This window comes from Esox lucius, chromosome 11, assembly GCF_011004845.1.
Source record: "Esox lucius isolate fEsoLuc1 chromosome 11, fEsoLuc1.pri, whole genome shotgun sequence".
Classification (NCBI taxonomy): domain Eukaryota; kingdom Metazoa; phylum Chordata; class Actinopteri; order Esociformes; family Esocidae; genus Esox; species Esox lucius.
Genome location: NC_047579.1, coordinates 6,077,666 through 6,221,844, shown reverse-complemented (window position 1 = coordinate 6,221,844; position 144,179 = coordinate 6,077,666). Strand labels below are relative to the sequence as shown.

The following is a 144,179-nucleotide window of genomic DNA, read 5'->3' as shown; positions in this document are numbered from 1 at the left end:
GTCGTGTTTCATTGGGGCCAAGTGCTGAGGCCCATGGTCAATTGGTTGATCAGTTGTTGCTTCCTTCACAGAAGGAAGATCAGTTATCTTTACCACTGTTTTCCTGGTTGGCGGGAATTGTTTGGGCTTATAAATGGAGTCCTTACATTTTCTTCTGGTAGAATTTTCATTTCAGCCATTCAATGTGTCTTTACCCATGCCGATTTAAATTTTACTCCCGTTGGATTTTAATTTAGCTACTATTTTCTAGTTACAAGTTTTGACTTCCCGCTCCATTTTGACCTGATATAGCCCAACCTCTATCCCATGTCAAAGTCTAAATTGAATTGTGAAGTTACTCCCCAGTCCTCTCCCTTTACCTGGCACATAGTCCTGTTGTTCTCCTCGTCCACTGATATTGACCCAAAAGGCCTCTTTCCCTCAGTCTTGATGCTGTACACACAGTATCATATTCTGTCTCATCTTCTGTAGTAAGCGACTCTGTACCTCAGATCTGTTGCTGTTGGGCGCAAGGCTCAAGGTTCAATTTCAAGTAGTGTTGTTCTGTCTCACCTTCGGATTGGAGATGTGTTCCAGACATAACAAGGTGGTAAGGCCTTGCGCCTTTCCTCAAACAAATGTCTGTTATGCCAGAAATCGGTTTCTGGAACTCAAAAAGTGCCAAAGGGAAAGGTTGCAGGAGGTTTCACTTCACATGATTTTCTCCATGCATTAAGCTAGAGGTCTGCCACTCCGTCCTTATAGGAGAAAGGACAAGACAAAATACTGCATCAGTTAAATTATTTTCCTGGACCCCAGCAAACAGGCTACAACAACACTAAAATACACTGCCCTATTAAACAGATGGTGGGACCATTACTTAAATGTCAGAAACAAAAATGTTTCAGTCTTGTGAAAAGATCACAAGTCACACCAACTTAAAAACAACTATGAATTATGATTTGAAATAAGAATATGGAAAAAATTGAAAGTGTAGTGAATGTCCTTGAAGTACAGGTGCTGGTCATAAAATTAGAATATCATCAAAACGTTAATTTATTTCAGTAATTCCATTCAAAAAGTGAAACTTATTATATTAATTCATTACACACAGACTGATATACAAACCTGATTCCAAAAACGTTTGGACTGTACAAATTGTGAGTAAAAAAGGAATGGAATAATTTACAAATCTCATAAACTTATATTTAATTCACAATATAATATAAATAACATATCGAATGTTGAAAGTGAGACATTTTGTAATGTCATGCCAAATATTGGCGCATTTTGAATTTCATGAGAGCTACACATTCCAAAAAAGTTGGGACAGGTAGCAATAAGAGGCCGGAAAAGTTAAATACGGATAAGAAACAGCTGGAGGACCAATTTGCAACTTATTATGTCAATTGGCAACATGATTGGGTATAAAAAGAGCCTTTCAGAGTGGCAGTGTCTGTCAGAAGTCAAGATGGGCAGAGGATCACCAATTCCCCCAATACTGCGGCGAAAAATAGTGGAGCAATATCAGAAAGGAGTTTCTCAGAGAAAAATTGCAAAGAGTTTGAAGTTATCATCATCTACAGTGCATAATATCATCCAAAGACTCAGAGAATCTGGAACAATCTCTGTGCGTAAGGGTCAAGGCCGGAAAACCATACTGGATGCCTGTGATCTTCAGGCCCTCAGACGGCACTGCATCACATACAGGAATGATACTGTAATGGAAATCACAACATGGGCTCAGGAATACTTCCAGAAAACATTGTCGGTGAACACAATCCACCGTGCCATTCGCCGTTGCCAGCTAAATCTCTATAGGTCAAAAAAGAAGCCGTATCTAAACAGGATCCAGAAGCGCAGGCGTTTTCTCTGTGGCAAAGTGGAAAAGTGTTCTGTGGTCAGACGAATCAAAATTTGAAGTTCATTTTGGAAAACTGGGACGCCATGTCATCCGGACTAAAGAGGACAAGGACTCAGCGCTCAGTTCAGAAGCCTGCATCTCTGATGGTATGAGTGCATGTGGCAGCCTACACATCTGGAAAGGCACCATCAATGCTGACAGTTATATCCAAGTTCTAGAACAACATATGCTCCCATCCAGACGTCGTCTCTTTCAGGGAAGACCTTGCATTTTCCAACATGACAATGCCAGACCACATACTGCATCAATTACAATGTCATGGCTGCATAGAAGAAGGATCCGAGTGCTGAAATGGCCAGCCTGCAGTCCAGATCTTTCACCCATAGAAAACATTTGGCGCATCATAAAGAGGAAGGTGCGACAAAGAAGACCTAAGACAGTTGAGCAACTAGAAGCCTGTATTAGACAAGAATGGGACAACATTCCTATTCATAAACTTGAGCAACTTGTCTCCTCAGTCCCCAGACGTTTGCAGTCTGTTATAAAAAGAAGAGAGGATGCCACACAGTGGTAAACATGGCCTTGTCCCAACTTTTTTGAGATGTGTTGATGCCATGAAATTTAAAATCAACTTATTTTTCCCTTAAAGTGATACATTTTCTCAGTTTAAACATTTGATATGTCATCTATGTTGTATTCTGAATAAAATATTGAAATTTGAAACTTCCACATCATTGCATTCTGTTTATATTCACAATTGTACAGTGTCCCAACTTTTTTGGAATCGGGTTTGTACCTCAGCCACTATTACAGGATCAAAGGTGCCTTGTGGTGGGAAATGATTGACGTTGTATTTTGTCATTTCACACCATTCTGTAATGTGTGTAACTGCCTCCTTACCATGGAGTTCCAGCATGTATTCAACAGGGCTCTCTGCTCTCCTCATCTGGGTTTTAATTTTTGTCTTTATTTTGGGTATTTTGTGATGCCTCTTGTTTCTTGCAAAATTCAAATAAAAAATCTATGTCTGTTTGTATTATGTTCAAATGATCAAAGTTCACCCTTTGTATTTCATAGATATAAGACTGAATTTTGTTGTCTGGGACACAATTTAGTGCCGTTTTTAAAGTAGAATGGGACCAGAATGCTAGTGGCAATGACGTACAGGCTTGAAATAGTTGTGATAAATAGTAAAAATAACCTTTTCCTATAACACCCCAAAAATAAACGTTATCCTTCGTTTCTCATAAAACTATGAATATGTTTAAATAGAGAAAATAAAAGTGATCTGTGTCTGAGTGAGAGTTTACCAGCATATGTGGCGTAAGTATGGCAATTGCCACTCCGGTGTTTATTAAGAGATTATAGAGAACTTGCAAAATATAAAGCATACCTAATACAGCACACTATTATAAATGTGTATGTTGTTTATGCTGAACCTTCTTCAAATAGCCACCAGGTGGCGCCAAAGAAGAATAGAGAGCCTTGACGTAATTTAAATGTCTGGCTGTACCATTACGAATGGTTTATACGGAGAAATAATTAATAACATGTACCTTTGCTATAATTTTCATCACAACACAGATCATGACATACCAAAAATAAAGAACACAGTGTGGTGCGATAATAAGGAACGCAACCCAATCATCCTTTTTATTGAGCACATTCTCATTCACACACACATCCAGTCTCCAACCGCGCACACACACACAACTTTGACTCACTCACTCACATTCATTCACACTCATTCAAGGTCGACCATTCATACTTCTGTAAACAGGGCAGATTTTTATTTTTTAGCCCTTCACTTTTAGTGGATCTTGGGTATCCTCAACATGGGGATATTACAGCTCTTTAGCCCCTCACCTTAGCACTATTGTGGTTCTTGGGTAATCAAATTAGAATTGTTTAATTTCCCCTCCTTTTCGGACCAGCCTTGTTTTGGCACATAGGGGTTGGTCAACCAGTCCTAGCGCGACCGGATCAAGGGGAATGTGCAACCCAAAAGGGTTTGCGTCACACATCTATCTTATCACCTGCTACGGCCTCAGTGATAACCAGTCAGCTAGCCCCCTCACTTTTGTTCTAACAAATTAGTTCTCTTAATGATAATTTTTTTGTTATTAAATGTTTAGACTCTTTTTTGTTTCCTCTCATTCAAGGATCTCCGGTATATAGTCCAATCAACTCTCTTTGAAGGATCCTCTATATAGCGTCCAATCAAGGATTTTCTATATTGTTTTACACTTACTACAATCACAACATTATGACAATGACAACCACAACATTATGACAATGACAACCACAACATTATGACAATGACAATCACAACATTATGACAATGAAAATCACAGCATTATGACAATGACAATCACAACATTATGACAATGACAATCACAGCATTATGACAATGACAATCACAACATTATGACAATGACAATCACAACATTATGACAATGACAATCACATTATTATGACAATGACAATCACAGCATTATGACAATGACAATCACAGTATTATGACAATCACAACATTATGACAATCACAATCACAGCATTATGACAATGAAAATCACAGCATTATGACAATGACAATCACAACATTATGACAATGACAATCACAGCATTATGACAATGACAATCACAGTATTATGACAATCACAACATTATGACAATCACAATCACAGCATTATGACAATGAAAATCACAGCATTATGACAATGACAATCACAACATTATGACAATGACAATCACAGCATTATGACAATGACAATCACAACATTATGACAATGACAATCACAACGTTATGACAATGACAATCACAGCATTATGACAATGACAATCACAGCATTATGACAATGACAATCACAACATTATGACAATGACAATCACAGCATTATGACAATGACAATCACAACATTATGACAATGACAATCACAACATTATGACAATGACAATCACAACATTATGACAATGACAATCACAGCATTATGACAATGACAATCACAACATTATGACAATGACAATCACAACATTATGACAATGACAATCACAACATTATGACAATGAAAAAACATGTACCATCAATAATCAACTGTTATTTCACATGTAATAAATCTGACTTGGTCACTCCCGGCTCAATTCAACTCTCAATTCAACTCTCAAAACAGACTGATATGAACTGTTGCGAATTTTGTCAAGTAGGTCACTTCATGATTGCCGGGTAATAACAAAAAAGCAGTGGATCTGCCAATATAAATAGACTTTTTATGTACTAAACGATTGGCACCTCAGGAGATTATACTTTGGTGGCAAAGCCTTCGGAAAAGTTATTAACAGCAAGAAACACCTTCTAATTATAAAGGAGGTAGCTGCACCTTTCTACAGGCACACCAGGGGCAGCAAAGCCATCCTGCAGCATTATCAAACCTCCTGCATGTTGAGTTTTAAGGAGGGCTTTCTTCCCTGCTGAAAAAGATTTGGCTCAGCCAGATGACAAGTGGGTTGTCATTACATGCCTAATGTAATGACAACCCACCTTAATAAGCCCCTAAATAAAGGCATACAAATACCAAACAAATATGGTACAGTAGAGGAATGCAGAGGAACAAAAATGTGGGCCCCAGAATGGCACAGTGGTGAAGTCACTGACTCCCAGCCACTTAAATTTACACTTGCTGGTTATCCAAACGGCTCATGCTTGTCAACGAGCGCTTGAAATGCTAAGTGCTGAAATAGAATGCCATCCCTTTGCTGAAGCTCCATACAGTACATCGTAAGTCCCACCAATCTCCAATACTGACCAGTTGTTGCAAGCATTTTAACCCACGTGGGTCTATAATATGAACAAGAAGGAGTTATTGAAAGATAATCGCTAAAATCAGTTTTCCTGTTGTCTAATCTGTGGTCTAATTCTCAATTCAGGAACAGTCTTATGACTCAGACTTTGTCAACACGGGGTTACATCTGATAGATGGAGCCTTACGCAGGGCAACGTCCCGTTTGCTTCTATGGGATGGCTGGTCTTTCCACACCACTTCCAGCTAAATCTGTTCTACCATTCAGGGACGGACGAGAACCAACCCTGCTCCAGAGGCCCGGTGCTAAGCTCTCTTAGGGTAATGCATGTCAGTGTCACTTGAGTTTGTGTACATAAATATTACAACATTCTAACTTCTTTAATGTTCTCAATCCAATTCCAAAGTGTTGCATTACAATATTGTTTCCATTACATTTTTTATTTCCACAAATTGTAATGGTTTTAGTTTTCAGAAATAAATAATTATTTAAGAAAAGTTCATGGGTGCTTGTGTTTTTGGCCACCACTGCACACACCATTATATATATTTTTTAAAAATGTCTTAGTCTCATATCTGCTTCATGTAATTAAAATATATACAAAATATTTGTATAATTGATGTTGGATTCTTGAGCAGAGCCTGTCAAGTATGAATTTTGTTAGACAGTGGTATGAATTTTGTTAGACAGTGATATGCATTTTGTTAGACAGTTGTATACATTTTGTTAGACAGTGGTATGAATTTTTTTAGACAGTGATATTAATTTTGTTAGACAGTTGTATACATTTTGTTAGACAGTGGTATGAATTTTGTTAGACAGTGGTATACCATGTGCTAATAGAAGTGGAAACTTGCTGTGTCCTCTTTTCCCATGTCAGTGAAATACCACTGTTGTCCACCAGGGGGAATCATTGTGCTCATTAATCCTGTGTCACAGGCATGTATCAAAAGTCAGAGCATCCTATATTCAAAACATAAAAAATCCCTTTTCACCAAATTTCTATCGGCCTGTTTATTTATTTAACAAAGTCCTGCTATGCAACCAAATTAAATGTAAAAATATTTTTATGGCCCACTTTGTTTTTAAATCCTGATGTTAAACAGTGGATCCATTAAGTATATATGGTGTAGTTACTGACTTGTATTCAAATGTACACAGTATCCACACCCCATTAATAATCTGGGGCTAACAGAAAAGGCCTGTTCTCCCCCAACAGACACACATACATACAAGGAATGCTCATACTATCAGAGCAATAAATCACACGGACTGGGTCGGCAGCTGTTCAACTACAGTCCCTTCAATCTCATCAAGGTGTTTTCATTCTTGTGCTCAGCCCTGATAAGGTCTGTATTCCTCCTTTCTCATCATGCAGTTCTCTTCTTTCATTTCAGTAGTTGTCTTTCATAGTGATGACAAATGTGCTTCAGCTTTTAAACTGGGCCATTCCTCCTGCTGTGCCTGGCCCCAGTTTGAAAGGAGTACGCTTCATGGGGAATTAGTACCATTTGGGAGGCATCCATCTAATCCTTTTCCAAGAGTTTAGAGTTACTGTCCAGAGAAGATCCCACTTTAAAAGTGCACTGTGTAGAATCCTGCCTCCAGGTTTTAACCATTGTCATGTCTTCTCTCCTTCCCTTAACGAACGAGGACAGAGTGGTATTAGCTAGTCCAGCATGGTTTACCATAGTAATGCCAGTATGAAGAGACTACTATAAGTTAACACAAACTGATAGACAGACCAGCCAGAATGTTTAAATGGGGAATCTCAGGCACTCTTCAAAAAATATTTGAAACATTAACGGCAGGGTTCTACTGGTCATTTAGGCTTTGTATTTATCCTATTAGCACAGTAAAAATTGTAGATAGGTCCCCTTTACTGCCCAGTGAAAATGTTCCTTTAAAGAAGTTCTGCTACCTCAAATAAGGTTGTTGACCTGTCGTGTACATCTGCTTATGCCCAAAGCTTAAACAAGTTTTAAAACCATACCTCAAACTTCTGTCTCAATCAGCAGTCGAGTGAAGTATAAGCTTGTCAATCAGTGGTCACCTCATATACAGCTCTGGAACAAATGAAGAGACCACTGCACCTTTTTCTTTCCTTTCTAAAAAAGTTGAAAAGGAAGGTTTTAAGTGAGGAACAGAAGGGTTCAAATTAAGAGACCACGTCAAATTGAATGCATCTGTTCCTCACTCAAAACGTTCCTTTTCAACTTTTTTGGAAAGGAAAGAAAAAGGTGAAGTGATCTCAAAAAAAATTCTGGAGCTGTATATACACCTTTCAGCCATAACATTATGACCACTGACAGGTGAAGACAATAACACTGATAATCTTGTTATCATGGCACCTGTCAGTGGGTGGGATATTTTAGGCAGCAAGTGAACATCCTGTCCTCAAAGTTGATGTGTTAGAAGCAGGAAAAATGGTAAAGCGTAAGGATCTGAGTGAATTTGACAAGGGCCAAATTGTGATGGCTAGACCATTGGTTCAGAGCATCTCCAAAACTGCAGCCCTTGTGGGGTGTTCCCGGTCTGCAGTGGTCAGTACCTATCAGAAGTGGTCCAAGGAAGGAAAAATAAGTATTCTGGCAACAGGGTCAAAGGTGGCCAAGGTTCAGTGATGCACATGTAGCTCAAATTGCTGAAAAGGTTAATGCTGGTTCTGATAAAAAGGTGTCAGAACACACAGTGCATCGCAGTTTGTTGTGTATGGGGGTGCGTAGCCGCAGACCAGTCAGGGTGCCCATGCTGAACCCGTCCACTACAATGGGCTCGTGAGCATCAGAACTGGACCACAGAACACTGGAGGGGAGTCCATGCCTCAACGAGTCAGGGCTGTTTTGACAGCAAAAGGGGACCTACACAATATTAGGCAGGTGGTCATGATGTTGTGGCGGATTGTTGTATTTTAACATAAGCACTGATAAAGCTAAAACATTATGAGCACTCACAGGTGAAGCCAATAATGTTGATTTCCTAGGTCTGGGTAGATTAGATGGCATGCGAGCAATCAGATATTGCAGTCAACTTTTTGGATGCAGGAGAAATGGGCAGGAGTAAAGACCTGAGTGACTTTGACCAGGGCCACATTGTTAGCGTCTTTGAAACGGCCAGGCCTGTGGGGTGCTCCCGGTCAGCAGTGGTGAGTAGCTACCGACAGTGGTCCTAGGAGGGAGAAACCACTGGAGGTCTGCTGTGGCACAAGTCCCAGAAAAGATTGTTCCTGAAGGAATGTGTCACAACACACAGTGCATCACACCCTGCTGCGTGTGGGTCTGGTCAGGGTGCCCATGCGTAGCCACAGACTGGTCACTGCCCATGATGACCCCTGCCCACCACGTGAGCATCAGAACCGGACCAAGGTTGCCTGGTCCGATGAGTCATGTTTTCTTTATACACCACGTGGACAGCCGTGTACGTAAAACTATGTGTGCTGTTTACCTGGGGAAGTGATGGCACCCGGATGCACTGTGGGAAGGGCAACGATCTGCTGGAAAGCCCTGGGTCCAGGCATTCATCTGGACTTGTACCACCTACCTAAACACTGTTGCAGACCAGGTACACCTCTTCATGGGAACGGTATTCACTGATGGCAGTGGCCGGTTACAGCTGGATAATGCACACTGCCACACTGAACACAATGTACAGGAATGGTTTGAGGAACATGATGAAGAGTTCAAGATGTTGCCTGGATCTCCAAATTACCCAGATCTCGATCCAACTGAGCGTCTGTGGGATGAGCTGGACCAACAAGTCCGATTCACGTCGGCTCCACCTCGCAACTTACAGGACTTGAAGGGTCTGCTACTAATGTCTTGGTGTCAGACACCACAGCACACCTTCAGGTGTCTTGTAGAGTCCATGCCTTGGCGGTTTGGCGCTCTATTGACAACACATGGAGAACCAACAGCATATTAGGCTGGTGGTCATAATGTTTTGGCTCATCACACCATTCCTACACAGAAAAGCTTCTTTTTATTACGCCTAATTTTAATGAATGGAAAATTGCTTTACATATGTATTAATTGCAGATCAATTTTCATAGAAATATGGAAATACTGGGTAGTTACTTTAAGACCCAGAGGGTGGGTTGTGCTCCACTTCTGTGCCACCTTGATGAAGCTAAGAACTCACTTATGTCGGAGGAATGACATTTGCCAACAATCTGGCTGAGCCAAATACTCTATACAGAGTAGGGACAGACCTATCCCCATGCCTGGCAGTGTGTGTGTGTGTGTGTGTATGATCAGAGAGACAGATTTGTGTGTGTGTGATCAGAGAGACAGGTTAGTGTGTGTGTGTGTGATCCGAAAGACAGATTTGTGTGTGTACACAACCTCTGGTAGAGCAGTCGTGGATGACCAATGGAAACAGAAATTGCAGGCGTCCATGCTGGAACTAACAAACCAATGGAAGAGGGGAGTTGCCCTGGCTACAACGAATCTAGCCAATGACAGAGGGGGTTGGTGGGTGCTTGCCAAAGCGACTGTGCCTATCCTGCTGTGCTTTGGTGCCAAGCTGGGGAGCAGTGATGCATTGAGCCATGTGGACTTTGTTATGTGTGTGCGCCTAGCCATATGGGCCGTGTTAGCCAAGTCATTCCTGTCATGCCAGGTCATTCAGTGCCCTCCCCAGGGGATCTTCACTTACCCACAGCCTCAAGACAGCCCCTCATCCTGGGCTAATCTCCTCGGATAGTCAGTCTCTGTCTGGAGCATCTTCGACCTCTAAACAGGCTCCTCCTCCGTTCAGAGGGAAAACACTTCCCCCTTCTGCATTTGGCTCTCTTATACTCCCAGAGGGAGTTTATCCTTTAACCTGTTTTATTAGAATATTCCTTTGAATATTTGTCTTTGCTGCTTGGGAAACAGCTTAAACGCTTCAGCATTTAATTAACACAGTCCTTAAAAAATATTTTGGGGATAGAAAAGGCCAGTGTTTCCAAAACGTCTTCTTGGACCTTGGCAGATATTTCACATTTAGTTTTAACCTGAAACAGGCCAACCTGATTGAATTATACCACTGGTCATCAAGACACTGACTAACTGAATCAGGGGTGCCAGTTTGGGGTTGGAACAATCATGTGAACCATTTGGGGAGGCCAGAGGAGAGGTATAGAAAACCCTGATATAGACTGGTTAAATACAATGCACTAAGAAAGGCTTTAATTTGGTACCACAAACGTAAATATATACATATATGTATATACATACTCATGTTCATATACACATACATCGATCAGCCATAACATTATGACCACCTGCCTAATATTTTGTAGGTCCCCCTTTTGCGGCCAAAAGCCCTGACCCATTGAGACATGGACTGCCATGAAAGGGTGCACATGGTCTGCAACAATGCTCAAGTAGGTGGTACGTGTCAAAGTAACATCCACATGAATGGCAGGACCCAAGGCTTCCCAGCAGAACATTGCCCAAAGCATCACACTGCCTCTGCAAGCTTGCCTCCTTCCCATAGTGCATACTGGTGCTATGTGTTTTCCAGGGAAGAGAAGCACACACACCCAACGTGATTCATCAGACCAGGCCACCTTCTTCCATTGTTCTGTGGTCCAGCTCTGATGCTCACGTGCCCATTGTAGGGGACATGGGTCAGCATGGGCACCCTGACTGGTCTGCAGCTCTGCAGCCCCATACACAACAAACTATGTGTTCTGACCCCTGTTTGTCAGTACCTTTTCAGCAATTTGAGCTACAATAGCTCGTCAGTTGGGTCGGACCACACGGGCCAGCCTTCGCTCCCCACGTGCATCAATGAGCCTTGGATGCCCAAGACCCTGTCGCAGGTTCACCACTTTTCCTTCCTTCTGATAGGTACTGACCACTGCAGACCGGGAACACCCCACAAGGGCTGTAGTTTTGGAGATGCTCTGAACCAATGGTCTAGCCATCACAATTTGGCCATTGTCAAATTCACTCAGATCCTTACGCTTTACCATTTTTCCTGCTTCTAATACATCAACTTTGAGAACAGACTGTTCACTTGCTGCCTAATATATCCCACCCACCCACCCAAGTGCCATGATAACGAGAACATCAGTGTTATTCACTTCACCTGTCAGTGGTCATAATGTTATGGCTGATCGGTATACATACAGCTCTGGAAAAAATGAAGAGACCACTGCCCCTTTATATTTCCTTTCCAAAAAAGTTGAAAAGGAAGGTTTTGAGTGAGGAACAGAAGGGTTCTAATTAAGAGACCACTGCAAATTGAACACTTCTGTTTCTCACTTTATATATATATATATATATATATATATATATATATATATATATATATATATATACATATACACTCACCTAAAGGATAATTAGGAACACCATACTAATACTGTGTTTGACCCCCTTTCGCCTTCAGAACTGCCTTAATTCTACGTGGCATTGATTCAACAAGGTGCTGAAAGCATTTTCTTTAAAAATATTGGCCCATATTGATAGGATAGCATCTTGCAGTTGATGGAGATTTGTGGGAAGCACATCCACGGCACGAAGCTCCCATTCCACCACATCCCAAAGATGCTCTATTGGGTTGAGATCTGGTGACTGTGGGGGCCATATCAGTACAGTGAACCCATTGTCATGTTCAAGAAACCAATTTGAAATGATTCAAGCTTTGTGACATGTTGCATTATCCTGCTGGAAGTAGCCATTAGAGGATGGGTACATGGTGGTCATAAAGGGATGGACATGGTCAGAAACAATGCTCAGGTAGGCCTTGGCATTTAAACGATGCCCAATTGGCACTAAGGGGCCTAAAGTGTGCCAAGAAAACATCCCCCACACCATTACACCACCACCACCAGCCTGCACAGTGGTAACAAGGCATGATGGATCCATGTTCTCATTCTGTTTACGCCAAATTCTGACTCTACCATCTGAATGTCTCAACAGAAATCGAGACTCATCAGACCAGGCAACATTCTTCCAGTCATCAACTGTCCAATTTTGGTGAGCGCATGCAAATTGTAGCCTCTTTTTCCTATTTGTAGTGGAGATGAGTGGTACCCGATGGGGTCTTCTGCTGTTGTAGCCCATCTGTCTCAAGGTTGTGCGTGTTGTGGCTTCACAAATGCTTTGCTGCATACCTCGGTTGTAATGAGTGGTTATTTCAGTCAAAGTTGCTCTTCTATCAGCTTGAATCAGTCGGCCCATTCTCCTCTGACCTCTAGCATCAACAAGGCATTTTCGCCCACAGGACTGCCGCATACTGGATGTTTTTTGTAAACCCTAGAAATGGTTGTGCGTGAAAATCCCAGTAACTGAGCAGATTGTGAAATACTCAGACTGGCCCGTCTGGCACCAACAACCATGCCACGCTCAAAATTGCTTAAATCACCTTTCTTTCCCATTCTGACATTCAGTTTGTAGTTCAGGAGATTGTCTTGACCAGGACCACACCCCTAAATGCATTGAAGCAACTGCCATGTGATTGGTTGATTAGATAATTGCATTAATGAGAAATTGAACAGGTGTTCCTAATAATCCTTTAGGTGAGTGTATATTCATACACAGCTCTGGAAAAAATTAAGAGACCACTTCTATTTTTTCTTAAATCAGCATCTCTACATGTGTGACAGCCATTCCATTCCAGTGTATGTTCAATTGCAACACAGGCACACCTTATTTTACTTAATGAGGTACTGATTAGGTGATTACCTGAACCAATTCTAATCTAATTTAACAAGGAAAAGTATAAAAAAAAACCATCTGTGGTCTATCCTCTTGCAATAGAATCAGCTGGATGGCAAAAATAGTGCAACGTTAATTTGAATAAAATAATAACCATTCAGCATGAATAGTTGAAAAGAAAAGATTTGAGTGAGGAAAAGAAGGGTTCAATTCTGGCTTTACTGGCAGGGGGATACAGTGAGCGTCAAGTTGCTTCAATCCTGAAAATTCTAAAGATGGCGGTTCATAAGAACAAGGTCAAGCAACAGACTTTGGGGACAACAAAGCTACAGACTGGCAGAGGGCGAAAACGACTGTCCTCTGACCGAGATGACCGTCAACTCATTAGAATGTCACTCAACAACCGTAGGATGTCATCAAGTGACCTACAAAAAGAATGGCAAACAGCAGCTGGGGTGAAGTTCATGGTTTGAAACAGGCTCTTAGGGGCAGGGCTGAAGTCGTGCAAAGCTAGAAAAAAGCCCTTCATCAATGAGAAGCAAAGAAGTGCCAGGCTGAAGTTTGCAAGTGACCATAAGGATTGGACCATAGAGGAATGGAGTAAGGTCATCTTTTCTGACGGGTAAAATTTCAGCTTTGCCCAGCACCTGGTTGTGTAATGGTTAGACGGGGACCTGGAGAGGCCTACAAGCCACAGTGTCTCGCACCCACTGTGAAATTTAGTGGAGGATCAGTGATGATCTGGGGATGCTTCAGCAAGGCTGTAAAAGGTTATCCTGGAAGAACACCTGCTTCCTTCTGCTCTGACTATGTACCCCTACTCTGCGAATTGGTTTTTCCAGCAGGACAATGCTCCATACCACACAGCCAGGTCAATCAAGGTGTGGATGGAGGACCACCAGATCAAGACCCTATCATGGCCAGCCCAATCCCCAGCCCTGAACCCCAATTAAAACCTCTGGAATTTGATCAAGAGGAAGATGGATGGTCACAAGCCATCAAACAAAGCCGAGCTACTTGAATTTTTGTGCATTTTCCAGCAGGACAATGCTCCATACCACACAGCCAGGTCAATCAAGGTGTGGATGGAGGACCACCAGATCAAGACCCTGTCATGGCCAGCCCAATCCCCAGCCCTGAACCCCAATTAAAACCTCTGGAATTTGATCAAGAGGAAGATGGATGGTCACAAGCCATCAAACAAAGCCGAGCTACTTGAATTTTTGTGCCAGGAGTGGCATAAAGTCACCCAACAGCAATGTGACTGGTGAGAGCATGCAGATGAAAAGCCAGATGAAAGCTGTGATAAAAAATCTGGGTTATTCCACAAAATATTGATTACTGAACTCTTCCTAAGTTAAAACATTAGTATTTTGTTGTTGAAAATGAATATGAATTTGTTTTCTTAGCATTATTTGAGGTTCTGACATGTTTTTTTTGACCAGTTGTTGTTTTTGTACAAATAAATACTCAAATTGACAATATTTCTATTGTAATTTGGGAGTAAATGTTGTCAGTAATTTATTGAATAAAATAAAAGTGTTAGTGTTTATTCAAACACATACCTATGAATAGTAAAACCAGAGAAACTGATAATTTTGCAGTGGCCTCTTAAATGTTTCCAGAGCTGTGTGTTATATATATATAATATTTACAATTTTTGCAAACATTTGATTATAACTTTTCATGTGACAACACTGAAGAAATGACACTTTGCTACAATGTAAAGTAGTGAGTGTACAGCTTGTATAACAGTGTAAATTTGCTGTCCCCTCAAAATAACTCAACACACAGCCATTAATGTCTAAAACTCTGGCACAAAAAGTGAGTACACCCTAAGTGAAAATGTACAAATGTGGCCCAATTAGCCATTTTCGCTCCCCGGTGTCATGTGACTCATTAATGTTACAAAGTCTCAGGTGTGAATGGGGAGCAGGTGTGTTAAATTTGGTGTCATCACTCTCACACTCCCTCATACTGGTCACTGGAATTTCAACATGGCACCCTCATAACAAGAACTCTCTGAGGATCTGAAAAAAAAGAATGTTGCTCTACATAAAGATGGCCTAGGCTATAAGAAGATTGCCAATACCCTAAAACTGAGCTGCAGCATGTTGGCTAAGACCATAGAGCGGTTTTAACAGGACAGGTTTCCACTCAGAACAGGCCTCGCCATGGTCGACCAAAGAAGTTGAGTGCCTGTGCTCAGCGTCAATATCCAGAGGTTGTCTTTGGGAAATGGACGTATGAGTGCTTGCCAGCATTGCTGCAGAGGTTGAAGGGGTGGGGGGATCAGCCTGTCAGTGCTCAGGACCATACCGCCACACACTGCATTAAATTGGTCCTGCAATGGCTGCCATCCCAGAAGGAAGCCTCTCTAAAGATGTTGCACAAGAAGCCCACAAACAGTTTGCTGAAGACAAGCAGACTAGAGGACATGGATTACTGGTGTCTGATGAGACCAATATAAAATTATTGTGGTTCAGATGGTGTCAAGCGTGTGTGGTGGCAACCAGGTGAGGAGTACAAAGAAAAGTGTGTCTTTCCTACAGTCAAGCATGTGGTGGGAGTGTCATGGTCTGGGGCTGCATGAGTGCTGCCGGCACTGGGGAGCTACAGTTCATTGAGGGAACCGTGAATGCCAATATGTACTGTGACATCCCCTCCCTTCGGAGACTGGGCCCCAGGGTAGTATTCACATGATAACGACCCCAAACACACCTCCTCAAACGGAGGGTGGAGGAGCGCAGGTCTCTAACATCCACCAGCTCTGTGATGTCGTCATGGAGGAGTGGAAGAGGACTCCAGTGGAAACCTGTGAAGCTCTGGTGAACTCCATGCCCAAGAGAGTTGAAGGCATTGCTGGGAAAATAATGGTGGCCACACAAAATATTTACACTTTGGGCCCAATTTGGACATTTTCACTTAGGGGTGTACTCACTTTTGTTGCCAGTGGTTTAAACATTAATGCTGGTGTGTGTGTATTTTGAGGGGACAGCAAATTTACACTGTTATACAAGCTGTACACTCACTACTTAACATTGTAAGCAAAGTGTAATTTCTTCAGTGTTGTCACTTAAAAAGATATAATAAAATATTTACAAAAATGTCAGGGGTGTACTCACTTTTGGTGAGATACTGTATATAAACATATATGTATCACTGTTGAAAATTCTTAGGCCACCTTGAGAAAAAGCCATTTATCTGAGCAGTTTGAAAACACTATATATTATTGTAATAAACCCAAAGAAACATTAAAACCATGAAAAGTGTCATAAGAACCATAAAACCTGTTTTTTTTTTAAACAAGTTAAGTATTATGTGTGGCCTCCCTTAGAATGGAAAATGTTATTGAAAAACATTTATTGCATTTCAATTCAAAGTTAAATTGAAATCCAAATTCACTTTGGTAGACTGTTGTGTTTTATAATTTTTTTTATTCCTAGTGGATTTTTTCAAGATTCTTGCAAGATTTGCTGTAACTTTAAATTTTTGTTATTTTCTCAAGTGAACTCACACAGCTTCAGTTATGTTTATTTTGGGGCTCTAAACCTGTGAATGTTCCAACTGCTGATTTCCGTTCTAAGCAGAGTTTATTTGTGTTTTCCTGGCGGGTCATTATTACGCTTAAAGATAATGATTTTCCCGATCAGTCAACAAGTTCTTGTGAGACTTCTCATGGTCAAAAAGCATTTACTTTTGGTTCCAGGTGACTCAGCGAGATGCTGAGAACTTCAGCTGGATTTTCTTCTGTCTCTCAAAGAAGTGACCTTTAAGTGCTGTTCATCAGATGCAAACAGCCTTTGAGGTCTTCCACTGTGTTTTCTTTCTTCTTCTTGCCCAGTTTCCTAAAATGTATTTCACAATTCTTCAATCAATCTCACAAAATATACATTTCTATTATATTTCCCTCCTTCCCTCTGGCACTGCCTTTACTAATAGAATTGAGTAAAATTCACAAACTGTTACTCGGTTGTGTGGTTATGCCACATAGCTATTTTAAAATGCACTAACCTCTGGCTTTAAACATTCAACTATAATGTTAAATGTGGGACAGGGAATGATGTTGAATTTGGGAAGCAGCCATACTAGAATGTTTCAGTGGGCTAGGGTGATTATGTGGTTAGGACACGCAATAAGACACCTCTGGGGTTTGTGGTATATGGCCAATATACTACATCTTAGAGCTATATCCAGGCATGCATGTTTTGTTGTGCCAAAGAACTGCTCTTAGCCTTAATATATTGACCACACAAGTTTGTGCCTTGTTCCTTAAGTACACAGAAGAGTTAGACAGTAAGCATTACACCATCGCAGGGTACTACAGTGTGTAGTGGAGTACTCATCAGTGTTCTACAAAATGAGAAAGTAATGCACATGATCAATATTGCAGAGAGTGGTATAATGTTCTACAGTTCACTACAGGCTTAATTCTATAGTATGTACTATAGTACTCTATAGTAAACTGTAGTCTTGTTATATTTTGGCTAGTTCTGCAGCTACACAATCTTTCAAAAGTTTCAGGTCACTTATAACTGTCCTTGTTTTTGAAAGAAAATCTATGTTTTCTGTCAGTTAAAATAACATACAAATGATCAGAAATACAGTGTAAACATTGTTAATGTTGTAAATTACTATTGTAGCAGGAAATTGATGATTTTTAATGGATTATCTACATAGGCGTACAGAAGCCCATTCTAAGCAACATTATCTGTTGTGTTGCAATGGCACATTGTGATTGCTAATCCAAGTTAATCATTTTAAAAGGCTAATTGATCATTAGAAAACCAGGTTTTCCCACTTACAAAGCATGTAGAAATCTGTAATTTTTATCATAGGTACACTTCAACTGTGAGTGACGGAATCAATAACAAAAATCCAGAAAATCACATTGTATGATTTTTAAATAATTAATTTGCATTTTATTGCATGACATTTGATAGATATTGCATGAAGTATTTGATAGAAAAGCAGAACTTAATATTTGGTACAGAAACCTTTGTTTGCAATTACAGAAATCATATGTTTCCTGTAGTTCTTGACCAGGTTTGCACACACTGCAGCAGGGATTTTGGCCGACTCCTCCATACAGACCTTCTCCAGATCCTTCAGGTTTCGGGGCTGTCGCTGGGCAATACAGACTTTCAGCTCCCTCCAAAGATTTTCTATTAGGTTCAGATCTGGAGACTGGCTAGGCCACCCCAGAACTTTGAGATGCTTCTTATGGAGCCACTCCTTAGTTGCCCTGGCTGTGTGTTTCGGCTTGTTGTCATGCTGGAAGACCCAGCCACGTCACATCTTCAATGCTCTTACTGAGGGAAGGAGGTTGTTGGCAAAGATCTCGCGATACATGGCCCCATCCATCCTCCCCTCAATACAGGGCAGTCTTCCTGTCCCCGTTGCAGAAAAGCATCCCCAAAGAATGATGTTTCCATCTCCATGCTTCACAGTTGGGATGGTGTTCTTGGGGTTGTACTCATCCTTCTTCTTCCTCCAAACACGACGAGTGGAGTTTAGATCAAAAAGCTCTATTTTTGTCTCATCACACCACATGACCTTCTCCCATTCCTCCTCTGGATCATCCAGATGGTTATTGGCAAACTTCAGACGGGCCTGGACATGCGCTGGCTTGAGCAGGGGGACCTTGCGTGTGCTGCAGGCTTTAAATTAATGACGGCGTAGTGTGTTACTAATGGTTTTCTTTGAGACTGTGGTCCCAGCTCTCTTCAGGTCATTGACCAGGTCCTGCCGTGTAGTTCTGGGCTGATCCCTCACCTTCCTCATGATCATTGATCAGGTCCTGCTGTGTAGTTCTGGGCTGATCCCTCACCTTCCTCATGATCATTGATCATTGCACTGCTGAAAACTGTTGTGCTGATTAAAGAAGCAAAAAAAATGGCCTTCTTTAGACTAGATCAGTATCTTCAGCATTAGCGTTTTTGAATTCGATTACAGGCTCAAAATGGCCAGAAACAAAGAACTTTCTGCTGAAACTCATCATTTTTTTCTTGTTCTGAGAAATGAAAGCTATTCCATGTGAGAAATTGTCAAGATACTGAAGATCTCATACAACGCTGTGTACTACTCCCTTCACAGAACAGCGCAAACTGGCTCTAACCTGAATAGAAAGAGGAGTGGGAGGCCCACAAGAGGACAAATACATTAGTGTGTCTACTTTGACAAGCAGACACCTCACAAGTCCTCAACTGGCAGTATCCGCAAAACACCAGTCTCAACATCAGCAGTGAAGAGGCGACTCTGGGATGCTGGCCTTCTAGGAAGAGTTGCAAAGAAAAAGCCATTTCTCAGACTGGCCAATAAAAACAACACAGACACTGGACAGAGGAAGATTGGAAAAAAGTGTTATGGACAGACGAATCTTGAGGTGTTTGGATCACAAAGAAAAACATTTGTGAAATGCAGACCACATGAAAAGATGCTGGAGGAGTGCTTGACAGTGTCTGTCAAGCACGATGGAGGCAATGTAATGGTCTGGGGGTGCTTTAGTGGTGGTTTATTGGTGGGAGATTTGTACAGGGTGAAAGAAGGAAGGCTATTACTAAATTTTGCAACCCCATGCTATACCCTGTGGACGGTGTTTGAATGGAGCCAATTTCTCCTACAACAGGACAATGACCCAAGGCACAGCTGCAAACTATGCAAGAACTATTTAGGGATGAAGCAGTAAGCTGGTATTCTGTCTGTAATGGAGTGGCCAACACAGTCACCGGATCTCAACCCTGTTGAGCTGTTGTAGGAGCAGCTGGACCGTATTGTACGTAAGAAGTGCCCATTAACCAATCCAACTTGTGGGAGGTGCCTCAGGAAGCATGGGGGGAAATCTGTTTAGATTACCTCAACACATTGACAACTATGCCAAAGGTCTACAAGGCTGTAATTGCTGCTAATGGAGGATTCTTTGACAAAAGCAAAGTTTGAAGGACACAGTTATTACTTCAATTAAAAATAATTATATGTTAATGACTATATTTCCTATTCATTTATCTATATTTCCTCTTTAAACTAATTTCATGTACAGCTCCGAAAGAATTAAGAAACCACTGCACCTTTTTCTTTCCTTTCCAAAAAGTTGAAAAGGAAAGTTTTAAGTGAGGAACAGAAGCCTTCAATTTGCAGTGGTCTCTTAATTTTAACCCTTCTTTTCCTCACTCAAAACCTTCCCTTTCAACTTTTTTGAAAAGGAAAGAAAAAGCTGGAGTGGTCTCTTAATGTTTTCCGGAGCTGTATGTTTTCATGGAAAACAAGGACAGCCTTTGTCCTTGTTTTCCATGAAAACATACAGTGACCCCAAACTTTTGAATGTTAGTGTATGTGCCAAGTAGGTCTGATAATAAGTGTGTGTGTGTGTGTGTGTGTGTGTGTGTGTGTGTGTATGTGTGTACATATGTATGTTTCTGACCTAACTATTTAATGGGTACAAAAATGAGGACCCCAAACTTTTGAATGGTAGTGTAAGTGCCGAATTGTTCTGGCAGTAAGTGTGTGTGTGTGTGTGTGTGTACATATGTATGTTTCTGAACTAATTATTTAATGTGGACAAAAATGTGCACAAATGTTGGTTAAATCAGAGAAAGTTAACAAACAGGGACTTTTTACTCAGTCCCAATTTGAAGATTTTTTTCTCAAGGATACGGTTTAGGTCAAAAGTTCCAATTGGGTTTAGGGGTAGAATGTGGGTAAGTCATTACTGGTTTGGTATTGGGTGAGGCATTAGTTTATGTTTAAATATAAATGTTGGGTAAGTGTGGTTGAGGTTAGGTTGAGGTTGGGATAAAGTTTAAGTTTAAAGTTAGGATTAGTACAAGTAGGAATTTTTAAGGCCAGCCAACATTGATGTCCCAATTTAGATAGATAAGTAAACGTGTCTGTGTGGATGCCTGCCTGGATTTATCCGGGGTGTAACACAATAAAGATGCTAGATTTAGGAACACATCCCTGGTGTAGTCACCATAGAGACACATTTTATATTATCCAAGAACAAATCTATTAACAAACATGGGTGTGGTCAGACCGAAAGTTGTGTGTGTGTGTGTGTGTGAGTGATCCGTGTTTCTGTGTAGTTGTGGGGACCTGATGTTCCCACAAAGATAGTATGGAAAGCATTTCCAGTTGGAATTTGAGTCACTTTCAGGGACAGGCTTTACCAGTTATTGTAGGTATAGGTTTATGTTTTAGGGTTTGGTAAGGTTTGGGTTAGGGTTAGGGCTAAGGATTCGGAACATGGAAAGAAAGGCAGAGAAGGAAGGAAAGAAAGAAAAAGATACGTTTTTACTATGTAGACAGGACAAAAAAAAATTGTGAAAAAGTCTAATGTTTTATGGTTTAGAATAAAGGTTACAATAGGGATCAGGATGTTTCCATTTTATATAGATAAGTTAGGTTTGTGTATCAGTCGTTGTGAGGGAGGGGACAGAGGAACTCAAAGCAGACAGACTCCAGCACTAAGCCCCTCTGTCAGTCCAGCTGTTTAGCCAACGCCTCACACTCATCCTCTCTGTTGCCACCTCTGTACATCATTTCGGGTGTGTGTGCATGTCTGTGTGTTTCTGCGTGCGGGTCTGTGTGTATACACAAAAGAGAGCTGCAGAATTTCAAATGAAATTATAAGAAAAACACTCCCTGGAGAAAATATCTATAATCTCACACGTATTGGATATCGTGTCTGTGGACATGTGTAACACTGACTTGTCTCTGGCTGCACAGAGGGATCTGGCTGTCTGTCTCTCTGTCTGTCAGTCTGTCTGCCTGTCTGTCTCTCTGTCTGTCTGTCTCTTTGTCTGTTTGCCTGCCTGCCTGTCTGTCTGTCCCTCTGCCTGTCTGTCTCTCTGTCTGTCTGTCTCTCTGCCTGCCTGTCTGTCTCTCTGTCTGTCTGTCTCTCTGTCTGTCTGTCTGTCTGCCAGCCTGCCTGTCTCTCTGTCTGTCTGCCTGCCTGCCTGTCTGTCTGTCTCTCTGTCTGTCGGTCCGCCTGTATGTGGCCGTGTCCATGTCTATGCGTCAGTGTTCATAAACAATCTAGTTCGACGGGTATGAACCCAGTCATCACTGATGTCCAGGGACCATGAACCAACGTCCTGACGCTCCAGGGATGTCCTAATAACCAATAACAATCGGATTGCCATTTAGCATGACTCCGGTGAGAATCGCCCTGGTTGGCACTGAATGGGGAGGCTGTATGGTTTTCCAAGGCGGCTTCCCAAATGGCACCCTGTCCTCTATTTGGAGCCCTGTATGGCCCCAGGGAGAAGGGCAGTACATAGGCAATAAGGTGACATTTAGGACAAAGCCAGTGTGTTGTTTTCCTGTCTGTCTGTGGGTGGAAAGTCCTTTGGTATTTCTCAAATGAATCACTTTTATTTGTGGAACCGTGGAGGTTCTGTGGTGGCTGATGGAATGCTGGGGGAGTTGAACTGAGCTTCACTAACATTAGAAGCAGTTTAGCACAGTTGTCATGATACCAGCTTTAATGCCGGGATATTTCACAGGAAAGAGGACATGTAGAAAGAATCAGGATGGGAGAAAGGAAGTGGGAGAGGGCAGAGAGTTTTGGGGGAAAAAACAAATTAGCCAATGGGAGTGGGGGGTTGCCCTGGCTATACCGAATCCAGCTAATGAGAGAGGGAGTTGGTGAGTGCCAAGCAACTGCCTGCCAAGCTGGTAGGCAATGATGCATTGAGCCTTGTGGACTGTGACGAGAGAGGAGAAGAGGAGGAACGAGAGAGGATGTTTTGTATGATGGGGTGGAGCCTAAGTTAGCCAGGCTTTTCCAGTCTCTGTTGGCCTGTTTGCGCTGTGGCCCAACATTTTAACAAACTCCTGTTTATTACCACTGATTGGGACATAACCAGAAATGGGGTGTGAGGTCTATCAGTCAGAGTGGGTGTTGTAAGTGTGTTTGTTTGTTATCTCTGTTTTATAGAAATGTTCTCTGACATTGTCAATAGAAAAGCTCAGATAACATTTAATCCAACCGGAGAAACCTCAACTACACCACCCTCCCCTAACCAGAGAAACCCGAACTACACCACCCTCCCCTAACCAGAGAAACCCGAACTACACCACCCTCCCCTAACCAGAGAAACCAGAACTACACCACCCTCCCCTAACCAGAGAAACCCGAACTACACCACCCTCCCCTAACCAGAGAAACCAGAACTACACCACCCTCCCCTAACCAGAGAAACCCGAACTACACCACCCTCCCCTAACCAGAGAAACCCGAACTACACCACCCTCCCCTAACCAGAGAAACCCGAACTACACCACCCTCCCCTAACCAGAGAAACCAGAACTACACCACCCTCCCCTAACCGGAGAAACCTCAACTACACCACCCTCCCGTAACCAGACAAACCCCAACTACACCACCCTCCCCTAACCTGAGAAACCCCAACTACACCACCCTCCTGTAAACAGGGAAACCCCAACTACACCACCATCCCATAACCGGAGAAACCCCAACTACACCAACCTCCTGTAACCAGAGAAAACCCAACTACACCACCCTCCTGTAACCAGAGAAAACCCAACTACACCACCCGCCTGTAACCAGAGAAACCCCAACTACACCACCCTCCCATAACCAGAGAAACCCCAACTACACCACCCTCCACAGCCACCTCTTGTTTGATGGTGCGGTGTCCATAGTGAACCTAACCAACCCTCAACTCTCCATTGATCAGCCCATCTTTCCCTGTTGTTTATCATTTACATCCTTCAGTTCAGCCACAGTGTCTCTGGACAAGGGTCCTCCCCATCTGTATCGTATTTGCCGGGATTGCCCTCTGAAATGAACACATAACCAACACTTAATCTAAGAGCATAATGATATTTCCTATCCACTGACTCTGATCTTTCAGGTACCCCAACATTGCATTTTCCAGGTTCTACCTCAACCTGCTGTTATGAGAATGGACTCCAGAAACGAGCCTCTGATTGGGAAGATTATCCAAGTATTTCTGTGCAGCAGTCCACACGGGTCAAATCTTTTCATAGCGAGTATTCTATATAGTATTTTGAAAAGGATGGATGTATTTTGGCATGGATGGATGTGTCTACAGACACAATACATCAGTGTTAAATGCAGAAGGAATAGGCACATTTAAGACCTGTTCTCAACTAAATGGAATGTTACACTTCATTGCTATCAAACCTTTTGTATGTGTGTGTGTCGCTAAGGCTGAGTAGTCTAATAGTCCATTCATAGCTGACAGGATATGGCTGGCCAGTCATCAACTGTGCAGAGCACAGTGTGTTTATGACCTGTGTAGGCAGAGCACAGTGTGTTTATGACCTGTGTAGGCAGAGCACAGTGTGTTTATGACCTGTGTAGGCAGAGCACAGTGTGTTTATGACCTGTGTAGGTAGAGCACAGTGTGTTTATGACCTGTGTAGGTAGAGCACAGTGTGTTTATGACCTGTGTAGGTAGAGCACAGTGTGTTTATGACCTGTGTAGGTAGAGCACAGTGTGTTTATGACCTGTGTAGGTAGAGCACAGTGTGTTTATGACCTGTGTAGGTAGAGCACAGTGTGTTTATGACCTGTGTAGGTAGAGCACAGTGTGTTTATGACCTGTGTAGGTAGAGCACAGTGTGTTTATGACCTGTGTAGGTAGAGCACAGTGTGTTTATGACCTGTGTTGGTAGAGCAGAGTGTGTTTATGACCTGTGTAGGTAGAGCACAGTGTGTTTATGACCTGTGTCGGTAGAGCAGAGTGTGTTTATGACCTGTGTCGGTAGAGCAGAGTGTGTTAATGACCTGTGATGGGATGCAGACTAATTCATACATTAACAGCTGAGGGTTTTTTTGGTTTGTCATTTATCAGCATCTTATCCAGACCCATTTACAGGAGCAATTTGTGTTAGCTGTCTTGCTGAAGAACTGAACAAATGTCTCACCTAGCCCGTTCCGGGATTTGATGTAGCAAATTCAGTTAGTGGTCAGATGTTCTAACCACTTGATTACCTGCAGCTAGAATGCCTTTGAAACTCTCATTCATATTCTTACCACAAGAGCTTGGAGTTGCGCTTACCCCGGTTGACCTCCACACTCAGAATGAAAACCATACCAGGCATCCTGATTGGCAAGCTAGCGAGATTTGTCTCTTCCTTGGCAACATTTTCAACTCACGCACACAGGCAGACAGGCAAGCACGCGCATGCACTCAAACAGCGCAAACACACACACACACACTGCCATGCTGAGCTAGATTCATGTTGACCTGGGCAGGCGGGCATGCGGGCACTCAGGGCGACATTTAACATGTTGTAGAACGTGGCAGATGTTTCACGGGGAGGCCAGTAAATGTAGCCATTGCAGGAGTTGCAACAGACGAGTCTCACCCACTCTCATCTTGGCCCAGGCCATGATTCCATGTGACATTTAGGCTCATTCATCTTTTACGATCACAAAATCTGGTTTCACTCTAAGCCGTTTCCATGTGAAAGAACAGCCTGGAAAGTAATAGTTTTTACTCCGAAATCTCAAGAGAATCGTAATGAGGCGGTTCACATAATTCTGGTATTTTGAGCTGTGCCAAGGCAGGATAGAGTGGAGAGAGAACACACACACCTTGATGTGGCGCTGCCATGTTTCCACCAACCCAGCTCGAAGCAAAAACAGAAGAAACTGAAAACACTAATGAAAGGAAAGGGGATATGAGATTGGGAATGACCCAGCAAAAAGATTGGGAAATCCCAACATGCTACTGAATTAGAGGAGAGAGAGATATAAAGAGGGTCTGAAAAAGGAAAGAGTGAAAAAGAGAGGTAGAGAGAAAGACAGGGAAGGAAAAAATCAACACAGAATAAGAAAGTAAGGAACGGTTTTGGTTGGAAAACTATGCTTACCAAATATAAATATAATCCAATAATTGTGTAAAAGCCATACATTAAAGCGGTCCTCCTGGGAATTCAGAAGTGACATTTAAAGTATAAATACAGTACAGTACACACAAACACACACACACACACTAAAGGTTAAAGAAACATGTTCAGAGCAAAATCTCATTTTTTGACAGAACCGCAAACTTCAAGGATTAGAGTAGTCATGGATTTGGTCTGATGGTCAGATGTGATGTCATCACTCTTCCTCCTTGCTGGAGGAAAAACAGATGAACAGTTTGGTTCTCTCCATAAATTTAGTCTATTTGTCAATGTCTACCCATTTAGTCTATTTGTCAATGTCTACCCATTTTCTAAAATGTTGAAAAGAACTTTTGAAAGAGATCTGTGTCTTTTTTTAACCATTTAATCATGGAATAGGGTTGTTTTTTGACAGTATTTTCTTAAATTTCCATGAAGCATGGAATCATGTTTTGTTGCAAAACACTACAGTACATTGCATTCAGAATGTATTATAACCTGTTCTCTTTTTCCACATTTTGTTACATTACAGCTTTATTCTAAAATGTATTTAAAAAACAAATCTCATCAAACTACACACAATTCCTGATAATTTTTTTGAAATGTTTGCAAATGTATTAACAAATAAAAACAGAAATATTACATTTGCATATGTATTCAGGACCCTTTGCCCTGACACTCGAAATGAGCTCATTTTCATCATGTATCCATGGATCATCCTTGAGATGTTTCTAAAACTTGACTGGAGTCCACCTGTGGTCAATTCATTTGATTGGACATGATTTGGAGAGGCACACACCTTTCTATATAAAGTCCCACAGTTGACAATGTATGTCAATGCAAAATCCAAGCCATGAGGTTGAAGGAATTGTCTATAGAGCTCTGAGACAGGATTTTGTTGAGGCACAGATCTAGGGAAGGGTACTGTCTGCAGCCAGTGCCAGTTCAAGCATTTTGGGGGCCCTAAGCAAAGTTTTATTTGGGGCTCCTTCTCTCCTATCGGTCAAGGGATCTCTAGCAGTTGGAGGCCCCCTAGCGGTCATGGGCCCTAATCGACTGCATCTGTTGCTTATGCCTGGAGCCGGCCCTGTCTGCAGCATTGAAGATCTCCAGGATCACAGTGGGCATTACTCTTCCTAGAGTGGGCTGCCTAGACAAACTGAGCAAATAAGGAAAGCCATGGTCACTTTGATAGAGCTCCAGAGAGGGTGTAGAGAACCTTTCAGAAGAACAACTCTGCAGCACTCCAACAATCAGGCCTTGATAGTAAAATGCATGAGACAACCCAGTTGGAGATTCCCAGAAGTCACTTAACCCTTTGGCGCGTACGATCACACTGGTGTGATCAATCTAGAGTGGTCCCTGGAGCGTACGATCACACCGGTGTGATTAGAACGTCATGTTTAGAACGCACCATTAGCATACCTAGCTACAAGTAACGTAACAATGGCTGGTAAAACCGCGCTATTATTTACTCACATTTAGCTCAAACAGTGTTTATAACTTTATTTCCTGATTGTAATTGTTTCAAGACCATACTATGATATTAACCAGGTAGAAAGCATTCAAATCGGGACAAGAAGTGTTATTTACGTACCAACAGACAGCCAACACTAATGCACAAAAAACGACTTATATTAGCGACTACTACCGATCAAAACCTATTGCCAAAAACTTTCTAGAAGTTACGTTCCCCGTTGTATGCATTTTATATAGTTTATTCATTTTCACTGCACTGAATAACTGGTCACGATTGTTAGCTAGCGGGCAGCTGACGTTTGCTAGCGGTTAGCTGACGTTTTCTAGCTAGCTACAGTAATAAATCAACCAACTTTTGCAGCTCTTAGAATTCGAGTCAACGAGAGAAGCTTGCAATGCAATGCATGTAGTGTTCCTTACCTAGCAAGGTGACTGTTCAAAGGCTGGCGTGAGTTCAAATGCTGCAGAGTACCGAAGGTCACGTGCAAAAAAACTCACGCTGGGGGGTCGGTAAGGAATATTTGAAACTCACGCGTGAAAAGGTTAAAGAACTCTCAGACCAATGAGAAAGATTTTGTGGTCTGATATACCAAGATTGAAATCTTTGGAGTAAATGCAAGCATCACGTCTAAAGGAAAACGAGTCACTGCTCATATGACCAATAACATCCCTATGATGAAGCATGGTGATGGCAGCCTGTCATCTTGGTATGACAAGATGGTGGCACGTTTGCATGGTGCGCTCAGTGTCTACCCGGTCATTGCAAATTAGCAGTCATTTATTTAATAGTTCTTAGCTTATTCACTCAGTACAGCCTAGCCAACACTCTATCTACCCGACAAGAACTCCTGGACATCGGAGCACAATGCTTCCAGGCTTCCATGGGCCTCACTACCTAGCCTTTTCCTCACTAACGTATTGGTCACTGGCAAATAGATGGACGAAATACGATGAGAATCATATCACAAAAATGGATTATGGATTGCAGCGGCGTGATTTCAAGGAAACATGGCTTTACTACAATATACCTGACAACGCAATTGAGCTGGATGGCCGCGATGTCTTCAGAGCAGATCAGATTGAAATAGATTCCAGTAAGACTAGAGGTGGTGGACTGTGCATTTATGTAAACAAAACATGGTGTACAAACACAAACTTAACCGGAGTCATTGCTCAACCAATCTGGAGTACATGATGATTAGATGCTGGCCTTTTACTTTATGCTTGCCTTTTTACCTCTGGAGTTTACATCTATTGTTGTTTGGGCAGTCTACATACCCCCAGATGCTAATGCTAAGCTAGCAATGAAAGAACTGCAGGCTGCCATTACCAAACAGCAGACAGAACACCCAGATGGTGTTTTGGTGATTGCAGGGGATTTCAACCATTCAAATCTGATATATTTTTTTTTTATTCCACCAAAATGTCTCCTGCCCCACCAGAGGAGACAATACATTGGACCATGTGTACACAAACATTCTGGAGGCTTACAAAACTATTCCTGTCCGCCATCTATGACAGCCTGATCACCTGATCACCTTTCACCTTTCACTGTTCCTACTTAAGTATTTTAAATGTATGAAACCATCAAAGTGGACAGTCAAAGTGTGGCCAGAGGGGTCAGACTCACTTCTACAGCACTAGTTTCAACACAGAGACTGGAGTTTGGTCGCCACTCAAGTCACCCTTGACTCCCATATGGACATTGAAACATGTGCTTCCTCCATTCTGGATTATATCAACATCTGTACCAACAATGTCCCCCACCCATATGCCTAAAAAAGACCTTCTCCAACCAGAAGCAGTGGATGAACAGAGAGATCCGACAACTGCTAAAGGCACACAACGCTGCTTTCAGATGCGGAAGCCTACAGCTCAACCAGGGCCAACTGAAAAGGGCATCAAGATGGCTAAGAATCACACAAAACACTATCAACAACAATTCCAACCCTGAGGCATCTTGCAAGGCATCAAAGCCATCATAGACTACTGGCCAAAGAACCCTACCCCGACAGCCAGCACTGGCTGAATTCTGATTCACTGGCAAACCTGAAAAGGGGCATCAAGATGGCTAAGAATCACCCCAAACTCCGGATCCAGGAACACTTCTACAAGAACTCAGAACCCCGACGGATGTGGCAGGGCATCCAAACCATCACTGACTACCGGCCAAAGAACACCACCCCCACCGCCAGCGACATCTCCTTCACTGATGAGTTAAACAGGTTCTACGCACACTTTGACAGGGACAACAAAGAGCCAGCCATTAAAGCCGAACTCCCCTGGACATCCCCCCCTCAGCCTATCCACTGCAGAAATGCCATATGCACTGAGCAGGATGAATGCATGCCAGGCTGCTGGTCCTGATGGTGTCCCCAGACATATGCACATGTGCTGAGCAGATGGCCGGGGTTTTTACCAACATTTTGTCCCAACGTGCTTCAAGACCACAACCATTGTGCCTGTCCCAAAGCAGTTGAATGTGTTTTGCCTGAATGAATTCCTGGTGGCACTCACCCCCACAATCATGAAGTGCTTCGAAAGACTAGTCCTGGCCCACTTTAAGTCCTGCCTCCCCCCAATACTGGATCCCTACCAGTTTGCCTACCGGTTGAATAGGTCTACAGATGACACCATCTCCACAGCTCTACACTCTGCCCTGACCCACCTGGACAAAACCAACACCTATATGAAAATGCTTATTCATAGATATCAGCCTCAGCATTCAATACGGTAATTCCCTCTAGGCTGGTCAACAAACTGAATGACCTGGGATCAGCCCCCCTCTCTCTGCAACTGGACTTTGGACTTCCTAACAACAGACCCCAGTCTGTCAGGTTAAACACCTCACCTCCTCCACCCTGATCCTGAACACTGGTGTTCCACAAGGCTGTGTGCTGAGTCCCCTCCTACCTCAGGACCTCTTTGCTGCTATCTCTGCATCTCGGGTGCACATGCTACCTTAAATACATCACTCCTTCATTTGCCTCGTTTGCACATCTGGGTTTTAAAAGGGCAGTGTTATGATGCCTTGCTTCTACCCAGTGAGTTTTACACTACAATAAACTTAAACGTTTTAAAATATTGTTGGTGACATTGGATGAGAGCAGACGAATAGGTGGCCTACCTGGAAATCATCCACAGAAGGGGGCTCTCGATTGTGTGCTTCTCAAGGCTTCTCAATCCTCATCTCCTTTTCAAAACCTGTTGAAGTATAGGATCAGAAGGGTGGGACCTTTGGCTTTCTGCATCTGTGTGTGTTGCATGGGAGAAAAGGATGGGAATGCCCAGAGAGATAATCAACATTTCCCAGAATTCCCAGAAAATTCTTGAAGTCCATTTCCACACATCTGCCATGTTCTTAGACAAGCGGTAGGCGAAAAAAGGAATTCCCACTCTCCATTGCAGATCTATATAACCTTTTTTTGCTGCAGTGTGTAAATCTAGGACGCTGGTACAGTAGGTAAGGCTACTAGTTTTATAAAAATGACGAAAGCCTGCATTTTCTCCTAACAGTGCAAAGGAAGTCAAGCCTTGAAATTGCGCCAGCCCTACTTTTTCAATCTTCAGTGACCACTTGTTCAGGGTCACATCTGAAAGACAGAACCCTACACAGTGCAATGTCCCCTTCACTGCCCTGGGGCATTAATAGTCAAATGAGTGGAAAGAGTTCACCCCACTGGCTTTCCAACACCATTTTCAGCTTAATTTGGTTTCCCCTCCAGGGCCCGACTAGGACCGACCCTGATTAGCTTCAGAGGCAAGTCTGAAGTGGGACGCAGGATGCCATGCATCTGAGACACCCACCAGTCACACTCAGACAATGAGAGATTCAGCCACAGATACAATACCATTCACTGACTGGACAATACCACAAAAGAAGCACAACTTGCAGTAATTTTTAAACAGATGGTTTTATTCGCTTTTAGCGCTACTTTCATACCACATATGGAAGTTATTTCCCAGCTGTTCCAAAGCAGCTCAAATGAACATACAGCTCATGTAATAAATCTCTTACAAATTGTGATTAACAAACCAAAAACTGAAGCACATTACGCTCTGGTGATGAAAGCACTATGGATCCTGTTCAAATGTAGTGTGCAGTAATTACACAGACAGAAATTAATTAAATGCTAAGTACGTCCTGCTACAATGTACAGATCCGTGGCATGTTGCATGTCTTTAAAGAAAGAGCCCCTAATGAACCCACAGAGAAACCTCTGATCCCACAGACATGTTAGTGTGTGCTGACATGCTAGTGTGTGTTGACATGTTAGTGTGTGTTGACATGTTAGTGTGTGCTGACATGCTAGTGTGTGTTGATATGTTAGTGTGTGTTGACATGTTAGTGTGTGTTGACATGTTAGTGTGCTGACATGTTAGTGTGTGTTGACATGTTAGTGTGCTGACATGTTAGTGTGTGTTGACATGTTAGTGTGTGCTGACATGTTAGTGTGTGTTGACATGTTAGTGTGCTGACATGTTAGTGTGTGTTGACATGTTAGTGTGCTGACATGTTAGTGTGTGTTGACATGTTATTGTGTGTTGACATGTTATTGTGTGCTGACATGCTAGTGTGTGTTGATATGTTATTGTGTGTTGACATGTTATTGTGTGCTGACATGCTAGTGTGTGTTGACATGTTATTGTGTGCTGACATGCTAGTGTGTGTTGACATATTATTGTGTGCTGACATGCTAGTGTGTGTTGATATGTTAGTGTGTGTTGACATGTTATTGTGTGCTGACATGTTAGAGTGTGTTGACATGTTGGTGTGTGTTGACATGTTGGTGTGACATCTTGACATGTTAGTGTGTGTTGACATGCTATTGTGTGCTGACATGCTATCGTGTGTGGGCGTGTGTGTGCAGATGTTCTGCTGGATGTCACAGTAGGGCCACTGGAAATGTCCTCCACAGAAACCTGTTGCTGCTGCTGGAAAGTGCAAGACCAATAAGGATTTTTAGGGGCATTATGACTGGGTTAATATAACACAGCTGCCCCTAAAAGCCCCTAGCTTTTCTTGCCGTTGTTTGGCTCCTCCTCTTCCTCTTTTAATCCCTTGCTTCCCTGACGCAGCAACTTCCCTCCTTTCCCTCTACACTCCTGGAGTCTGGATGTCAGAGGACCACGCTTTCAGCTGTCCAACCAACTTAGAGGTTTTAGTATGAAAGCGAGAGTGGAGGATGGGAAGAGGGAGTGGGACAGAAGAGAGGATGACAGATGGAGTGAGAGTTGAAGGAGCAGGAAACTTGATGGAAGGGTAGAGTGAGAATGAAAGTAGAGAGAGTTTCGAGAGAGAGAGAAAGTGTAGAAAGAAAAGGAGAGGGAGAGTAGTGAGCACTTCGTCTACCTCGGCTCTAAAGCACATGCCAGAGGTTTATAAATTGCTCTTATAAAAATCGACCTGGGTTGGTTAAGGTTGGCGTCCTGAGATTTGAACAGGGGGGTTTTAAAAAGGGGGTGAATGGGTTCAGGTTATGTTCTCATAATGAGAAGAAGCTGAAAAGAGTCACTTCATTTTGATTTTATTAACACTTTGGGGCCATTTCTGGCCACAGCAACGCAGGGACATTTTCTGCCCACAGGGCATTTGGCCAGAATTGGGCCATTTCTGACCATGCATCTATTAACAGGTAATACCTGAGGATGCCTTAAGGACCTGACTACCACAGCTAGGTATGTTCTATGTTCTGCTTGGCTCGGATGACCAGTAAAGCAGAAACATTAACATAAGGAAAGATCTAGTTCTTCACTTTGTTGTGGAGAATGTTCCCACTGTGATGAATTGGCTCAAATTAAGATATGGGATCTGTAGATGGATTTGATACTGGTAATCAAAACAAATGTGCCTCCGTTAACTGATGCCTGTATATTAAAAGGGCCAAAGGGTGTATATTTCTGTAGATTAATCAGGAATTCATTATTGTCAGACCTCAGAAAATAAAGGCTGCTATTTCTTAAATCTGTGTCATATTGGACAAGCTAGACAGGTAATTTTCAACATTGTACATTAATTTTCCATATGGCACCCTATGCCCAATTTAGCACACTAGTTCTGACCACAGTCTAGGTAATATACTACACACTACATAGAAAGTATGGTGCTATTTGGGACATGCAGTTAATCTCTGAGTGCATCTGTAGCTGTGTTGTGTTGTCAGAGAGGTGTTGAGAAACATATTGGCAGCCATAGCAGGCCAGAGGAGACCAATGCCAGAAACACTGTTTAGTATCATAGGTCTAATCCATAGTTACAGTATTGGTCCCCAGCCCAGATCCTTCACCAACCCATCACCGTCCAAGTTGCAAAATGATGGTTAAGTTTCACAGAAACTTCCAGATTTATCCCAAATCCTGGTGGGAGGGTTTATGGATTTCCTGCATATTCCCCCTGAATCAGGGAAACTTACATTTCTTGAAAACCCTGTAATATTACTATTTATATAGCATGTTCCATGCAAAGAGTTGTTTAATAAAGCAGAAAATATTAACATGTTCAAAATGCTTAGCAATCAAAAAGCTAAATAAACCTCCAGATAGTCAAATCAATTTTTTTCTGTTTGATATTCCCAACCAGTCAAGTCTACATCATAGCAATACCTGACTATGGAAAACACCTGCCTCTGGAAAAGGTAAACTATATGGCCAAAAGTATGTGGACACCCCTACTAATTATTGAGTTCAGGTGTTTCAGACACACCCATTGCTCACAGGTGGATCAAATCCAGCACATGGTCATCAAATCTCCATAGACAAACATTGGCAATACAATGGGTCGTATTTAAGAGGTCAGTGACTTTAAACGTGGCACTGTCATAGGATGCCACCTTTGCCACAAGTCAGTTCATGATATAATTGTGAAGTGGAAGTGTCAAGGAGCAACAACAGCCCAGCCACAAAGTGGTAGACCACGCAGACTCACAGAGCAGGGCTGTCAAATGCTGAAGTACATAGTGAGTAAAAATCACCTATCATCTGTTGCATCACCACAGAGTTTCAAACTGCCTCTAGAAGTAACATCAGCACAAGAACTGTGTGTCAGTAGCTTCACAAAATGGGTTTCTATGACCAAGCAGCTGTGTGTCAAAACACGTGCAGTGCCAAGCGTCGGCTGGGAGTGGTGAAAATCAACGCCGACACTGGCCTCTGGAGCTTGTGGAAAACGTGTATTCTCTGGAGTGATGAATCATGCTTCACTATCTGGCAGTCTGATGGACAAATATGGATGTGGTGGATTCCAGGAGAACGCTACCTACCGGAATACAATAGTGCCTACTGGAATGATTGGTGGAGGGATAATGGTCTGGGGCTGTGTTTCAGGGTTTGGGCTAGGCCCCTTAGTTCGAGAGAAGGGTCATCTTAATGCTACAGGATACAAAGACATTCTAGACAACTGGATGCTTTCAACTTTGTGGCAACAGTTTGGAAAAAACCCTTTCCTGTTCTAGCGTGACTGAGCCCCTCCATATTTAAACCCATGGTTTTGGAATGGGATGTCCAACTTGCTCATATAGTTGTGATGGTCGGGTGTCCACATAGCTTTTGCCATATAGTGTATGTGACAGCTGTACAGTGGAACAACAAGTTTACATTTCAAACCCTAAGAATTTGGAATAAGAAACTCACAAAGTGTATAATAATGCTCACAACGTGTATCAAAAGGATCACTTCTTGTATCATAAGACTCACTACCTGTATCAAAAATATAACTTCCTGTATCATAAGGCTCACTATCTGTATCAAAAGGATCACTTCCTGCATCATAAGGATCACTATCTTTATCAAAAGGATCACTTCCTGCATCATAAGGATCACTATCTGTATCAAAAGGATCACTTCCAGTATCAAAAGCCTCACTTCCTGTATCATTAAACTCACTACCTGCACTGTGAAGCCATCCTGGTAATTTCCTCAAGACAATATCAACAAATAAAATAAATAAATGAATAATGAAAAAGTTATTCAGAAAGAAAACTCCATGGAAATATATTTGAGATCTAAGTACAAAAATCGGAATAATAATATGAATTAGACTTAATTCTGATATATTATTTCACATATTTGTTTTATAAAATCTCTGCACCAGTTGATCTATTATAAGAAAGAAGATACATAAAAATGTAGTAATTTATGTTTCTCTGTTTACTGCAGTAACTTTCTAAAACAGAAACCTTTGTGGTTTACTATTATTATGCCTGGTCAGAGAAATGCTGACCTTTCAAATAACTACTGCATGTAATCAAATTAAAAAGTAGATATTCTCACCACTGTGCCTCACTACATACTGCATGGCCTTGCTTGAAATGACACCCCACTCCCTATACAGCCTAGGGCACTACTTTAGACATGTGCCCACAAAATAGGGCTGTGGACAGTGGTCAAAAGTAGCGCACTATATAGGGAAGTAGCGCAATATGGAATACACTGTTGTCTGGGACATAACCTGTGTCCTAAAGTCCAAACGTTAGTAGCCACTCAGTATACCAACTAACAGTGTGCTCCTAACATCAGAGTTAATATAGAGAATCGTAAATCACACATTCTCTCAACCAGCCTGTGGTGTTCATCTATTTTAAAACATGATTAACGTTAGTGAGAAAACATCCTGATGGGTTTAGCACCTTGCGTTTGTGTGTGTGTGTATGTGTGTGTGGGTTCAGGGTCTTATTGCAAATTTATCAAGTATTTCTAGGCTAGGTGTGAGAAGTATTACCTAAGCTGTTGATGAAGAGCATTTACAGATATAGTCACTGACGTTGTCGGCTAAACATTCAGGGCCTGGAACAAGAGCGCCACGCAGATTCACATTCGTACATACAAACACACTGCTGCTCTTTCATTCAATCAGATTCAGTTTAAGTTTCCATGTGCTACTTCTTTGCAGTCTTGCCATCTCCTGCTATTGTGCCCTTGAACAAGTCCCAAAACGGCTGCATGGGGCACTGCATGGTAACTGAACTACAAAAATAGATTTCTTTAGACAAGTCTAAATCCTTTCCATCGAGGCAATATTAAGTAAAAAGTTTTTTGTATAGTTCAAACTACATTTTCTAGGGAGGGCCAGAAAAAAAATAGGTGGTTGTTTAAAATAAGAACCATTATCTTAATATGGTGTTAGACATTTTAGCTTGCTGAGTGGGACAAATATTTGTTTTACCATGATGCAAGGGGACTTGGGCTTGGCTTGAAAATAGCATTTTGCAGTGAACTCAAGTCCAGACAAACTGGGTGATTTTGTGGGCCAGAAACTGGGACTTTGTAGGCCAGTTGAGAGACATTATACTACTCACCTTGCCCGCAAAGACCCATCCTCTCACTCACACACAAAGGTAAATGCACTGTTCCTTAAAAAAAATTAAGTTGAAGTATATACATTCTGCATTGGACTGATCTAACTTATCTAACGTTTTGCGTGCTGTCGTCAGCTGAACTGTATTCTAAAGATCTCACGCTATCCACACTCATCTCAGATTTAAGGTGAGACATTGGTCAAGTCTTAGGATTTTGCGTGAGGGAAAGAGTTAAGTCAGATATAATCAATTTAGTTTTTTAAAACAATTCTAAGACATACTAAAGTATCAAATCGACACGAGGTCACCAATTGGACAGGTTGGACACACTTTCCTAAGTGCACTGAAATCGTCCATGATGGATGCCCACGACGAGTTCTTTTTTCCCGAAACCCCCATACAACTGTCATGTTATGAGTATAATCCTTTGGGGAAAATGTGAGTAATCTTCCAAAAAGCTGGTTTAACTGTCCAGTCAGACACGAAACAGAAGGGTATTTCTATCCATATGGCATTCTGTAGGCCCATCTCTCCATAGAAAGTTGAATATCCCGGAAAGTTATCTCTGACAATAGAGCATTAAGTTACTTCGGCAACTATGTCCCGTACCAGTGACGTTACGCGGGGAAAAAGGAAAACCCACCTGTGCTGTTTCTTTCTCTGTACTGACTGGTCGTCCCTTGCAGCAGCTGGAGACAGTGGCCCAGCCTAAAACTCGTGCGCTCTAGTTGTGCTGTGTGGGCCGCTCGACGCGAGCCTCCCTCTTCTGGCCCTCCCAAAAATGGAATTCTAAAATTCTAGGTGGTGGTAACGAGGTCGATCCGTGTACATGCGCCACTCCAGAAGAACAGATTTCTGAACACAGCCAAGATCCTGCAGTAACCATTGCCACCAAATGGAAAGGTTTGGCTCTGCATTCTCTTTGCGTAAAAGTGAGGGCAAAAGGATTGTTCCTTTCTCCCCACAGTTCAGTAGTCAGAATAACGATGTTTTGCTGACCATTAATCATTTAGTAGGCTACGTTTAAATGCAGAACATTTACATTTATTAATAGTTGGGCTTAGGTTTTATTGTGTTTATCAAAGCATTTGTTTGTTACATTCAGTTGAAAACTGTCTTTAAAATACTGGATTTAAATGTAATATAATTTACAAAACATGGTGTAACTCACTTATCATGATGATCTCTGTCACAGTATTTCTGTAAGAAGACTTAGTGGACTGCAGTCCTGAGCCTACATAATGTTGTTGGAAGCGCCTGCTGGTGGCCATTTGAAGGGTATGATATGATAAAAAAAAGTTTGGTAATAGATTATAGATTTCGGTCTATCCCTCATTCAGTTACTTTGATTTATGTTATTGGTTTGGATGAACGCCACTCCTGCATCAAAGTTATTTTGTATATAACATTTAGCAATTATCCACATATAAATTAAATGTTCACAATCTTGCGTTTTAAGGTTATTGTTACGTTATATTTTAAATGCAGCCTCGACTTTAAGAATTCTCTTGTTTAAAAATACGTCCACCATGGACATTTTTCCGAGGCACGGACGGGGTTCGAGCCCGCGATCTTCGGTTTACGAGACCGACGCCTTACCACTTGGCCACCGCGCCTGGTAATACTGCGTAAGAAAAAGCTCACTATTCAAACCTTGACATAAACTCTGATCGCTTCAAAATAGAGTTTGTGATGGACAAATATAGTCGAACTATATAAATAATAAATACTTTTATTGGAAACAGTGTCAAACAATATGACATAAAGACAATATTACATCCGGGATGTTCACACACTAGTCTAGTGTACCAGCATCACGGCTAATACAACGTTTGCTAACTCGTTCGCTAACTTGTTGGATGGGTATTGGAAGTTACGTTACACTGGTTGTCATTTGAAAGCAATATATGACCCCTATGAATAACGCTAAGTACTGCGTTTATTATCGATGATTTGATAATAATGGACACGCCCTTTCCATGTGATTCTGATGTACCTCTGCACCGGATGCAGCTGATGGTGGATTAGTAAGACAGGTTCTTATTTCTAACGTCAAACTTTGTATGTTCCTTAAATTATAAATATCTAAATAGATCGACGTTTAAAGCAAACTTAACTCATTTTAACCTGTGCGGGTTGGTCGTCTTGGTAATTCCTTGACTTGTTAGAGCAAATGTAGCTATCTAAGTTAGCTAGCGAGCTAGCTAGCTATCTAGCTGTGCTTAGTATGTACTCAGCCGATTCACTATATCTGATTTACATGTCAAAAGTGGTAATTCCGTAGGTCAGATTTTATGGAATGTTTGGAGAATACCGTTTGGCCTTTATATACTCAAAATCTAATGCTATGTGCACCACTGCAACAATATTGTTACATTGTTGTTGGCTAATTAACATTGTTGTTAGCTTTTTTTTGCCAAGCTTGGGCTTACAGTTGTTGCACATGTTTATTCAGTGAAAGGATCCCTGAATTGTTCAGGATTCATAGGAGTAAATTAAATACTATATAACGTGTGAGTTATTTTTTATGTTATTCTTTGTATTCTATTTTTTTATTAATTACATTGCAGGCATCTATTACTATACCTATTTTTCATGTCTGTTTCATTGCAGAAGTTACCCTGGACAGACTCTGAAGTCCCACCGTGGAGACACCCAGCTGCTACCTGCCAGTCAATGCTTTAACCATGCCCCTAGTGTAAACTAAACACCGGAGGCTGGATAATTCCACTCCTGTGACACCTCCCAGTCCCCTGCATTAGCCCTTCTCTGACTGACCACCATGCCCCTAATCGTGGATGCAGTTTGGGCTGTTTGGAGCATCGGGGCAGGGGTGTATGACTACTTCCACACCAGTGCCATGGAGGAACGCATCGGCAACCTGGAAAGTGCCCTCTCCATCCACCAATGTGTCATAGCAGTCCTGTCCGCAGGTCTTGTCTTGCTTATGACCTACATACTCTGGAGAAAACACTAAAACCGTTATTACAACCATGTTCCTGTTCAGTCTTGGCGATGCATGCACTGGAAATAAGTTTCTCCTAGGTTCAGATCTAGGATAATTTCCCTCTGCCCCAATCCCAATGTTATTCACTAGTGGAGGAAATGCAAAACGGACCCAAGATGAGCATCTAGAGGGAACTTCACTCAAGTCTAGGGGAGATAAGATCCTCTGCACCCAAAGACTGCACTACAGCTACTTACCAGACTTACAGCCAGTCCCAAAGCCATCACAGATGTAACAATAGTAACAAACTTATTTCAGGTAGAACTTTTCTCCAGTAGGGCTCAACAGTTCACTACAGAGGCACAGCTACTGGTAACTATGCTGTTAGAATGAGAGGATGAGAACGTCTGGGAATTGAAGATAATTAGAGAAGAATTACAGCTCCTCTGGTCATCTCAAGGCCCAGCTCTAAAGACATGTTATCTCCAAGTTTGGCATGGCAAAGAGTGGACAATATGCCTCAAGTTGATTTGGGGACCGGCTGTCTTGACTGGCTGTGATCAGACTACACTGTAGTTTGCCTCTGTCCAGATCCACTTTTAGCCTGGTTTCCGATCGGTTTGTGCTATCTTCTTTCCAACAGATCAGATACCAGGTCAATTAACTCTACTTGTTCCATTTACTTGATCATCCATTTAATGTGACTGTCCTTGGTACTGCAGAAAGGGATATGTAAAATGTCTCCCGTCCAAGTCCCTGTAGAGTAAAAATAAATGACATGTCGAGACTAAACATTTTGGGCCACTTTCCCGACACAGATTATGCTTTGTTCTATTTAAAAAAAACATTGTCACTTTGAGAGCCTCCATTAAAAGTGCATTTTAATTGAGGACTTAAACTGCGCACTGGAAAGGGACCCTATTAGTGGAAGATGAAACCTAAGTTGTTGTCTAAGTTTTTAACTTGTATTAGTTCATGTCACTGACACTGATGGTTTTCCCTCTACTTGTGCTCAATACTGTAATACGTTTTGAAATCATGCTATTTTTATAATTGCTGTATCTGTTAGCTTTGTCTTGCTGACTTATCATGGCCATTGTCTACTCATGTGCTGCTGTTTGTTGCTGAATCACTACCAGTTTGAATTATCTGTGGGAAAAAGTTAGTTAGTTAGTTTAATAAAAATTAAAAATTCATTCTTCACTGTTTATTTGTGTGTTGTGTGCACTGTATATAAACACATTTGCATTTAAATCCTTGGAGGATGGGTGTGATTCCAATGGGCAAAACTGAGTGTTCGGATGTCATTTAAACTGGGTTTGCTCACTGGGATACTGACAATGCATTTTTTTTTTATGAAAAGGCAATTTGCCCATGTTGAAGCACCACTATTCTGTATGTGCTTTAGCCAACCCACCGTTATTTAATTAAACAGGTTTTAGGAGTGTGCATTTATGTAGGATCCCAGGGTAGTAACACCTTAATATGATCTTACCTTAATATGATATCACCTTAATATAATATCCCTTACATTGATATTACACTCTAGAAAGATCTCTAATATTATAATGGACGGTGGATAGAAAATTGGGTCACTCCCACAAGACAGGCAATAAAATAAGAGGAGACTAGGTGGAGAAATCAGTAGAATGAATCGTGTTATTGGTAAATCATGTCCTTATCCCTTCCAACTTGTCTGGACGTGGGAGGGCCATCCTTTGTCACGTGTTGCAGATGAAACTCAAAGGGTGATGGAGTGGCGAGGGGATCAATAATCCCACTGACTTGAATTGAACTGACTCAATTTGAATAATCCACTTAAAAGAAAATGAAGCATGTATTTTCAATTGACCAATTCCCATTTTACAAGATATAGACCTCAAAAACAGTTAAACAGCTGGTATTGTAAGCTACCACTTCAGGTCAATACTTAAAATCAGACCAACAAATGCACACGTTATTTAACTAGGCACACTACACATTTGTGAAACTGCGTAAAACTGGCAGTGTTGCAGATTCATTGGAAGGGGTCAATAATGTTCACTACTTATTTGAATGGTAGAGGCTTTGAGGCAAGGGGCTGACTTGGCAAGGAGCCAAATAGAAAGCAAGAAGAGTAAGAGCAGCTGCCTGCCTTACTTTTAATACCAGTCATGACATATCACTGAGTCCCCAGGGTTTCACATGACTTCTGGTTCCAATATGAAAATCATATGAGCTATGCATCTCAAATGACACCCTGGTCCCTAGTTAGTGCAATTCTTCTGACCAGACATCCCTAGGCCCTGGTCAAAAGTGCAATATACTGTTGGTAATAGAATGATATTTGGGCAGTAGCCATGGACTCAGGAATGTCCACAGATAGATATTGTCCATGATCCAAGATTCTTTCCTCTGCCCTCCGGATTCGTATCAGGAATCGAGAATGTCAGGAAGGGAGCTTACTCCTTCCATAGAAGTGTAAACTTGCCTATGTTTACTGGTTTTATTGCTGCTATCACTTCTTTATGTGGAGGTTTATGTCTTCAGACTTGATGTAGTCTTCTATCTTAATTTCTCTTTTTCTGTCTCCTGATTCAATATCAACAAGTGTAATGTATGGACATAATAAGATGAGGTGGAAACAGAGCTGCACTTCTTAATTTCCTCTCAAATGTAGTCAAACTTCTCACTGTGTAATATTTAATTTAAACCTGGGACGCTGTGTAAAAGTCAGAATTGCCATTTGAACTTTGCCTCATCGCACAAATTGTCATTCCCACATGCACATACATATACTTAATACTTTTAATTTAATACTTTTTTAATACTTATAACTTGTAATTTTTATGCTCTACCCTATTTGCCTTCATTGCTCATTTACAATTGCCATGTTGCACTGTATTTGCCTTCATTGCACATCTATACATTCCACTTGTAACATACACTTTACTTAATACTTGTAAATTTCCTACCCTCTTCTATTTGCACTTCTGATTAGATGCTAACTGCATTTCGCTGTTCTATTCTGTAGTTTAGAATGCACCGTAGGAATTTCACGATGGCCTTCGCTCTGGCCGTGCTGACCCGAAAATCATTGTACGCCCTACAGCCACCATGGCGTTTGTCCCACTGCTGTCAATATCTCAGCAGTTTGTTCGTAAGTTTGTTTGTACTTCGCAAATGAAAACAACCACAAGAACGGACTACATGCAGGTAAGCAAGCAAGCTTGTTATTGATAGATATCGGACTTATTTAGTGCTTGCATGAATCAAACCTCCCTGTTTTGGAAGGTGCGTTCATGAGCAACTGGGAGGTGGAAAAGTTCCGACCACCATGTGGGAGAATACCAGAGAATATACCTGAACGCTTTTTTAAAGCTCCAAGAACGTAATATGAACGCACCCAACTAAAACTTGAAAGGAAACAGATTACAGAAACTTTTCAAATTATGAGGGAGGAGTAGATGTAATTTAAAAGATTAAAATATATTTAAACTTTTTATGTGGAAAAACATCAGTTATAATAAGTTATTATTCAAAATATGATATTAAAAAGTGAATAATGCATATGTTTTTATGTCATGCATGTTTTTTTCTTATCAACAATTCAAGTGATTTATTTGTAAGCTCCAAATCCTCTTATTTCACTCAATGGCCTTTGTGCCCTGGCATGTGACCCTTGTACTAAACATTTTTGTGATACCGAAGGCCAAATGACCTTGCCCCTAAAATGATGAAATTCCAAGCCTGGTTGAATGACAATAAAGTTGAATCAAATCTTATCTAAAACATAAAGAAAAACAAGATGCAATCATATGCAAATCATTTAAACCCTATTTTCAATAGAAAATAATACAAAGAAAACATATCAAATGTTGAAACAGAGAAATGTGATTTTGTCTTGAAATATCTATGCCCACTTTGATTTGATATCAGCAACATGTTTTAAAAAAGCTGGGACAGGGGCAACAAAAGACTGGAAAAGTTGTTTAATGCAAAGAATATACCTGGTGGAACATCTCACAACTAATTAGGTTAATTGGCAACAGGTCAGTAACATGACTGGGTATAAAAAGAGCATCCCATCTGAGCCTTTCAGGAGTAAAGATGGGGAGGGGTTCACCCCGCTGTGAAAGACTGTGCAGGCAAATATTGTAAACATTTTAGAATAAAGTTTCTCAACATAAAATTGCAGAGTTCGGGGAGATCTCATCATCTACGTTACATAATATCATTTTAAGATTCAGAGAATCCGGAGAAATCTCTGGACGCAAGGGACAACCAATATTGGATGGTCGTGATCTTTGGGCCCTCAGACGGCACCGCATTAAAAACACGATTCTGTAGTAGACATCACTGCATGGACTCAGGAACACTTCAGAAAACCATTGTCTGTGAACAGTTTGTCGCTGCATCCACAAATGCAAGTTAAAACTCTACCATACAAAAAAGAAACCATGTATAAACAAGATCCAGAAACGCCACCACCTCCTCTGGGCCCAAACTCTTTTTAAAGTGGAAAACTGTCTTGTGGTCTGACTAATCAAAATCTGAAATTATTTTTGGGAATCATGGACACCATGTCTTCCAGACAAAAGAGGAGAGGGACCATCCAGCATGTTATCAGCACACTGTTCAAAAGTCAGCATCCGTGATGGTATTGGGATGCATTAGTGCACATGGCATGGATGACTTGCACATCTGTTAAGGCACCATTAATGCTGAACAATATAAACAGGTTTTAGAGCAACATATGCTGTCATCCTGAAAACGTCTTTTTCAGAGAAGGCTTTGCTTATTTCAACAGGACAATGCCAAAATATATTCTGCACATATTCAAACATCATGGCTCCGTAGTGAGAGTCCGGGTGCTAAACTGGCCTGCCTGCAGTCCTGACCTGTCATTCATTGAAAACATTTGGTGCATTATGAAACGAAAAATACAACCAACGAGACCCCAAATTGTTGAGAAGCTGCAATCCTATATCAAGCAAGAATGGGAAAAACTTTTTACTTTCAGAACTACAGCAATTGGTCTCCTCAGTTCTCAAACACTTAGTGTTGTTAAAGAAAGAGGTAATGCAACACAATGGTAAACATGCCTATCCCAAAATGTTTGAAACATGATGCTGGCATCAAACTCTAAATGGGCATGCATTTTTCCAAAAACAATACCATTTCTCAGTTTCAACATTTGATGTTATCTTTGCATTAATCTCATCTCATCTTCATCCACTTATCCAGTATTTTTGCATTATTTCCAGTTGAATATAGTGATGAATTATTTGCATTTTATGCAACGTCCAAATGTTTTTATTTTATTATGTATTTTGATAATTATTATCTTTATTTTCCAATTGCTTGGACAATAAAATCCTTTAAAGAGGAAAAATGACCAATACCTACAATGTGTCTACATTAATAACTTTTTAATAACATTTTGGACTGTCTAAGCATGCTGCTCTCTCACTCAGGCAGGGCAGGGTCAAGCTAGAACAGGAGCAGTGGGAAAGAAATGTTATTAAACTAACTCTATTAAAGGATTTGAAAGAACTTTGTGAAATAATAATTATATGAACAACGAATATTCATTCACAATGAAAACAATCAGTTATGGTAAATGCCATATATAAAAATTAAGAGAACACTTAAATCACACATCGGGCCTCAATGAAGGAAATATATTAAAGATACAAATATTTACTGTACATTGTGGAATTCGTTGAGAACAAAATTATGTAACAAAGGTCAATGGAAACCAAAATCAACTGATTGAGGGCTGGATTTAAACTCACACCGCGGGGGGCCACCTATGTACAGGGCCCAAAATGTTGTGCTACAACGTTTTGGCATTTGTCCCACTGTAGCCATTTACTTAAATTCTTCTGCGTGTTTTAACAACAGGATAAAACAAATTTAAACCACTGTTTTTCCTAATATTGTTTATGCCTAAATGCACAAGCTTGTCTTTCTTTGGAATACCTTAATATGTTGTTACACTGTCTTTGACAGACATTTACACTTGGTGATGTTAAAAAAACTAAGATTTTATAACGTTGATTGATACAGGAATTTGATTAGCATCTTCCAGGAAAATCGTACAGTCAGCCAGTTAGTGGCTACAATTAGTGTAAGCGTTATCACCGCAAATCGCAGAAACACGATCGTCACCCTGCGCCTGTGCAAACCACCAAATCAATCAAAATAAAACATTAAAATGTATCACTTTACCATAATCACGTGGTTGTAGTAATGACAGTTTTAGCTTTTAAAGTACACTGCCTCGATTATACGTTTTCCAAATACTAAGGATGATTTTAGCACTTCTCCATCTGACAAAACATAAACCACGGTTTGGTCTGCTTCGCAAACGTTTCCGGAAGCATCACGATATTGCACCTCTGGTTTTAACCCCTAGACCATACCGGACGACATTTGATTGACAGCTTGTCAATATATCGGCGACAAAACTATTGATGTGTGTACAGGTGAAGTCATATACAAATATTTTCCATGTCGCAAATATGAAACTACATTTGATTTACTCCACTCTTGGCCATTGTACCATCTGAATTTCCCGCAAAATCATTTCAAAATGAAACTAGCTCGTGCGAGCGGCAAGTACATCTCTACCAAACATTTCCAGGAGATTCGCACCAATGACAACTCTCACTATTCTAAACAACGTCTCTGATTGGACTAGCTGTGACTAGTGAAGGCGGGTGCTTTCACATCACTATACGTTTTTGAGGTCAGGGAGTTTCATTCATCTTGGGGCAAACAGTCTCTTTTTAACGTTTATATTTAATTTTTAATCACGAATGTCTGTTCCATAGATGCTCTCAGGGAAATTGCACTAAACGAGTTATTTGTTTAGAGTAGACAAGTTCGTTTTTTTGCCATAATATTGTAGCTTTATCAATACGACAGAGCAGCTAGTCTTAGCTTAACTTCTTTCCTGTGATATCGAATACAGCGGTTTAGCTTGTTAGCTACCGACAGGGTTTGGTTAGCGTAACTTAGCTGGCTAATGTTAAATATCTGATGTACAGACCGAGCCTAGGTTGAACAATACATGAAATGAGCAAGTGGGTGTTGGGTACTTATTAAGTTGGTCACTTGCTCTTATTTTTGGCATTTCCTTGCGATTTCAGAGAATTGGCTAGTTTATCTAGCTAGCTAACTCGCTCGGACGTTTACAAGCCAAAACGCTATCTCTCAACCAAACAAAGAACCGGCAAATGCTTATTCAAAGAAAATGACAAGAACAATCTAACATTTCTGACCAAAACTACCGTTTAAGAAACGTGCAAACGTGTGCGTTCTCTTGGTTTTGAGAAAGGACGTGCAGTTTTCCTCCGTATTTGGAATATTCCGTTGACATTTTTTTTGTATTTCCCGGGCCATGGCTCCCCAGAAGCACGGTTCTTCTTCTGGCGGAGGTAACAATATTTCGGGTCCTGTAATGGGTTACGGTGGCGGCGGCAGAGCAAACGGTGGTGTGTACCACCACCAGTCAACTGCTGTTGTGGTGCCCTCAGCCAAGAAGCCCAAGATGGAACTAATTCAGGCAGACCATGAGCTGTTCTTGCAGGCCTTTGAAAGTGAGTTACTATCCTTGTGGTCGTTATGTTGTTGCATGATTATATACCTATGCTATTGTAGACTTCTGTAGAAAGGTTGCTTTATGCAACTTACGCCAGAGTTATAATGTAGTCTGTACAGAATTACCCCTACTGAACAAAATTGTTGTTAACCGTCGATCACCAGAATGACTAGAACTTCAAAGCATCTGACAACACGACTTAACTATTCTGAGTGATCTTTCTCTTTTAGGTTGAACGCCACCGGTAGTTAATTTATCTACCATGTGCTTGCTTTTGCGACTTCCTCTTTTGAAGAGATGACATGTGCTACCTTTGAAATGTATATTCGTGCCCCATGCCTAGCCAGTAAAAATATGCCGAGACATACATGGTAACTGTTCTTGAAAAGGGGTCGAGCACTTCGTCATGAATTTGAGCCATACCACAAATATGCGACCATTGATGCTACAACAAATTTTCGCATAGTTGGCTGCAACTCCCTCCCCTATGTAAATGCCACAGAAATGCATAGCTTTTATGCAAGAATATCTTACCGGTCATGGCTTTCAAGGACATTGTTGCAAGTTTCACCCAACTTGTTGCTGAAGGAATGAATATTCCTAGGAGCAAATGTATGTGTAGATCTGTAGTGCTTTGATTTTAATGATTGACGTTCGAGTTGATCTAAATTTGTATCCCTGTTTCGATGCTCTATTGTTATAGTTTGATTGTGAATGTGTGATCAAGTAATGACTGTATGCATGTTACACCAGTTTCTGTTGCAGAGCCAACAATAATTGCGTCTTCAGGGTAAATACTATTACTGCCATATAATAGGTCTGTCGTTATTGTCAATCTGGTGAAGAAAATGTAACTTGCTATAAAATTCTGATTTATATACCTGTGTTTCCCCCCCCCAGAGCCAACCCAGATTTATAGATTTCTCAGGACCAGGAACTTGATAGCGGTAGGTGTAGCTGTTTATTCAGCTCTTGTCTTTGTAGTTAACTGTCTTGAGGCCTCAATGGTGTCTTTTATTAAGATGGTAAAGATATTTTTTTCCTCTCTTGTTTTTCAGCCTATTTTTTTGCACAGAAACCTTACATACATGTCTCACAGAAACTCACGTACCAACGCTAAAAGGTAAAAGAAAAAAAACCTGTGAAGGGGTTGATTATTTTCACACATCTAGAGATATGGAAGGCATTCGCAGCAGGGGATGTTTCAATAAAGACAACAATTTAAGTTACTCCCTTTCCCATCATTCCTATGTCCTCCCCTCCAAAAAAAAACATCTATGTATAATTTATTTTTATTTTTGGGGGAGGGGGCACATCGTCAATCTGTACTGCACATTTAGAATCTGCTGGAATCTCAGCCTTTAACTCCGACGGGTCCCGTTGTGGAAATAACATGAGCCTTAGAATGGAAACATGTAATGCTTTTAGCACTAAGACCTGTCTGTGCGTGCTAGTGACATAACTACAGTGAACCCAAGGACCCCAGAAACTGAAGCGTTAGTGCTGTTAAAGCCTCTTGGATTACAGCGGTTGCGTGCGTGCGTGCGTGCGTGGTTCAGTACATTATCTTTCCAGAGGACCAACAGCCCTGCAGCCGTCTGGTTCAAGAAGGGTTGTCGCTGAGTGCATACATTTTTCAGTAGGACGAGGAATGTATGCTTCTCAGTCCTGTTCCTGGGGTCCCAAACAGTCCTTTTTTCACTGTAGCACTGTAAAAAAATTTTTTAAATCAGCCGTTGCTGTAAAAAGTATCTGTTCTCAGCATACTTGCCTGGTAAAATAAAAGTAAAGAGAACATGAAAAATACATTGAAAATGTTCTGGTTCCACTAAAGGCGTGATTATGGGTGGATTCATGTGTGTTGGTGCAAAAGCAATAAGCACCCCTTTTTGGGTTGTGAAATGCTGGCCTGTAAGATTCATATGGGAGAATTACCACTCAATATTGTTGCACCATGCTTCTCCTAAGCCACATGGTACCATTAGGCTTTGTCACACAGCATTTTATTAACCCCGAGCTAACCGTTTAGGAAGCCGTTTGCTTCCTAAGTTGCTGTGTAATCAAATGTTTTGTGTGAATGTGGGGGTGGCTGGATACGAAAGAGATGTTGTACGTGTAAGATAATAACGTTCTTAATCTTGCTGTATGTAAATGACAGATGTTTTGCATAACTGTTGATTGAGCATAGATAAACCGTGGTCCGAGCCATTGCTGAGGCCCTCTGTTTTGCTCTATCAAGTCATCTCACCTCATGACTTGTGATGTAAAGGGGCCTATAAATCCCATCTACACAGATTCCGCTTGGTTCAGGTCTGATGGGGCACTCTGTAGCATCCTCCCTCTAACGTTGTCGAGCCTGTATTTATACAGTAACACACCCTGCCTTGTCTTCCCCAACCACACCAGACGGTAACAGTATTGACTGGTTCGGGTGGTTTAGGGGGTTGAGAGGTACTGACTTAATCAAGTTCAAGTCAATGCAAACTGATAGACGGACCGGTGAGAGAGTTGGTGGGGAATATCACTGATACATTTTCTTTGTAGAAAAGGATTTTGAATATGTTACAAATTTTTACTGATCATGTTGCTTATTTATGCAAGTTTAACTTACAATATGGCCCCTTAAAAAGATTGAACAAGTCACGCTTGTATTTGTTTCGTACACACAGGTGTGCTGGTTTGAATTAAAAATGCATTTGAATATCCCCACTCTTCGGCTGGACGGTGAGATCATGGCCTGAAATCTGCCATTATTGACAGTGACCTCGGGGCAATTAAAGTCCTTCAGTCAATGGCATCACCATATCCGAACCGTTTTAATCCGCTCAGAGAAACCTTGCGTTTAGTGTCTGAGGGGGAGCAGCCCCGGGTCCTGTGCAGGCTGTGTAGCACCATCCAGGTTTGTTGGGTTGGTAATCAGATCAACTTGCTTTGTCTCTCCAGAGACTCCTTGAGGTTTGCTCCCTGTGAGCTCAGTGAAGGTGCTCTGTGGGACTCGCCCCAGTCCGCTGTGAACTGATGCCATAAAGCAGGGTCTTAATCACAAATTGGAAACTGCAAAATGCATCCTGCTAAGGTGTAGTTCAGCTATTATTGTTGGGCTCTCTTTCTGCACATAGTGATGTGGCTCCAGTCCAAAGCCACAGATGCATTGTGTCTGACTGTTGTGTGTCTCTGGCTTCAGGAAGTCCTCCAGGGTAGACGACCTGCTACACAAAGTGGAGAAGAGGAGGGGCGAGCAGGAGGCCCACAGGTAAACACACAATAGACTGATGAACACAGACCTTTAACTACAGGCCTTAAAAGCAAGACTGGATCCAGTTTCAGCTTTTGCCTCGCACCTTTATATTTCACAAAAATGCTTTCAGTTGAAATGTTGTGGGGCTGGTTTGGGGTGGGGGCTGTGCAGAAGTAGTTGTCTTGTGAGTGGGTAGATAGATTGGAGCGCTTAAGAGTAGCACCTCATTTCTGTGGCATTAATCTCTGTCAAAATCATTTCTGTATAAAAAGGGCTGGTTGAAGGAATCACTCATGACGTGCCTCATGCAGAGGCTGCTGCGCTGGGTTTTAATGATTTAATGATTTGACACCTCCCGGTTCCTTTACTGGTATAACAATCCAGTGACAAATGATGCTACTTTTTAGGACTGCCCCAATGAGTTTTAGTCACCTCACAACTCTAGCCTCTTAAATCAGAACTTAGTAGTGGTGTCTGCAGCAAACAGCGTTTTCCACAGTTTGACTGAATTATGTGCTGGTAGCTGAAATTTGTGTACTTTTTTATAATCATAGGTAACAATAAAACATTGGCTTCTACTTGGGACATTGCGCCCTCTATTTGTAAAAATGAAAATAAAAAATGGGTTGGGGGTCATGACTTGCAGGTAAATCGTCTGCTGTTTTTGTCCACAGCTTGGCTTCCCACCTACACCTCACCTTCACTGGGTTCTTCCACAAAGGCGGTAAGTCTTTTATGCCTGATGTTTGCAGGGATAATGGCAAATGCCAAATCAGTGTTAGGTGTGTTCAGTTCCACCCCAGCCTAGGTTTAGGCTACTTCCACATTCTTTGAGGACACATAAGACATCTGTGCAACTTCACCTGAACATTTGCACATGGAAAATATTGGAAATTGAACATGCAGAGGAAAATGACGAGAGAGCTTTTGATTTTACATGAGCACAATTCGCCCCCAAGGTTTTCCCCCCGCCCACCCAAACTTGTGAATGGTTGTGAGAGATCCAAAGGGTTGGTCTTCATTTCAGAATGTATTGTTACCAGACATTCCAGCCTTAAATGGGCAGGATTAACCTGTGTTATCCCTCCTACAGACAAGTCGCCTGTGGACTCTGAGAACGAGCAGAACACTGTCTCCCTGGAGGTCTTGCTTGTTAAAGTCTGCCACAAGAAGAGGAAGGTGAGAGCGCACGTGTGCTAACCTTTTTCCATTTACTCCCATCACTTTTTTACATTTACTCCCATCACTTTTTTACATTTACTCCCATCACTTTTTTACATTTACTCCCATCACTTTTTTTACATTTACTCCCATCACTTTTTTACATTTACTCCCATCACTTTTTTCCAGGATGTGAGCTGTCCGGTGAAACAGGTTCCCACGGGTAAGAAGCAGGTTCCTCTGAACCCAGACAGTGGGGTGAACGGTGGTCAGCCTCGGCCAGGCTCCGGACCCTCCCTGGTGGTGCCCAGCAGCGAGTTTGAGGCCAGCAATGGGCACACAGTCAAGTCCTACTCCTTGCTGTTCAGGGTGTCACGGCCAGGCAGGACTCAGCACGGCCCGCTGGTCAACGGGGAGACCAACGAGAACACGGGTGACTAAAGCATTAATAACTAGTCACACTACCTGTCTGTGCGTCTGTGCGTCTGTGCGTCTGTGCGTCTGTGCGTCTGTGCGTCTGTGCGACTGTGCGACTGTGCGACTGTGCGACTGTGCGACTGTGTGTCTGTGAGTCTGTGTGTCTGTGCACGCGTGCGTTAACCCTGTTATTCTGTACGTTCCCAGGCGGTGTGTGTAAGAGGAAGAAAAGAAGCTCCTACCACAGGGAAGACGAGGATGTGGAGACGATGTTTGTGGCTCAGATGACTGTGTTTGATAAAAACAGGTACACGCATGCTTTTGCTCTCTGATGGCCTGGAGATGTCAGCTGCATTGTCCCCTGCTGTTTTCAGTCTGCAGCCGTTGGATGGAGAGCAGCGTTAATGGAGCTCGTCTGTTATTGTTGCTGCTGATGTTCTCTCTCACCGTGTGCGTCTGGGTGGGTGCGTGCGTGCGTGCGTGCGTGTATAGGCGTCTCCAGTTGTTAGATGGGGAGTATGAGGTGTCCATGCAGCAGATGGAGGACTGTCCTGTCAGCAAGAAAAGAGCCACCTGGGAAACCAATCTGGATGGAAAGGTGTTAGTGAGTCTTCAGACTGCAAGTGTGGGCAGGGTTAGGCATTTCAGGTGTGGGAGGTCAGTTTTGGGTGTTGGATAAAGTAGGGATTGAATATGTTTTAGGAGGATATAAAGTCCTCACAGTCCCATTAAAACAAGTGTGTTTGATAGGAGGCTTTCTGCGTCTGTCTTTCCTGGCATTTCCATTGTTTTATTAGTTTATATATACACCGCCTTTCATAGGGGTGGGTCACTTAGAAATGTCTGTGTCTGAAAGTACATTTTTGGTCCATTTAAAATAACATGAAATTGATCAGAAATACAGTGTAGACATTCTTAATATTGTAAATGACTGTTGTAACTGGAAATGGCAGATTTTCAATAGAACATCTATTTAGGCGTACAGAGGCCCGTTATCAGCGACCATCAGTCCTGTGTTCCAATGACACGTTGTTTGCTAATTCTAAGTTTATCATTTTGAAAAGCTAATTGCTAACTGTTGTGCTGATTAAAGAAACAATAAAACTGGCCTTTAGACTAATTCAGTATCCTCAGCATCAGTGTCTGTGGGTTCAATTCCAAGCTCAATATTAATTTACAACATAAAAAATGTCTACACTGTATTTTCTGATCGATTTTGATGTTATTTTAATGGACAAAAATGTGCTTTTCTTTAAAAAACAATGACATTTCTGAATGACCCTGCACTATTGAACAGTAGTGTGCCTTCCCTCTACAGTTGTTTCAGTGTTTACTTCATATATCTCCTTTCTCTCATAGCATCTCCCACCATTCGAGACGTTCTCCCAGGGCCCCACACTCCAGTTCACACTGCGCTGGACAGGCGAGCCCAGTGATAGGTCCACAGCTCCCGTTGCCAAACCCCTTGCCACACGCAACTCTGATGCCAGCTGCGTGACCTCTGACCCCAGGCCCTGCTCCCTCAGGCCCCCTCAGACCGTTGGTGAGACTCGGGCAGGTACGATACGTCTGTTAACCTCTAGAGCAGGGGTGGGCAAGTGTTTTGGCTCGAGGGTCCCAACAGCGGGTTTACATTTTTCCGTCAATATGTATGCTAAAAATCCATTAGCTGGCAAGTTTGGAAAAATATCGTTAATTATAGATGCTTGTCCATTATAATTTCTACCTACTTTCAATTGTTTCAGAAATATATAATGGTAAAGTGATACTTGTGTAGGGTTTTGGTGTCTGTTTACTTGCATTGCTTAACCAATTAGTTGAAACTCCACAGTTCCCTACATTTGTTAACATCCAAACAGGGTGGGAAATTAGCACCAGCCACCAACCAAATGCAGGTACTTTTTCACAGTGGCAGGTAACTTAGCCTTGTATACCAACCACAGTGGCAGGTAACTTAGCCTTGTATACCAACCACAGTGGCAGGTAACTTAGCCTTGTATACCAACCACAGTGGCAGGTAACTTAGCCTTGTATACCAACCACAGTGGCAGGTAGATTGTAAAACATTTTATTTGTTACAACTTTAAAGATTACTTATAACGCTTTGAACAGTTTTGACAATAAATGCTCTTGCTAAATAACAATGATGCACTTTTGTCAAGGTTGACATTTGATTGGTTTTCAGCGGTAGGCGATGAGCCTGTATAGCCTGAGCTGAGGTACAGGCAAAAGGAAAGTAACAGGACATCCCAGAGTTAAAAGGCCTGCTGTCGGATCAGCGCTGGTAGATAAGGTGAATGTAGAAACGGTTGCCGGTTTAGGGTGAAGAGAAGAAAAAGAAAAGGTACTTGGCAAACAAGTGACGCCTCAAAGACCAGGGGAAAATGAGGGAATGGTTAGCCTCTGTCCTGGAAGGGCAGTTCATGCACTGTTCTTACTGCCATACTCTAGAACTCTGTTCGTTAGAGGAACCACCAACCTTAGTTAGAAGCATTAAAAGAACATGAGTCATCCAAGTCTTATGTCAAGTGCACTGCCACCCCGCTGGCCGAGACGGGACCCCGGGAGCCCAGTGTGGCCATGAAGGCTACCTGATCTATACAGTCGTCCCAGTTGGACAGCCCAAATTCTCTTCAGAAACGTCCATGCCATCGGCAAAAAGGGCAAAGCTTTTCAGGACTACGTTTGGATGTGCAAGTAAGTGCACATAGCACACATCCAACTAACTGGAGTTGTGTTGTAATGGCTGGTCTTAGCAGCCACAAGGAAATTGTGCAGTATAACTCCTATTGTTAAATGGAAAAGGCCAGTTACATATTTGTAATTCAGGTCAACGTTATCAATGTCAGTTCTGATTCTAATTACTTTTGATCCCGACTCAGCCAATACGGCTGTGGCATCTGGCCAGCGTCAGAGCGAGGAGGCCGGATTTCATTGAAAGAGGAACCAGGTAGAGAAAGAACAAACTTTAAGATGAGAAGGAGACTTTTGAAAAGGAAGATGGCGATTCTGAAGAAGACTAAAGTGACACTTTCATGCTGTGTTACTGCGAGATGAGTCAAGATGTCTTTTAACATGTAGGCCTACAGTTACTGTAGAATATGACCAAACTGATTGGCACAATTTGACCATCTGAGAAATCCATGGTCTCATAGGTTTTCACATGTCACTTTAGTTATTTGGCTACATTAATAAACTGTATTAATAATACAATGAAAGTATTGAAGCAACTCAAAATATGCAAGTGCACTCATTTTAATTGTGGCTGGTAAAACTGGGCATCCATCCGCCACTGTGGCTAATTTCCCACCCTTCAACAGGTATAACAGAATCGCTACCCTACATTCAACACGTTAAATTAGAGATTACTATAGATGGCTAGCTAATAGCTATACAGTACCTAAAATGAAAATGTCTCAAATCACTCTGGCTGGTTTGTTTCTTTAGAAAACAATTTGACGGTTGAATACAGAGATGGGGACAAGTCACACATGGTCAAGTCCAAGCAAGTCTCAAGTCTTAACCATCAAGTCTCGAGTCACAGCTCAGATAAATCAAGCAAGTCAAGTCAAGGGTTCACCCTAAGCAAGTCAAGTCGAGTCCTTATAAGTTTCAATTCAAGTCACAGTACTAAAGAGATGAACACAGACACACACTGTCCTCTGTTTCTGACGTGCGCTCGGTGCGAAGCTCGATTTCCAAATCAAATATTTTTCTCCTCCGCGGTAAACATTTTTTGGGGGATGAAGCGGGGGGATCTTGAATCAGCCTGAAGGGGTTGTATTCGCTATAACAACCGCCTCGCTATACCTTATCCCGCTTATTACATACCTACCAAATAAATAAACGATTTGACACAAAATATTGATTTCAAAAGGAATTTATTGATTTAAAAACGATTGTATTGCTTCCTCTAAAGAAAATAGTCCGTTCCGTCTCTGGTTAGAATCCTGCTGCGTCAATTGCAACGCACTGTTTTTCATGGCAACGGTCTGTTATCAAGAAATAACACGCATTCTGCACTGGAATTCAGCCAATCCATGTAATAAGGGCTAATAATAACAACCTTATAAACTAATTATTGTGATTGAAAAACTGCCTAATATGTAATTACGCTGTAATTATTCTTGTCTGTATGAGTAAAAAAAATAAACCTCTTCGAAATGTTTAGGTGCTAGTAATCACATCGGCGCCTCCATGTTAGCCTTTCATGCAGTAAAGTTAGCATTGTGCTTACACCATAACAGTTTTTTAGTTTCCACACACAGTCCACATACACTTGAAAATGCCCACATTTAATACAGACATTACAGCCTACGTGTAATAATATACATGCCCGCTCATTTTAAGATGCCCATCAACATTAAAATTCAGGCTATGCCACTGTTATAGTCAAATTCCCTTACATCTATTTACCAGACGTATTCAGTAATGATAATGGTCACATTTCTAACAAGAAAAAAAAAAAAACATAATATGCAACCAAGGCCAAATTATGACAAACAAAAGATTAATTCATTACATTAGTAACTTAATCGTTATAGATCTTAGTGAAACTGAATATAAAGAGATTATTTTCTTACCTTTCCTTGTGGTTCTTAAAATGACTAATGAAATTTGACGTTGTTGCATATTTTGCATCTGGCAAATCTTTTTTTATTCACACGGTTCAGTTCAAAGTCCTTGTATCCAAATGATACTATTTGTGGAGCTCGACTAACGTTACTGTCTGCCATGTTTGGCGCGGTTTGAATTGTGCAGCGTTAAAAGCACATACGATGATTAGTGGTGCTGATGTCACAACATATAAAATAATTGCTGTTTGTTTATTATAAGTTCAAGTCATTGTCGAGTCTTCCACTTCAAGTCAAGTCTCAAGTAACTTGTTCTCAAGTCCAAGTCAAGTCATTTTCATACTTTAATCAAGCAAGTCACAAGTCCTGAAAATTGTGACTCGAGTCAGACTCGAGTCAAGTCATGTGACTCGAGTCCCCCACCTCTGGTTGAATAGCTAACCACTATGCCATTTGAACTACACCATGTAAATCAAAAACGAGAGCAATATGAACCAAGCCTAAGGCCTAATTTGTTTGGTCGGTGGCGTGGATCGAACCTCGGTCACCAACAAGACAGTCTGCGTCTCTAACCACTACGCTATGTTGGGGATGGCTAACTAGTAGATATACAGTACCTATATGTCAATCGAAAAGGAGAGCAATATGTTCATCGCTGGTGGAATTTGTCCAATGCAACAACGCAAAGTTGTAGTCTATCCTGAACAAATCCTAATGCCTAATTTGTTTGGTCCATGGGGCAGATCAAACCTGGGTCGCCTACGTAACAGTCCGCATCTCGAAGCACTACGCTGTTTAACAATGGGTAGTCCCTGACCTGGAGTGGTTTTAAAAAATATATATATAAATGTATTTGTAATTTTTAGTGTGATTAAATGGGCTCAACCCACATGCCAAGGTTTGCCCACTCCTGGTGTAGACGGGCAGTAAGTTGTCATGTTAAACATGGTGTGTTTATTACTCTGTAGCTGTAAAGGACTCCATCAGCAGCACAGACATTCAGACCAGACGACAACACTCGCTAGTGGAGCCAAGACAGAAACTACGAATATTCTACCAGGTGAGAGAAACACGCTATTTTGGACATTAGGGCAGGTTGGATGGCATGCTGTCCGTGTGTTTATCACTACTAGTCTAGACAGGACCTTGACATGTCAGTCGGGTTGTGCATCTCTATGGTTCTGGGCCCAGGGGGTTGTTGGACCTCCCACTGTGTCCTGAATGGCACTCTATTCCCTACAAAGTGCACCATCTTTGATCAGAGCCTATTCATCTTAAATCTTTAACCCACCTTGTGCTGTGTTTTGATGACTACCCACGGCTAGCGTCTAGCACTTAGGGTCTTGTCTTTTGAACCGCTAGTTGCTGAGATGCCAGCTCTGAGCTCATCGGAAAACAGGGGAGGAAGTATTTGAAAGTCAACAAGAGCGAGGAAAAGAGGGTATTTCTTACACATGTGAAACAATGTCTGTTGGGAGGTGGTCAGTGTGAAGGTGACAGCCAATCGGGACAACGTACTGATTGCTCTGGCGTCAAACCCCATGTCTCCCTAATGTATTTATATTCTTGATTTCCCTGTTGTCGTTTGTTTTGGTTTTAGGAAGTAGACAACATTATCAGCTTAAAACAGGATTTGTAGATATTCTCTTTTTCACCCCTGGGGATTTGAAATGTACATGTCTCTATGAGAGCTTGTTTGGCAAAATCCTGCCCCACTTAATTTACTGGAACTGATGCTTATACAATGTTTTGTTGTGGATGACACATTTCCAGCTGCCTGTTTGTTTAAATATAAACATCTATTGGCTGAACAAATCTTAGACCGATCTGCAACCTATTGATCAGTTGACTGAATGGGGTCAGTCCTAAGCCTGAGCTACTCTGTCAAGCTTCCAAGTTTGGCACTTGCCTTAAGAGGTCCATTGCATCATTTAGGCCAGCTGGCTTGTTGAAAACCACCAACTGGACTTTGTCCTGTCCTCAAGGAGGTAGAGCACTCCCTAGTCCCTTTCATAGTGACGTCTGACCAGGCCCATAGGTATAAGGTGGTGGGGAGTTCCTCTGTTTGTTCTGTCTGGGGAGGGAGTCAGTAGTCTCTTTCACTTTCTATTCATTCTCCTTCCCTCTCTCACTCTATTTGACCTCTTAATCTCTATTTCACTCTTTCGGTCCCTATTTCACTCTCCCTTTTCTCCCTGCTTTTTGCTTATCTTTCACTTTCAGTTCCTCCCACACTCTTGCTAAATATTTTCCCTCTCACACTAACCTCTCTCCCCCAGGCTAACACTACCCCCCCCCCAGGCTAACACTAACCTCTCTCTGTCTAGTTCCTGTATAACAACAACACGCGACAGCAGACGGAGGCCCGAGACGACCTCCACTGTCCCTGGTGCACCCTGAACTGTAGGAGACTGTACAGCCTCCTGAAGCACCTCAAACTGGCCCACAGCCGGTTCATCTTCAACTACGTGGTGAGTCAGTGTGCAGTAAATCCCTTAATAATCCTCAAACTGGCCCACAGCCGGTTCATCTTCAACTACGTGGTGAGTCAGTGTGCAGTAAATCCCTTAATAATCCTCAAACTGGCCCACAGCCGGTTCATCTTCAACTACGTGGTGAGTCAGTGTGCAGTAAATCCCTTAATAATCCTCAAACTGGCCCACAGCCGGTTCATCTTCAACTACGTGGTGAGTCAGTGTGCAGTAAATCCCTTAATAATCCTCAAACTGGCCCACAGCCGGTTCATCTTCAACTACGTGGTGAGTCAGTGTGCAGTAAATCCCTTAATAATCCTCAAACTGGCCCACAGCCGGTTCATCTTCAACTACGTGGTGAGTCAGTGTGCAGTAAATCCCTTAATAATCCTCAAACTGGCCCACAGCCGGTTCATCTTCAACTACGTGGTGAGTCAGTGTGCAGTAAATCCCTTAATAATCCTCAAACTGGCCCACAGCCGGTTCATCTTCAACTACGTGGTGAGTCAGTGTGCAGTAAATCCCTTAATAATCCTCAAACTGGCCCACAGCCGGTTCATCTTCAACTACGTGGTGAGTCAGTGTGCAGTAAATCCCTTAATAATCCTCAAACTGGCCCACAGCCGGTTCATCTTCAACTACAGTGAGGGGGAAAAAATATTTGATCCCCTGCCGATTTTGTACGTTTGCCCACTGACATAGAAATGATCAGCCTATAATTTTAATGGTAGGTTTATTTGAACAGTGACAGACTGAATAACAAAAAAAACAGAAAAACCCATGTCAAAAATGTTATAAATATATTTGTATTTTAATGAGTGAAATAAGTATTCGACCCCTCTGCAAAACATGACTTAGTACTTTGTTTCAAAACCCTTTTTGTCAATCACAGAGGTCAGACGTTTCTTTGTAGTTGGCCACCAGGTTTGCACACATCTCAGGAGGGATTTTGTCCTACTCCTCTTTGAAGATCTTCTCCATGTCATTAAGGTTTTGAGGCTGACGTTTGGGAACTCGAACCTTCAGCTCCCTCCACAGATTTTCTATGGGATTATGGTCTGGAGACTGGCTCGGCCAACTCCAGGACTTTAATGTGCTTCTTCTTGTCATGCTGGAATACCCATCCATGACCCATTGTCAATGCCCTGGCTGAGGGAAGGAGGTTCTCCCCCAAGATTTCACCCATTTCTCCTCTGAATCATTCAGATGTTCATTGGCAAACTTGAGACAGGCCTGTACATGTGCTTCTTGAGCAGGGGGACCTTGCAGGATTTCAGTCCTTCATGGCGTAGTGTGTTACCAATTGTTTTCTTGGTGACTATGGTCCGAGCTGCCTTCAGATGATTGACAAGATCCCCCTGTGTAGTTCTGTGCTGATTCCTCACCGTTCTCATGATCATTGGAACGCCACAAGTTGAGATCTTGTGACGGTCTTGTAGCCCATTCCAGCCTTGTGTAGGTCTACAATCTCGTCCCTGACATCCTTGGACAGCTCTTTTGTCTTGGCCATGGTGGAGAGTTAGAATCTGATTGATTGCTTCTGTGGACAGGTGTCTTTTATACAGGTAACAAACTGAGATTGGGAGTGTGCTCCTAATCTCAGTTTGTTACCTGTATAAAAGACACCTGGGAGCCAGAAATCTTTCTGATTGAGAGGGGATCAAATACTTTGTACCTAGTGAGTCAGTGTGCAGTAAGTCCCTCGTGGTGAGTCAGTGTGCAGTAAGTCCCTCGTGGTGAGTCAGTGTGCAGTAAGTCCCTCATAATCCTCCAGTGTTTTCTTTCCGGCTCCTTGAAGCAATAAAAGGAAATCCCTTACTTTGTCCAAATCCGAAACGCAATGGTTGTTCTCTTGACCTCCTTCTCCAGCCCCACGCCAAGGGAGCGAGGATCGACGTCTCCATAAACGAACGTTACGACGGCTCGTACGCCGGCAACCCCCAGGACATACATAGCCAGCCCGGCTTCGCATTCAGCCGGAACGGACCTGTCAAGAGGACCTCTGTCACGCACGTCCTTGTTTGCAGGTGACTGGATACACACGCATAAACGCACACAGCCTCGTCTGCTGCTACAATGGACCCAAGCAGACACCTTAACGCCTCCCCTCTCCTTAGACCTAAGCGGGCCCCCCCGAGCCTGTCGGAGTTCCTGGAGGCCGACGGAGGAGGAGACAGGGACCAACAGAGGAGCTTCGCCAGCTCTCACAACCGCCTCTACTTCCACTCGGACAGCTGCACCCCCAAAAGACCCCAGGAGGTGGAGCACGACAGTGAGGATGAGAAGGACCCCCTGTGGCTCCGCGAGAGGACCATCATGGTGAGACATCCGGCTGGGGGTAGAAAGACCCCGTAGCCATCCATCTTGGCACCTTGACATTAACCTAAAGTAGTAGGCGGGAAGGGAAGTCCTAATGGCAGGCGGGAAGGGAAGTCCTAATGGCAGGCGGGAAGGGAAGTCCTAATGGCAGGCGGGAAGGGAAGTCCTAATGGCAGGCGGGAAGGGAAGTCCTAATGGCAGGCGGGAAGGGAAGTCCTAATGGCAGGCGGGAAGGGAAGTCCTAATGGCAGGCCTGCTTGAAGATACAGTTAACCTGAAAACAGGATGACTGTGGTTTCTTCAGAAGCCACCAGGAGAATGTTTTTCGTCTGGCTCAACGCTGTTGTATATTATGGTGGTGACTGTGTATTTACCTGTCTGCAGCAAATTGAGGAATTTACCGACGTGAACGAGGGAGAGAAGGAGGTAATGAAGCTCTGGAACCTCCACGTGATGAAATATGGGTATGTGTCCTGATGAAACACTCCTCATTAAGGCATGCCTGAGAGTGTCGGTATCATTCTCTTGACTTCTGACTAGGCCCCATGTCTGGGGCCCTGTCTCTCTCAGTTCAATAGGTGCTTTATTGATATGAATATATTGTTACCACTATTGCCAAAGCAAATGTATGGAGCAATAACAGTGTATAGATCTAGATATATATAGATATATCTTTATATACATATATCTCTATATCAACCCAAAAAAAAAAAAGTGATAGACAATGTAAAATTATACACAAACAAAGAAAACCGATGATTGACAAATCAGTCTAACAAATGAGAACACACTGTCTCCCTCAGCTACATAGCAGACAATCAGATGAACGGCGCGTGCCTAGCGTTCGTGGAGCGATGGGGCACGGACATTGCCCAGAAGAACCTCAGCAGGAACTTCCTGCTCCACCTGGTCAGCATGCACGACTTCAACCTGGTCAGCACGGTGACCATCGACCAGGCCATGACCCGCCTCCGTCACATACAGCGGGCCCAGCGCCAGGGGGTCGAAGAGGGGGGGCAGGGTGAGGAGGACTGGGAGACGGCAGCCGAGTCCCAGGCCGAACCCGACTACGAAACCTGCCCCGACGGCGAGCCGGTGGTTAAGAGGAACCGCGACAGCAGTCTTACGAATGGAAACGCCACCGACAGCAAAGAGGCTAGCAGTTCTGCGGTCGCGGAAACTTCCAGACCAAGCAAAAGGCACAAGCTCTGAGGTAACCAACGCCTTTCCCCCTGATGGGTGATGGATATCTGAATTCACCCCACCCCCTGGTGATTGTGATTGGCTCGGGGGTTGGGCGGGGGGGGGGGGGGGGGTGCAGGTGATGATTGGAGGATAAATAATGACTAGTGAGGTTATGGACCTGAGTAATTTCACCATGTGAAACCTCACACACAAACTAAGGTTGGGCGATCGGAAATTATTACATCTGAATTGATGTTTCAAAATGGTGTCTTTTCATTTTGCCAAGCATTTATTTGGCCATGTCCTCGTTTGTATGTTGCCCAGTGGTCTCATTCGCTCTCCTCTATGCTGAGTATACAACTTCTATTTGATAGGTATCTTTTCTTTTTCTTCTTTTTATGAATCCTGAAATTGTGCGAAGAGCAGACCCCAGGGAACTTAAGTGTTATGGAACCCCTTTCTTATTAAGCTCGTCAGTACCACACGCCACTATTGATATTTCTGCCAAACTGTTATACTATACTTGTCTAATCTTTTTTCATAAATGTGCAATGAGAATAATGAAAATTTTAAATAACTGAATATGGTTTATTTCATCCTCATTGCACATTTATAAAATGTAGACCAGACAGCTAGTGCAATAGTACATGGCTAAAATGTTGCTGGCACTATATAATTTGTGTGTAGACAAATCATTTTATAAAACTGGCTGTTTAAACAGGCAGGAAGGGTGTGTTCATAATTCAGCTCTTCCTTGTTAGCAAAAAGATTCAAGTTCTGTTTGTATGATCAGTGGGCCTTATTGTTTTGAGGGTTCTACCCCATGTATATTTTCACCAGCCTTAAATACATAAGATTGTTGGTGATTGTTTTTGAAATGCAGTTTATTTGAACTTTTATTGTATAAAAAAGCTTATTTAGAGAGAACATGTTTAAAGAATCGTGATATATTGTGAATTGCCCATACCTTTAAGATATGACTTTTACGCCTTTTTGCCCAGCCCTAATAGGTGTTCACCCACACACAAGTTAATACAGGAATACGTTCATGTTGTTTTCCTATTCATATGGAATAGTCATAACTGTATCATGAGCTCTCAAGACCAAATCGCAATGTATTTAATGTGCGTTTTTTACGAATTCTCAACACTCTACAGAAGAACACAAAAAATCGTGTTCCAAATGACCTTCTACTCCCTATATAGTGTGCTAATTTTGACCAGCCCTAATCCGGGTTAGGGTTTGATGCTACAGAAACAGGCCATTCTGGCTTTACTTATTACTTGTGAACAGGGTGCGTATTATGGCCTTATATAGGGAGTATTGAGCCATCGGGACCCGTCTTTACCGGTCCAGTTACGAACCTACTTAAGCACTTGTTGTTTTTGGTGGCTGTTTGATAGACTTGTGCGTCTGTACAATTTATTGGAATTAGGCACAGACCAATGAAAGACCGAATTTCTTTTTATATTCTGCAAGAGGACTCGACACACATCCATTCTGGGAACTTGAATGCTTAAGACTTTTGTGATTCTGTATTTTTTACTTTTTATTTTATCGTTGTTTATTATGACAAGTGACTTATGGCCTGAACTCGAATGGTGCACTGAGGCATACTAGAAAGCAGGTTTAAGGAGTTAACCAGCTAACTGGAACAACAACAAAAAAAATATCAGATTTTGTGATTCAAATGGAAATCTCTTATGCGTTTGTCATATTATCAGACCATACCAGTTTCAGGTTTATAAAAACATCAGTATTCCAGAATAATTTGGTAAATTAGCTGAGTACCGCCTTGACCCTGTTTTGTTGCTGTTGTTGTTGTTCCCGTCTGGTAACAGTTGAACTATAAGCTGTTTCTATGTCTCAGAACAGATGGATTACCCCCAAAACCTAAATTGACTATCAGACGCAAAGATAGGGGGAGGGGGTCCTCAGTTCTGGGTTGTTCTGTAGGTCAAATGGTGCCAGATCAGCTCATTTGAAGACAAATGATGTATTTTAAATAGTATTTGTTCCCCTAACTGAATACTAACAATCAGTTCAGGTACAGTGGTGCTACTAATTAGATGATTCAGGCCCTCCGCAAGCTATGATCACAGGTCAAAGGGGAATAAGGGTCACCTGTAACCTTGGAGGTTACCTAGCGACACTGCATGACCATCATATTAGCGACCTGAAAACCATGCAGGTTTACTGACATGAACTACAGCTACTAGATACCTATGGTCCCTGTTAGTAAGTGGTAGTACTAGGGTGCCATTTCAGATGGGAACTTGCCGTCTTTTCTGTGGTGTGACATTAGTCCATCAGGACCCAAACAGAGAACAGCTTTTCCCTCCATGTCTGCTGAAGCTGAGTGTGCGGTGTGTAGACCGGGGATGTGTTCACCAGGCACGAAATGTGACAGGCGCGTTCTGAAACCAAGTGAAACGTGTCAAAGGAGATACTATCTGAACTCTAATATTAAACAGATTTTACTGAATTTGGTTGAAAATACTTGTTTGCTTCATTGTGCTGTAATGAACATGACCCAGCATTGCGTATGTGTACCGTTGGTTGATTTCTGCTCAAGCTGCTGCCAATCTCATCCCTTCAGAAGAAAAGAACAGCAACATTTTGCACAAGATGAGCGGACCCAGGTCCAATAAAGTCCAATGTAGAAAATGGGGAAGAAACAGGACTTTACACCAACATCCTAAAACCAGCTTGTAGTTGAGCATTTTGTAATAAAGAAGTCATAGATGTGTTTTGTTTTCTATTTAAAAGAATAAAGGTTTTTTGTTTTTTTTTACAATTACCATTGTCTCATATGGTTTTAATTCAATGGATTAAACCCTTATTATGCTTATTGAACCATAGATCCTATGAAGTGAACTTGTGCTGCAGGTTGAACCAGTGGCCCAGTCCGAGATGATGTCCAGCATCATGGCTTTATGTGGAAGTCCATTACCATTTTTCAGTTTAGTATTTTCAGTAAATGAAGTAAATACAAATCCCCATAAGTATGGAGTTAGGTGTGTGTATACTAGTTAGAGGAACAATCCTAATTTAAATGCATGAATCTCTGCGGCACAGACACTACAAAATGTGTAAGAACTATATATATATAAAAATACTCTATATCCATATCTTGTCATGTAGATCACACATTCATATTTCAGCTGACATTTGACAAAATGCTAATGACTAAGGTTTACTGAACTTTATTGATGCATTCATTATGTACTGATGGAAGGCACAGGCACAATGAGGTATATACAGAGAATCCCTTTCACACCTTCAGAAAAACAGGCAGGGTTGGGACAAGTTCCATTTCAATTAGGCAAACGGGATTTTCAGTGAACAGTGGGAATTGAAATTGAACTGAGCCCAGCTCCGACTTCACGTCACGGTCTACATTCCCAAATCGCTCCCTATTCCATAGAGCACACTATTTAGACCAGCTGATGCCTCTATGGGAAGTGATCAAGAGTAGTGCAAATCTAGGGATTGGGTGCCATTTCACACACTCGTAGATGAATCGGAGACGGATGTTTGCATGAAAAGGGTAGTTGACAGAGTCCCAGTTGAGTACCGTTAAACTGGTGATAGATTCACAGTGTATCAGAATTGAAATGCCACAGCTGGGTCAGGTTAGCTGTCACAGTTTCTGTGATTTAGTATGTGGTGGAACTGAGTTCCAATGGCTCTGGTGGGTCAAGCAACTATGACCACCTAACCCAATTAAATCGCATCAAATGCATGTGATGTCACATAATGGAAGGACACTTCCCAAATTCAGTGTCTCTCAGAACTATTGTTTTTGTATATTTGCTGCAGAGATGGGGGAGGGTGAAGAGCTTTCTGACATTACACCCCATTTCTCTACCTCTCTGAGTGGTGCACACTTGCATCCGAGACCAGATTATCTGGACGTGAGGCAATACCCATACCTTTATAAGCACAGAAGGTAGCCTAGCAGTTAAAGCATTGGACCAGTGACTAAAAGGTTCAAAATCCCAGAGCCGACGAGTAGAGTCTGTATGTGCCCTTGATATAGGCACTTAACCCAAATTGCTCCAGTAAGACAGTCTGGATTAGTCCAAAATGTGTAAGTGCTGACGTGGCTAGCTGAATTCTCATGTCACCGTCAAACAGTTAATGAGGGTGAAATGCATCTTTGACTTATACCACCAACAGTCAGTCACGTGATCTGCAGTGACCTACATGCGGTCGAAGAGAGACTTTGATTCCCTAAGGTTCCCCCAAAATTCACATGAAAGTACATATTAAGTTACATTACATGCTTGTGAATACTGTTACGACGATTGTCTTAGCAACAACACCCAACATAAAGGAAAATGTAAAAAAAAAATCCAAAGTTCTAGAACATTGTAAACCGTGAGGTCTTCTGAGACTCAGCAAGAAGATGAAGAGGGGCACAAGGGTGGGAGAAGAAAGAACGAGAAGAACAACTGACAGAGGCAGTGAGAAGGAAAAAAAAGTGTCAAGTCTGAAGAAAGAAATAAGAAAAAAGAAGAGAACACGTTTAATCTCTGGAGTTGTTTCACAATGTAGGTGTGTTGTTGTGGTAAACCAGACCAGCAGGCTTTGTAGCTACAGTAATGTGTATCTCTCCCTTTCTTCTTGTCACTCTCTGATATCTCTCATCTTCCCTTCTAAGAACTCTGAGTGAGAAACAAAATTACCATTTTGGTGAAATTTTAGATGCAGATGAGTGTTTCTTGAATAAGAGGAGGAATCAATCAGTTCTGGTACAAGAAACTGTTTAAGGGAGTCCCTGTTAGGGTTTTCTCAATTTCATAAGGGGCTTTGTATTCCATTCAGATTGTCTTAGAGAACTCAGCAACTGAAGTTCATATTTTATTTCCTGATACAGACGAGTGACAAATTGAAGGAAAACCTGAATAAATGAGTGGAGGAACATGAAGAATGCAGATGCTTCCATACATATGTACTGCCTGATTAACATCCTATCTTGCTCTGTGGCAAATGCTGAGCAGGCCCAGTTAACCTTGATTTTGGATCAAGATGACAATGACTTTGAAAGTGTTCATAATTGGGTCTCTTCCAGAATGACAATGACCCCATCCACAGGGCACCAGAGGTCAATGAATGGTTTGATGAGTATGAAAATGATGGCCTTCACAGTCACAAGGTCTCAACCGAGCTGGGCTACTTATGGGACCAATGTGTTCTCCACTGCCATCATCCAAACACCAAATGAGAGAATGTATTTGGGAAGAATGGCGTTCCATCCTCCCAGCAGAGATCCAGAGACTTGTAGAGTCCACCCCAAGGCAGACTGAAGCTGTTCTGGTGACTTAGGTGGCCCAACACTTTACTGAGACATTTTATGGTGTTGTTTCCTTTAATTTGTCACTCGTTGGTATCTCAGCCATACACCCTTAGACATTTTCTTTTACTCTCCTTCTAACAACCCCAAACCTTATTCCCATTCACATATATTTGCCTTACTCCTTACTTTAATAAACCTAACCCTAAAACAAGCCCCAATCCGTAGCTTTTATCATAAACCTAACCCCTAAGACAAAAATAACCTTTTTCCTAAGGATGATTAGAGAGGTCAAGTGTTCCTTCTTTTTTTTTTTTGCCTTGCAGGGATTTTTGGTCCCCACGAGGACAGTAAAACATAAACACACATTCAGTTCTGATATCTGCCAATACCAGTCATTGTTATGAATAAGTTTAAATGGCCAACTGCCAGAAGCAGGTAAAAAAGGAATAAGCTCTTAACTGTGGACCACGTCAGCCAAAGCCACTGAATGAGCCTTTAGCAAGTAGACATTAACACACAATAAATTAAAACGCATCAGAGTTGGAGATCAATACCAGAAATTCCAACAAGGAATTGAACAATCGTCATACAAATTAATTGTCAGATTTTTAGTTGGAAGTCATCTCCTAAAATCGGTTAATGGATATGGAATTGACCCTTACACTGAAATGTGGCTGAGCTGTTGAATCTAGGGCAGGGGTGTCCAAACTATTCCACAGGGGCTGTGTGTCTGCAGGTGTTCTCTCTCTCCTTATACTTGATTGACTAATAAGGTTACTAATTGGTTAGTTTCTACCCTCACCTGGTTGTTTAGGTGTGAACTGGGAACCAATTTATAGGAAAAAAACAAAAACCTGCAGACACTCAGCCCTCCATGGAACTGTTTGGACTCCCCTGGTCTAGTGTAAGTGTCTAAGGCTATGGTCTAGGAATATCTGGGAAAGGACAACAATCAGGAGTTGACAGGCATGCCCTACTCCAGCAGACAAGACTGCCATCCTGCAAGTCCCTTTGCGTTGACTGATGAGGCTGCTGTCCAATCAGCAGCTTCAGAACACCAGCACCTTCCAACCAGGGTAGGCGAAGGAGCAGCCAAAGAACAGGCAGTCCACCGCCTGTTCAAGCAGCCAATCAAACACCACTTCCCGGTTCCCAGAACCAATTGTAACCCTCAGCTTGAAGTTGCCTCCATCGCTGAGGTTGTTGTTATTGCTAACAGGAAGTATGTTAACCACCTCCATGTCAAAGGTCACAGCAGAGCCGAGGGTAATGGAAGGCAGCTGGTTGGTCATCTCTTTCCCATTGACAAATACAGCTCCTAGAGAGAGGCACATGTTTTAGTTATTTAGCAGCAAACAGTTGTCAAGAGTGACAAACAGGAGTAATTCAGAAAGCGTCTTTCAAATTGACCACTTTAAACCAGCGTCCTCTTGTTTACCGGATAAAAGCTCTAACCACTAGGCTACCTTCTGCCACAGAAACATATTGCTACTACATTGCTATGACAGACAGCAATGCTATAGGGATAGTACAAAGCAATGCTTCTTTTTAAGGACCTGACACTGTAGGTCATAGAATGTGGTCAAATCATCCAGATTGAAAGGCTTTAAACCACAGATTTTCAGGTCCTGGAGGGCTGAAACACATCTGGTTTATGTTTCTACCTGCTAGTTAATTGCGGTCACCTGGTGACAGATCTGAAACAGACCCTAGGAGGGGATGAAAACGAGACGTCTTTCAGCCCTAGCCCTCTTGGACCTGACAAGCTGTGGTAATATTTTTTGGAGTTGCCTTAAACTGATGTAATCTGTGGTTTTTGTGCAAAGGTGTATGAAACCTACTAGATTTGCTCCCATCTACTTCTTTTGACTGGCTTCCTTGCCTGGTGTAACATGTGGGCGTTGATGACAAACTTTTCAATCTGTTGCTGAACTATGAGATTCGGCTTGACAACATGACAGCATTGAGAGAAATGCTAAGGAACGCTAGCACATTGTTGATATGGTAAGGATAGCACGTGACACAGAAATGACCTGTGGAGATGAAGTTATATGTCCAGCTGAAGCCACATATGAACTATGTGCTATTTGTGTAAAGGAAGATTGTAAAAGATAGGGAGCATCCAAAAAGGATCTCTAGGGACCTGGCTGACAGTTGCTCCCTATATGGAGTTTCATGTGGGCTGGGGAAGTAAGGAGATCCCAAACCGTTTGTGGAGATGCAGACAGCTTGGTCCCTCTGGAGAGACTCCGCCCCTTCCTCACAGCCCACACACACCCCGATGCTGTCCCGCGTGTCCACCTGACCGGCTGCAGAGATCCTACACACACACACACACACACACACATTTAATCAGTTACACACAACGGGAATCACTACATCCCATTGATGTCTCTATTGCATTTGAGAGAGCCGGAGCAAGTGAAGGAGTATTCACTCACTTGAAGGTGAGCGTCTGTCCGCAGAAGTACGTCGGGGCGTTGGAGTAGAGGACGGTGGCTTTGGAGGGGGAGGAGTCACTCCGCATGGCGATGTTCCTCCTACTGCTCAGGATGTAGCCCTCGCTGCCTGGACACCACTCTGGAACGCAGCAACACACACTGACTTGGGGAAACTTGCAATCAGACAACCAACACTAGGCCCCGTGCGCTGTGTTTGTGTGTTTACCGTGTGGTGCCAGGGTGGTGTATCCTGTCTGCGGGACACTCCAGGGGCTCCACTCAGTGCGTCCCTCCCCGCGGGCACACACCCTGAACAGGTGGTCCGTGTGGGGGTCCAGGTGGAGCACCTAGCAGCAACAAGCCAACATCTCCTGAAATCCTACTTTCCATCGGCTAGGAAACCTTTTTGTTCGAGCCGGCAATTTTATTCAGCTGTTCAGTTTTATTCAGTCATTTCAATAAATTATTGGCACATCCACATCTTTTAGGCGTGAATGTGTCGTTTTTATTCATTAAATCATTGTGAACCGATTTCCTACCGGGAGAACTAATGAAGTGCTGCGTTATCTTACCAGGAACTCCTGCTCCCGGCCGATGTAGGCGTCTTCATATTGACCGGACACGGCGCGGCGGTACTGCAGACGATAGTCCTGCACCACGTAATCATCATCCACCTACAGAGACAGAGTCTCCATTTTGTTAAAATGTCCCCCACGCCAATGTTTTTTAAATTGAGACGTGAGAAGACGCAGAGGGAGGTCTGTATAGCAACAGGAGAGAAGCACACACAGAGAGGCGCAGCACGCACTCACCTTACACCAGCGTACCAACACACTCCCAGGCCTCTCCTGGAGCTCCTCGATCTGAACCGGGGGGTGTGAGGAGACCGAGCCGTGTCGGGACACCCTCTCCCTCAGCGCGTACAGCAGAGAGTCATCCAGCTGGGCAGACACACACGGCACGTCTACCAACGCAGGCACCTCTGGCAGACTAGGACACACACACACACACACACTCCATTATACTACCCGCGACAGACCCGCAGCCCACTGGACTTCTGCATATACACTGCAACATTCAGGCATCCTTCACATCGTGCCCCCGACCTCCAGACCTCCTCTCTCACCTGTCCAGCTGAATATGAAGGGCCTTCTTGGTGAAACTGCCCAGCTGGTCTTCCTTCTCCCCCAGACCGCAACGGATAGCCAACTCACCTGGGGAGAGGGAGGGGGGAGAGAGGCAGGGGGGCTTTTCTAACAGCTGTCAAGTGGCTAACTAATCATCAAGTTATATTTGTATTACAAATAGTCAAACACTTCCTTTTACCCACAGACCTTGACTTTGGATAAAATAAACGTGGGAAAGGATAAATCGCACATTGGACTGTGTTAATGAAAATGTGTTAATACTGCATGCCCTAAAAAAGGAACCGTTATGCTGTTTGCCAAAACCTAGAAGACCCAAGTCAACCACTGCATAACCATGATGAATACTTTTCACCACCAATTCCAACAAGTTCCTAGCAAGGAGTCAATATAGCAACATAATCCAAGAAGACTGTTTGCAGAAGGGGCGCGCCTAATGTGAATTGACAACGTTAAAATGACGTGCGCAATAATGACGCCCGTTGACGTTCGTCTGGCGTGTGATTTGGGCTTAACGCGCGTTCTTGGAGCAGTTTGTCGCCAGCTCTGATTATGCGTGCGAACCTTCTCGTAGTAGCTCGTCTGCGGTGCTGACTCCCTGCTCGATGAGCTTCTGGCAGTCGTCCAGCGGGCGTATGCTGTCCTGCTCGATGACCTCCACCTCGTTCAGGAGCACGCTCAGCCGATCGGCCAGGAGTTGGGTCACCGCCGACTGTAGCTCAGAGAAATGCCGCTTCAAACCCTCCCTGGCCTGAGACGAGGTGCCTCGAACCTAGCGGGGGAAAGGCTGGTTGGTTGACCGGGTCACTTATGCGCCTCGTAAATTCAGGCGTGAGGGACGAAGGGTCAGACAGACAACGGGAGAGACGGAGAGAGAAGAAAGAGAGGAGAGAAGGGAGAGAAGATTAAGAGAGGAGTGAGAGAAAGTGGGGACAGAGAGAGAGAGAACAAAGGGACAGAGAAGGTGAGAGAGATGAAGTCTGAAAAACCGTTTTGCTAGTAAACCTGAGGCCAGTGCACAGGAAAGAATTCACCTAAAATGACTCATCTCATCAGTTTGTGTGCATGCACACGTACGTCCCGTCCCTGCTTGCTTGCCTGTGCGCGGAAGTGAGTACATACGTTAAGTCACCCAGTAAGGCAGGAAATGAGTGGTTGGCTATGAAACCATGTTTCAGTTCCTCTTAACAGACCAGCATTTTGAGTCCTGTCTTTCAAATTGTCTGGTGCCCAAATGCCACCATAATTCCTAAACCCTAGATATGTCATAGCCCGTGGGCCCTACAACTACAGTGCTCTGCTTATATCAAATCTATGCAGAAAATAGGTTGCACTCTTCTCATTCTATCGGAGAGAAACAAAAAGACAAACAGATGGAGAGACAGGCAGAGAGGGAGACAGGCAGAGAGGGAGACAGATGAAAGTGGAAAGAAGAGAGCAGAAGCTCTGCACTGAAACAGTTAGATGAGAATGGAAAAACACATAGAACCTTATCAGCGATTGTCTGTGTGTGTGTGTGTTTGTGTGTGTGTGTGTGTGTGTGGACAACAGGACACAGGAAATGTCTCAATGAAGTCATTGCATCACTTCCTCCTGTCTATGTAAAGACAAGGTGAGTGTCCCAAATGTCACCTTACTGTCTATATAGAGCGCCACCGCTGAATACGCCCCGGTGAAAAGTAGTGTTCAAAGTAGGGAATAGGCTGCCATTTGGACACGGCAAAAGATAATCAATATTTTGGGATGGTGAAGAATGGGAGAGTTAATATTATCATTTGGAACACAATGTCCAGAGGGAATTAGGTTATACAGGATAGGCAGAGAAGGTCAAAACATGCATGTCCAAGCTACCAGCACGCAAATGATCCCCCAGATGCACAGACACTACCGTTCAAAGGTTTGGGGTCACTTAGAAAGGTCCTTGATTTCAAAGAGAAGCAAATGTTTGGTCCATTCCAATAACATCAAAATGTTCAGAAATACAGTGTAGACACAGTTAATGTTGTACATGACTGTTGGAGCTGAAACAGTTCCACTGGCACGTCCTGCTTGGCGATCCAAGTGTATTGTTTTAAAAGGCTCAGTGATCATTAGAAAACCCAATGTTACACTGCTGAAACCTATTGGGCTGAATAAAGAAGCAATTAAACTGGCCTTCTTTAGACTCATTGAGTATCTGAAGCATCAGTATTTGTGGGTTCGATTACAGGCTCAAAATGTCCAGAATCAAACAACATTCTTCTGAAACATCAGTCTATTCTTGTTCTGAGAAATGAAGGCTATTCAATGCGAGAAATTGCCATAAAACTGAAGATCTCATACAATGCTGTGTACAACTCCCTTCACAGAACAGCACGAACTGTCTCTAACCAGAATAAAAAGATGAGTGGGAGGCCCCGGGTGTACAACTGAGCAAGAGGAGAAATACACTGGAGTATCTTTGGTAGTCAGCTGGTATTCTGTCTGTAATGTAGTGGTCAGCACAGTAACCGGATCTCAACCCTATTGGGCCGTTGTGGGAGCAGCTAGACCATATGGTACATAAGAAGTGCCCATCAGCCAATCCAACTTGTGGGTGGTGCTTCAGGATGCACGGGGTGAAATCTTTTCAGATGACCTCAACAAATTGACAAGGCTGTAATTGCTGCTAATGGAGGATTCTTTGACAAAAGCTAAGTCTGAGGGACACAATTATTATTTCAATTAAAAACTATTATTTCTAACCTTGTCAATGACTATATTTCCTATTCAAACTAATGTAATATATGTTAACATGGAAAACAAAAACATTCATTTCTAAGTGACCCCAAACTATGGACCAGTATTTTAGATGGGAACACTGAAAATGTAGAATTATATAGAGGAATATGTTCTAGAAATGTTGTGAAGGCAACCAAATGGTAACCAATTTTCAGTGAGTGTCCCTTGTTGAATGAGTTTGAAGGCCCAGCTTCATGGTTACACAAATGGAGGGGTACAGCGGACAGAGAAAGAGAAAATAAACTAATCAACACAAAAAGACAGATTACAGGATGTTGTGTCTCCCTCTCTTACACTCCTGTCTAAAATCACACACAGACCTACAGACAGCATGACTAGAGCCTCCTGGGTCTCCATGCCTCAAAACCCAACAACACAGCTGGGAGTGGAAGGCAGGCAGGAGACAGGGAGACATGAGACAGAGCAGGGGGACAGCATAGTCCCCCCACCCACACACACACACAAACACACACACACACACACACTCTCTCTCCCTCTCTCTCTCTCTCTCTCCCTCTCTCCCTCTCTGTGTCCCTGTCTATCTCTCTGTGGTTCCATCGGAGGAGCAGGAAATAACAGCATTGTTTACGATAAGCCAAAATGGGGATGGGGGTTGGGCAGGGAAGGAAGGAAGGCCTAAACATTGTACAAATACTAGACAGCTCTTGTCCTGGAGAGCTCCTGTCTGTGGAGCTGAGAGGGTTTAGCTAATTGGGGTAGGGTGTGTCTGTGTGTGTGTGTGTCTGTATGTGTGTGTGTGTCTGTGTGTGTCTGTATATGTGTGTGTGTGATTACCTGTTTGCGAGCCTGGCTGAGCCCATGCAGCCGCTGTTGCAGTTCACTCCTGTAGTTCTGTGCGGCCTCTATGCTCTCCTTGGCCTCCTGCAGCAACGCTTCAGCCTCGATAGACATCCTACACCACCGCCTGGTTCCACACGCACACACAATCAGAAGATGTTTGCAACGCCAGGTCTCCATGAAACGCTTCAGACAACGTTCAGACAGAAGTGTGTGTTCCATTTATGGATTTTTCACGTTGTGTAAGCCATGCAGTCAGTTCATCAAAAGCAGACAGACATACCAACCAGAGACCACACACACACACACTCACACACCTCTTAGTGAGAAGGTCTGAGGGATTGTTGTTGTGGGTCAGTGAATGTAACAGAACTGTATGACCAACAGGGCCCAACTGTCCCATATTCCTCCAGAACAGAGATGGCGGACTCCAGTTCTCCCCCATCCCCAGCGACACATCTGATTAAACAGATGACCTTCTAAACCGAAGTCTTCCATTAGTTGATTACTGGATTCAGGGGTGTTCATTGGAGCTGTGGTAAACGCAGAGATGGAAAACCATCCTAAAGGGGTCTGTATAATCCCCCCCATCCTAGCTAGGTGTGCCCATGAGCAAGGCTTTTTACCAGCTTGTTTCTTCTGGGCGTGGCAGGATGGGTGGGTCTAGTTGAAAGGGACAGACCATAGCCAGAGGTTCTTGCTCTTGCATGAACAAGCCAGATATAGACATGTTCCAGTGGATCAAAACTGCACAGTATCATGGGTGAATTTGGATTTGATTGACTGATCAAAAATCAATGAGTCATTGCGTTGCAAGTTGATTTGCTGTGCATTCCATCACTTTGGTCCTCTCCCACACTTCTGATCAGAAAGTGGGGTCACATAGGAAAGCCCTGGCTACTTCCTACTAGAAAAACAGTAGTAAGTAAACATAAACAGCTGTGCAGTCCAACATATAAGGAATAGGGTTTCATTTGGGAAATCACCCTTTCATCTTGTCCTGGGCAAATCTTTGTTTCCATCTGGTCCTCAAAAGGAGATGTTTAAAGCACATTGCTAATCTAGTAGAAATCCGCTACAGTCACAGAAAAACATACTCCAAGTTGATTCTGGCACTATAAATAGTCCCAATTAGAAAAGAAGTACTGGATTTTGCTCAGAAACCTGTGCGTCAGGAAAGGCGTGTTTGGAAGGTTGATTTCTGGTAAGCTGGCGTTTGGTTGTTTATTGGTTGTTTTCAGTAGGATGTTTGGGGTGGGTTGGTCCACTGTCACACAGAGTCATCAAAATGGGAGAAGTGTGTGTGTGTGTGAAAGCACTGTATGCTGAGTAGATGTTACACTGTATGCTGAGTAGATGTTACACTGTATGCTGAGTAGATGTTACACTGTATGCTGAGTAGATGTTACACTGTATGCTGAGTAGATGTTACACTGTATGCTGAGTAGATGTTACACTGTATGCTGAGTAGATGTTACACTGTATGCTGAGTAGATGTTACACTGTATGCTGAGTAGATGTTACACTGTCTTCTCTCTGTGATGCTGACAGTCATGCTGCTACTGGTGACCTACATTTGGAGTGTAGCGGGCCTCTTGGCAGAACCACGTCCCCACTTCAACCTACCCCTACCCAGTACCCTGTTGACACTGGTCCAAAGTGCTTCACTGTGTAGAAAATAGGGGACCATTTGGGAAACAGCCAATGAGGACTGGGAATTCCTGCTCTGAACCCCCCACCCCCTTTTGTTGTCTCGGTCCACACGTCTTATTTGCAGAGTATTGCCAGCCACACTCAAACACGTGTGATTAAGAGAGATTCTGCTTGCGTGCGATTGAGCACACCAAAACCATGTTGGAGGGTGTTTACAAGCTTGTCTCCCTGTGTTTCTTGTTATCCGCATGCCCCACTTCTCAGGCCAGACCCCTCACACACACACACACACACACACACACACACACGTGCACGCAGACTGAGGGGGGATTTAGACGTAGTAATCTTAGACCAATGTAGCAGATTCAGCCCAGCGTGGGAGGAACATTTGGGTCACATGGACAACTACATAGGCGAGCTCTGAAAGCCTCTAAAGACTGTAAATGAGAGGATGGAGAATGCTCCACCTGAAACAAAGACTTCACCCTCAAAAAGGGAAGGGAGTAGGTAGTGGGGTTGGTTGGTAGGGTTTTGGGAAACAAAACAAAAAAATGTAGGGCTTTGTTTAGAAACGGAAGTCCATAGAGATCTTGTTTTAATCATAGATTAGTATTGATTGATCCATTCCAAAGGAACACAGGCCTTCTAGAAGTGTGTTTTTATGGGTACATCTTTAATTAACAGTGTTCCATCGTCATCAGTCATTAGTAATTACAACATGAACATTATTGTCGTTTAATTTTATTTATTGTAACTTAATCTGACCATATACAGTATTGTTTGGTATCTCACATGTTACTTTCTGGGCAATCTGTCATTATGTGTCTGTTGAAAGTTATGATAGACTCTCACATAAAGACGAGTGGAACTTCGCCCGCAACTATTATTATCACATAGCAAGCAGATGACATGGCAAGAGACAACACAACTTTGCGCAACGTTGATGTACATGCCCGAGCGCGTTCAAAATCAACTTCCGTAATTCTTAACAATCCCGTTTCACAAGAACAACCGAACATGCATTATGCGACACATTTGCATAATATAAAACAGGACGTTTAGTTCACAACGTTCAGGTAATAGTTGAAGATGAATGAACGGAAAGCGCCAAGGGCTTGGCTTCATGCGGACATTCGCGAAACCTCGTGAAACAATTCGTTGCCAGAAAATGTCCACGAAAACACCCAAGTAAGCTAGTTCAAAGTTCAATAAAAGTATAAGACAATACATTGGTATTCGCTTCATGTATTATATAATTCAACATCCTACCTGATTCGGATTTAGTTTCTTGTCATCCTAAAGTTCCCGATCGCTTCACCACCGACCGAAACATAGATGGGTTTTGCACCAGTACAAAAATGAGACCTTAACGGGGTTTTCAGATAATAACCAATCAAAACCACGAACTGACTGTTGGTTGCTGATTGATAAATCAACTAGCCAATAAAAATAGGGTAATGTTGACTCTCATTTCTCAGTGCCCGCCCACTCAGATTGGGTACAGTACAGTTAACTGATGAAACGTTGGCTTGGTCCTATGGAAATCACATTGCACATCAGTTGTACCCAACACTTTGTGCTTGTCAATTTCCATGTATTCATATACTGTTTTTCTTGATTTTATATTTATTCCTACTGTTTACATTACGCCTATGACAACCAACACTTTTAAACTAAAACAGTGTATTTTATTATAGTAATGATATGTTATGTGTAAATTGTTTATGTTTTTAACGTATTTAGGTCTTATCTAGAGCGACTTCGGTAAAGTTATTGCATCTGTGGTAGATCAACGTGGTCTTGGGGGAATACGTAACATATGAAACGTAAATCTGTGACATCCTATTTCGTTTTTTACGTTACTTTCGTTACATTAAAATACATTAGCAAAACGTATGTATAAAATCATATGAATTTACTCAAACAAAAAAAAGGTTATAAATTCAAAGAGTTAAGGTTGGGCATCACAGTATTAGGATTAAGGTTGAGAATAGAAGTTTGGGTTCAGGTTAGAAAATGAAAAAGTTTAGGTTAAGGTTAAGGTTAGGCATCACAGTACTGGTGTTAAGATTAAGGTTTGGATTACATTAAGACAAAATTCAGTTGTTGATTCATTACAAACCCGCCTGTGATTATGAGAGTTAGTGAGTGAACTTTCCTCCATGATTTTCAACAGTGTGTAATTGGTTATGGAAGCATTTTGCCCAGGTCTTTTAGATAAGTGCCCATGCAACAGCCTGTACAAATGATGTCTGTGGTGGTAGGTGTTTTTTCCGGTAACGAATGAATACAAACTTTTTAATGAAGACTAATATCAGCCGGCTTAGTCGGGCCTTAGTACTTTTAAACCTCAACAACTTTGCCTATTTTGTGCCAAATGTCACTTTTGTTCATCTGTTTTGAACACCCCTTGATTTCTAGAAATTAGCATGTAATTCAACGCATTTCTTTATTTCCTGTGATGTTTAAACAAATTACTAATGATAATTAGACCTCTGATCTCTGTGATGCTGAAATATACGCCAAAATAGATACGATGAAAGGTGTTTTTACGGCTCTCTCTATGTTGCACATTGCATGTGAATGTGACGGAGAGCTATGTCTATTTTTAATAGCATTGTAGGTCCTTGACGTCATGTCACATTGCCATACCTTGGCTTTGCTGGAATAACACCCCTGAATGTATGTAGGAGTTCTCCGGGCGACTGTGGTTTATATATGGGTGCAGTTAAATACTGTGGTTTATATATGGGTGCAGTTAAATACTGTGGTTTATATATGGGTGCAGTTAAATACTGTGGTTTATATATGGGTGCAGTTAAATACTGTGGTTTATATATGGGTGCAGTTAAATACTGTGGTTTATATATGGGTGCAGTTAAATACTGTGGTTTATATATGGGTGCAGTTAAATACTGTGGTTTATATATGGGTGCAGTTAAATACTGTGGTTTATATATGGGTGCAGTTAAATACTGTGGTTTATATATGGGTGCAGTTAAATACTGTGGTTTGTATATGGGTGCAGTTAAATACTGTGGTTTATATATGGGTGCAGTTAAATACTGTGGTTTATATATGGGTGCAGTTAAATACTGTGGTTTATATATGGGTGCAGTTAAATACTGTGGTTTATATATGGGTGCAGTTAAATACTGTGGTTTGTATATGGGTGCAGTTAAATACTGTGGTTTATATACATACAAAGCTATAAAATGGTCAATACACGGTGTGGCTATAAACAGGGAACTATGGTAGTCTGAGCAGACAGAACGAATGTGTGTGCGCGGGAGCGCAATTGGCCTACATTATTTTATTTATTTTTTGTTCTTTGAATTTGTTAATTCTATTCATTTAAATCTTTGTATTATTCATATCTTTAAAAGTGAAATAGAAAGAAAAAAAAAACTGATATGCGAGCTGCCTCCCAACTTAGAGCTCACCCCCACTCCACAGCTCCACAGCACCTCCTCAACCCAGCCACCACCCCTGCATGGGGCCGCTCAGAACTATGGCATCTCCATCCTCCATCTGGCTACACCCAGACTGTAAGGAGCTCCGGCCTACAGGGATCATCCACTAGCTACACCCAGACTGTAAGGGGCCCGGCCTACAGGGATCATCCACTAGCTACACCCAGACTGTAAGGGGCCCGGCCTACAGGGATCATCCACTAGCTACACCCAGACTGTAAGGGGCCCCGGCCTACAGGGATCATCCACTAGCTACACCCAGACTGTAAGGGGCCCGGCCTACAGGGATCATCCACTAGCTACACCCAGACTGTAAGGGGCCCGGCCTACAGGGATCATCCACTAGCTACACCCAGACTGTAAGGGGCCCGGCCTACAGGGATCATCCACTAGCTACACCCAGACTGTAAGGGGCCCCGGCCTACAGGGATCATCCACTAGCTACACCCAGACTGTAAGGGGCCCGGCCTACAGGGATCATCCACTAGCTACACCCAGACTGTAAGGGGCCCCGGCCTACAGGGATCATCCACTAGCTACACCCAGACTGTAAGGGGCCCGGCCTACAGGGATCATCCACTAGCTACACCCAGACTGTAAGGGGCCCGGCCTACAGGGATCATCCACTAGCTACACCCAGACTGTAAGGGGCCCGGCCTACAGGGATCATTCACTAGCTACACCCAGACTGTAAGGGGCCCGGCCTACAGGGATCATTCACTAGCTACACCCAGACTGTAAGGGGCCCGGCCTACAGGGATCATCCACTAGCTACACCCAGATTGTAAGGGTCTGGCCTACAGGGATCATCCACTAGCTACACCCAGACTGTAAGGGGCCCGGCCTACAGGGATCATTCACTAGCTACACCCAGACTGTAAGGGGCCCCGGCCTACAGGGATCATCCACTAGCTACACCCAGACTGTAAGGGGCCCCGGCCTGCAGGGATCATCTACTAGCTACACCCAGGCTCCATGCATTCCATCAAAGGTTAAGATCACGTCTAAAGAGCAGTATGTGTGTCCCTGCAGGGGAGCCTCTGGTCTTGTACTTTTTACACCTCGGCTCGATATGCACCATGAGGTCTGTAAGGCCCCAGTTTGGAAAAGCTTCCAAAGCAGGTTGAGCTGGTACCATGCGGTGGAAAAGGGCCATACTAGGCAGACTCTCATACTGGTTAATACGCAAGACATAGCCAAAAACGAAGGTGATCAGAGTCCGCAGTTGAAAAACACAGTGTAATGAATGTACTAATTACGTACGTTGAAGTGGCTTTAAGGTCAGTGAGGATAGGTAGGTAAGACAACATGTCCACAGATCATTGTGAGTAAAAGTGTCCATCATTGGGAATTACTTATTATGACAATAATAATAATTAAAACACTTTGTTTTTACTGTGAATGCTGCAAACTACCTCCGAAATTATATTGATATTGTCCAAACAATATAATATGATTATCTTAAAAGACAATGAACTGTACTGACATTTTCCCCCACCTACAACTGAATGGAATTCCATATAGTCCTGATGATTGACTATAATTTTACCAGAACAGAATAGCCTTCATTATTGCTTAGCTGACTGCATGTCCTGTAGATTAAATAAGTATCTCCAATTACATTGTTGCAAAGTAACTGGCACGGCATGTAGGGCCCTACATTTAAAATGTCTCCATTTAGAAGACGGACCACAAACCAGGAGACTGCAATATCTTTAGGCACTGACTATTGTTGGCTTACCATTTTGGTCATCACTAGATGAATCAGCCATACATTTAGAAAGCCCTTCAACCAACCAACCAGATCAGTGTGTGATGCAGATGCGAGATGCTTGTAAATTTGCACAGCATCTATATTAGGCAACAAGGCACTGCTACATTGGCAGGAAGAGCCCACTATCCTGAACTGAACATATTCACTGATTGATGCCTTTTCACCCCGATCTTGTAGGATTTTATGCATGTCAAACAAGTTAGATTTTATTTCACTTTGTGTTCCATTGACTGTATCTTTCCCGATAACCATGAAACTAACGATCTGAAAGACCATTCAACATGCTCAGTCTGGCGACCTGACTGCTGAGCTGCGGTGCTAACCCAAAGAAGCCTGGTTCAAAGTTGTTACGCAAATCTGTTTACATTTCGATCATTTTGCGAATTGAGCGCGATGATAAATCTCATTAGCATACGTTGATTGTTGAACAAAAACAAATGCGCATACAGTTCGTAATTTTAATTGATACGGTCACAACAAAAGGCATGACTTTGACTTTATACCGGTTCAGTCTGCCTCCTAGTGGTTATATGTACAACATATTATATCCTGTTAAACGACATTTAGTCCATAATTTTCCCGATACTTCGTGTTTTTACCTGAGCTCTAAGGATGTAGCCTATCAATACAATTGTTATGTCAGAACTAGTTATCGTTTAAAGCATTTCAAACACAAAATATCTTACAAACGAGATCATTGGTATGATAATAAAAACATTTATTAAGGAATATCTTATTTCTACCTGTAAGCGTGTGTGTTTACGCGAGATAAAAAGACGGACCGAGGGGGACGGAGAGATTGAAGGAGAGAGGTGAGAGAAAGCGACCAAGCGATCCTGTGCTTAAAAGTAGCCGGCCAACATATTTGCGCGTAAAAGTGGGTTTTGCGCGTTCTGTGCGCGCAGCTTAACAGATTTAAAACACATCTAATGGGTTTTATTAGTCAAAGACGAAGAACAGCGTCACTCCAGAGTCATTGAGATCTGTGGAGCAGTTCAAACGCGCCTAACTGAGTGCCTTAACCGACAATGCTGCAGATTAGCGGTTGATACGCAGAATGGATTTGGCATGGGCTATCATTCTTACTGACCTGGACGAAATGTCGAAGCAAACGGTACATTGACAGAATTATCTATAATGGATAAATGCTTTAAATACCACATCTAAATGGATTACTCAACTTTTTCAATTTTTAAGTCAATCCGTTGTTTTAATAATAGAATGCGGAATATAAGACCGCAGGGTGTCTAAATACGGGAAGTTACTCTGAGGATTCCGCAATGAGGAGACGAAATGGAATTGTGGCAGATATGGTGCGCTGCCAGACAATACCATGAGACGTTTTTGATGGAGCTGTTTGAAACCGCAAATTTTCACAAGGAATTGTAAACACTTCGTGACGGTATAACGTTTGGATGTAACACGTTATCATTTTGGGCTGAAGTGAATGAACACTTGTTCTGAATATTAAATCATAATTCATACACATTTTGCCTGGACTAAATTTAGCTGATGCCAAGGGTGTGAATAGAAGGAACTTTAAAGATCTATCCCGCCATTGTGCCCTTGGGCAAGGCACTTAACTCTGACCTGCACTAGGGGCGCTGTAGCCTATTGTCACTGACCGGTGCCTCTCAACGTGGGTCTCTTCACTTTGGAGCGTTGGCAAGGGCAGAAGACAACAATCCTTTGAAGAGTCATACAGCAATGGATTATATTGTTCTATTCTTCTATAGTGTTTTTCTTTCATAGAATACCGAAATTGAAAATGAACGCGTTCAAACTTAGGAAAGCCTTAGTAAAAGAAATGGTTAAACGGTTTCCATGGCTGGCCAACGTTACTCTTTATGGCTGCCTGTTTGCCGGTGGTGACTTCGTCCATCAGATGATTGCACAAAGAGAAGAGATGGACTGGAAACATACCAGAAATGTTGCCATAGTGGCCATCAGCTTCCATGGAAATTTTAATTATTTTTGGTTGCGGGCTTTGGAAAGTCGGTTCCCTGGAAAATCTCCTAGAATGCTCTTCCGCAAACTGCTTCTGGACCAAAGTTTTGCGTCGCCCTTGGCAACTAGTGTCTTCTACACAGGTAGAGAATGTTATAATGAACTGACAGAATAATTATAAAGAATACAGAAATAGCTCAATGCCTCATTTTAGTTCGGTAATAGGCTCTCCTGTAACCTTGGATATGTTGTATGTTAATATGGGATATGCTAGCGAAAATACAGTGTAGTAATCGATCAAAGGGTAATGTGCAAATAAATAATTTGATGCCACACATTGCGTCGGTGCTGGGATGCCTTTTGCGCATGACCCATGCGTAACAGCGAAATGGGCCATCTGCACTGTTTGAGTGATGCGTGAAATGCCTGTAATATCTCATTTCTTTCCTTTTTCTTCAGGGGTGAGTTTTTTGGAAAATAAAGAGGACATATTCGAAGACTGGAGAGACAAGTTTATCAACACATATAAGGTGAGATCAAATCACGACGAATAGTAACTGGACGAAACGGCTGCCGGTCAGCCCACGCGTACACACAGAGCAGAAGCAAAGTCACCTTCCTCCCTAGTGCGATATCACCCCGGATTAACCCAGATTGTGGCACAGCATTTGCGCATCATGGGGATCGCGGCCAGGGAAACGGTAATTCATGACGAAGAAAAAAAAAACAAAGCGGCCCAACTCATAATGCCTACCAACCTCTGTACAATGAGCCTGATAACCTGATGGGATAGGATAGGATATTCAGCTGTCAAGAAGCCTATAGACAAATCGCATTGAAATAATAAAAATAGCCATAGGCTGAGAGTCGATTCATCTATTCTGAAAGAAACAAATGTACAGAGTATCTGTCTGCTAGAACTGAGCTGTTGAAATACTGTACTTGACCCTTTTTGAATATTAACATATTACTTCTTCCTTTGACTTTCAGACTGGACTTATGTACTGGCCTTTTATGCAGGTAAATAAATAAAGAGGTTATTGATTATTAGTGTATTACTGTACTGTAAATATCGCAATGTATTGATGATAAACTACAGTTTTAATGAACTCAGCCAAAGCATGACCAACATCATGCTCCAAATAGCAGCAATATTTACTATAAACATGTGTTTAGTCAATACAGCAATGTCAAACACACACACACACACACACACACACACACACACACACACACACACACAAGAGTAAACACACATACATGCATGTCAGTCGGTGGCGCTGCCCTAACTGTGTGATCTAATACTGGACAGACATGACATTCATCAAACTGACACCTGTTCTTGTCTCTGCTTTCTCCTCCCCCTCCACCGCTTCTGTCCCCCTCCCTCCTCCACTAACCCCACATTATCACCACATCTCTCCCCCTCCCCCCCCCCCACTCTCTCTCTCCCCTTCCCCCCCCCCCCCCTCCTCTCTCTCTCTCTCCCTCTCTCTCCCCCTCCCTCTCTCTCTCCCTCTACAGTTCCTAAACTTCATCCTGATGCCTCTGTACCTGCGGACGGTCTTTATGGGCTGCTGTGCATTTCTGTGGGCCACCTTCCTGTGTTTCTCCCGTCAGAGTGGGGACGGCACGGCCGGTGTGGCCCTTGCCTTCTTCCTGTATCCTAAACAAAGGCTGCAGGCCGCCCAAGAGGCCCTAATCGCACTCAAGAAACAGAAAGAAGAGGAAGAAGAACAGCACAGCACAGAAAAATAACTAAACCGGTTCAATGTGATTTGATTCCATTCAGATGAATCCAGTCACAGACAGCTGAACTGATTTTATTCAGTTGAAGAAATAGAAAACGGATAAGGACCCAGGCACTTATAGCTGAACTAAATTTGATATCAATTCAGTTTTAACACAAATGTATTGACAACCCTCAGTGTCCCATAGAACAACACAAGGAAATAGTGTGGTTAGGGCTCACTGAAAACATCATGTGTTGATATCCTCAGGTTTAACAAGAAACACAGTTACGAAATGTAGGCCAAATGTAAAAGACACAACAGCCGTACCTCTCAGGAATTACGTTCATATACAACTCATTTGTAAATCGTGGTAACGTTCAGTGTGAACATAAATTGGTGGAATTACATTCGCTATCAACATGTCAACCTTTGCTATTGTTCCTTAATGTCTCACTATTACGTTTCTCCTTAATGCGTCACTATTATGTTGGTCATTAAGCTAATCGATTGAAAAGGAAAAACGCCTCGTTATGAATAACATTTATGGTTAATGGTTAAGGTTTACTCAGGGTTAAGGTTAGGCATCACATTACTGAGGTTAGGGTTGGGATGAAGGTGATGGTAAGGCCGCAGTAACAGAAAACGCCTGTCTAAACAATACAATCCCACTACAATAAAATGGTCTCGCCTCCCATTGGAATCGAACTCACAACCATCGGACTGAAAGTCGGCACGGTAACACCCACATTGTCCCCAACCACCGCCGTAGCAAACAGTCACTCTATTTAACTATTCATGCCGTCATAAGTGCCCCTGGGGGCCGGCTTCTCATGGTGGCTAAACGGCAGTGTTCAAATGCTGACACTGAACGTAATCGCGAGTCATTAAGGACCAGTAGCACTGCTGATATGTTCATACCGAAAACCAAAATAGCTACATATTTATGTATTTCCTGCGATGTTGGGTTAGATACAAACACATCCAGCAAATACTATGCAAGCCACATGGACAGCCTGAATTACCTCCCTGAGACTGATTCAATTCAGCACAACTTTATCCCATCAGGGGCAACCAAGTTTGTACAGTGACAGAACATTACTCACAGACAAGACTCAAGATTCTACCAGTATATAAGAGCCATACAGTTTGTGAAAAAATAACAATTGCAGTTGTTTTGTAAATTTCAGGTTTCTCTCATTGTGATAAAAAAGAAATCAGAGACCTTGGGCCACATCATACCTAAGCTTCATCTAGGAGGAGAGCTGATCTGGAGGGGTGCCCCCCCTTTCCATGTCATCTTATTTGTCTCCTAAAAGGCAGAACAGATGCTAAATCAGACCTCCTACACTGAACGGCTAATATGGACTGCCCCTGACGTTGTTTTTAAGTTCAACATATCAGTTTGGTTCTGATATCCGGGTGGTTCCTCAGGGTCTATAATATTGTATAATATTTATGTCAGTTAAGTGGGTGTCCGTTCTATGCTTTACATTTTTTGTCCCATTGGATGCCTTTTGTTGGTGACATGTCCAGGCCTAGAAGCAGTCAGGATGAGTCATGAGTCAAATCTCAGGAGTTGGTTCCTTCTTACTAATGGATAATGTGTGTCTGTGAATGTGCTTTTCTGTGTGGGTGTGTGTGTGTGTGTATGTGTGGGCATGTGTGTTTGTGTGTGTATGTGTGTATGTGTCCGCTAAGGGGTAGCTTTCAGATTGACCATCTAAGGATAAAGTGCTATCCTGTCCTGTTACTTGAAATGTATTTACTCATGTATTTATTTATGTATTAGCCTACAAGGTTACCATCAACCTTGCTACCTTATAGTATATCCTCCAACACGAGGTATACCATCAGTTTAGAAATCCTGCTTGGAGGATTTCCAGGATTTTTCCATATGCCCTGCTGATTCCAAGTATTTTCCAACTTGGATTTCTGGAAAACCTGGGAATTTTCTAGAAAATGACCACAATTTTGCCATGCTAAAATCCATCATTGTATGGCAGATCGGCAGTAGTCTTTCGGTTAGGCAGGAAATGCAGGAATCCTCCAGCCAGAATTTCAGAAAAACCTGGGAAAGGTGTTATTAATACAAATACTGCTCAACATAGCCAACCTATGTGGACCCTTCCATAGAGTTTTGTTTGGCTGTTGAATAAATATGTTGTTTAAAAGAGTGATTACCTTCAAGGTCATGTCATATGTAAATAATAATATAATAATAATTATGTCCATACATCATTTTATGGTTTCCTTGATGAAAAGTAACTGGTGGATTGATTATATTAATCTACTCACTGATAGAGGTTTCCTAATCTGAAACCCTATTGAATTCTCAACCACATTACTGCAATGGAATGCCTTACTGAGACCTATACAGGGAAATGCAGCATCAAATAGTGACCTGTGTTTACCCAAATGTCAGAACTACTACAGCAGTCTGTGTGAGAGCAAACTGATGTTGCGGATATTGTCACAATAATATGATTCAGTTTCAGAAAAGCTTTACTGTAAAAAGGTTGGTCTTAGTCGTTAGTACATCACAGCTGTAGCATGATGTTGCATGAACATTGACTAGAGTCAGGGCTGACCACTGGGCAGTTCATGCCAGATGTGCTGTTCCATTTTTAGACCAGTGGGTCTGTCTAACAACATGATCATTATTCAACAGAGAATCAAGACGTAAAGGAATAAAATGGGATGGTGTGGTAGAAAAGCCTGGGCCGACTTCTGATCACAGTCCTTCCCCAGGAGCACATCACTGACAAAGACTATGACATCTGGTTGTTGAGTTTGTGTGGCAATTACATTTGGCCATTTCTTTTTGTCCACTTCAATCTCTTCTTGGTTTTCACCTAGTCCCGACTATTCCATTGTCAATGTTGTATTGCCAATAAGAAGCTAACATGTTTGACTTAGTGTCTTTCTGCGTGTTGTCTCACCTCTACATATAATATAGCTGCTGTATGACAGTAATATTGCCTGTTTCCAGGACATTCCCAGTCACAACATTGTTTCTCAACAACATAGAAATGTTAAACAATCATGAAGTGAAGTGTGTTGTTCAACATTTGAAAGTCACTGGCAACCTGTCCCTGGCAACCTGTCCCTGACATCCTGTTCCTGACAACCTGTCCCTGACAACTTGTCCCTGACAACCTGTCCCTGACAACCTGTCCCTGGCAACCTGTCCCTGACAACCTGTCCCTGACAACCTGTCCCTGGCAACCTGTCCCTGACATCCTGTCCCTGACAACCTGTCCCTGGCAACCTGTCCCTGACAACTCTGTACCCTTAAGCTGTTGTGTAGTAGTGCATTAGAAAGGAAATATGTTGCCATGGCCCTGGTCATAAGTAGCCCATTAGAGGGAATAGGATACCATTGGGATGCTGGCTGTGCATTTGTGACTGACAGATGAAGAGGCGGATTCGGATTGGTTTAATCTGATACTGATGGTGATGACATGCTGTCTTGGACCAACTTTTTTGTGCCAGGAAACCAAATTCATCAGGGACCCTTCAAAATGCCACTCGAGTGAGATAAAAATAGCATAAGGACTGTTACTATGATTTCAGACAAGTCTCTGAGTTTCGCTTGACAGATTGTTCTGAACATCTACACACTTTTTATAAACTGATTAGGTGTTGTTTATGGACAGGTCTCAGCCAAGGTCCGCCAAGGTCCGTGACTTCTTCCTGTTCCTCTAGGTCAAAGGTCAGGTATATCCTTTTCATTATTTTGGTTAGTCCTGACACTGTCAACAGGCTGTTGCATATACTCTTTCTAGGCACACACACCCACATACACAAGTATGTTCTTAGATATATACTATTTAAATGTGATAAGACCAAATCCAGTATGAAAACTGCAATAACCATCCAATGAAACAAAATATTATTGTACGTTCCTTATATTATATAATTTGATTCTTACTATATTTAGAAAGTATTTCAGTAATTCTAACCTTCACCTGCTTTACTTTTGTTGGATGGGAAAAAATGTCTGTTCTGAATGTTTTTTTCCCCCATGTATTATGTTGGTACTATATATTTAAGGCTATGACCTCAAACTTGAGCACAACAAAGCAGTCTGTACCTATTTTAATCAAAAATATCAAATCTATACCTTTCTAATACTATTGGACATTAATTTGGTGAATGAGGTCAGAGTTACCTAAGTACCCCTGCACTTGGCAGTTCATGTAGATCTGAAAGATTTCCAAGCCAGTTGGAAAATGGCAGTAAGTCTGTAGGCTTTTGGCATTAACGTCAATGCATCACTAAATAGAATTTAGACTTAAAGATCCTCTGTGAGATTTTAAGCACCCAAAATGAGTATAACATGACCAAGATGAATATAATAGAATTTATAATAATTTAAAAAAAAATCTATATACATATGCATTTTGGGCTATTCATAACATGTCCTAAGAAATGGGTGATATAGTGTATATTAGGATGACATAACACAAAAAAATGACAACTTTAATGGTTGTAATTCAGGGACAAATCTGAATGCGTCATGACAAGGATGACATGGATGACATGGACATGGATGACATGGACATGACATGGATGACATGGATGACATGGACATGACATGGATGACATGGACATGACATGGATGACATGGATGACATGGACATGGATGACCTGGATGACATGGACATGACATGGATGACATGGACATGACATGGATGACATAGACATGACATGGATGACATGGACATGACATGGATGACATGGACATGACATGGATGACATGGACATGACATGGATGACATGGATGACATGGACATGGATGACCTGGATGACATGGACATGACATGGATGACATGGACATGACACGGAACTCCTGTGATTGTATCTCTATAATAACCAAGTAACAAATTGTGATCCTATTGTTGAGAGAATTAAAAAGAGGGATAATTGAGAGATTTATCTCTAAAAACGGATGGATTTTCAAGGCGGGTGTATATTGCAAAAGCATTGGATGTTCCCCAAATAGTTATTAAGGAACTAAACATCAAACTGATTTGGAATAATAAGGACAAAGTATAAGAATAGATCTTAGTTTTTTCAGAGGTGGTTGGAAAATGTAATTATATAGGTGAAGCAATTATTTAATGTAAATGGGCAAATGTACATATATACAGGTTTATTTTTAAATGTATGGGATACATGTGACAGTTAAAAAGTATGCATTTATGTTTGACGCTATACCCTCCAGTCTTGAATTATTCATTCAGTGCAGCTACGTTGCATTCTAATCGAGGATGTGAACATCAAAGATAAAAAATGCACAAACAACTACATTAGTAGTACATTTATTTTACCCTGTTAACCAGGTAAAATAAATGTAAATCAATTTTTGTAAATCAATTTTTTTTTCTCCTATAAATGAAAGATTAGTCATTTATTTTATGGCAGTTTCTAAGTTGTTCTGGACTGATTTAGATAAATCTTTCTTTTTGATTACAGGTAGTAAGGTCAAACTTCATAGTAAAGATGTTCTACTTTTATTAGATAATTATGATTTAAGCCAGAACAAAATTATTATTGTAAATACTTTTATAACTTATGGAAAATATTTAATTAATAAATGTAAGTGGGCCAAAGAAGTGCCAAAATGAGTTTAAACTTTTATTTAATTTAAAAAATTGTAACCCAATGCAAACCTTATGTATATGTAAAGCCTTGTGTCTCTAGGTGTGAATATTTACCCGTGTTTGATGTTGTTCTTGATTGTTCCTTTTTGTTTTGTTCGTCTAATATAAGTTATTGTAAGACAATTATGTACTGTCATTTTTATTTCTGAATAAAAACATTTAAAAAATAAATAATAATAACCATGTAACACAAACCCTGATGTAAGCCTGCCTTATTGCTTAAATAATATATGCATATAGTACTATTATTTATATGTATTTCTGTTTGGGACAGATGCTGATCCACAGTCCCTTATTTCATAATGGGGGACAAAGATGTAGGGACTGTTCACTCGTTTTATCACGGGGACAACCGTATTATATATAGGGACAGTTCACTGGAGAAAAAAATAAACTTAAGATATACATTTTTTTCCTGACAGATGTAGTATCAGATTATTTTACTGGCAATCACTACCCTCATCAAAAGCGGATTAAAAATAATCTTACTGGTACGTGGATCAGTGGATATTACATCGAGTTCCAACCCTTGGCCTTGTTAGAGGATCAAAACCCGCCATGTTTCATGGGTAAAAGTGTAACAGTGACTGATATACAAATAATAATAAGTCGTTATGTATGCTGCAACGTGTTTTGTAGATTAGTCAATTGGCATGCCGTAACACGCAGTTGATTTGGTCCTCTCGAACTCGGAAATATATATTTAAACTTTTACAGAAATATATATGCAAGGTGTGTATATGTAAGCGCATTCCGCCATCACCGATGGCTCCTAACGCCCTCTCGTATGATACCATCTAACGTAATGGCTGTGTCATGGGTAAATTGTGACTCATAAAGATATAAGTCGTTATTTATGAATCAGAGCGATTTTTATATCAATCCATTTACCTTTGCCTTGCCGTTCCGAAGGCCATGGTTTTACCTAAACCTCGGTTCAACATGTGAGGTATTGCTGGAATTCACTAGGCTACGTAGGCTATAGACAATCGGACCCACATCGATCGATGACAGGCGTAACTTCAGTGCTTGCTAGGACTGAAATATGTGCCGGTCTTCATATAGGATATATTTTTATATTATTTGCAGGAACTCCACAAGACTTCAAAACTAATATTCTAAGGTTCATTAACTTAACTTGCGCCAGTACTCCTACATTGAGCTGCTACCAATTCCAGCACTGGTAAGAAGAAAGAAAAAAACCTGTGCTTGTTCACAGTTTACACAGAAAAGAAGGGAACTAAACAAGGTAGCAATCTGTTATCTGTTACTATGGGAGTTTTGTCATTGATTTACACAATAACCATTTGCTTTCTTAATATGACATGCATATTTGATATTGCGAATAGGCTGCAAACTGGAGTTTTGCATTGAATTTCGTCTTACATAATTGCCTTTAGAAAGGAACTTGCAACTGGTTACTGGTTTGTAATTATCCAACTTGCATTTGCGGTTCTAAATCATAATTGTATTAATCATTGGATATAACACTTTTTTTTTGTACACATATGACCAGGCAAAAGCGGTGATTAACCACCGCACTTCTATGCCTCTCGGTAATGTTGTCAACAAATTGCATCGTCCAGAAATACAAAGCTACAACAGAAAATTATTTTCGACTTTTCATTAAGAAAGCAAATGAATTATATCAGGCGTGTTTTAAAATACAGAATCATACTTTTTATTGCACGTGTGAATCTACGTCACTTTAGTTTCGAGCCGACATCTCTGTCAATCCACCTAAAAAAACGTTTTAGCTGAGTAATTTACGTAGAGTTTCTTTTCTGCATTCATTTAACTCCCTTTCGTTCTGTTTGACAAATTATTTATCCCAACAGATTTTTTACGACGTGATGACTATACACAGGCGCCCCGGGACAGATAATCCAACCCTCACTTTACAAATACCTCTCTACAGAGCAGAAACACAATTGACCAATCACTACCCTCCAAACTTGATCGACATTATAGCTGACAAATGGTAAAACCTTGTACCGATTTCTCTTCTATGTACAAATAAGAGACGAGCGTCGCATTGTTCTAATGTGGCAACTTTGTTGCTGTGCTGTCTGCGAAGTTTTAACCTGGGGATCCAGTTAAAGTTACGTAGATAGCTAATTTAGTGACAATATTTTCTTGATAGTTCTTATTCGTTTTGTAGCTGGGTTATAAAGTGCCAGTTACTTGCCGGCGCTGACGGACACAAGGGATATCCACAATTTGATCTGTTGTTGCGGTTGAACCGGCTGCTAGCCATCGCTAGCTACGCTAGGTAGGTTATCCTCAGCAGTTCACTGGGATTTAAATCGGGATGGTAATTTGTTGTGACATAACTAATCAGCGAGCTTCAGTACCTTGATTACATAGCTTGACTCAACAGAGTTAGACCAGTATAACTGTAGCCATATGATGGTGTCCGCAAAGAAAACTGACGGCATTTTGTAAATTATCCGGCGTTTGTGTTTGTTATTGCAATCCTGTGAATAAATGCTTGCACGTTCTCTATGTAACGGTACGCTAACGCATACTGTTACGTTTACGTATTCTTACCATATTAGGCATAATAAATAGTAAAGCAAACTACCTGTAGATAGTTACTGTAACTTTCGACAACACTACTTTTCACTACGTGAAGGCAAGACTAGAATACACTTCCCTTTTTGTGTTCTGACCGAAGTGCAGTCTCTCTCGCGTTCTAACTATTTTTAACAAGGTTTATAAAATAGCAATTGTTGGGATTTACAACGAAAATCTGAGTTTTATTCAACATTGAATTAGACTTCGTCTATGCGAATGTCAAAATGTAGGCAACACAAGTAGGGCAAAAATAAATTAAGTGAATTTTTCTCTATAAAAAAACAAGAACTATTAATAAAACCTTTCGTCATGGTTACTACTTTTCATCTCTTGTGGAAAAACTTTGACAGACACCGAACTGCTTAGTTAACTAGATAGGGGTGATGGCTCAGTCATGCCTTTGCATTTGGCTCAAACCTTCTGTGAAATGTGGTCACACCCTTTAGTCAGTCTTCACTTGGAAATGCTGAATACAGAACTATCTCCTTTCGTTGAATTTGACTGCCTGTTTCTATCCTTTCTTACCCCTACAGGCAGGAAGACAGAGGAGAACCTCAGGTGGATGTGGAGAGGGTAAAATAACTAACAATTCATTAAGAGTTTTAATAGAGGAGGGGGGAGGAGGTCTTCTGGTTAGAAATGGGAGAGCCGGAAGCCCCTACGTTTGTTTCTCTGGAGGAGGAGGTGGACTATTGGAAGGAGCAAGCGGCAAAGCACCAACAGAGGTAAGGTATAGGGCAAACTATACACAGTTGTCTGCATGTGCTGGCTTATGTTAACCCACACATCCTATCTTGACCCCTGACCTATGCCAGGGCTGAGGAGGCACAGGAGGAGCTGCAAGAATTCCGGCAGATGAGCCGGGACTACGAGGTGGAGCTGGAGACGGAACTCAAGCAGTATGAGACCCGGAACCGAGAACTCCTCACACAGAACAACCGGCTACGCATGGAACTGGAGAACTACAAGGTGTGGAACTGTTGTCTTTTCCAGATCAGCCATTCTAACCTCTCCTTGGGAACCCCCCCGATCCATTCTCTCTATTTGAACTATTCCAAACTGTCAGACCTGATCACACCAACTGATCATCTAGTCCTTGACTACTTGAGTCAAGTGTACTAGCACATGGCTAAAACAAAATTGTCTGAGGATCCTGGAGGAGGTTTGAAAAAAAGGCTACTCTAGATAACCATGCAGACAATTTTCAGACTAGTGTTATTTTATTTTATTTTTTTTTTTGAAGAACCAACCACAAAGTTTAAGAGTGTAGCACAGTTTAGAATGTGATGCAACACTCAAAGATACAATATTTAGAATGGGACAATTTAGTAGGCTCAAGTCCAAATATACTGTATAATTATTGTATTTTACAAGCACTGCTAAAATTTAGAATGTTCTGGGATATGTGAATGCTTGCCACGAAGGAGTTTTTGACAGCTCTTGGGTGGTTTCCAGAATGAGAGAGGCTGTTAACTGCTGCTGTAGTCTGGAAAACCATAATTTTCTCTGGAGCTGTATATCTTATGACAACTGAGTGTAGGATTCAGTAAAGTAGGAAACTGGTGAACTCGAAGCTGTGGCACAGAAAAAATAGCAGAAGTCTGTTTTACAGCCAGTTCTGCTGCTTCTGTGTTGTTGTTCACCTCTAATCAGGGATTGATTTGCGTTTCTTTTAATCAGGTTGAAAAGGACAAGATGTGATCTGGACCTTGTAGTGTATGATTTGAATATGCCTGGTCATGAATGGACTGGAACGTCTTCACAGGGCTGACTTTCAGCCCACTTGAAGTTGCCTCTCATAGGCCACACATGGAACCACCATAACCTTGCCTGTACACCTAACCCATATTTCACATCTGTCATGTTGTTGACAGTAGCTTGTTTCATAAGACAACTCATGGGAGCTGTTTTTCCCCTTCTGCGCTGCACAAAACAACGATGAGCTTGGGAGGAAGGGGAGATGCTTTAAGCTGTTGTCAGACAAACATACCAGCTGATTTGAATTGTTTACAACTGTTACAGTAACTCACAAAAGTGAGTACACATCACATTTTTGCTAATATTTGATTAGATCTTTTCATGTGACAACATTGAAGAAATGACACTTTGCTAAAATGTTAAGTAGTGAGTGTACAGTTTATATAAGTGTACATTTGCTGTCCTTTCAAAATAACTCAAAACACAGCCATCAATGTCCAAACCGCTAGCAACAAAAGTGAGTACACCCTTAAGTGAAAATGTCCAATTGGGCCTAATTAGCCATTTTCCCTCCCCGGTGTCATGTGACTCGTTAGTGTTACAAGGTCTCAGGTGTGAATGGGGAGTAGGTGTGTTACATTTGGTGTTGTTGCTCTACATAAAGATGGCCTAGGCTATAAGAAGACCCTGAAACTGAGCTGCAACACAGTGGCCAAGACCATACAGCTGTTTAACAGGACAGGTTCCACTCAGAACAGGCCTCACCATGGTCGACCAAAGAAGTTGAGTGCTTGTGCTCAGTGACATATCCAGAGGTTGTCTTTGGGAAATAGACGTATGAGTGCTGCCAGCATTGCTGCAGAGGTTGAAGGGTGGGGGGGGTCAGCCTGTCAGTGCTCAGACCATACGCCACACACTGCATTAAATTGGTCTGCATGGCTGTCGTCCCAGAAGGAAGCCTCTTCTAAGGATGTTGCACAAGAATGCCTGCAAAAAGTTTGCTGAAGACCAGCAGACCAAGGACATGGATTACTGGAACCATGTCCTGTGGTCTGATGAGACCCAGATAAACTTTTTTGGTTCAGATGATGTCAAGTGTGTGAGACAGCAACCAGGTGAGGAGTACAAAGACAAGTGTGTCATGCCTACAGTCAAACATGGTGGTGGGAGTGTCATGGTCTGGGGCTGCATGAGTGCTGCCGGCACTGGGGCGCAACAGTTCATTGAGGGAACCATGAATGCCAACATGTACTGTGACATACTGAAGCAGAGCATGATCCCCTCCCTTTGGATACTGGGTCGCAGGGCAATATTGCAACATGATAATGACCCCAAACACACCTCCAAGACAACCACTGCCTTGCTAAAGTAGCTGAGGGTAAAGGTGATTGACTGACCATGCAAGTCTCCAGACCTAAACACTATTGAGCATCTGTGGGGCATCCTCAAACGGAAGGTGGCGGAGCGCAAGGTCTCTAACATCCACCAGCTCTGTGATGTCGTCATGGAGGAGTGGAAAAGGACTCCAGTGGAAACCTGTGAAGCTCTGGTGAACTCCATGCCCAAGGCAGTGCTGGAACATAATGGTGGCCACACAAAATATTGACACTTATGGGTGTACTCACTTTTGTTGCCAGAGGTTTAGACATCAATGGCTGTGTGTTGAGTTATTTTGAGGGTACAGCAAATTTACCCTTATGTAAGCTCACTACTTTACATTGTAGTGAAGTGTCATTTCTTCATTGTTGTCACATGAAAAGATATAATCAAATATTTGCAAAAATGTGAGGAGTGTATTCACTTCTGTGTGACACTAACTAGTCATCACCATGTTATCTAACTGTATTTAAATGTATCTGTTGAGGTTCAGTAAGTTCTGTTACTGAGGTGTTGTACTACACAGCAGAGTGTTTTCAGCAGGACTCCACGCTTTGCAATGTCAGGATCAAGATATCCCAATGTAATACAGACATCCTCTTTTGCAACGTTTACACAAGCAGTTCCACTCTGAGCTTTTGCCCAGCTGTAGGCAAAGTGATGGGTCAAAGGAGCCGTTTATGGAAGTGGATTAGAACTGGACATCCTCTCTGAATGGCGCTGTAGACGTAGACATACCTGAAGGGGTTGGCCGTGGGTTACGGATGGTTCTGATGGAGCGCTTGGAGAGTGGCCTCGTTGGATTCATGTGGGTCTTCTCTTATCAGTCAGCTGGCCATGTGGGCCTCATGCTTTTGAGCCTGCTGGTCTGGCTGCTGGTCTGGCTGCTGGTCTGGCTGCTGGTCTGAAGTGCTCCTTTGGGAGTGTGTGATGACTGCCTGCATTCATTACAAGAGCAGAGGCCTCTGCATGCACACACACAGGCTTGATTCAGAACAGAGTGAGATCAGCTGATTTCTGTTGTGTTCAGTAGCAGGGGGTTCAGTGTTCTCTAGACTCTGTTTAGAAATGGGTCTGTATGTTTCGGAGGTCTTAGTAGGACTGTTGATTGGAATAGCCTTTTAGATCCCATTGAACGACCACCTGGACAGGGGACCTCCTCTCACCCTGGATCAGCACTTCTACACTGAGGCACTTAAAACATATATGATGTGGCCCCAGGCATAGAATGAGCTTTACAGCCTTGTTTTTGAACCCCAAAATAGCAGACACCAGCCCAGCGCTGTTCCTAGAGCAGTGAGCGAGGTTAGATTTGACAAGTTTTAAAACTTAACTTTTCTTATCTAAACATGGCTGCCTTGTGGTAGCCTCCCTAGAAAGAACACTTTATCTCAGTGGGAAACCCTGCTAAAATAAAACATAAGTACTGATTAAACTGATCCTTGGATGAAGCACAATGTTGAACCACTCCATGAACCCTCCTTGTTGTGCCTGTTTGATGTCGGTGTGGGTTGTTGAACCACTCCATGAACCCTCCTTGTTGTACCTGTTCGATGTCGGCCAGGGTTGGAAGGATTCGGTGGGGTTGTTGAACCACTCCATGAACCCTCCTTGTTGTGCCTGTTTGATGTCGGTGGGGGTTGTTGAACCACTCCATGAACCCTCCTTGTTGTGCCTGTTTGATGTCGGTGGGGGTTGTTGAACCACTCCATGAACCCTCCTTGTTGTGCCTGTTCGATGTCGGCCAGGGTTGGAAGGGTTCGGTGGGGTTGTTTCACCATGCCTGACTCTGCTTGATGATGTCACTGCTTGGAACCACTACTCTGATCCTCCACTTCCTGAATGATGTGTGGTTCCGGTCACACGTTGCCAAGAGTTGAGTCATACAGGAAGTTACATTAGCTATAGCATCCTGTCTGATACTATCACAACCTAGGGTTGGCCTGAATGTGACTTACCTGCTTTCTGTGTTTGGTTCCTCTGTACTTTTCTAGGCACTCTGTTTCTGGGTTAGAAAGTCAGAATAACGATTGGGAAGACGACCTCCAATCCTCACTTGTAACTAGGAGGTTGGAGCAAAGGCTACTAGCCACCTTTGGCTAGGTTAAGAAGCCAGCGAGAGTTTTCAATAGTTAGCATTTTACTGTAAAATGTAAAGCCTACTCATTTTAGAACTACTATTGTTAAAACTGCAATTGATTTGAGCCTTGGTTTTGAAAACCATGCCTGTGGAATTTAGCTGTTGAGATCTGTGGGCAGTGTTCTACTTTATATTGTATTAACAAATGTGAATGCAGTTACTTTGCTGTTATTCAAAGTACTGTCTGAACATGTAGTACAACGGTCAAGTAAATGTTTTCGCTGGTAAAGATTAGTTAATGGTTGTTTTTGTCATGTAACGCAAAGGAATTACCCACTCGGCGTGTGATTAGAATGCAGTTGCCTATATCTGCTAGGCAAATGGTGTAAGCGCAAGTTTGTCAAAAGGTAATTATCATTGTTTTAGTTATTATAGATGCTTTGGGTGCTCCTACCAGTGAAACCGACCGCGATTGAGCAGTTTTGTTTGCTTGTTATTACTGGCCAGACATAAAACACCAAATGAGTCTGATCAGCATTGGTGTTTTCTTTTTGTCTTCTAAAAATTTTACATTTTCTTGTTGCCATTTTTTTAGGGACGCAGTATCTATAATTGCTATGAATAAGACCAGTGCAGAGGGTGTAGATTATTTTTGTGAAAATCTTATTTCCCATTCTAGTTTGTGTTGAGAGCTTGTGTTTTTATGACACATCATTGCAAACATTAGTAATTATAACATTAAACAGTTGTTCTTTGGTTACATACTCCTTTAACCAATGTTTCTGTAAAATGTTATTTTACTCACAAAGGAGATTCTACTTCCTGATTTTCGCCCACACCCGAATCTGTTTGTCTTCCTCTGGTGTGTATTGTTTAGGACAGGATGTTTCTGTTCTGTAGGTGTTCAACATCATGAATGTCACCCACCTCATGTCCCAGGTTCCATATTAGAGGGTTGTAATGAAGAAATTGAGTTTCAACTGGCCTTCAGGTCTGGAATTGAGTTTAAGGAAACTAGAGTATCTTTGGGTCACAAATGCACAATATGTTGTCACTTCTCCTGTAGGGGGCAGAGCAACATGGTAGTGAACACGGTCCACACAGCGTCACTATTATTACAGTATGTCATCTACACGTAGGCTCTAGACCCGGGCTCTTCCACTCCAGCACTGAGAGGTCTGGAGCCTGCTGGTTTTCTGTTTTACCTCATCATTCATTGCACCCCCTTGCATTAGAGAAGTGGAACTGGCTATGAGGTCCGGGGTCAAAGGAAGTCCCTGGTTGGAGGGTTGCATTAGAGAAGTGGAACTGGCTATGAGGTCCGGGGTCAAAGGAAGTCCCTGGTTGGAGGGTTGCATTAGAGAAGTGGAACTGGCTATGAGGTCCGGGGTCAAAGGAAGTCCCTGGTTGGAGGGTTGCATTAGAGAAGTGGAACTGGCTATGAGGTCCGGGGTCAAAGGAAGTCCCTGGTTGGAGGGTTGCATTAGAGAAGTGGAACTGGCTATGAGGTCCGGGGTCAAAGGAAGTCCCTGGTTGGAGGGTTGCATTAGAGAAGTGGAACTGGCTTTGAGGTCCGGGGTTGAGTACCCCTGCCCTAGGAATAAGGTTTCTGTGCATCACACCTTTTTGACCTGCAGCAGGGCTGGGTGATATTAATTATATATTTATTTGTATATCTATGTTATCATCATAACTTTAAAATATACTTCAAATATATACTGTTTAAGATGAAAGTTAAATGCAAGAGATCAAGAAAGAAAACGTGTACTTTTAATAATGTTCTCTGAAACAAACTAATTAAAAAAATACATTAACTTTCTTATTCTGAATAGATTAGCAAAATTAGTAATATTGCGATATCAATGATTACATTATTTTTATTATTGAGTTATTAAAAAAACGTGCTAATGATATTTATTGAATTATCGGCCAGCCCTAACGTGTGGCATTTCAAACCTCTGGCGCAGGATAGCTAGCATTGACTTTGGGGCCACGACAGACTTTACAGTGGCTGATGATGGATAGGGCAGTGTTCAAGTATATCGTTTCAGCTTTATCAAGCAGTTGTTCTACTTTAGATGATAAATGTTGGATCACGCATGTAAACTCTCACTAGCTGCAATTTAATGTGGCACTGGACCTTATCAACTTGCTTGTTTTCCATTGACAGGAGAAGTTTGAGACTCAGCACTCGGAGGCATTCCGACAGATCTCCGTTCTGGAGGGAGACCTGGCGGAGACAACTGCCCTCAGAGACCAGCTTCACAAATACATCAGAGAACTGGAGCAGGCCAATGATGACTTGGAGAGAGCCAAGAGGTGTGTGTGTGTGTGTGTGTGTGTGTGCGCGTGTGTGTAATTGTGATCTTTGTCAAAATTGGGCGGGTTTTGTTTGCTCAAAATTACTGCATCACAATTGGGTTGCCTGTGTAAATGTACCCTTTTGAAAAATGTTGCAGCAAAGTGGAACTGAGGTTGTTGTCCGTGTTGCCGGTAGGAAGGAATAAGGGGGTTCACATGATCCCTATTAATTTAGCAGAGATGGGGACAAGTCACACATGGTCAAGTCCAAGCAAGTCTCAAGTCTTAACCATCAAGTCTAGAGTCAAGTCTCAAGTCACAGTTCAGATAAATCAAGCAAGTCAAGTCAAGGGTTCACCCTAAGCAAGTCAAGTCGAGTCCTTATAAGTTTCAAGTCAAGTCACAGTACTAAAGAGATGAACACACACACACACTGTCCTCTGTTTCTGACGAGCGCACACTGTCCTCTGTTTCTGACGAGCGCTCGGTGCGAAGCTCGATTTCCAAATCAAATATTTTTCTCCTCCGCGGTACAATTTTTTTGGGGGACAAAGCAGAGGGATCTTGAATCAGCCTGAAGGTTTTATATTCGCTATAACAACCGCCTCGCTATCCCTTATCCCACTTATTACATACCTACCAAATAAATCAATAATTTGACACAAAATATTGATTTCAAAAGGAATGTATTGATTTAAAAACGATTGTATTGCTTCCTCTAAAGAAAATAGTCTGTTCCGTCTCTGGTTAGAATCCTGCTGCGTCCATAGCAACGCGCTGTTTTTCAAGGCAACGGTCTGTTATCAAGAAATAACACGCATTCTGCACTGGAATTCAGCCAATCCATGTAATAAGGGCTAATAATAACAACCTTATAAACTAATTATTGTGATTGAAAAACTGCCTAATATGTAATTACGCTGTAATTATTCTTGTCTGTAAGAGTAAAAAAAAAAAACTCTTCGAAATGTTTAGGTGCTAGTAATCACATCAGCGCCTCCATGTTAGCCTTTCATGCAGTAAAGTTAACTGTTATGGTGTAAGCAGAATGCTTTTTAGTTTCCACACGCAGTCTACAAACACTTGAAAATGCGCACATTTAATACAGACATTATAGCCTACGTGTAATAATATACATGCCTGCTGATTTTAAGATGCCCATCAACATTAAAATTCAGGCTATGCCACTGTTATAGTCAAATTCCCTTACATCTATTTACCAGACGTATTCAGTAATGATAATGGTCACATTTCTAACAAAATAAAGACCAAACATAATATGCAACCAAGGCCAAATTATGACAAACAAAAGATTAATTCATTACATTAGTAACTTAATCGTAATAGATCTTAGTGAAACTGAATATAAAGAGATTACTTTCTTACCTTTCCTTGTGGTTCTTAAAATGACGAATGAAATTTGACGTTGTTGCATATTTTGCATCTGGCAAATCCTTTTTTATTCACACGGTCCAGTTCAAAGTCCTTGTATCCAAACGATACTATTTGTGGAGCTCGACTAACGTTACTGTCTGCCATGTTTGGCGCGGTTTGAATTGTGCAACGTTAAAGGCACATACGATGATTAGTGGTGCTGATGTCACAACATATAAAATAACTTTATTGCTGTTTGTTTATTATAAGTTCAAGTCATTGTCGAGTCTTCCACTTCAAGTCAAGTCATTTTCATACTTTAATCAAGCAAGGCACAAGTCCTGAAAATTGTGACTCGATAGCTAGGCCATCATTGGTCCAGTGACCCATACAGCCTCATTAACGTACGTGCTGTTTCTGTCTGTCTTCCACTGTGGCAGCATTTTACACTCTTGAGCCATGATGTTAATTTTCCACTAAATCTGCTCATTTTTGTAATCACCTATAGTGATTCTAAAAAAATAATTCACGTGACCTGTATTTCTGAAACAAGTTAATTAAGAATGCTGTATTATCTGTTGATTAGCTGAGCCCCGGTCCAGCTGAGCCCCGGTCCAGCTGAGCCCCGGTCCAGCTGAGCCCCGGTCCAGCTGAGCCCCGGTCCAGCTGAGCCCCGGTCCAGCTGAGCCCCGGTCCAGCTGAGCCCCGGTCCAGCTGAGCCCCGGTCCAGCTGAGCCCCTGCATGTCTTGGATGTGGAGAGTGACGTGTTAACCTCTTCATCCCAGGGCCACCATCATGTCTCTGGAGGACTTCGAGCAGAGGATGAACCACGTGATCGAGAGGAACGCCTTCCTGGAGAGTGAACTGGACGAGAAGGAGAACCTGCTGGAGTCAGTTCAGAGACTCAAGGACGAAGCCAGAGGTGTGTGTTTTGTGTGTCTGGGGCTGAAACATTGGCCAGCTGATGAGTGGTTCTGTTCTTTAGGGGTGATGGTGGTGGTTTTCCACTGCGTGGTACCACCTCGACTTGGCTCTATACGGCTCACCTTTTTTTGCTTTTCCACTGGCCAAAGGTTGGGATCGTACCGGATCCCTTTTTTAGTACCTGCTCCGTTGAGGTTCCAAGCCGGCTGAGTCGATACCAAAAGGTGACGTGAAAACAAGGAAGACTTCTGATTGGACAAGAGTGACTTAGCCAAACTAGCTGTTCTGCTGTTAGCCATCAAGTGTCAGAGAATGTATTTATTTTATTTATTTTTTATTTATGAGAACGCTGTGTCTTTGCGGGTCTGTCCCAGGAGTCCTTGCACTGAAATGGGTTAATTTCAGTGCCTGTGCATAGGACCAGACTCTTCATTTGAGCCATCGTATTTTCCCAAAACTCCCCTGTTTGGACCTACGCACTGGCATTGAAATTAACTCGTTATCCCTGTGAGAGACCCAGAAAGACCTCACCTTTTTCCTCGTCTGGGTTTTTCAATAGGCTAACTGGCAAACATTGCACTGGTCAAAGTAGTAATATCAAGCCAAACAGAAGCAGCCTACCAATCTTTCTATTTTTGCAGTCTGCAATGTATTAAGTCCAAAATTACTGCTCACGCGTGCTTCCTCCCTACTACCGGTATAAACGCTGCCTTGTGTACAGTAGGCTACTACCGCTATAAACGCTGCCTTGTGTACAGTAGGCTACTACCGCTATAAACGCTGCCTTGTGTACAGTAGGCTACTACCGCTATAAACGCTGCCTTGTGTACAGTAGGCTACTACCGCTATAAATGCTGCCTTGTGTACAGTAGGCTACTACCGCTATAAATGCTGCCTTGTGTACAGTAGGCTACTACCGCTATAAATGCTGCCTTGTTCACAGTAGGCTACTACCGGTATAAACGCTGCCATGTTTACAGTAAGCTACTACCGGTATAAACACTGCCTTGTGTACAGTAGGCTACTACCGGTATAAACGCTGCCTTGTGTACAGTAGGCTACTACCGGTATAAACGCTGCCTTGTGTACAGTAGGCTACTACCGGTATAAACGCTGCCTTGTGTACAGTAGGCTACTACCGGTATAAACGCTGCCTTGTTCACAGTATGCTACTACCGGTATAAACACTGCCTTGTGTACAGTAGGCTACTACCGGTATAAATGCTGCCTTGTGTACAGTAGGCTACTACCGGTATAAATGCTGCCATGTTTACAGTAGGCTACTACCGGTATAAATGCTGCCATGTTTACAGTAGGCTACTACCGGTATAAATGCTGCCTTGTGTACAGTAGGCTACTACCGGTATAAACGCTGCCTTGTGTACAGTAGGCTACTACCGGTATAAATGCTGCCATGTTTACAGTAGGCTACTACCGGTATAAAAGCTGCCTTGTTTACAGTAGGCTACTACCGGTATAAACGCGGCCTTGTTTACAGTAGGCTACTACCGGTATAAACGCGGCCTTGTTTACAGTAGGCTACTACCGGTATAAACGCGGCCTTGTGTACAGTAGGCTACTACCGGTATAAACGCGGCCTTGTTTACAGTAGGCTACTACCGGTATAAACGCGGCCTTGTTTACAGTAGGCTACTCTTTTCAGTAGTCAGTCGACATGGTATTATAGACGGCAATTATTTATTCCTTTTACTGGGGATGGAGGGGTTATGTAGGTTGTGTTAAATGTGTTAGTGTTGAGTTGTTAGGTGTATACACTTAAATCTAACCGAACATTGCAGTTACGTCATCTTTTATACTGCAGGGTGATAATACTATTCTATATTTTCACAGTCAAACAGGGTCTGTGACCATGTTTTCCATATTTAGTTTAGTTTTGCCACTATACGTTCAAAGCTTGTCAATTTGAAAGAGAATTGAAGGAGTTCATTCAATAGATTTTCCTGTTCACTGCAGGGTTTACGTTAGCCAGCAAATGCCGTCTTTTCGCTGGTATCCGATGTACGGCATCTCCATTCTTGTTCCCATGTGTGTCGTGTTGCAGGAGGCGCTATGGCAGTTTTGCTGTGATGTCACTATGGGCGGGGACAGGTTACTTTATGCAGTGGGAAACAACCGAGCCGAGTCGAGCTGGCACCATGCAGTGGAAAAGCGCCATTTGTAGATGTCTCTCTCTTTTCTGTCCGTTCAAGGGGTTCATTGGGATGTCAAACATGTTCACATTGTTCATTCCTCTTGGAAGTGTCACCTATCTCTGTCCCAACCTGCCCCCTCTCCGTCCACGGAGTCAGATCTGAGACAGGAGCTGGCCGTGCAACAGAAGCAGGAGAGGCGCCCGTCCCTCTGCGTCACCAAAGACTCTTCACTGGCGGACGCCAAGCCGTCCCTCGTTACCTCGCCTCCATCCACACGGCCCTCCTCCCCTTCCTCGGCCGCCCCTCCGCCCCTGCTCTCCACGCCTTCCAGACCCCCCCACCTCTCAGAAAACCCCTTCGCCACCCCCCCACCATCCTATGGCAGAGGTGATTGATGTCTGTGTTCAGATACAAATCATGAATCTTCATTTTAGAAATCCTTCCCGGTAAAACAAGTTGGGTTTTGGTTGCGGTTAATTTGGGGCAGATTATTTCATTCAGGCATGTCTATGCTTTATTGGACTGTAACGTTGTGAAAGACGGAGTAGACAGTTGTGCTGAATGTTGTGTGAACGCGTGTGCGCTCTGCTTTAACGTGACCCCACTGTGATGGACTGACAGGCACACCTCTCTCCACGTCGGCTCGCATCTCCGCCCTCAACATCGTAGGGGAGCTGCTGAAGAAAGTCGGGGTGAGGCTTGTTTTTTGGTGGGACTCTTTGCAGCACATTGGTAGGTGTATGCATGTGCTTGTGTCCATCAGACCTGCCGGTAAATGCTGCAGCTCTAACAAAACTTCATAGGAATTGACACAATATGTCTGTTGTAATCATTCATGTGAGTGTTGCTGTTTTATATGCTTATTTTAAAAATGTTTGTCTATAACCCCAGCGCATGTTTGTGGTTTCAGAACCTGGAGTATAAGCTAGCGTCCTGTCGAGATTTTGTCCATGAGCAGTCCCCTGGTCGCAGTACTTTATCCGGGGGGCAGGGGGCGCCACCCGCCCAGAGGGACTCGTTTTCTGGCACGCCGTCCACCACCAATGGAATGTACGAGAAGGGGTGAGGCAATCACTGAACGTGTAATTTGGTTTTGTATGTGTCATGTCTCAAAATCAAACAAAATGCATGTGTTGTGTCATTAAGCACGTCTATCCATTCTTTGTGACATTGCGCCAGGTTCAAAATAATTCACTAGTGGAGATACTCACTGGACGGGGCCTCTGGAGGGTCTTATTAGCACCTGTCCCCTTGACAATATTTTACTCCTGCTTTGAAATACAGTTGTCATTTCTTGTGCAGATGGAAGGCTAAGGATAAATACATTTGGGATTTAGGAAATGACAGTTAAGACAAGTCAATGGCCACTTCAAAAATTATAATTCTTTTTCCTGTTTGCACTTGTTAAAAGCAGCTATTCTGGATTCAGGCAGTGACATACTTAACCAGCTTTTTGATAGGCTGCCTGTGAACGGCTGTGAACCTCACAGGCATTCAGACTGTTGGGAATCTACAGGTCGATAACGTTTAGTTTTATTGCATTGATACCCAAAAATACAACAAAAGGCATGTTTGGAGGATGAAATGGATATCTAGGTCACTTGTATTCTAAAAGGTTTCTGTTTTTCCCTGTCTCGTGTTACAGCATGGTGAAGAGACTAGAATTTGGACCGAGTCCCAAGATTCTCCTTTGAGCCCCGGGGGAGAGCACCACCTGGACTTGTCCAATAAGAAACACTTGGCACTTGTGAATGTGACCATGCTCATCCCAGGCGCTTTATTCAACCCCTCCCTCAGTATTCTCCTGACTGATCAGCTTACTGCTTGGCTTGTACTCTAGTTTGTGTACCAATTTGCATCCTTTTCCCTAATATAGTGCACTATTTTTAACCCGGTCTCATTTAGTTTTGGTCAAAAGTGCACTAATAGAAGGGCTTAGGTTAAGCCTTTTGTACAACACTTAATCTGCCTCCCTCCCTCCTCAATGATTGGACAGCATGGACGTGTTCTGGAACGTCACTGAGACGTTCCTCTCCCTCTAACCCAATGAAACTCCACAGAACAGAGTGTCAGCGTGAATCTCTGCTGCACCACAATGTCATTATGGAGCTCGCGGGACAAAGTCACCAAACAGCACTCCTTCCCCCACTTTTTACCCAGTATCCTTTGTGCTCAATAGAATACCACAGGGCGGAGAGAGGCTCCTTGGGCCGGAGCTTGTGGCCCCTCATGTTGGAAGTTGCATGTTGTGCCTGTCACCCCATTCCAAACGACACAGTCCACGGCTCCATCACATTAAGGCTCGGGTCAAAAGAGCTGCACTATCTGGGGAAAAGCCTCTCTGCACCGGACTGCACGTTATTTGGTTCCTTTTGCTGCGTTCTTGTGCATTTGTTGTTTGTTGAGGTGGGAAGGTGTGTTAGCACTGGAATGGATGGTTATCTCCACAAGGAGGATTATTTGTAGTGTTTTTTTTCTAATACTGTAACTGACTGAACAGTGACCCCCTGCTGGTTAAAGATGGGACGAGAGATCTGGGCCAGAGGGTTAGGAGGCTAAAGAAATGTTTAAAGTGCCAGAGTGTAGAAGATTTGGTTAGGGAATTGGTTGATGTTGCCTACTAATGGTTACGGGTGGGGCTTGGGTAATCTGAACCTACTTCTGTGGGTAGAAATGTGAGTGTTTTGGGATAGGTTATGTTGGGAAATTGGTTTTGGGCATAGAGTTGGCTATAGGATACACACGGTCTGGTGTTATTGAGGACCTTTTCCCCATTTTGAAGGAAATCTCTCTACCTTGGCTTTACTGACAGAGGTTGAATTATAGCCACCTGTGTTTAGTGTTTGCTATTGGCTGAGCTGCCGATGACCTGGATGGAATTCCTCCAGTTGATTACTTTAGAAAGGTGAAGTCCTCAGTAGTGTGCCTGTGCTAACACAGATGTTGTGTCACGTGAGTATTGTTTTCAGTCCCTGCCATTTTATTAGAGCTACTGAGGGTACCCTAGCCTGGTTTGTTTTTCAGCTGCAACGGGGCTAAGTATTAGAGCGCCGTTAGATTACCAAAGTTAGTGGTGCCTTGTTGGGGTAGGTCAATTATTTTAAAATGGAGTACTTTCTAGTAAATAGAATGTATGAAGTATGAAACTACAAAAACGTTAATACTTATTCATGTTAAGATTCACTTTTTATCATAAGAACCAAAAGCCAGGTACATTTCCCCGGGTCGGCTTGATGTAGGTGTTGTCCATACGTGACCGTTCAACCTTAATAATTAAGGCAACTCTTTGGCTAGCTTTCCCAGGTTTTTCAGAAATCCTGTCTAGACTCACAGAACAAAGGAACAATTAACAGGTTATCTGGAATCCTTAAAACACAATATACCAGACTTTTGCAATCTCATGAATTTTAAGTGGTTTCAAATGTTAGTCTTTGAAACCCATAATATGTGAGAAGTCTGTAAACAATTCTGTATGGTTGTGCAAGTGGTCCTATGGTTTGGCTTAACTATGGGCACAACCTATTACATTCCCTGCTACCCAAGGATTCCTGGTTACTCCCTATTGTAATATACTTTCCCTTTGCTCAGACAACTAACAAGGTCTAAAATCTTTACCACTGTTCTTGGTTTATTAGTTGGTTTTAGAAGTCATATTTCAGAGTCAAAGGATTCAGTCTGTACTGGTGCCTTTTCAGTCTGTACTGGTGCCTTTTCAGTCTGTACTGGTGCCTTTTCAGTCTGTACTGGTGCCTTTTCAGTCTGTACTGGTGCCCACCTTTGACCTGTCAAGCCATTCCTGCCAACCAGGCAAAAGTTGGACGCTAACAGGATGGTCGCATTCAAAGACTGTTACATATGTTGATGAAAAGCACATTTTGTTGTGTCCTGTTGGTTGAACCCTTGTGACTTTCTTTAACAAGCATGGTGTGTCTGCAGCCTTGCTGTAGATATCTCGCTGTAGCTGAGAACATACTTCGCTGTGTGTGTGTGTGTGTGTGTGTGTGTGTGTGTGTGTGTGTGTGTGTGTGTGTGTGTGTGTGTGTGTGTGTGTGTGTGTGTGTGTGTGTGTGTGTGTGTGTGTGTGTGTGTGTGTGTGTGTGTGTGTGTGTGTGTGTGTGTGTGTGTGTGTGTGTCTTTCTGTTGCTCAGGTACTAGTTGTTTATGTTCTAGCCAGTTTTCTAGCGTATTAAATTCCAAATGAACTAATCCCAACCTAGAGACTAGGCACATGAGGTAGATTTGAAATGGTTGGATAACTAACTCGCCTTGTCATCCATTTAAGGATAGTTGAGGATGTTTCTACTTGTTATAAGACCTTCACAGTGAATAGAGCTGTAGTGGGTTTGAAGTCAGGCTACTCAAATGAGCAGAATGTTAGCTTCTCGTTTCAGATCAGTATGTCTGCCCTCCACGGGTGTTAAATAACCACACTTGTGTTCAGTTCTGGTTCCACACAAGATCTGGACTATATAAAATAGGTCAAAACTGCAGGACTTTTGTTGTGAAATTATTTCAAGCAAGGGAAAGCTACATTCTTTGAAACAATGTTTATCTCTGTCATTAAAACGTGTGGTTGCTCAGGGGCAGCATGCATGTAGGAAGACATATCATCTGAAACATTCTTTGTAACTTAAAAAAATCTTATTTTCTGTGAAACAGGAAGTCACAATGGTGGGATATGGTGTAGCAACTAATAAGCTTCTGTACTAATAAATTCAAATATATTTTCTTAAATATGTCTGTGTTCATTTTGGGTGCTGTTTTGTTATTTGATAAGATCCATTGCTACCAGTAGAGATTTGATATGACAAGCTATGTCTCTCTGCCAAACTGAACCATTAATGCAAAGTCCTGCCTGTTGCACTCTGGTTGGTTATTTGAATACTTTTTTTGAATACTTTTTCCCTTCTAATAATCTATACACGGTGTTTATCATCTGCAGGCATTTAATAGAAAGTGGATGTGATTTTAGCCTCAGGAATATGCTTTAACTGTCTTTACTGTCTGCTTATTCTCTATGGGGCATTGGTGCGGGACCGCTTTCTGACTGGTGAGTAATTGCAAAATGTTTTAATTGTTGTTTTTTTTTCTGAAGAAATCCTACATAGTGCAGCTTTGACAGTGATATGATCATTCCAATGTTTGGCTCAGCCTGCAATAATCCAAGCCATGCAGAAACGAGCTGATCAATGGTGTACACTTGAATTAAAGGTGTTGTGGCAGTCAAATGCCATAACATTTTACCAAACAGTGTCTTCAGCAAGATCTGGCTTCCAGGATTTAAGCCCCAATGGCTTTTGGGTCAGCAAGAGGACGGCAGTTGGGATAAGTGGTGTATCATTCATTCATGCAGTGCTGCTGATGTGTTGAATTAGTCTAAAATGCATCAGGCAAAACTGGTTCTTAATCAAAAACTGAAAATGATTTGGTAGTGCCCTATCTTCAGAGTGCATCCCTCTCTGAAGTCACGACAACACTTGACTTGTCATTTCTTGCAGTGTTGCTGAAACGCTGTTTGGTTGTGAAAGAGGTGATTGAAACTGTCATAATGGCTTTAGCTGGATTAGTTCCAACATTTTTTGCATTCAGTTTCAAAAGAGTTGTGGTTTTGGAAAATTGGTCAGCAAGTTCTAAAACATTACAATAATCAATGCATTTGCTACATTGCTTTGTAATGTTAGCCTGCAACCTAGCTAAAACATTGTTCTTACAATAACTGGCATGCTGTGTTAAAACAATCACTTAATTTTTTAATTGGCATAACACTTCACCTGTTTTGATTTTGTTCATTTAAAAAAGAAAGTATAAATATTTCATGATTAGGTAATACACCTAAGGTGTATTCATTCCACCAAATGAAAGGACTGTTTTATCAAACCCATTTAAAATGTCAAGCCTCTCGATCAATTGTGATTTATCTGACCTAGAATGTATATTTCGTTAGGAGTGAGAACTTGATGGCTGTATAACTACCAATTTAGACTTTAAGACAGACTTTTTGAGAATGGAGTAATGAAACTGATAATCATTTATTAATATATTATTCACTATCACATGAAGATGACTAAAGACCTAAAAAGTCCTAAGATACTATAAATGTCTTATTAAGCCTATTGGTTCGGTATAATGGAGCTGTTAGATACGGAACACATCCATTCATGAATGGAGGATGATGTTTAAGGAGAACTTGGGCACACAGGCTCTCCCTCAGCGATGTACCAGACCTCATTGTGCCTGTTCATGATCTTCATTGGGCTGTAACACACACAATTTAGTTTAGTTTACAGTAGCATGTAAAACATTAAAGTACATGTTCGCAGTGTTTTGGTGGAATCTGATTAGCTGTTGGAGTGTGAGGCCTAGCCTGGCGCTCTCACCTGTCATATCCAACGGCATAGTAATATTCTGTGTTGTAGGAGGCCTGGGCTCGGTCCAGCTGCTTCTTCAGCTGCATGGAATTGTAAGCGGTTGTCAAAGACACCATATATCCTCCGTATGTCCTCGCGTATACTTTCATGTCAGGGAGGTCTGTAAAGTACACCTGCACAGAAAAATCACAATCTCATCAACATTATTAGCCACTGCTATTTTATTTTTTGTTGAGCAATGGTATAAACCCCAAGTCCCACCCATCTGGCAGTCAAGAAAAGCTGATTTCATGTAGAATCATGTTAAACATACAGAATAACTGCGGGAGTGGGTGAAAGTGATAATGTAAACATACAGAATAACTGCGGGAGTGGTTGAAAGTGATAATGTAAACATACAGAATAACTGCGGGAGTGGGTGAAAGTGATAATGTAAACATACAGAATAACTGCGGTAGTGGGTGAAAGGGATCATAGCAGGAAGTCCACTACACAGCACCAACAGACTGATCCTCCAGGTTTAAAACGGACGAACAGGCCCAGGGTGAGTTTGTGTTTTAACTTGGTAATATCTCTACCTTCTGATAGGCTATATGGAAGTTCCACCATATTTCTCATGCTGAGTCATAAGGTTATTTTGCAAACGAGACTGTCTTGTGACACCACTCCAAGTCGATGCATTACATGCAAGGATGAGTAGGGATTAGTGTGTCTACATGTGTCTGGGAGCCTTGCCTTGTTGTCAGTAGGTTGAGGAGGATCGTTCTGGTAGGCAGAGGGCAGCAGGAAGCTGAGCGTGTAGATAGCTGACTGCCATATCCTCTTTTTCTCCTGGACTTTAATTATCACTGGAGCAGTCATATCAATTTTGACGCCTATAAAAAGATGCGTAAACACTTGTTGCACACATGGAAATGATCTCATATGATCTCATACGTATGGTAATGATCTCATACGTATGGTAATGATCTCATACGTATGGTAATGATCTCATACGTATGGTAATGATCTCATATGATCTCATACGTATGGTAATGATCTCATACGTATGGTAATGATCTCATACGTATGGTAATGATCTCATACATATGGAAAACACACAGACACACCATCGTTGTTGGATCCGTTGATGTATTTGAAGAGTCTCATAAAGGCAGTGTATGTGGCCTTATCAAAAACGTAGGATTCCTCATCTGTTGTCACCCATTTGGCTGCATCATAGTGGCGCACCTTTAACACAAGACAGACAGACATTCACTCTGAGTCCTTTGCTGGAGAGTATAGATGTTGGATGGTTGAAGTGGGAAACTTGGTATCTGTATGGAACACTGTTTGGGTCGAAAAAGAAAGCTAATTGACATATCACGCCTTTACATAGTGGTTACACTTTATCTTGTGATGCGTATGTCGGACTGATTCGTTGGTATGTATGCTGTGTTGCGTACGTCGGAGTGATTCGTTGGTATGTATGCAGTGATGCTTGTACAGTTCTGTATTGTGCCACTGCAGTGTAAAAGGAAGCCCCATTATTCGGTCGTGGCTACAAGGGATTTACATAATGTGCTTTTAGTCTCAAACTGCATTGGAATATCCCTAATAACCAAAATAAATAAAAAAAGGATTGGCCACAAGAAATTGGCCAAACTCTGTTCTGTTAATTTGTTTTACAAAGGACTCACCTCATAATCGTCTGTCTGACACAGCAGATCATAGAGCAAACATTCCTTTGTCTCCGTACAGAAGGGAGACTCAGAGGAATTCCTATAGTAATAAATGGATAGGGGCACAGTACATAAAACTTTTCACACATTCAAGACACAAACATTCTAGGATTTCTGAAATGTGTGAGAAGATATATCATTATACGTATGGATTATAAATTCCCTACCCAATTCTGGCTTCAGCGGTCAAAAAGAGCAGCAACCCAATCAAACCTGCAAAATAGACCCTAAAACAAATGGTCTGTTTTACAAATATATAGGGCACACAACCACTCAGTGTCATTATATTACAAAGGTAAAGAACACACAACCATTCAGTGTCATTATATTACAAAGGTAAAGAACACACAACCATTCAGTGTCATTATATTACAAAGGTAAAGAACACACAACCATTCAGTGTCATTATATTACAAAGGTAAAGAACACACAACCAGTCAGTGTAATCCAATTATTAAAATCGAATGTAGTAACCAGTACCGATCGGGCATTTAAGTCACATGCCTAGGGACCCCATCAACTTGTGTTGGTCGTGGCCAAATACCAACCAGCCACTCAGGGCACTGACCAAGGGGCCCTGATCTCATATTCTTCATCATTTTTGATCACTTACACTAAACAAAATTATAAACGCAACACTTTTGTTTTTGACCCCATTTATCATGAGCTGAACTCAAAGATCTAAGTCTTTCTCTTTGTACACAAAAGGCTTATTTCTCTCAAATAGTGTTCACAAGTCTAAATCTGTGTGAGTAAGCGCTTCTCCTTTGCCGAGATAATCCATCCACCTCACAGGTGTGGCATATCAAGATGCTTATTAGACAGCATGATTATTGCACAGGTGTGCCTTAGGCTGGCCACAATAAAAGGCCACTCTAAAATGTGCAGTTCCATTACACAGTACAATGCCACATATGTCAAGTTTTGAGGGAGCATGCAGTTGGCATGCTGACTGCAGGAATGTCCACCAGAGCTGTTGCCTGTGAATTGAATGTTCATTTCTCTACCATAAGCCGTCTCCAAAGGCGTTTCAGAGAATTTGGCAGTACATCCAACCGGCCTCACAACCGCAGACCACGTGTAACCACACCAGCCCAGGATCTCCACATCCAGCATCTTCACCTCCAAGATCTGAGACCAGCCACCCGGACAGCTGCTGCAACAATCGGTTTACATAACCAAAGAATTTCTGCACAAACTGTCAGAAACCGTCTCAAGAAAGCTCATCTGCATGCTCGTCGTCCTCATCGGGGTCTCGACCTAAGTGCAGTTTGTCGCCGTAACCGACTTGAGTGGGCAAATGCTCACATTCTATGGCGTCTGGCACTTTGGAGAGGTGTTCTCTTCACGGATGAATCCCGGTTTTCACTGTACAGGGCAGATGGCCGACCGTATGGCGTTGTGTGGGTGAGCGGTTTGATGATGTCAATGTTGTGGATCGAGTGGCCCATGGTGGCGGTGGGGTTATGGTATGGGCAGGCGTGTGTTATGGACAACGAACACAGGTGCATTTTATTGATGGCATTTTGAATGAGATACCGTGACAAGATCCTGAGGCCCATTGTTGTGCCATTCATCCACAACCATCACCTCATGTTGCAGCATGATAATGCACGGCCCAATGTTGCTAGGATCTGTACACAGTTCTTGAAAAAATCCCAGTTCTTGCATGGCCAGCATACTCACCGGACATGTCACCCATTGAGCATGTTTGGGATGCTCTGGATCGGCATATACGACAGCGTGTTCCAGGTCCTGCCAATATCCAGCAATTTTGCACAGCAATTGAAGAGGAGTGGACCAACATTCCACAGGCCACAATCAATAACCTGATCAACTCTATGCGAAGGAGATGTGTTGCACTGAATGAGGAAATGATGGTAACACCAGATACTGACTGGTTTTCAGAACCCCTGGACCCCCCCAATACAGTGAAACTGTACATTTTAGAGTGGTCTTTTATTGTGGCCAGCCTAAGGCACACCTGTGCAAAATCATGCTGTCTAATCAGCATCTTGATATGCCACACCTGTGAGTTGGATGGATTATCTTGGCAAAGGAGAAGTGCTCACTAACACAGATTTAGACAGATTTGTGAACAATATTTGAGAGAAATAGGCCTTTTGTGTACATAGATAAAGTCTTAGATCTTTGAGTTCAGCTCATGATAAATGGGGGCAAAAACAAGTGTTGCGTTTATTATTTTGTTCAATGTAAATTAATATTGCAAAATGTGTAGAATAGCAGTACGTTAGCTGTAAAAGGTAACATTTGCACTATTTCCACATTTTAATAGTGGCAGAAAACCTGCTAAAAACAGCAGGTTTAAGTATGTATTTCTCTAAAATATGTAGAATTGCTGAAAAAGAGCTTGACACGTTGCTATAAGAAAGGACACGTGTTGCTAACCAAATCTCAGAAAGGAACCTCAAAGGGCTAGGAGAGGCACTGAATATTACTTCTAAAGAATGGTAGTTTAGGAAGCATATCAGTGGGTGGGACATTCCAATACCCCCCAATATTCCAAAGTCTATTTGTCTATTTCCGTCATTTTCAATCTAAGAATTGCTTCAGCCTCTGAACAGTTAGACCCATCTGCTATTATCACCAGATCAATGAAAGGAAATTGATTCTATATATTCTTGTATATATTTTGAAAACTCTCTGCTAATATACATTTTTTTCAGTGTTTTCTGGTTATGCTGCATTTTCCTTCCCCTCCCCATTCAGACCACTCCCAAACAAGTCTTACTGTAGCAACATTCATGTTTCAGAAATAGTTTTTACTATTTTAACGGAACACTATGGCATTATTACATAATTATTACAGTGAAAGTAATTGCTAAACAGATACAAAGGCTTATCTTCGGGATGAACTGGCAGAACATTAGTTTAAGAAAAATAAAACTTTTACATATCCCCAAATAAATAAATATGCATCACCTTTTTTTCATACTAGGGTTGGGCAAAAATGCTTTCCAAACTCGGTAAAATTACTAGAAATTCAACAAAATAATGTTTATTGAGTGAATCTGCTGCCAACTATTGTTAATTATATTAGACTTATTTGATTGTAGACTTGATTGTTTCTTAATGTTATAATGGTATACATGAATTACAAATGAACCCCATTGTTCTGTTAACAATGGGGTTTATTTGTATTATCATCACTATCGTCCTCATCCATCAGCTCTGTCAGAAATCAGCTGAATTTAGATGAAGACCTAGTGGTTTTAAGCATCTGACCAGCAACCAAAACCACACAAAATCACATACTTGATTAATAATTTTACCTAACTTCTCCTTTAAGTTGGTCAGGATAAAAAAATAGGGGTTGTGTTTTGTATGCATTAATCTAATTCAACTATAAACAGTCATTGAAATCAAATCAATTTTTCTAGACAAAACTCATGAGTATTACAATATAGTTATACTTTTCTACAAATATCAGAACAATGATAAAGAAAATTCTACTTACATTGTGATGAGTATACAGTGAGTGTCTTTATAGAGTTAAGTTCAGATGCATCGGCTGGACTGAAAAATATATGCCTGCAGAGTAACTATTTATAATGACTTAGGGTTATGAAAGAAAACATTAGATCCCTCCCCAAAACCAGTGAGTCACGCCCACAGAGCTTTTACAATGGACTCACAGACTAAAGAGAAGAAAAGGAGTTATATAAATGGATGTTTCCAAGTTAGTGGTAATCAGTTTTAATGTGTTTTTGAAAAACGAGTGTACACATCATAAAAACAAACACTTTTTCAGTGTTGTGTAATGGAATGTTATGTATTTCTGTTTCATAACTGAAGAACGTGCTGTTACGTAATAACAGTCTGGCTGTCTTGTTGAGAATGAAACACTGTCAGTAGCACTAGGATGAAGTCAAACATTACCAATGATGGCCCAACATTCCCCATCTGGCAGGAAACGGAGCCTCATTGTACTTCTTCTGTCAATGACGTTTAACCCGTACAGTTATACAGCATTAGTAGTATTACTCTTTGAAATCAAGTGTTTTAAGTATTGCATTCTTTAAGACTTGGCAAGTTTTTTATAAAGTTCATTATGACTTCTATGACTTCCTTTTTTCTATGGATGTGTCTATTGAACTTTGAAGTACCTAAATCACCATTACAAATGCAGCTGCAGGAGTTACATTAGGTTGATAGGCAGTTAGCAGCGCATATTTCAATGCATACTTTGAATTGCAGGTGCGTCAGTCACAAAAACTACAAAATGATTCAATGTGTCAAGGGGAACCTTCTAAAAAATGACAGCATATGTTGAAAATTGACCAATTCCAACGTGAAAGAGGAACAGTGGTTACAAGTCGAAGCTGATTGAAAGGGATAGACAGACACTTAACAGGATATGCCCAAAAGGTACAGCCTCAAAAATTACCACAGAATTGAATCAGCACCATTGTGACCCAGTCCCAACAAAAACTGTACATCATGAGCTTCACAAAGCTGTAATTTATGGCAGGTCTGACATTCGGAAATTGCTTGTATCCAAGGCCAACGCACAAAAACTGATTAATTGGTTTAAGGAGCACAAAAACTGGGTTGCTTAGCGATGGAGGAAAAATGGTCTGATGAGTCATCTTTTTTGAATGATGCAAATAATGGTCCAGTTTTACTTAATATAACAAGCATGAAATTCTAACTTACAAATCCTTCCTATTGTTGAAGATGAAATAAACATAATCAACAACTGAATATTTAAGTTGTTGATTTCATTTAGTCTATGCTACATCTCAAAATCAGATGTAAACAAATGCATGTCATTATATCAGGCACACCTATCCATTCTTTTGTGTAAGATTGTTCAAGCTCAGAAATAGTTCAAACACAGAGCCTGCATCGGTACAGACTCACTGAAGGGACAACCAAAGGATTAAAAACAGCTCCTACACTCTCGCTCATTTATGCTACTTCAGCTATGTGACATTTACCCATAGACAACATTGGTGTTTATATTGCGTCCAAAAGTTTGGTGAACCATTTATTTAAAAGAAAACTTTTTCTTGAAATTGTTTTTCTGTAACTTTTTCATACAACATTGTATATTGTAATGGTTCACCGCACTGATTTCAAACCATACAGAGTGGAAAGTGTGTGAGTTGTACAGCCTACTCCTGGAAACCTCATCCTCTGGGACCCCCAGTTGATCCATGTATTTGATCTGTTCCAAAACTAACTCACCTGACTAGACTTGTGAGCTCATCAAGCCCTTGACTGGAGAATCGGGTGCATTTGTTCAGGGCTGTAATCACATTTGGAAATGTCTGGGGTCCCTGATCAGAGTTTTGAATAACTCTGGTTTACATGAATATTCTGAATGTTGCTGGAATACTCCCAGACTATTTCAACATAGAATAAAATGATTGTTGCCATGCATAACTAAAATATTTGGAAAGAAAAAGACTTTCACTGATTTTGTAAGTAAAACAAATGTGTTACTTTCAGACCCCCCCCAATGATAAGTAAATAGAAAATCTGTATGTGCAGTGCCCTGCGAAAGTCTCTTTGAAATGAATTCTGTTCAAAGTTCAGATGCCTAAGACTGTTGCACCGTATTATATGTTAACAGTCAAAAATGGATTCCTTACCAAATTCCTTGCTTTTGATTAACTTACCTGATATGTGAATATAAAAGGGCGTACCTCACTTTTAATTAGATTTCTCCAATCCCTGTTGACAACGCAGTATGGTAGGAGACAAGAAAACAAGAAACAGCTATGAACTGACAGATAATAGCTTCCCTGGCATGCATAATAAAGTTAGTTCAGTTTAAACTTTAGAAATGCATAGTTGGGATGACCTTGAAAAGACTGTTGTTTTACCCCTCCAACCATCATTTCTGCATTCACAGTCAGAATAATGTCAAACTTATGACCTTTAATAAACCTCAAACCATCATTTCTGCATTCACAGTCAGAATAATGTCAAACTTATGACCTTTAATAAACCTCAAACCATCATTTCTGCATTCACAGTCAGAATAATGTCAGAAGTCATGACCTTTAATAAACCTCCGACATCCCCTGTGATATCAGCTGGTCGGCACCTCTGACGCTCAACAGGCGACGGCCTTCAATTGGTGACAACATCAGCTGGAGAAAAACTCAATAGATCTTTGCCAGATCCCCTGTCTCACGCCCATTCATTGCGGAGCAAGCACACATTCCTCAGGCCAACATCTTAGCTGAAGCTTGTTACTTCAGCCCGATTCAACAAGAACCACGAAACAGCATGTTGTGAATATTGCCAGGATCACAGAAAGGTGGCAGAGGTGCGGGCACACTGGCTGTAGAGCAGATGTTGAAAAACATACTTTTTAAATGATTAAATCAGCTTAGGTAAAGGATTTAAAAAAAAAAAATCTCTATGTGAATATGAGACATCCTATTCCACCACTTTGTACAGGTCAAACTGGTTTTAACTTGCTATTATGAGCTTAGACACTGCCCATTGTGTAAAACAGACAAAGGTGTTTTAGACGATAGATTATAGCAGTAGGGCGCAGAGTGCAGCTGGCTCACATCTTACTGCCCTGTTTCTAGATCGTATTACAAGTAATACCTGTTAGAACCATTCTGGGAGGGAATGTTACTTTGTTTTTGTGGTTCCAGCATCATATCTAGTTTAGATCTCTGTGAGGAACTCTATTCTTCAAAACAACAGTGATCTTTAAACGACCCATAGCATTATCAAACCTATTCACTACAAGATTCCGTGCAACAAAATGGTGTGCAAAGTTTAATTCAGTGGAAATGGTTCCATACTGAATGACTAGTTAAAGAACATTGCCCCTCATTCATGAAACCTTCTCAGATTCAGCGTGGGGCTGAGACCTAGGGTGGCCTGGTGTTAAACGCCTCCCTCCACCAAACCACAAAATGAAGGCACATTTTATTTCGACACATTCCTTGGTTGCCACTATTGTTCATCTAGAAAATGTTGTTGAATAATCTCAACTGAGCAAGTAATTCCACAAAAATTATTTTGACATAAATTGATCTTATTTTTTGTCATTTAGAAAACATAGTAATGTGATTTCATGAAATTAGACCTTCTAAACAGATTTATGATATGTCAATAGAAAGGCTAAGTAATCCACTTGTTCCAAGAAGAGAAATTATAATACATTTTTTATTGCAATCGTGGTGATCATGTTTGGAGCAAAACGCCCCCTCTCCTTTGGGGCAAAATGCCCTGGGGGCTATTTTACCCCTGAGAATATACTGGTAAAATATAACAAAATTACAACAAAAAATGAGCTGAAATAAAACAAAAGTTCAGGATATAGCCAAATATAAGTTAAAACTCAAAACTACTTAGCTAGTTTACTGAGCATATATTAACATCTAATATAATAGGACTATCAATTGGCACTGATATTGAATGAATTGCTCAATATTATGGATTTTATATTTTCAACTTAATACTTTTGCACAGTTCACAAAACATTTTAAAATGTCATTGAAAGTTATTTGAATGTGGAATATCACAGTTAAAATTGGTTTTGTTAACTACCTTGAATACTGCTATCAATACTGATTTTTTTTCCAATGGTATAGATTACATGGATAGAATGATTTTGACACCTAAATATGGAATAAATCTTAATTGTGGGTAAAAAAAACAAGGGGCATTTTACCCCATATGGAGGGGCATTTTGCCCCGATAGTGAGGTAAAACATCCCATGTACTTGTCTGATTGTAGTCAATATTTTTATATAAAAATCAGAAACAAACATTGCTTTTGAGAAAATATAGATTTCCCTCAAGTTACCCCAAAATCATCTCAAAGTGTGATCTACGAAACTTCTTCAAAATGAGCTTTGATGTGGTGGCAGTTAGATAAATCAGATTAAGCCACGGACGTGAGTATGCGCTGCACCTGTCCTTATTTACATATTACACCCCTGTAATTTATGTGGGTGTGGTGATCATGAACCTATAAATGGACAGCTTTCAGTTTAAATTATAGCCTAAAACCGCTAATGAATCATTTGTCATTCTTTTGATGCAGTAGATCAGACCATTCTACTCCAGCGCCAAGAGAGCACACTGCATTCTCTGAGGCTGCATTGAACTGGTTCACCTCTTACCTGTTAAACCGCAAGCAGTATGTTTCTCTTGGTGAGGCAAGGTCAGAGGAGTTCACAAGACAGGCAATGCTTATAGGCAACCCACAGCAAATCACCAACTCCTACAACATCTGCCCTGCCTTTGACAGCCCCATCATTCTCCTCTCCACAGTCATCACCAGTCTGGCTGTGAAATTTGACCCAACTCTCCCTTTTGAGGTCTGTAAAAAGTTTTTTCACCTTAAGAACAATTCCCATCTAAGATCTTCTCTATCCTTTTCTGATCCAAAAAATCATATCCGTTCATTGATTTTTCTCCAGAATTTATGGAAATGCAGTACTAGGGGGCCTGTCAACAGTTTCAACTCATAAAATACAGCTCATCCAAAACAGTGATGCAAGGATCCTGAGACAATCAAATAATTGTGTCCACATCTCACCATAAAATGTTCCTTTTAGACTATAAAACAATCAATGGCCTGGGACCTGTCTACTTATCTGACCTGCTCACCCCCTATGAACCACCACATCCTCTACGGTCCAGCAACATCAATCTGCTCAATGAACCAAGAATCCGGCTCAGAAAATGAGACTGCACCTTTTCTTATATTGGACCTGACCTCTGGAACTCCCTGACAGCCTCAGGGCTACACAGACAGTCATGTCTTTTAAAGCAGGTTTTAAGACACACCTCTATCAGCTTACCCTTCCCTTTACTCAAATTATACTGCACATTATTGTATAATTATGTATTATAATGTTAGTTTACTGTATTATCATTATTGTTTAATGTACACAGATTATATTACATTTTTATCTGATGATTCTTTTATTTAATATTTTTATTTTCATGCACTTTGAGATTATTTGTCCCAGTTTAGCCGGTACAGCCTCATACTGTGCCAGTAGTTTCATGTTGTTGTGGTAGTTTCAAGCTGTGTCGGTAGTTTCATGTTGTGCCAGTAGTTTCATGCTGTGTCGGTAGTTTCATGTTGTGCTGGTAGTTTCATGCTGTGCCGGTAGTTTCATGTTTCCCAAAATAATGTAATTTAGAGTATTTCGTTAAATAAAAAAAAACAACTGGTCAAAATAACCAAAAAAATATGCATTGTTTTCAGACCTCAAATAATGCAAAGAACTTTAATTTTAATTCAAATTACCTTTGAGGTACTACTTGCACTGTTTTTGCAATCCAGCTAATCCTATTGCAAGAGGATAGTGATGACCACAGCAGTGGTTTTTATCCTTTTCCTTGTTAAATTAGGGGGGGTACTGTTGCGGTTTAGCCAGTACAGCCTCATGCTGTAGTTTCTCAGTAGTTTCATGTTTCCCAGCTTTCACAAACACATCCCAGACTCATTATTGTCTTTGATTACACACACCTGATTCCCCTTGTGTCCTTATGTGTTTATATAAAGGAGCCCTCTACTTGTCCTGTGGTGTGGTTTGTTGTTGCATGTCCCTGGTGAGTTGTTTGTTTTGCTGTTATATGTCAGCGAAATGTGTTGGTGAGTTTTACTGTCCTCCAAAAAACAAGCTAGAAAATATTCACATTTGACTTGATTAGATGTGGTTGTATGTTGTGTGCCAAGAAACACATCCAGCTCCTGGTTGAAGTAACCAGTCTCTCAGCCCCCAGCACTCGTTTGTTCATTAGGTCAGTGAATACCTAAACTGCCTCTGGTGTTCTAAATCTCCAGGCAGACCTAGCTCCCAAACATAGGGTCAGCTCTCTGAACAACTAATTCCATCATATTACCCATTCAGGGATAAAACGACAACCAATTACCTTGTGTCTCAAATACTCAGTACAGCAGAGAGCATTTGCGCACAGACTGTATGTGAAGCACGCTACCTGCCCAAGAAATTCTATTCAGTTTATTTTAAAATGGCGATTCAGGCTACTAACTGATCATACACCAATCACTTATAAGCTACATTTGGTCCTCACCTAGGCCTTCTGAGACTTGCAGCCAGCCAGCAAATGTATTCAGCAAATGTTCTGTGATATTGTCTATTTAACAGTACCACATCAGGCACATAAGACCTGTGCAACGATGCAATGTAGACGGCTTCCTTTACCAGTCGCACACGTTGCACTACACCAAGGCTGAGTACTACGTCAATGAAATTACTCAAGACCCAGTCAACCCAAGTTCTCCAAAACATGCAATTCACTTACCGACCTGTGCAAGGCAGCAATACGCAACAAGGCTTATATAGTCTGCCGAAATCTCACGAAGAAGAGGTAACGTTTGCGAACAAGGCGCCCGTCCTACTAAAACAACAGTGCGTTCGGAGTTCGGTTTGTTTCTAGTTCCGTCTCATTGAATATGTTATGAAAGCGTGTGAAAGCTCCAAAATGTTGACTGCCGGGACGCGAAATCGTTTTACAAGGGAGCAAACTAGAGTATTATTACGTGAAGTCCATGCCCGGCGATTCTCCATCTACGGTTCAGCAACAAGACCATTCCGTGTTGCCATTACTCGGTTAGCTTGGGAGCAAGTGGCAGATCGAGTGAGCTCTAGTGCCATTGGGCTTCGCAAAACACCTGAACAGTGTAGAAAGCGAATAAATGATTTCAGACGGAGACAAGGAATACGAATTTTTGAAAACAGATTCCCCAAACCACTGTCTGCTTCCTCAGTTAAAATTGAGAATGCAGGTATGTCTAGAATAATTGGTTAAATTTGGGAAACATTTAGACCCGTAACATTATAAGAGGTTGTAGCCTGTCATATATTACAAAATAATTTTGCATACGTAGAGATTACTTATTACTTGTACCTCTATGTGCGCTAAAGATTTAACAGGCTGTTTCCACATTTATAAACAACATGTTTTGCATGCCGACTGTTCTATTTGAAGAGATGTTAAATGCAGGTGAAGTGACATGTGGAGGATCAAATGTGGCATTGCAATTTTTCTTCATTCCAGAACATCAGATCGGAGATGTTGATAATAAAGAAGAGGCAGCTGGCCAGTCCCAGGCTGGAACACCAGAACATACTGATCCAACCCATCAGTCTTCATTCCAGACCTCTTATGTCAACACACCTCAGATGAAGCAGTCTCTGGGTCAGGGACAGCTCCTCCAAGCCCAAGTCCCTCTGAATAATCTCCAGCCCCTTATCCATGTCCAGTCCGCTCCCCAGGACTTTTCAGCCCTTTGCCAGGTGCACCAGCAGGGCTACGACATGCTGCACAAGGAGATAACAAACACTAAAAACAGTATGGAAGAAATGCTGCATCCTATGTTGTCATCAATCAACCGCAGCCTGGAGAGGCTGGCGGGCGCCTTAGAACGTCTCTCAGGGCATGGGGACTCACTAATACATAACATCAGTCCCGTTACTCTGACACACAAAGACTGAAATTGATTAGGCAGGTTGCATGTTTGCGATGGTTTACTTTTGTAAAAAACAGTTCCCTCCAGTAACATTTCAAGTTGATAAAAAAATTGCCATGATATGTTAACTATATGATGAATTAATGATTGCATGTGCATATTAAAGACTGCCTTTATAACAGTGGTGAAATTTAGCACATTTTTCAACCTAATCAATCCTTTATTGTGTTCACACAGAAGCTTTTTCGAACACAATCGGATTGGTTTTACTGCAGCTGTCTTATGAAAACATTTAACTTTAGTCTTCTGTACCCCTTACAGGAAGTTATCACGTTTAGAATTACACATGTGGATGTAGGAGCGAAGTTAATTTGGAGTAGTCAATATTTCTTATATAAAGCCATTTTTACATCAACAATGTGGCAAAGTGCTTTTACGGATTCCAAGTCAGTTAGTTACTGCGCATGACTGGTCTCAACTGCGCAATCGCGTTTGTGGTTGCTACTGGTGGCCTGCCCTACTATCCTAAATTGTTTTGGAATACCTCAGCTGGGTCTGCTACTTTTATTTAAAAAAAAAAATATCAGTAAACGGTCTGGAATAGTAGAACCATTGGCATTTTTAGAAAGGCATTTTAAATCCATTAGTATGTGAACACAGAACGATAGATAGTGTATTTCCGTTATTTTTACATTTAGCGTTTGCGCTTCGTTTATGGTATTGCTCTGATAGAATATGGATTCCGAGCAGGAGAGCAGCGATGGTTTTTTATATTTGGATGCAAGGCCACAGATTGAGATGTTTCACCTGGAAAGACAACGAAAGCATCGTTTTAATGAAGAAGAACTTGATATACTGTTGCGCGAAGTGCAAGCTCGACAACCTGGCCCTGGCTACAAGAGAGTAGCGCAGGCCGCATGGGAAGATATTGCGACAAAGGTGAGCTCTTCGTCTTCTGGATACCTAAGAACTGGGATACAATGTAAAAAGCGATACAGTGATCTAATGCGCAGGCAACCCAATAATATCAAGAGGATTCGGAGGGTTAAGCCGAACAGAGTAACTAAACAGACACTTCGCCATCCACCAGGAGAGCATCATGATGTCACGGTGAAAACAGAAGGCTTTAAAACTGAGTTTGTGGATACCGAGTTGAACGGTGAAGGACCCATTGGCCCGTTAGGAGGTGATATTTATGGTTTCTGTTATTTCTTTAAAACTACTTACATGCTCTTAAAACTGATTTAGCATGAAACTAAATAAATAATTTTTCTATTTTCTAGAGTTTCAGAATGAAGTTGGTTCCAGATTCCCGGGAGTAGCGCTGGACAGTCCCCGAAATACCTACCTAGTAGATGGTGAACAGACTCTGGACACTGCTGTTTGGTCTGAGGCTAATGGAGTCCTTCCTCCCATAACTGCCCCTACCCACTGGCCTTTACACCAAACCAACCTTCAGCCTCGGGTGAACATAGTCAGATTGAACCTTGAACCCTGTTCCCAGGTCCACACACCACCATTTACGAGAGGCATCCGCATCCCTAAGTTTGGGGGTGCCCAAGGACCCCATGCCGATACATTCCCAGTCACTGTCCAACCACGAGATAACGCTCCATTTTACGAAAATGTGCCACACTTGGTGCCCCAGTCACAGAAGGAAACAGTACCCCAAGGCAACCAATCACAGGCCAATATTTCCCAAGTCAACCAATCAAAGGCCTATCTACCTCAATCTAACCAGCCACAAGCATATGTGCAGCCTCAAGTAAACCAAGCTACGGTCCACATCCCTCAGATTGATGTACAGCCACACATCCATGTTCAGTCTCCACCACATGACCTGACCGCACTGGTCCAGCTCCATCACCGAGGTTACAACATGTTACAGAGGGAGCTGGTCAGTATGAGGAGCAGCATGGAGACAGTGTTGCAGCCCCTGCTGTCATCTATCAGTACCAACCTGGAGAGACTGGTTAACGCTGTTGAACACCTTTCTGGGGTTCAGAGCAAACCACAGACCAATGGGGGTGTCCGTGATCGCGATTCTTCCCCAAATGACCTTCATGGGTTACGTTCACAGTCTATCTGAGAGTGGGGGTTGTGTTTAGGTGGAGGCAGAGTTTCTGTCTTAAGACTATTTGAATGTCTATTTTGATTGTGTTCTGAAGCATTCTGCAGTTTGTGTTGTGAATCTTTCTACTCTAACCATTGGAATTAAGTTCCGCTGAGATATGATTATTCGTTTTTTAATAATCATTGTTCAGTGTGTCAAGGTGCCTAACCCTCCATGGTCCTCCAGTTGAGTTCCTAATTAAAGGTGTTCTCCAAAAAGTATTCGGTTACTGTATTGTCATTGTTAGTTCATGCACACAATGCATATGGTTGACCTGAACCGAGCTTACAGGCTCAGTGCAGTCAAATGTGATTTTCCTATTGTTGGGGGGTTGAAAATTCCACACTATTTGTTTAAAACAAATACCTAAATGGTGATTATGATGGGTGAATACTGAGTGTAAGAACTGTTTGGGGGGAGGGGGCAACCATGGTTCACCTGGATAAGGGGGTCGTCTCTAGATCAGGGCTGCTCCGTCCTGGAGATCTACCATCCAGTATGTGAGGGGGTTGTCTCTAGATCAGGGCTGCTCCGTCCTGGAGATCTACCATCCAGTATGTGAGGGGGTTGTCTCTAGATCAGGACTGCTCATCCCTGGTCCTGGAGATCTACCATCCAGTATGTGAGGGGGTTGTCTCTAGATCAGGACTGCTCATCCCTGGTCCTGGAGATCTACCATCCAGTAGGTGAGGGGGTGGTCTCTAGTCCAACCACAGTTGTGACTTAGCCCGACTTAGCTTTTCTTCCAGTTCATTATTAGAAAACAGGTGTGCAAAATTAAGTTTGGTGAGAATTTAGCACTCCAGGAAGAGGATTGAGCAGCCCCGTTCTAGATCTTTTCAGCCAATAATTTCAGTCTACTTAACAAAAACCGTGATTGTTTTCCTGAAGCCCACATAGACTGAGCACTTTGAGGGCAACAGGTAGGACATGGAAATAAAACCTGTCAGTGAGTGCATTATTATTGTTTATTATTTTACTTTATGACTTAAACTGGTATCTAATTCCCTAAAAAGCATTATACAAAAAGTACACAATATCCATCCCATGTGAGCGACACAGGGTAGAGTACTGATGATCTACATTCTAGATTAACTTCCTTTTTGTCTTTCCTTCATCCTGACTGACATGAGAAAACTGGACAGGGATGAGCAATGTCCCAATGGTTAACAAGCCACCATATTGCTTTGAGCAATCCTGTGTTTTCAGAAGAGGTCATCTAAAGGCCATTACAGATTATTTAGATGTATCCATTGCCCTCTTCTCATCTGACAGATGCATATGCAGTAGTAGAATAATTTGTGAGTGAACAGCACCATCTGCTGGTGCATCTGTTAGTAGCATGGATGTCCATGATTTTATGTACATACAGTAAGCTTCACTTATACCCCCATTTATTGATATATAAATTACTTTGGCCTATTAACAAACATTAAATTGTCTGTGGCTGAAAGAGGAGAAAATAATCTAAGCATCCTATAATCCTATGAGTCTGGTTATTTTCCAGACATTGTAAACGCAGAACAAGGTTTGGCAGATAGCCCGAGAGGCAGAAGTTATATCGTTTATAACCTTTAGTAGAAGACATTCACTTTTTTAAAACTGCAAAATACAGAAATTAGAAAAGAGTGACACTATTGAATTTATAAGGACAAACACAAAACATTGCTAAAATTTCAAAGCCGTAGAAGCCCATCCTCCCCCGAGTCACAAGATACCACTTTTGTTATATGGCACACTTTTTGTTGACACTATTGAATTTATAAAAAAAATTATTTTGGAAAAACAAAAAAAAAAAAAAAAATTCTTGATTGATACATTGAAAAGTGTGGATTGTAGTTCACCTTCACGGTTCACCTGATCAAGAACCCATACTTTTCGTTGTCCTAAATTTGTTGTTTTTGACGGGCGAATATGAATATCCACCGAACGTCCACTATAAAACTAACTTTACCTCACTAGTTCAAGGTATGTATGCATAAAAGGTTTAGGTATGTAAAATATTTTCTAACCGAAACTAGCTAGATACTATAAAATAAAAAGCTTAAAGAACATGATCGAAACATTAGCAAGCGTGCTAACCAATGTATTCTCTACTGTGTTTTTTGCATAGCTAGATCAATGTAACACAACATGAACATGAACAAGAATATAAATAAAATCATACATCCTCTTCAAAGCTTGAATTAGCACAAGCTTGGACCTAAAAGTCATCTTCACAAGGTTCCTACTGCAACAGACTTACCTTTATCCAAGGCTTAGTTTTTGTAAGTCGGGCTCGATCTGTTTTCATTTTAGTCCTTATTGTATTAAAGGAAGACAGCTGATTTAATTAAAGCAACAGTAACCCAATTGTACTATTTTATATTTACAGATAAAACTATTTGACAAATGTATTTGTCTACAGTAAGTGAAGGAACTCTTGTCTGTACATTTTTATGGTGTGTACTTTGTGTATTGTTTGATAATAAAAAATAAAACATGACTATTAACAGATGGATGGATGTGTGAAGTGATTATCATCCTTAATTATTTATACATTTAAAAAGTCACTCTCAACTCCAATCATATGGGTGCTTGGATCTAGAAGTAACATACATGTAAAAAAAGAAGCTAGCCAATAAGCAAACTTATAAATAAATAATAGAAAATATACTTATCTCCTCTAAATATTTAATATCTGGTTATAGTTGTGTATTTTATTTTATAACCTATTTTTTCACCAAACACACTGATGGGATTGAAAGTGCATTCATGGATAATTCTCTCTCATCTTCATCCGCTTATCCGGGATCGGGTCGCGGGGGCAGCAGCTCCAGCAGGGGATCCCAAACTTCCCTTTCCCGAGCCACATTTGCCAGCTCTGACTGGGGGATCCCGAGGTGTTCCCAGGCCAGTGTCGAAATATAATCTCTCCACCTGGTCCTGGGCCTACCCCGAGGTCTCCTCCCAGCTGGATGTGCCTGGAACACCTCCTTAGGGAGACGTCCTGGGGGCATCCTTACCAGATGCCCAAACCACCTCAACTGGCTCCTTTCGATGCAAAGGAGCAGCGGCTCTACTCCGAGTTCCTCACGGATGGCTGAGCTTCTCACCCTATCCCTAAGGGAGAAGCCAGCCACCCTTCTGAGAAAACCCATATCAGCCGCTTGTACTCGCGATCTAGTTCTTTCGGTCATGACCCAGCCTTCATGACCATAGGTGAGGGTAGGAAGGAAAATGGACAATTATGGATTCATGGATAATTATAAAACCAATTCTCCTGTCTCTTATCTTAACAAGATGATGAAGAACCACTACTGTATCTCCAGCGTAGCATTTAAAGTATGAAATATCAGTTTGAAATCTCATATTAGCTCAGGCATAGCAGACTTCTCCTATACTTGCCCAACATATGACTTACTGATCCCAAATGATAAAACGATGACTACGGTCCTTTTCAAGTACTGCCTGCCCCGTTTATTAAGCCATTAATAAATGATCATGTAGACACTGGAATCCAAAGAGATGTCACGGGCCTTGTAAACTTGATTTAGCATCTAGGGACATCCAGTTAAAAACAGACAGGCAGTTATAATTCACATTCACACAAAGACACTGCGAACAGTATTATGCAGCATGGTCTCAGACCAGCACAGTCCGGTTTCCCCCGTAGGCCTGATTCTCTGTTAAATACATTTTGGGGACCTCGAGGATGTCTCTGAGAAGCCCTCTCTGGGCTCCTCCCCCTCCAAACCCAGCCCTGGCTGGTCCAGGTATAGATGCAGAGGGAGCAGGGTGAGGGGAGGGTACCTGGAAGCTCTCCCTGTACAGGCTGTGTTTCCCTGTGTAGGGGAGGGGCACTGTGGGACGGGGCAGACGAGGATGGCAGGACACGGTGGGAGGGGCTTTGTGGGCTGGCAGCCGGTTGTGGGTGGAGCTCTTGGTCAGGCTGAGGTTGGAGGTAGGGGCTTCCTGACCAGAGGGAGGGGCAATCTCTGACCTAAATAGTGAATGAGTGGTGTAGAGGACATATTTTTGAGAGAATGATTAGCCATATATTGCATAATTATTTTCATCATGATTTGAGTGTGAATTGCATTAAGAAAACCAATAAGCCTCTAAGAATGTTATTCTGTTTATTAGAAACCTGCTAAACTGCTATACAAAATCTTATGTAATAAATGGACTGTGTTAGACTTAGCCCAAATAGTCTTACAATGTGAAACCAACTGTGCACTGTGTGTTCGGCCACAACTGAAGGCACCATGTCTCAAACTATCTTATCTACGGGCACAGAAATAGATGGCTCCAAGGTGAAGTTGCTTGTGTCTCTCTTTTTTTGTCCTTCAACTTGGTGCTGAACCGAAACACATACAGTAATGCAGCCAAGAGATCTGTTAACTGAGCAAGAACTATGCATAGCATTCTATATTATTGTTATGTTTTTGTGACAACTTGTTTTCTTGTATGCATCTTGAGCAGAAGTTAACATTTTGGAACTGAACAGAGGAGTATATAAGGGAGACAGCAACAATGTGACTTTAGAACAAAGGATGGCCTTTTGATAATTGTTTTATTCCCGTGTTATGAATACATTTCAATAATCAACTATTGTGTTTTTCTTGGTACACTTAGAGGTATAAGTACACATATATGTATATGTAGTCTACATGGTCTGTGGTGTAGGGTATACCTGCTATACCTCCTGTAGTCTGTATGGTCTGTGGTGTAGGGTATACCTGCTATACCTCCTGTAGTTTACATGGTCTGTGGTGTAGGGTATACCTGCTATATCTCCTGCAGTCTACACAGTCTGTGGTGTAGGGTATACCTGCTATATATCCTGTATTCTACATGGTCTGTGGTGTGGGGTATACCTGCTATATATCCTGTATTCTACATGGTCTGTGGTGTAGGGTATACCTGCCATATCTCCTGTAGTCTGTATACCTGCTATATATCCTGTATTCTACATGGTCTGTGGTGTAGGGTATACCTGCTATATCTCCTGTAGTCTGTATGGTCTGTGGTGTAGGGTATACCTGCTATATATCCTGTATTCTACATGGTCTGTGGTGTAGGGTATACCTGCTATATATCCTGTATTCTACATGGTCTGTGGTGTAGGGTATACCTGCTATATCTCCTGTAGTCTGTATGGTCTGTGGTGTAGGGTATACCTGCTATACCTCCTGTAGTCTGTATGGTCTGTGGTGTAGGGTATACCTGCTATACCTCCTGTAGTCTACATGGTCTGTGGTGTAGGGTATACCTGCTATATCTCCTGCAGTCTACACAGTCTGTGGTGTAGGGTATACCTGCTATACCTCCTGTAGTCTACATGGTCTGTGGTGTAGGGTATACCTGCTATATCTCCTGTAGTCTACATGGTCTGTGGTGTAGGGTATACCTGCTATATATCCTGTAGTCTACATGATCTGTGGTGTAGGGTATACCTGCTATACCTCCTGTAGTCTACACAGTCTGTGGTGTAGGGTATACCTGCTATACCTCCTGTAGTCTACATGGTCTGTGGTGTAGGGTATACCTGCTATATATCCTGTAGTCTACATGATCTGTGGTGTAGGGTATACCTGCTATACCTCCTGTAGTCTACACAGTCTGTGGTGTAGGGTATACCTGCTATACCTCCTGTAGTCTACATGGTCTGTGGTGTAGGGTATACCTGCTATACCTCCTGTAGTCTACATGGTCTGTGGTGTGGGGTATACCTGCTATATATCCTGTATTCTACATGGTCTGTGGTGTAGGGTATACCTGCCATATCTCCTGTAGTCTGTATACCTGCTATATATCCTGTATTCTACATGGTCTGTGGTGTAGGGTATACCTGCTATATCTCCTGTAGTCTGTATGGTCTGTGGTGTAGGGTATACCTGCTATATATCCTGTATTCTACATGGTCTGTGGTGTAGGGTATACCTGCTATATATCCTGTATTCTACATGGTCTGTGGTGTAGGGTATACCTGCTATATCTCCTGTAGTCTGTATGGTCTGTGGTGTAGGGTATACCTGCTATATATCCTGTATTCTACATGGTCTGTGGTGTAGGGTATACCTGCTATATATCCTGTAGTCTGCATGAGCTGTGCTGACACACGGATCTGCTGTCACAGTCAGGGCCTGGTCTGGATCAAGCTGTCCATAAAGTGCCAGAGAAAATATATATCTGTTGGACTACAGGTTTAACATTATTTCTTTCTTTCTCATGTCCCTTTAAGGGTTCTGTAGGGTGTCGCAAGTATGAACCCTTATTTTCAGCAATAATACGGCAGTAATTTGTGTTAACTGCCTGGCTCAGGCAAAGAAGAACAGTTTTCTTTTCAACTTGGTGGCTCTGGGATTAAAACCAACATCCATTTCCATTTTTAAAATATATGATCTCAGAAATATGATTTTAGACTGTTGTGCTAGTTACCCGGAGGGTGCTGTAGTGGTCCACCATGGGGCCCTGTGGAGCAGTCTGGCCCCTGTAGCTGTCCTGCATCTCACTGATTGGCCGAGAGAGTAAATGCACCGTCCCACAGTTCCTGCGCTGGAGGAGGGAAGAGGAGAGGGACAACCAATAAAATGCCAACATGAAAATATAACAGATACACACTAACGCAAATGGATAAAGGCATTTCAAATGTAATGTTTTTAGCAACGTGCAGTATTGGAGCGAAGTGGAAATACGAGGAAAAATCAATAATGTGATTAATATTGATAAAATGTTCATAACGTTGTTCGTGCTCCACTGGTTGCCCTTTTGTTATGGCAACAGGTCACACATCACAGGGGACTATTGCACGTTGCAGTGTTTCGCAGATATGGAAATGTTTCATTTGTGATAGATTTATTTTCAAACCCTTTCACCCCCACCTCACCCTTTGTGCCAGCGCATTGAGGAAGTGTGTGTTCCAGAGTGGAGAGGCCTTGGGATGCTGTGGGTTGGCCAGAGGCCCTGTCTGAGGCTTCCTGTCGTGTTCGGAGTGCGACGTCACAGAGAAATGACCACTGGTGGACACCAGGGTAGAACGCTGGAGCAGAGGGGGCAGAGACACACCCTGAAACACAGGAGAAGATGTGTGGGTGTGTCCATGTAGCTATTAAATCCTGTTCATCCTGAAACACAGGAGAAGATGTGTGGGTGTGTCCATGTAGCTATTAGATCCTGTTCACCCTGAAACACAGGAGAAGATGTGTGGGTGTGTCCATGTAGCTATTAGATCCTGTTCACCCTGAAACACAGGAGAAGATGTGTGGGTGTGTCCATGTAGCTATTAGATCCTGTTCATCCTGAAACACAGGAGAAGATGTGTGGGTGTGTCCATGTAGCTATTAGATCCTGTTCATCCTGAAACACAGGAGAAGATGTGTGGGTGTGTCCATGTAGCTATTAGATCCTGTTCATCCTGAAACACAGGAGAAGATGTGTGGGTGTGTCCATGTAGCTATTAGATCCTGTTCATCCTGAAACACAGGAGAAGATGTGTGGGTGTGTCCATGTAGCTATTAGATCTTGTTCATCCTGAAACACAGGAGAAGATGTGTGGGTGTGTCCATGTAGCTATTAGATCTTGTTCATCCTGAAACATAGGAGATGTGTGTGTGTGTGTGTGTGTGTGTAAAGTGTGCTGTAAATACATTATTAACACTGGCCACCATCTAGATATTGAGTTGCCATTTTAATGTTTTTGAACTGTCCTTGACAAAGCACTGTACATCACGTAGAAATCGGCTGTGCATGTAAAGCAGCATTTATCTATCACTGATTTACAATATATATCAATCCTATTTAATAATGTACGACACATGTGCTAAATAACTTTAACCTAAATCAAATCTGTCAGGATAGAAAAATGGTTTGTTTTACAATCTGGCGTGCATCTCCCTGTATCTCCATAATTCAGATGTTTAAGTTAGCTAACATCTTTCTAAAACATACCTTGTGAATCTTGACATAAAAAGGCAAGTTCCGCACGTACGCATGTCCGACACCTGTGCTTGTTAGTCCTTGCTCCCGCCTGTGTCCCTGCCGCAAAGCCATTGGATTGATGTTACAATTTACTAACCGCCCAACAACAGAAACGTATTAAAACCCTTACTGTTCGCTTAGCTACTAACCATGAAGGAAAACAATTTTGTACGATGTAGCTAACGCACAAGGTGAACGGAAACGGGTATTCTGAATTTCTATCTCGCTGTATTTTGTTTAGTTACCATCGTCATGGAGACCGTGAACTGTTGAAGTGGCGCGTCTGTGGCTGAAACTTGAGCGCAAAAACAAGCACGCATGCACGTACGCAAGCACACACACCCAACCACGCACACACAAACGGACATTATATGGATAATGTATTTAAACACCGCGTTCAGATTATTTGTGGTCAATTTACTTATTGTGAGAATGGAGGACTGGAGTTGAGTCCGATTGTCAGCAAAGGGGCATCCGTTTTTTCCAAACGGGACATGTATTTTGATAAACAATATACCCCTAAGAAACTACCACTTACAGGTGTAGATTACCTGTCAACAAGATCCCCTAAACAAATTGTGTGAAATAGTGACTTTAATGGTTGTGTGAATAGTGAAATATAATGGTTATGTGAATAGTCAAATTGTGTGAATAGTGAAATATTGGTTACTAGGCTCGGTGTATAGAAATATCAACAGCGAAAACGGGTTTTAATTGTTGTAATGGTCCCTTCCTGAAGGGGCCATTCCACTTCATGTTTACTGTGTTTCCTTGTCTTGTCCTTGTATGGTCTTTCCTGTTCTTGTTTCTGTTAAACGGTATATTCAGTTCACCTGTGTTTTTGCCCCCACCTGTTTCTGTTCTCCTCGTTTCTCAGTGTATTTAGTTCAGCCCTTTTCTCCTTGTCCTGGTTGGTCATTGTGTGTGTATATGTTATGTACACCTGTCGTGCTCCTGTGCTCCTGTGCTCCTGTGCTCCTGTGCTCCTGTGCTCCTGTGCTCCTGTGCTCCTGTGCTCCTGTGCTCCTGTGCTCCTGTGCTCCTGTGCTCCTGTGCTCCTGTGCTCCTGTGCTCCTGTGCTCCTGTGCCATTGGAATTATCGTAGTGCCAGGCACTCAGTTTAGGTTCTTTGTTGTTTTTTGGTTTAATAAAAAGGGGTAACCCTTCGAACTTCTGCACTTGCCTCCGTCTCCATCTCTAACTACGTGACAATTGTATGCACATTTCAAACAGAAATATCACCATTACAAATATATTTAGACCCCTTTGCTATTAAATTCGAAATTGCGGTCAGATATATCCTGTTTGATTGATCATGCTTGAAATCACTGATCATGCTTGAGTTTCAACAACTTGATTGTAGTATATCTGTGGTAAACACAGCTGATGACTCAAATGATTTGGAATGGCACACATCTTTGACTTAAGGTCCCACAGATGACACTGAATGTCAGAGCAAAAACCAAGCCATGAGGGAGTTTTTGGAGGGAGCTGTGAGACAGGATTGTGTTGATGCACAGAAGGAGAAGGTTGCCAAAGATTGCAGTTTCCAGCATTGAAGATCTCCAGGAAAACAATGGGCTTCCAGGACCCTCTTCCTAGAGCTGGCTGCCCAGCCAAACTGAGCAATTGGAGGAGAAGTGCCTCGGCCAAGAAAGTGACCAAGAATGATGGCTACTCTGACAGAGCTTAAGAGTTCCTAGTGGGGATGGGAGAACTTTCCAGAAGGACAGCAATCTCTGCAGCACTTCACCAACCAGACATTGATGGTAGAGTGGCCAGACTTAAGCCACTCCTCAGTAAAAGGCACATAACAGCCCATTGAGAATACCTTAAGTGCTTTTTGACAAACTTGTGGCCATGACAGCTAAATCTGATGTGTGTTCAGTAATTGTGGTTGATATACACAAGAGTTTGTGATTCAGGGAAATGTAATGCTTCTTGGAGACAAATATGTGGGAGGTGGGTTTGCCACATTTACTAAGCAAGGTCTACAATACAGAAAGCTGGCTCAGGGTTGCCAGATTTCACTGAGAGTATACTGCCCAATAACTGACAAAATCACATGGAGTGCAGAATCCTGCAGAAAAAAACTAAAAGCCCCTATCTACAGGTGCTGGTCATAAAATAAGAATATCATCAAAAAGTTGATTTATTTCAGTAATTCCATTCAAACGTAAAACTGGTATAATGTGTACATTCCTTCCACACAGACTGATATATTTCACGTGTGGATTTCTTTTAATTTTGATGATTATAACTGACAATAAATGAAAACCCCAAAATCAGTATCTCGGAAAATTAGAATATTGTGAAAAGGTTCAATATTGAAGACACCTGGTGCCACACTCTAGTCAGCTAATTAACCCAAAACACCTGCAAAGGCCTTTAAATGGTCTCTCAGTCTAGTTCTGTAGGCTACACAATCATGGGGAAGACTGCTGACTTGACAGCTGTCCAAAAGACGACCATTGACACCTTGCACAAGGAGGGCAAGACACAAAAGGTCATAGCTAAAGAGGCTGGCTGTTCACAGAGCTCTGTGTCCAAGCACATTAATAGAGAGGCAAAGGGAAGGAAAAGTTGTGGTAGAAAAAAGTGTACAAGCAATAGGGATAACCGCACAATGGAAAGGATTGTGAAACCAAACCCATTTAAACATTTTTGGGAGATTCACAAAGAGTGGACTGCAGCTGGAGTCAGTGCTTCAAGAACCACCACGCACAGACATATGCAAGACATGGGTTTCAGCTGTCGCATTCCTTGTGTCAAGGCCACTCTTGAACAAGACACAGCGTCAGAAGTGTCTCGCCTGGGCTAAAGACAAAAAGGACTGAACTGCTGCTGAGTTATGTTCTCTGATGAAAGTAAATTTTGCATTTCCTTTGGAAATCAAGGTCCCAGAGTCTGGAGGAAGAGAGGAGAGGCACAGAAGTCCAGTGTAAAGTTCCACAGTCAGTGATGGTTTGGGGTGCCATGTCATCTGCTGGTGTTGGTCCACTGTGTTTTCTGAGGTCCAAGGTCAATGCTGCCGTCTTCCAGGAAGTTTTAGAGCACTTCATGCTTCCTGCTGATGACCAACTTTATAAAGATGCATATTTCATTTTCCAACAGGACTTGGCACCTGCACACAGTGCCAAAGCAACCAGTACCTGGTTTATGGACCATGATATCCCTGTTCTTAATTGGCCAGCAAACTCGCCTGACCTTAACCCTATAGAAAATCTATGGGGTATTGTGAAGAGGAAGATGCGATACACCAGACCCAACAATGCAGAAGAGCTGAAGGCCACTATCAGAGCAACCTGGGCTCTCATAACCCCTGAGCAGTGCCACAGACTGATCGACTCCATGCCACGTCGCATTGCTGCAGTAATTCTGGCAAAAGGAGCCCCAACTAAGTATTGAGTGCTGTACATGCTCATACTTTTCATGTTCATACTTTTCAGATGGCCAACATTTCTAAAGTAATATTCAAATTTTCAGAGATACTGAATTTGGGATTTTCATTAGTTGTCAGTTTTAATCAACACAATTAAAAGAAATAAACATTTGAAATATATTAGTCTGTGTGTAATGAATGAATATAATATACAAGTTTCACCTTTTGAATGGAATTACTGAAATAAATCAACTTTTTGATGCTATTCTAATTATATGACCAGCACATGTATATTATCCAATTTTATTGTCCGTGAGTGGTGGAAATGAACCTGTTAGCTTACGTAGTCCATAGTGAAATAGGCTACTTTTGCACACCTAAGGTTAGTTATTTGATATCTTCACAGAAAATTGTGTGTTTAAATTTTTTTCATCTTTTAACCAATATTTAATGAATGCAGACAAACCTATAGCAAGCTATTGATATTAAATCAGTTGTTCCTGCCCAGCCTGGTGCCAGGCCCAACAGATGCAGCTTCAGGCTCATCCGCCCTGTTTGCCCATCCTCGTACCCCTGAACCAGCCCCACTTCCCAACTGAAAGAGCTGAGCAGCATTGTGCTGAATGTCATGTCACTTGGCATAATTGCAGGGGGTCTGTGGTATTTTTAAACAAGAAACCAGCCTAGTTCAGTCAGCCTGCAATAGAAAGTGTCGCCCATGTGGAAGACAGTGTCGTTAACCACTACACCACAGAGCTGTACATTTTACAGGTGTCAGTATCGCCTCTTGTGTCTACCCTGAACAAATCCTCTTTTGCCACTGGCTGTTTTAACAGCTAATTGGTCATTCGTGAATGATATTGATAGAGTTAAACTGACTAGCATTTCTTACTAATTTTACCTTCACCACAAATAGCCTCTATGAACTGTATAGCGTAGAGTATTAGAGTATTAGCCAGTATCTACTAACTTACTGGAATAGTCATAAGAATTGAGCAATTGCTTGAACATATATTTTTATTTCATGGCATAACAACATACTTTTTTTCTTTCATTCTTGAATGACATCGATACAATAACTATCAATAAAGGTGACAATAACTAACTTTTTCATCAAGTGAAAAGACGAGAGAATTGTGGAATCTACCAGAAATAGTCACAATACTGTATAACCGTAAACAGTTTTATTCCGTAAACAATTTATAAATGTTGTTACTCTCAACAGATCAGAACTTAGGACTTCCACGTGAGAGGCACTGACTTTAACCACTACGCCACAGCATTACACGTTTCAGCAGTCGCTAGACACCAGTGAGCATTGTGTTAAACTGACTAACCCGTCTTATTAAGTTTACCTCCACCATAGCGTCTATGAACTGTATGGCTTTTCCCACTGTCCATTTTAACAGCTTATTATCCAGTAATAGACTTACTAGTATCTACTAACTTCCTAGGAATAATCATAAGAATTGAGCAATTGCTAGTGAGACTGAAGATTAACTTTTCCATGCCAGAAACAGTCGCAATATAACCGTATACAGTTCTAGTTAAGGCTCACTATAACATAACTACTGTATGTTAAGCCAGCAAATGTGTTTGTCTATCCTGACCCAAAACGCATGCACGGAAGCGTACTTCGAAAATCCACCAGAAACAGTAGCAATATAACCGTAAACTGTTTTATTTCAGGCTTACTACAAAGTAGATACTGAAAGTTTTCCAGTCAAGAATTTTAGACCATTAAAAACATTTATAATGTTAAAGATGGTCTTTAGCATATTTCTTATCAGTCTATCAGTCTTCCATCAAATAGTGAATTCCACTTATAAGATCTGTATCAGTGGATGATGCCTTCGGCTTTGGTGGTAGCGTGGTGGCAACAGCATCTTGACTCATGTGCATGCTAATATAAAGAAAAGTCTTCCACGGGACATCATGTAATTATGAATAACATAATTTATTGTGTTTATACCGTTTGCTTCACCTTTACGTCTACCAAAATTGCATAGTCAATAGGGCTAATTTGGATACCTTATGTGGGTAATTGTAGACGATCTTTGGCTGCCGATCTTCCAACTTTGGAGGCCGAAGTGTTCCCCATCCACCTCCTCCTCTATGGTCCCGACCAGTTGAGACACAGGAGCACCTCGTCGTCCTCCTCCGACGTCTTCGTGTTCTCCTGCTTCCATGGCTGCAGGGGCTCTTCAATGATGCCCCACAAGTGTAGCGGCAGGGGCTCTGCTTCTCGCCCCTCCACTGAGTCTTCTGGGAGGGTTGCTGTGCTGAGTGTCTTCGCCGGGGTTGCCATCTCTGCTTCTCGCCCCTCCACTGAGTCTTCTGGGAGGGTTGCTGTGCTGAGTGTCTTTGCCGGGGTTGCCATCTCTGCTTCTCGCCCCTCCACTGAGTCTTCCGCAGGGGTTGCCATCTCTGTTTCTTGCCATCTTGTGACTATCTGTGTCCTGATTATATACCCCCAATAGGTTTTACCATGTATTCACTTCCTTTCATGTAGAAGCATATACAGTAGGGGTGTAACGATCCATCTACTACATCGATTTATCGATTTATATTCCTATGATCCAACTACATCGATCTGTGCTCGGCAAGTTGGCCTTCCGGACGACATATATCGATCTAACATCGTTTTAAAATGTAATCAATCGATTGTATCGATACTAGGAAACAACCCATTGGATTTAAGCACTTCAGACTTTATAGGAATGTTTTTTCTTAGCACTTTTAATGATAAAGGCGATAAACGTTACTCGATTCAGTCTGCCTATCCGTGACGTCATCGCCCCGGGCCAGCAGCAGCGCAAAGACAACAAAACAGCATGGCAGATGGCTGAGGAGAAGCCGACGAGCGAGAAATGATCAAGCCATCATTGCGGTCCAGTGTGTGGAAAGTGTTGGTTGCACTTCATTTTTGATATTAATACTGTATTTGTATTATTTCTATGTTGAAAACAACATAAAAGTAGCAGTTAAAACCTACTGTTAATTCAACCTGAAGAGATGTTGGTTGCACTTTATTTTTGATATTAATGTAGTAGTAATTTTATGTTGAAAAACAACAGCAAAAGTAGCAGGTAAACCTAGTGTTAATTCAACCTGAAGAGATGTTGGTTGCACTTTATTTTTGATGTTAATATAGTAATAATTTTATGTTGAAAAACAACAGCAAAAGTAGCAGGTAAACCTACTGTTAATTCAACCTGAAGAGATGTTGGTTGCACTTTATTTTTGATAGTAATATACTAGTATTTTTATGTTGAAAAACAAAAGCACAAGCAGCAGGTAAACCTACTGTTGAAATGTTGATTGCACTTACTGTACTTTTATTGAAAATGTATTGAATATTGAAAATGAGAGCAGAACATTTTAACTTCCTGTTAATTCAACCTAAAGTGTTGGTTGCACTTTATTCAAATAAAATGTGAATGCATTTGCCATTAATTGTTGTTTACTTGTTTGTTTATATCCATAATTAATTGATACCTGATTCCCTTACAAGAAACAACAGGAATCTAGGAAACTTCACCTGCACTGTCCAGTATCCAGGTATTCATTTCAGTCAAACGGGTTGAATTTTTGGCTGAAAAGATACTGAATCGATTTCAAGTCACTGAATCGTTTCGGATCGTATCGTTCTAAATGAACCATTATCGGCCTTGAATCGTATCGACAACCACGAATCGTGATACGAATCGAATCGTGGTTAAAATGAATCGTTACACCCCTAATATACAGTATCTCACAAAAGTGAATACACCCCTCACATTTTAGCAAATATTTGAATATTTCTTTTCATGTGACAACACTGAAGAAATGACACTTTGCTACAATGTTAAGTAATGAGTGTACAGCTTGTAAAGCAGTGTAAATTTGCTGTCCCCTCAAAATAATTAATATCTAAACCGCTTGCAACAACAGTGAGTACACCCCTTTTATTGGGCCCAATTAGCCATTTACCCCATCCTGTGTCATGTGACTTGTCCCAGGTGTTAATGGGGAACAGGTGTGTTAAATTTGGTGTTATCGCTCTCACACTCTCTCATACTGGTCACTGGAAGTTCAACATGGCACCTCATGGCAAAGAACTCTCTGAGGATCTGAAAAAAATAATTGTTGCTCTACATAAAGATAGGCTAGGCTATAAGAAGATTGCCAAGACCCTGAAAATGAGCACTATTGCCAAGACCATACAGCTGTTTAACAGGACAGGTTCCACTCGCCATGGTCGACCAAAGAAGTTGAGTGCCAGTGCTCAGTGTCATATCCAGAGGTTGTCTTTGGGAAATGGACGAATGAGTGCTGCCAGGATTGCTGCAGAGGTTGAAGGGGTGGGGGGTCAGCCTGTCAGTGCTCAGACCATACCCCACACACTGCATTAAATTGGTCTGCATGGCTGTCGTCCCAGAAGGAAGCCTCTTCTAAAGATGTTGCACAAGAAAGCCCACAAACAGTTTACTCAAGACAAGCAGACTTAGGACTTGGATTACTGGAACCAAGTCATGTGGTCTGATGAGACCAATATAAACTTATTTGGTTCAGATGGTGTCAAGCGTGTGTGGTGGCAACCAGGTGAGGAGTACAAAGACAAGTGTGTCTTGCCTACAGTCAAGCATGGTGGTGGAAGTGTCATGGTCTGGGGCTGCATGAGTGCTGGGGAGCTACAGTTCATTGAGGGAACCATGAATGCCAACATGTACTGTGACATACTGAAGCAGAGCATGATCCCCTCCCTTCAGAGACTGGGCCTCAGGGCAGTATTCCAACATGATAACGACCCCAAACACACCTCCAAGACAACCAATGCCTTGCTAAAGAAGCTGAGGGTAAAGTTGACGGACTGGCCAAGCATGTCTCCAGACCTGAGAGCATCTGTGGGGCATCCTCAAATGGAAAGTGGAGAAGCCCAAGGTCTCTACTATCGAAAAGCTCTGTGATGTCGTCATTCCAGTGGCAATCTGTGAAGCTCTGGTGAACTCCATGCCCAAGAGGGTTAAGGCAGTGCTAGAAAATGTACACTGTTATACAAGCTGTACACTCACTTCTTTACATTGTAGCAAAGTGTCATTTCTTCAGTGTTGTCACATGAAAAGATATAATCAAATATTTGCCACCTGAGCCCGCAGCGCCCTCTACTGTCCTGTC

The 144,179-nt window shown here is 42.0% G+C and overlaps 7 protein-coding genes, 2 long non-coding RNA genes and 1 other non-coding gene across 19 annotated transcripts; 6 read left to right on the top strand and 4 right to left on the bottom strand.

Annotated features, from left to right (window-relative positions):
- Positions 1–38,488: 38,488 nt before the first annotated feature.
- Positions 38,489–38,560, bottom strand: trnat-cgu. The gene has a single exon. It is a non-coding gene; the product is annotated as a tRNA-Thr (tRNA).
- A 204-nt stretch (positions 38,561–38,764) lies between these two features.
- LOC109616280 lies at positions 38,765–41,059 on the top strand. The gene is made up of 2 exons (XR_002197390.3): positions 38,765–38,971; positions 39,558–41,059. It is a non-coding gene; the product is annotated as an uncharacterized LOC109616280 (long non-coding RNA).
- A 4,756-nt stretch (positions 41,060–45,815) lies between these two features.
- Positions 45,816–62,980, top strand: suz12a (SUZ12 polycomb repressive complex 2 subunit a). 2 transcript variants are annotated; one of them, XM_010906197.5, is made up of 16 exons: positions 45,816–47,477; positions 48,380–48,426; positions 48,538–48,602; positions 50,664–50,732; positions 51,392–51,441; positions 51,811–51,896; positions 52,068–52,311; positions 52,503–52,602; positions 52,788–52,899; positions 53,655–53,853; positions 57,838–57,929; positions 59,197–59,340; positions 61,213–61,370; positions 61,461–61,662; positions 62,047–62,126; positions 62,466–62,980. In XM_010906197.5, exons 1-16 carry the CDS (start codon positions 47,279–47,281, stop codon positions 62,872–62,874), a joined length of 2,256 nt encoding a protein of 751 aa, XP_010904499.1. In that variant the 5' UTR covers positions 45,816–47,278; the 3' UTR covers positions 62,875–62,980. The 2 variants fall into 2 exon arrangements, with proteins under 2 accessions (XP_010904499.1, XP_010904500.1); XM_010906198.5 differs by having other exon boundaries at positions 45,817–47,477; positions 52,788–52,893.
- Positions 62,981–68,963: 5,983 nt separating this feature from the next.
- On the bottom strand, positions 68,964–78,312 carry crlf3 (cytokine receptor-like factor 3). Its single transcript, XM_010906196.4, has 10 exons — positions 78,216–78,312; positions 75,291–75,420; positions 72,300–72,507; positions 71,717–71,804; positions 71,403–71,580; positions 71,163–71,264; positions 70,817–70,937; positions 70,591–70,729; positions 70,357–70,469; positions 68,964–69,467 (listed from the first exon to the last, which is right to left on the bottom strand). Exons 2-10 carry the CDS (start codon positions 75,405–75,407, stop codon positions 69,199–69,201), a joined length of 1,335 nt encoding a protein of 444 aa, XP_010904498.1. The 5' UTR covers positions 75,408–75,420; positions 78,216–78,312; the 3' UTR covers positions 68,964–69,198.
- A 4,695-nt stretch (positions 78,313–83,007) lies between these two features.
- Positions 83,008–90,466, top strand: LOC105031639 (mpv17-like protein). The gene is made up of 4 exons (XM_010906195.4): positions 83,008–84,283; positions 84,600–84,670; positions 85,131–85,160; positions 85,665–90,466. The coding sequence occupies exons 1-4, from the start codon at positions 83,962–83,964 to the stop codon at positions 85,896–85,898; spliced, it is 657 nt and encodes a 218-aa protein (XP_010904497.1). The 5' UTR covers positions 83,008–83,961; the 3' UTR covers positions 85,899–90,466.
- A 3,074-nt stretch (positions 90,467–93,540) lies between these two features.
- Positions 93,541–110,036, top strand: LOC105031638 (nuclear distribution protein nudE homolog 1). Of its 2 annotated transcripts, XM_010906193.5 has the most exons (9): positions 93,542–93,811; positions 94,650–94,841; positions 94,932–95,085; positions 101,442–101,590; positions 103,733–103,869; positions 106,181–106,411; positions 106,646–106,716; positions 106,935–107,086; positions 107,670–110,036. In XM_010906193.5, the coding sequence occupies exons 2-9, from the start codon at positions 94,756–94,758 to the stop codon at positions 107,716–107,718; spliced, it is 1,029 nt and encodes a 342-aa protein (XP_010904495.1). In that variant the 5' UTR covers positions 93,542–93,811; positions 94,650–94,755; the 3' UTR covers positions 107,719–110,036. The 2 variants fall into 2 exon arrangements, with proteins under 2 accessions (XP_019906642.1, XP_010904495.1); XM_020051083.3 differs by lacking the exon at positions 107,670–110,036 and having other exon boundaries at positions 93,541–93,811; positions 106,646–106,756; positions 106,935–107,047.
- A 92-nt stretch (positions 110,037–110,128) lies between these two features.
- LOC117595203 lies at positions 110,129–123,307 on the top strand. Its single transcript, XR_004576406.1, has 3 exons — positions 110,129–111,074; positions 122,158–122,434; positions 122,537–123,307. It is a non-coding gene; the product is annotated as an uncharacterized LOC117595203 (long non-coding RNA).
- soul5 (heme-binding protein soul5) lies at positions 112,014–117,652 on the bottom strand. The gene is given in 7 exon segments (NM_001311018.2): positions 112,014–112,279; positions 112,402–112,565; positions 113,128–113,267; positions 113,502–113,622; positions 114,072–114,153; positions 114,281–114,340; positions 117,592–117,652. Coding segments are annotated over 7 exon segments (648 nt in total). The 5' UTR covers positions 117,594–117,652; the 3' UTR covers positions 112,014–112,200.
- A 144-nt stretch (positions 123,308–123,451) lies between the features above and the next one.
- On the top strand, positions 123,452–127,899 carry LOC105031634. Of its 5 annotated transcripts, XM_020051082.2 has the most exons (4): positions 124,470–124,881; positions 125,154–126,504; positions 126,656–126,763; positions 126,849–127,899. In XM_020051082.2, the coding sequence occupies exons 2-4, from the start codon at positions 126,483–126,485 to the stop codon at positions 127,652–127,654; spliced, it is 936 nt and encodes a 311-aa protein (XP_019906641.2). In that variant the 5' UTR covers positions 124,470–124,881; positions 125,154–126,482; the 3' UTR covers positions 127,655–127,899. The 5 variants fall into 5 exon arrangements, with proteins under 5 accessions (XP_019906639.2, XP_019906640.2, XP_019906641.2 ...); XM_020051080.2 differs by lacking the exon at positions 124,470–124,881 and adding an exon at positions 123,452–123,680 and having other exon boundaries at positions 125,154–126,763; XM_020051081.3 differs by lacking the exon at positions 124,470–124,881 and adding an exon at positions 124,169–124,463 and having other exon boundaries at positions 125,154–126,763.
- Positions 127,900–131,097: 3,198 nt separating this feature from the next.
- On the bottom strand, positions 131,098–135,968 carry zgc:193811 (uncharacterized protein LOC559801 homolog). 4 transcript variants are annotated; one of them, XM_010906185.4, is made up of 6 exons: positions 135,886–135,961; positions 135,611–135,697; positions 134,550–134,729; positions 134,102–134,218; positions 133,742–133,821; positions 131,098–131,660 (listed from the first exon to the last, which is right to left on the bottom strand). In XM_010906185.4, exons 1-6 carry the CDS (start codon positions 135,958–135,960, stop codon positions 131,303–131,305), a joined length of 897 nt encoding a protein of 298 aa, XP_010904487.2. In that variant the 5' UTR covers position 135,961; the 3' UTR covers positions 131,098–131,302. The 4 variants fall into 4 exon arrangements, with proteins under 4 accessions (XP_010904487.2, XP_019906432.1, XP_010904488.1 ...); XM_020050873.3 differs by having other exon boundaries at positions 134,550–134,702; XM_010906186.4 differs by lacking the exon at positions 135,886–135,961 and adding an exon at positions 135,790–135,867.
- Between the last annotated feature and the right edge of the window lie 8,211 nt (positions 135,969–144,179).

Coding starts and splice junctions, on each gene's coding strand:
- zgc:193811 (XM_010906185.4), bottom strand. CDS start 135,960: ATGCGTGCTTGTTTTTGCGCTCAAGTTTCAGCCACAGACGCGCCACTT. Junction 134,730..135,610: donor TTTATGTCAAGATTCACAAG/GTATGTTTTAGA, acceptor CCTGTGTTTCAG/GGTGTGTCTCTGCCCCCTCT. Junction 134,219..134,549: donor TCAATGCGCTGGCACAAAGG/GTGAGGTGGGGG, acceptor TCCCTCCTCCAG/CGCAGGAACTGTGGGACGGT.
- crlf3 (XM_010906196.4), bottom strand. CDS start 75,407: ATGTCTATCGAGGCTGAAGCGTTGCTGCAGGAGGCCAAGGAGAGCATA. Junction 70,938..71,162: donor GCCGGGAGCAGGAGTTCCTG/GTAAGATAACGC, acceptor TGTTGCTGCTAG/GTGCTCCACCTGGACCCCCA. Junction 69,468..70,356: donor TGTCTGCATCTCCACAAACG/GTTTGGGATCTC, acceptor GCCTCTCTCTAG/GAGCTGTATTTGTCAATGGG.
- suz12a (XM_010906197.5), top strand. CDS start 47,279: ATGGCTCCCCAGAAGCACGGTTCTTCTTCTGGCGGAGGTAACAATATT. Junction 48,427..48,537: donor GGACCAGGAACTTGATAGCG/GTAGGTGTAGCT, acceptor CTTGTTTTTCAG/CCTATTTTTTTGCACAGAAA. Junction 52,312..52,502: donor GGAGACCAACGAGAACACGG/GTGACTAAAGCA, acceptor GTACGTTCCCAG/GCGGTGTGTGTAAGAGGAAG.
- LOC105031634 (XM_020051080.2), top strand. CDS start 126,301: ATGGATTCCGAGCAGGAGAGCAGCGATGGTTTTTTATATTTGGATGCA. Junction 126,764..126,848: donor GTTAGGAGGTGATATTTATG/GTTTCTGTTATT, acceptor TCTATTTTCTAG/AGTTTCAGAATGAAGTTGGT.
- LOC105031639 (XM_010906195.4), top strand. CDS start 83,962: ATGAACGCGTTCAAACTTAGGAAAGCCTTAGTAAAAGAAATGGTTAAA. Junction 84,284..84,599: donor AACTAGTGTCTTCTACACAG/GTAGAGAATGTT, acceptor CTTTTTCTTCAG/GGGTGAGTTTTTTGGAAAAT. Junction 84,671..85,130: donor AGTTTATCAACACATATAAG/GTGAGATCAAAT, acceptor TTTGACTTTCAG/ACTGGACTTATGTACTGGCC.
- LOC105031638 (XM_010906193.5), top strand. CDS start 94,756: ATGGGAGAGCCGGAAGCCCCTACGTTTGTTTCTCTGGAGGAGGAGGTG. Junction 94,842..94,931: donor GCGGCAAAGCACCAACAGAG/GTAAGGTATAGG, acceptor GACCTATGCCAG/GGCTGAGGAGGCACAGGAGG. Junction 106,717..106,934: donor AGCTGCTGAAGAAAGTCGGG/GTGAGGCTTGTT, acceptor TTGTGGTTTCAG/AACCTGGAGTATAAGCTAGC.